This window comes from Melanotaenia boesemani, chromosome 8, assembly GCF_017639745.1.
Source record: "Melanotaenia boesemani isolate fMelBoe1 chromosome 8, fMelBoe1.pri, whole genome shotgun sequence".
NCBI classification, from domain to species: Eukaryota; Metazoa; Chordata; class Actinopteri; order Atheriniformes; family Melanotaeniidae; genus Melanotaenia; species Melanotaenia boesemani.
In genome coordinates, this window is record NC_055689.1 from 4,635,594 (window position 1) to 4,779,772 (window position 144,179).

General features: G+C 40.1%; 2 protein-coding genes across 2 annotated transcripts in view; one reads left to right on the forward strand and one right to left on the reverse strand.

Annotated features, from left to right (window-relative positions):
• Nucleotides 1–20,841: 20,841 nt before the first annotated feature.
• ephb3a (eph receptor B3a) lies at nucleotides 20,842–84,939 on the forward strand. The gene is made up of 15 exons (XM_041993015.1): nucleotides 20,842–21,356; nucleotides 32,317–32,381; nucleotides 35,198–35,870; nucleotides 37,927–38,082; nucleotides 44,222–44,557; nucleotides 45,232–45,356; nucleotides 47,723–47,879; nucleotides 48,057–48,165; nucleotides 48,435–48,487; nucleotides 57,665–57,787; nucleotides 58,490–58,737; nucleotides 64,132–64,347; nucleotides 65,999–66,148; nucleotides 69,399–69,592; nucleotides 81,044–84,939. Exons 1-15 carry the CDS (start codon nucleotides 21,293–21,295, stop codon nucleotides 81,153–81,155), a joined length of 2,781 nt encoding a protein of 926 aa, XP_041848949.1. The 5' UTR covers nucleotides 20,842–21,292; the 3' UTR covers nucleotides 81,156–84,939.
• Nucleotides 84,940–133,415: 48,476 nt separating this feature from the next.
• The window catches only part of mfsd8l2 (major facilitator superfamily domain containing 8-like 2), a 24,331-nt gene continuing 13,567 nt past the window's right edge, over nucleotides 133,416–144,179 (reverse strand). The window contains exons 7-11 of the mRNA XM_041992817.1: nucleotides 141,008–141,081; nucleotides 139,477–139,690; nucleotides 136,572–136,694; nucleotides 136,267–136,397; nucleotides 133,416–133,592 (exon numbers count right to left, since the gene is read on the reverse strand). Coding sequence (XP_041848751.1) covers nucleotides 133,512–133,592; nucleotides 136,267–136,397; nucleotides 136,572–136,694; nucleotides 139,477–139,690; nucleotides 141,008–141,081 — 623 coding nt within the window. The 3' untranslated portion in view covers nucleotides 133,416–133,511. The remainder of the gene's footprint in view (nucleotides 133,593–136,266; nucleotides 136,398–136,571; nucleotides 136,695–139,476; nucleotides 139,691–141,007; nucleotides 141,082–144,179) is intronic.

The window sequence follows — 144,179 nt, forward strand, 5'->3', positions numbered from 1 at the left end:
ATGCTAACCCTAAGAGTTTTGGTCTGGAAAACACACAAATGTCTACATCTCTGTAGCAGAAAAAATCGTGTTGCTGTGATCTTCTGTTATAAAGGTAGAACACATTAACATGAAATCTCAGATGAATGCCCAAACCTTTGCACACCACTGCAGAAGACTTTACAGAGCGGTCTGACTCTTCCATTATCAATGTTTGATCTTAGCAGGGAATTACAGCAACTCTAGATTGCAAATTAAGATTGTGACCCTGCTTATTGACAAATGAACCAGTGAGTGGTCTCTGCAGTTCTCTATGCCAGTGTGTGCTGGGAAGGCAGACAGGAAGAGACTTAAGAGAGCTGGAGCTTATGGAAGTGTATTGCATTATCCTAACAAAAAACAAACAAAACTCTGTTTTTCTGAAGAAACACTGCTGTGTCTTTTCTCAAGATAATGAGCTAACAATGAGATACCAAATCATTATTGAATTTAGACACATGATAAATTCAGATGGTTTAAAAACAAACATGGGTAACTTGCAGGTATATGTTTAACATGACCAACAGGAACATTTTCAAGGTTTTACTTTATTGGGCTCATGAGACAGGATTTTTCAACCTCTTAAATTCTAAGTTTAGCACACATTCACTGTAACAGTGTTTGGATCAGCATAGTGCATAACATTCAACTCAATCCAGAGTCACATCAATTTTTCACCTCTCGTATTGATGATAGGAAAACTGGATGACTGTCAGGGATAAGCAACTCCGTTCTTCAATGACCACTGTTCTGCAGGTTTTAGATGTTTCCCTGCTGCAGCACAGCTAATTCACATACAATTGTTACTAACAGCTTGTTGTTTAGTTTTGCAGAAGCCTGTTAATGACTCAGTAATTTTAATCAAGTGTGTTACAGTAGGAAAACATTAAATACCTACAGTGGTCCTTGAGGACTGGAGTTGCTGAACCCAGGAGTAAAGTCTGCTCCAGCTTGTTCTCCCATCTCAGCTGCACTCTGCAGGGATTCAGTAGCCTGTTTTCAGCATCTCATGAATGTCTCCTGTGTCACTAGAAATGCAGTGACCAACTGATCCTGGAAAAACATGGCTATGTCCAGCAGACCCGACTGGGCTTTTTGCCTGAAAAACTGTCCTCTGGTGTCTGCACAAAGCTGACAAACTATAACAATCCCATCAACACAACTTAAGACGAGAGAATCTCCCAAAGTGTCAAACTGAATGAAATTCAATAGCTGGGAGGAAGCAGAAGAGTCTTGTTTAGAAGTAGCCTGTTAATACCGCTGACAAGCAGAGCACATTATCTCCTAAAAACAAGGCTTTTTTAATTTATTGTTTTTAAGTGAATGCAATATTGTTCGATAAGGTCTGACCTGGGCTGCTCACTGGACTCCACCCAGGAGGTGGCAGATAGAAGGATGTTGGCCAAGGGATCCATCATGGACAACTCCACCCACCCAATGCAGCCTACCACAGTGCCTTTGAGCAGCTTCATTATTCCATTTATACATTCTGCCCTTTCCCATATCCATCCTCTTCATCTCTCATCCTTTACTCCATCTTGATTTTTTCTTCTCCCCCCACATATCATTTTTCCAGGTACCTTAACCTCAGCTACGTAATAGCATGAAAAGATCACAGGACAACACCAGCTTAAAGTATAAACAAAATATTTAGTTTCTGGTGGCCCCGTCAAGTTCTCTCTGGACCTCTTCCTCCCCATTGATTTAATTAACAAAAAGAAAATCTGTTGCTCTAAATAAGGAACCATTCCTGCTTTGTTTTTATGCCAGATCGCACGGAAAGTGAATTTTTTTCCACCAATCAAAAGGTTGCTGTATGTCAAGCGCCACCCTTTCAGGTTGGATTGGTTAGATTGGTACCCCAATGAAAGGGTCCCAAAAAAGTAGGACTGAGTCAGATATTAGGGTATCATTCCTAGTTTTTGCATGTGGAAACACAAAACAGTGCATCCTGACCCGCTGGTGGAAACAAGACTTCTTTCTCCTCCCAGCTTTGAAGCATGACACTCAAGAGGAACCTATGGGCTCAATATTAAGTCATAAAAATTTCATTTTATCACAGAGTGTTGCACCCAGTGTCATTTAATAAACCCCTCAGGTTGCACCATCACCTCTTTAAAACTGATCTACTCCACTTTAAGAGCCTGCAGTGGTGCAGGAGGTTGGGAAGCCATCTGCTCTCTGATTGGATAGTTTAATTTGTCACCATCCAATCAGAAGTGTAAAGATATTGACAAAATTCACAACTGCAACTTCTGAATCTTGCATGCAGTTTTGGGCTTCCCATCTGTGAGGTTTTTTTTGGAAAATAACTTTTTTCCCCACAAATACAAATCTTTTGTTTACAACCATTCAAATCCTTTTCTCCACATATGCAAACTTGAATTTTTCAGGCAGATTGTTTTTACAGGTGACAAACTTGATTTGAAGATGCAAACTCTGAAATTATTTGCAAACATTCATCTACAACTGCAAAAATCTTTATGACTTAATATGAACCAATCAGAGAACTGTTAAATCTCTCCATAACCTCATCCACACATTTATTATACAGTACACCCACATTGTCAAAAGAAAATAGTGCACTTGCACAATGTGAAATATTAAACCAAACCTTAAACCTACATTAGCATAGGGAACTAATTCTATAAACAATTAAATCCTGGATATGTAAAGAACTAGCCAGTTGAAATCTACCTGTGTCTGTCTATTGTTAGGTGTGGAGTAGGTTGTGTACGGAAGGTTTTAGCGTAATTTGGCTGAGGATACCCGCCTACAGTTACTGCAAAAAACTGAATTTGAAATAACAGAACTGAATCAAAATGAACAAGGAACTGCTTTTGTTTATCCAATATTTCTGTCTCAGAGGATGTCCACCCTGAGGTTTCAGAGAGGACATCTTAAAATACATCACACGTAGGGTCATTTCAGGGTTTTACTCGCTTTACAAGTTGTCCAGAGTTGTAGCAGAACAGGGTATAAGACTTCCTGTGCTAACTGAATTCTGCCTCGAGGGATCTCACCAATCTGCTCAGTTTTTCTGATCATTTTGTTGCTTGAGTAGAGTCTGAAGAGGATGCTGCAGCAGCCTGTGCAGGGTGAAGAAATACTCTTAGCTGGAATGAAGCACTGGTGCACCAGTTTTTCCTCTGAAGGAAAAAGTGTAAAATGCTAAACTGTCTGACATCATTTGCTCCATCTGTGGAGAGGATGGTGTCATAGACGCTGCTTACCTGAACACTGTCAAGGAGAATAATGTATGATCAAGAGGCCAAAAGCCCTCAGGTTTTCTAGTGAAGGAACACCGGTGTGTGTTAATAATAGATGTAGAAAAAGATCCGGATGTCACATTTCTCAGCATCTGCATGCATGAGATTCAGAAATGCAATATGATCAGAAAGACTTTGCAGCAACATTTGCATTTCATGAGTAAACACAGTGAACTTTAATGACCACAAGCTTGCACAGGGACCTTCACTCTGATCTGCTTTGCCTGCAAAAAAGGAAAAACCCTGGTTTCTTCATCTAAAGCTATAAGGGGGCTGAGCATTTATTAACAGCCAGCGCACAGTTACAAACATAAATATGTTTACAAGACGAAGCAGCGACGGGAACACCGGGCTCGCTGTGTCTCAGTCTCCATCCTCTGTTATCTAATTTGTCTCAGTCCTTTTTGATCATGTCCCTGCTCCCTCTCAGCTGATGAAAAACAATTGTCTGTATTCATTTTCTGCCTCCACTGTTCCCCCGTTCTCTTCCTGTGGGAACCCACTTGGCTGTGCTGAAGGCGGGCAAGGGATGTGAGAACAGAAAAATTAGCAAACACACCAATGTTAGTAATTGTTAAATTGGAGCAAATGGACCCCATGTGGACCAGGCAAATAAACTCAGAAATCAGCAAAGCTACCCAGACCCAGTTTATCTAAATTCCAATAGTATGCTCAGTAATGGAAAAACACTGTAGAAATGCCATTTCAAATAGACCCCAATGTAATCCCCCAGCCCACTGGGGTCCATTTAATCAATGCTACAGACATGAGCATAGAGGAGGAACAGTCTGCAAATGGAAGTGGAGTTCTGAGTCAGCTCACAGGAGATTAAAAAGTAGAGGTGGATGAATAATGGAGGAGGAGAATGGTGAGAAAACTGCAGAATGTGGCGAATCATCAATAACACCTCCTGCGAATTATTCTGAAGGAAAAAGACTTGTGCTGAAAAACTGTCTGTGCCCACTAAAATGAAATTGTCTTAATTAGTTTTTTTGTTTTGTTTTGGTTTTTTTGTCTTGTGTTGCCTCACTCTGTCAGGTAAGTGCTCATTATTTCGCAAGTGCGTGCTTCAGATCACCTGAAGTCCTGAAAGCTCCAGCTAATGTTGAAAGTCCTGCAAAATAACTGACAGCTCTCCACTCATTAGCTTGGGAAGTCAGTGGAAGTGCAGGCGGTGCTTTGGTGAATCTCTACGCCCTAACCTGGAGCTGCTGCTGCTGCTGGCGCTGACAGCTTCACGAGTTGGTTCAGAAACAGCCTCAGCAAGACTAACTGAAACCAACACCAACTCATAATCAATCAGCAGCACACTCGACAACACACTGACAGCAGTTTGTAGAAAGCCCAGCAGTGTCTCTGCCCTGGAGCAACAGCTAGCAGCCAGCTCCTTTTCCGAGTAATCATGTACTATTACTTCTGCAATCAACGAGGGCTCCTTGTTTTGGCCTTCGTACAGCAGCAAATGAGGAGCTCAAAAAGATCACGACAGACACACAAATATGAGAAAACTCCTGGAAATCATTCCCTGATTGTTTACTCTCATTATCTGCCAATGTCATCCTGCAACTCCTCTTTCTGAGTTTTGTTGACAGATCATTTCCCGTTGCAGCTCTCACAACTAATTAGTTTAATTGGCAAGAGGTCAATACAACAACTGGGTATAAAACAGCTTTTCACAGGGTCTGCATGAGCAGCACAAGCTTGGGGGGGTTGGCGCTTATCATCTATAAGTTTAAAATAAAGATTCAGAGCATCCCCAGAAAGCTTTGTGTTCAAGGGAAAAGCAGAAAACAGCCAGTGAATAGTTGTTATCTTTGAGCCCTTGGGCAGTATTGCCTTTAAAAACAGGAAGCCCTGCATGAGCTCAGAACTTATAAAAACCATTGTCATTGCTGTATCTTCCTTATATATAGATTCTATGTAAACAAAATCCAGACATGCTGCTGCCTTCTCTGGGCTCATTTTGACTCACTTAGGTGAAGCAGAAAACTGTCCTGTGGTCTGACAAAATGAAGAAATTGAATTTCTATTTTTGGAAACAATGGCTACCAGACCCTCCAGACTAAAGAGGAGAGGGTCCCTCCAGTTTTAATCACTGCAGAGTAGAAAAGGCAGCATCTGTGAAGGGAAAAAAGCAACATCTTTCTGATAAAAAGCCTTACTGCATCATAAAACTTTAGAAAAATAAACAAGTTAAAAGGGAGGCTGCAAACTGTTGAGCAGAAATCAAATAAAGGAAAACATTTAACTTTCAGACCAACAGCAGTTGGTCTCTTAAACCTATTGCTGCCATCTGATTTAATAATCTTTGTACAACTTTCAAACATATTCATGGGTTATACTGGTTTCCTTGACATTTTACACATCGTCCGAAGTTTCTGGATAAAAGGTTTGTGCATCGCAGTGAGGATCTTAGCACAGTCCTGCTAAAATGCCAGTAAATGATGTTTTTAAATTCGGAATTAGTTGCTCAGAATGAAATATCAGGAATTAAAGTATTCTCCTTTGCATTTACATGGAAATACTAATTCTGAATTGAGGTTTACATGGAAAACATGTTTAATCACCTTCATTCAATTCCACTTTAGATCTAGGGGTTGGGAAGGCTTCTGATTGGACGTATTTATGTCTACCGGGAAAGAAAAAACAAAACAAACTCCAGTTCCTGCTTCTTTTCGTTTCGTCTACAACATGGAAGACCACACTGTAAGAACCATTTTCGCTCTGATTATAATTCTAGTTTAGAAGCAGCATCTCAACACTAGCATACTACTTCACTTTGGTCAGCTGAGGAGGAGAAGGGAGGTGGAGTACCGTCCCACCATTTTGGTTGTACAGCTGGTTCATTCTGATTCAAAATCAGAATAAACCAGCCGCTTACTTTGGATTGAAGTTAAATTCGCAATGGCCATTTTCATTTGGAATTAGGTGTTAACAAAGTCATATTAAATTTCTTTTAAAGAGGATTTAATTTTTTTCAGAATAAAGGGGAATTAAAACTCTCATGTAAATGTGGCCAATGAAGCACAGGCTGAAGGTCGTGTCTAATTAACTCCTTGTAAGCAGAGATAAATGTTAATGCTTTTCTGTAGAACATTTCCCTTTTAAGGACCATTTAGTATCATTGTTGGATCTCTAGCAGTTTTCTCTCTTACAGGTCAGGAACTCTGTTCTGAACTCTCAGCTGCTGTAGACATCCCTCACACACAAAGTAGCTAACACCCCCTCTCGATGATGTCACTCATCTCAATCCAAACATAACATGCCAAACATGTATGAATAAAACCTCATTTTTCACTTGTGGCAGACTTTGTGACCACGTCTGCTTCCATGTTTTCAGTGTTAACTTGTAACACACCTGACCTTACGCAGTGGAACTTAATGTCCACCTGCTTGCTTCTCTGATGATTTACAGGATTCCTTGCCAGGCATACAGTCCTCGAAGATTATAGCTGATGTGTCCTGAAAACTGTGATCCATGTCCTTCAGCAACAGTGTGATGTAAAGGACCTTCAGGATTCTGGCTGCCATCGCCACAAGGGGTGCTCTTACTGTCCTTGTTAGCCCAGTCTGTATCCGGAAAACCCATCAGTTCTAGTTTAGTGTTATCTGTCCTATAACTGGTCTATGGTTCCCTGTAAGTACCTGTACACATGCTTTACTGCTGTTGAATGTTTTTCTCTGGGATCTGACATATATTGTGGCAGTTTACTCACCATCCAACTGATGTCTGTCCTGGTACAGGTCATGATGTATTTTCTTTGGTCTGCTTGGTCTTCCTCTGGAGTGTAATCACATTTAACTTCACTCGCCGTAGCTCAGCTTTTACATTCAGACATATGGAATCTCTCTAGGATCTTGTCAATGTACCTGGATTGTTTCATTTGAGTGAAATTAATCTCAATAGGTGCATTTCAATTTGTGCAAAACCTAAATATCGCAACAAAAAAAACTGGCAATGGAAACACAGAAATTTTGGAAAACCTCTCAAATGAGGCTAAAAGGTTTTTAAAAAGGTGTTTTTTCAGACGTGTTGATATAGAAGTATATCATAAAAGTGTAATAGAAAAATTTACACGTCCCTGGATGTAAAATAGGGGGTCAAGTAAAGATGGTGCAGTATGAATGGGAGGAGATAAAAATCATTTTACAAATAATTAAAGAAAAAATATAACTGTCATCCTTGATAGCAAACAACATCAAAATATGGAGTTTTACAAAGAATTAGGAATCTCCTTCCTCCTCAAAGTGGAGTCTTGTGAGACGAGATTTTATAAGAATAATAGCTAATGCGCTAAAATTCAGTGGAAACACCTGGAAATCATAATTGCACTTTGTTTAAATTTTAGAAATTTGACTGTAATGGAAATGCAGCTAATGAAACGTGAGAGCTGCCCTTAGTCTCTCATTTTAGACTGATATTCAGATTCTCTTTTACTTCTCTTAAGCACTTCTCATTGCTCACAGCCACAATTTTATCATCCACTCATACTAACAACAGGACCTGTCTTTATCTGACAGTTTGGTAGTTATCTGTTTGGCTTTGTATAAACTCATTCTTAACCAGGAAATTATGAAGTATCATGTTCCAGTTTCTCCCCAATTATTTATTTATTTTTTATTTGCCCACCCGTTTCTCCCCTTTCTCTGAATTTACATGACAACTTTGTGACTAACCCATGTAGGGATCATAGACTGTATATAAAAGATGGACGGAGCCTCCGTGAGGTCACCCGTAGTTTTCAGAAGAGCAAAAGTGAAGCTTGTTGGGTGGTTCCTACCATCGCCATCTTGACAGCGTCACGCCTGCCCTCGCTAGAAAATACAAAAATGGGCAAAGTGGCGGAGCTGACAGGGGGGCTGTGAGCGTGGGGGTGGATGATTGACGTCTATCAAACTCTGAGCTGCCTGTAGCTACGAGCTAACTGAGCCAACTCAGATCTAACATGAGCTAATTGGCTAATGAAGGTAGCTGGGCTAAAGCTAAGGTGCACTGTTAGCCGGCTAAAAACCGCAGATGTGCTACACCCTCTCTTCTTATTGGATACATGACAATCAAAAGGACACGCCCCTAATTATCCGAATTTCAAGGTTAAATAACATCCAAATGGATGAGTTAGAAAAAAGTTCACCCCCCTCACAGTTGTCATGAAGGTAAACTTGACCTATTAATCCTAAAATGGATTTTTTTTTTTTTTACCAGGCTTTAAACATGTTTATTTCTGCTGTGAAGTTGGTCTTTTTAACATGGGAGTCTATGGGGATTTGCTCTGTTTTGGAGCCAGCCCCTAGCAGATGAGGGGTGAGATGCAATTTTTTGCATTTCCACAGAGGCTTCACATTTCACTGCTGGAGGTTGCTGCTTGGTAGGGATGCAGCCTTACCAGCCATCTGGTGCAACTTAAGGTCATGCTGAGCTGCTAGTTGCATCAGTGCATGTAGTGATGTCAGATTAGAGGTGGTAGTAGTCCAGTCCTTCAGCCTACTCCATATCTGGCCTTGTAGGTTTCTTTCACTTTTCCATCGTCTGCCTATCTACACTCTGGTAACAAAACCAGAGAGAAAGCTTTGTATTCCCTGAATAAAACCATCTCATCTATCAAAGCCTTTCTCCCCTTATCTGCTTTAAACGATGCCACTGTCTCTTCATAGGTCTGTGGCAGCCCAATTGCTGCTCAGTAGCTGTAGTCCATGGTTAGTTTACTGCTCTGCACTGCACACTTATAATCCTCCAAGGATCTGGGTTTTCTTCCATCTCTGGCTGACATCTGTATTGTCTGTGTGTCGGTATCTTGGTCTGTTGTCAGTTCTTATCTGTTCTGAATATGGTTGAACTGCTGTGGTTGGTGTTGTCACCCACTTTGTGAAGTAGTCCCCGATCTATTCTGCGTCAGTCTGTGTATGACAGTCATTTCTTTTGTGATGAAACGTACCAGTCTTTTTACCTCTTTGGTCCAACTTTTGCTTGTTTTGTTTATAGACAATGCACTCTGGACCAAACCTTCTCATTTTAGACAGATCCGGTTTCTTATTACTGGTGAATTAGAAATATGGCGTGTCCCCTGCTCTTTAACAGGAACACCTGTTCCTTATCACTGCAGCCATCTTGCACTGACCATCTTGAAAAGTGTACGCCAGGTTCTGTCTGCTGTCCTGTTTTGATGGGGGAAGTAAGGAGCTGACCTCTCATGCTTTATAGCCTTGTCTCTCAGCAGTGGCTGGTACTCCTCAGAAATCTGTCCCACTGTCTGTACGAAGATGTTCCACTTAGGTGTAAATGTCTGCTAAAAACTGCTTTATTGCTTGAACTGCTTTGTTTTTGTTTCTCAGCAAGTCCACCTAACTTGATACCTGATTATTAATTAAAGTGATGTCCTTTTTGTACCCCTCAAATGAATTTGGGGCTACAGGGCTTCAAAAGTCTGTGTGTACCAGCTCTAATGGAGCTTTAGCTCTTTCCTCTCCTTCCTTGTTTCTTGTTTAGTTAAACAAGAAACATCCCTGTTTAGTTAGTTGTTTGGATTGAGGTTTATATTAACTCACTTTAAGGATGAAGGTGTCTCTCTCCTCCACCAGTTTTTGTTTCTCTCTCAGGTGTACAGTCCTGCTGAGTCTCTGAGACAGTCGCTATCTTGTTCCCACCATGTGGAGAGTTGGTTGCTCTTGTATAGCTGCACTGAGTCTTCTTCTCCTTGTTTCCACAGTCTCTTGCTCTATGCCCCACTTTTACACAAATGAAGAATTCCCCATTGAAGTATTTCCCTTCTTTGTCTTTAACCTTCATTCGGGATGCTTTGTGTTTTGCAGTTCATGTGCATTCAAAACGTCCACCTAGTTTTGAACTTCGTGAAGGTTGATGTCTCTTTCGTCTGAGTCACATGAATCGAAAATAGAGTATATCCATCCATTAGCCTTTTAATACCTTCACCACCAAGAAAGCATCTCTGTGAGCTTCTTTGGCTCTGTAAATCACATGAGGTGAAGTTGCTGCTGACCACTTCTTTTTACTTTTGTAGTGAATGTACTGGCAGAAAAAAAGAAATGGGTTAGGGGTTTGAAGTTTATGTGAATGTTGGTTTAGATCAGGGGTCGTCCACCTTTTATCTTCTGTGAGCTATTTCACCCAATGAAAGCGCTGCAGAGCTTCTCATGTTAAGCAACATTTATTCACATTGTTAGTTTCCATATAGAATAACGGAATTTTCCCATTTTGCATATAATGCATTAAACATGTTTGCAAGACATAAATATTGTGGAATTTAAATTCACAGCATGTGTAGTTTACATCAGTTGTATTTCAGCACTAATAAGCTGTGAAATGTAACATTCCTGTGTTAAAAACTCCCCCAAAATAAAATTTACTAGCATATGCATGCTGTACTCTTGAATATTTTAAAACATTTTCAACAATGCAAGAATTCTGAAACTGAACACTTGGATAAAAAAAAGAAAAGAGAGGAATTGACCAGCTTAGATGCTGTATGTCTGTATGAATTAATCTTGTCTAAATTCACATTATGTCAAAACATAACATTTATAAAAAAAGAAAAAATACAGCTTTGTGCATATAAATACAACATCATCTTATAACATCTGTATGTTTCTATCAGTGAGAAGACCTATCAGTGGATTCAACCAGAGATGTATGCAGCAGTGTATCCACTGAGATTCACTCTGATAGTCATTTAAATGCCCATCTGTCAGTGTGTTTCTGCACTTTGATTTTATGGCATTCATGTCAGAAAAGGTGGATTCACACAGAAATGTCGACCCTGAAGTGTCTGATCCTTTGACTTTATTTGGTTGCAGCTGTAAGCAGTTTGCCATTTGTTAAGTGTCAGGGAATTCTAGGCTCCATATATAGCGTCTTATGTTTCCACATACAACTCTTGTGAATGGTTCCAAATATCAGCTTACGAATGTTCTTTGTAAGCCCTATATAAGGCCACTGGTACACATATCAGACCTCTCAGATTGCTGCAGGTCTGTTTAAGATGTCACTTTTTGTAATTAAACTGTTTTATTATTCATCAAGCTGGTGTCCGGAGCTCTTTTTACCCCCAACTATTTTTGCCACCTCATCTGCTTCAAGTAATTCACATCAAAATGACATCACAAACAAGAAAGAAGGTCACCACAACCAAAAAGAAGAAAGTATTTTCAGAGCAGCCTGGTTAAGATTTTTGTAATTCTCTGTCACGGCTGGTGTTGTGGATCCAAGGAAACGGGAGCACGGAGAGTAAAGTGAATGATTTATTATGACAAACAGTGGCAATGGTGATGTGATGGTTGAAGGACGGGCTGGATCGGGCAGACAGGACTCCTCGAGTGGACCGTGGTTTTCCGGGTCGGGTTCTTGGGGAGAGAGAACACAGGTGAGTAAACAACAAGTAATGAGATTGCGACAAGACTTAGTTCACGGCTGGTTACCACAGGCTGTAGTACAATCCAGCGAAGACTGAAGATATGTCTGGGGTTCTTATACGAGAGGGGTAATCAGCCCAATGTCATTCAGCTGCGCTGTCCTGATGGCAGAGATGCTTCATCCTCCAAATATGGTCAGGCGGAAGGAGGAGGTGTGTGAATGTGAAGACCATGACATTCTCTGGCTCCACCAAACTTCAGAAATGCTGTGAATGCTGCAGGGATTTAGCTGGACATTATGTTGGAGGTTTAAGACCTTATCAGAAAGTAGAAATGAACTCTAAACTCTGCACTTCCCTCTAGTGGATACATACATAACAACCATGCTAATTTAAAGAACACATGGGAGTGTGTGGTCAGAGATGTTTGACCATGTTTGGATGTACAAAAACAGAAGGTAAATGGGCTTTAATCTCCATGTGTGGTAAAGAATAAGTGTAATTGTTATAAAATGATTGTTAAGATGTAAAGCGAAAGAATATAATTTGGTAATACTATGTGGTAAAAATGTTATTTGCTTATAACCATCATAGTGCCAAGAAAAGGGAGAAAAGAAGACAGTTTATTCTGTGGTAACTGGAAGTTGCAGAACAAGTATACTATGAATGACAGATCGAGTGATCTATGATCGACGACTTGGGTCTTTAAGCCGTAATGCTATGAAAAAATGCATTAGGTTGATAACATGCTTGAAAAATGCCATTGATTGAATGTTATTCAGTTCATCTTGATTATACGTGACTTTTAATTAAATATTTGTCTCAAGATTTTGTGTTAGTAGGGTTTGACCTGTTTATCGTGTCTGAATCGTGAGTGAACGTAGGGGAAAAGTGTTGCTTCTGCTCGTCCATTACAGCACTGGACGTGGCAGCAGTAACACTGTGTCTCATGTTTGTTTTACATTATTCTCCTCTCAGGTAAAGTCTTTATTTTATTAATGCATTTTTATGTCTGTGTTCGTGTTCTGTTTAATACAGAAAACAAGTTTGAACCGAAAGACTGTTTAGAGTAGTAGATTTAGGCAGTCTTTAAGTTTTACTCGCCACAGTTTTCTTGCATCATGTGGCAGAAGAAGCATTGCAGCAGAGGCGGTTGTATTGAGTGTGTGCAATGTTTAACATTTAGAGAAGATAGACCTTATTATAAGTTATTGTGACTGGTTAAATATTTCTGCTTGTAAAATAGTAGTGCAAATGGTTTGAAAGACAGAATGCATCAGTTTGGTTTATTGTGACTGTTAAATAACATAATATTTTCATTTCTGTTTGTTAATGTACAAGCTAACTTCTGAATATGACCGTAGTAATGTAGTTACCCATATTTAGAGTATAGTACTTATTCAGATTTGCGTTTGTATAGAGATTTTGGTAACTAATATGAAGTTATACCTAAGTTCATTTTATCTTTCAATGTCAAAATGTAATGTATTGGTGAGAATTGTGTAAAAAAAACCTACATTACAGCACTGGACGTGGCAGCAGTAACACCGTGTCTCGTGTTTGTTTTACATTATTCCCCTCTCAGGGGCCTAACATAAGCTCGTAGTATCTTTACCTCTGGAGGAAGAACAGTCGCCCACCAACCGAATGGTCAATTGATAGGTGGATGGATTCTTGGCATCCGCTGAGTATATGTTCAAGTTGAAGTCTTGGGAAAGACACTGAACCCTACATTGTCTCCCGTTGTGTCTATCAAGGTGAAGGTGGATGATGCAGTATTAAAGCATTTTGAATGGTCAAAGGGTACATTCACACCTGCCACTTAAATCCTAGTTTGTTTGCCTGCAAAAGTCTGGTTCATTTTGGGAGGTGTGAATGGACACAAAGAAGGCTACTCTGGTCCACCTACAAACATAGGTCTCTGTCTGCTTGTAGGAAGTGGACTACAGTGCATGGACTACAGTGCATGACGTCATAGGTAAAACACAGGGAATTGTGGGTAAAGAAAACAAAAATATAACTGTGTGTAGAACAATAGCCAGGATTGACGTCTGGGGGGTATTCCAGAAAGGAGGTTTAACATATCCTGTGATCACGCCTGTGCTCGAGGTTGCTAAATACGCTAACATCTTAACCTGCATTGTCACTTCCAAAACACCTGCTATCAAGTAGCTATCACAACCCCGTGTTGGTTAAACCAGTGTGTGCAAGTCCATGGCAAACCTATGAAAGGCATCACCCACTGAGCCCCCAAATTATGATGAAAATAACCAAAAAACAAAAACAGCTGCATCACCACCATCCACTGTGACGCTTGGTGGAGGATTTCCAGCAAACTCAAAGCATAAGTGGATGTTAAACGCATGATAGCCTACATTTGGCATGTGTTATTTATTATATTATATTATATTATATTATATTATATTATATTATATTATATTATATTATATTATATTATATTATATACTGGTAAAAATTTCTCATCTGCTAAATATTGTTGTAGGCTCACTGCAGAGGGGTATACCTAATTCACAGCCAGTAAGATGACATCGGGAGGGATGGAAGACAGGTTTGGGGCGACTACAACAACCCCTCACTCTCGTGGAGGAGCTCAGGTTAAGCATCGTTCGGGACTGCCCGGTGATGAGGGGCATCCAAAGGGGGATACATCATCAGAACAGAGCCCAGATGACCACAAGGACAAGTCCACCTACAGCACCAGATCATCAAAAATGGAGTTGTCTGTTCATTTCTGTAAATCAAAGTAGTTTTGACAGATTTGATCAGGCTATGGTGACCTTCCCTCAAATCATTATGCTGGACGAGGTTGTCCATGTGGCGGTTTCAGTGTCTTTAAATGCAACATGTGATGTATCCATTTTCACCACCATCAGTTACAGTTACATTTCTAAAAACCTGATGTTGTCAGGTAGTTTTCTGTAATGACTCATTCTTAGTTGCATTTCCAGATAAGTAAAACATTATTAAAATATTTTCAAAGGAAGAGGAAGGATCAAAAGGGAGAGAGTCAGGTGACATAAGATAAGGGAGACGTTCAATTATCTTGATTTTTTTAAACTTTATGTCCTCAAGTTCTGAGGAATAGAAATGATGTTGATGACCATGGCAAGTGTAATGTTGAAATGTTCTCAATGTTAACTAATAACAGTGTTATCAGTGATACAACACTTGTTGCCTGTTGGCTAAACAGTCAGAAGTAGTGGAGGAAACTGCAAAGCCCAGTTTAAAAAGATCCTGGAGGAAACCCTTATATATAACTGTACATTAGATGTAACACTGCAATGTTACACTGCAGTTTAACATGCATAACAATTTAGGCCAACTGATAGAACCCAGTTTCCACCAACAGGTCCAGGTCTGCAGGAACGTTTGGTAGGATTTGGTTTGGTAAATTTGATCTCTGTTGGGTTTCTACCCTGTGGCAGCTGGAAAAGATAAATAAAGAAAAGATTAACAACGGCATCACCACCATTCATATATACACCATTTACAATTTACACACCAGAGCAGCATAAATAAACTACCAACATCCACAACTGGTTCTTTAGAATTTCTTTGTCATGATGCTTTATTAATTTTGTCATTTCTATACATCCTCTAAAATGACTTGGATGTAGGCTAAATATACAATTTCCTAAGTTCATAACTCTGGTCCCTCTTTTTAAACAGCTTCTGCATACAGAATAGTAACAGGTTATTATTTACTTTTTACATCATTTGAATTGTAATGTAATCTACCAGATCTGTACATTTCAGTGTGTATAAGTGAATGAATAATGGATTTGTTGGCTCACAATATCCCCCTTTTTCTTCACTTTTCAGTGTTTCCCAATATCAGCACACAAAATGCCATCATTGAGTTATTTATAATAACTGACTGCAGACGAACTCATTTATTTCTTGATAAGTCATATAGCTCCATCAACAGGCCTGATTCCCAGATGCAGATTTTTCCTCCTTCCTTAAATGTGATAATCATCCTTCACATGTTGACAGGAGACTTTTACATCACATGTACTTTTTCATCAGTTTCCATGAAAAGGAGGATTAAAAAGGTTTTTAAAGCTCTGAAGAAAATGGAGGAAAAGGAGAATTTGACTGCAGTTTTTTTTATATCTTTACATCAGTCTGCTGATATGATCAAAGGCTGCGTAACAGCCTGTAAATGATGGTGATATTGTGTCATTACTCTGTGCTAAAACTTAGTTGCCATTTTCTGGAATTTAAGTGGGAGAGAAAAGAATTTGATGGTTATTCTTTTAGGTCTATAAGCTGAGGGAGAATTAAAAGGGAAACATCCTTTTGATTAACTAACCAACCATTCTCACCCACTGTTTATCCCCAGCAACTGGCTTTCAGTCTGATGTTTTTGTAAATTATGTATTGAAAGAATAAAAATGGGGTTTGGCTTTAATAAGCTTTGCATTTTTATTCTTATAGATATTTTTACATGTGGCAGCAGACATATAACATGCACACAGCCGAGGCTTAGAGGATTAGTGTAGAACGTACAGTGTTAATATAAGATTAATAAAAAATAAAGAGAAGCAAAAAAAAAAAAAAAAAAAAAAAAAAAACAGCTGTATGTATCTGACAGAAATCTACAACTACTGCATGCACGCATTATACACACTTTGTGGTGGACTGGACAGACTCCATAACTCACAAGTGGTTTGCAGGAGACAGCTGAGCTTTGTGGAGATGTTCTGTCATCTCTTCTCCGTCTCTCAGCGCTCGTTCTCATTCCCTCCACCTCCCAGCCTCTTCATGACTTCACTCCATGCTCTGTAAAATATGTATTTTTTCCCCATGAGCCTGGGAAGTGATTTCTCATCTAGCAGGATGGGGAGACTCTCCAGAGCAGCAATTCTTTATTCCACCTGTCACAGCAACAGCAGAAGCTCAGGTAACTCCAGTTTGGCCAGGAAGTGTAGAGCTGGGGATTAAACTGCCAGTTCATCTCATCTGAGCAGGTGAAAAGTTCCCTGAAACAACACCTGAACGTTCAGCACGGATGAACTTGGGAAGACTTTACAAGTCCCTCCACTGTTGACATATACATCTTTCAATGGGTCTGATGCTCAATCACTCAAGTAAGACAAAGGTGTGGTTGACCATGAATGTCATCCATATATATATATATATATATATATATATGTGTGTGTGTGTGTGTGTGTGTGTGTGTGTGTGTGTGTGTGTGTGTGTGTGTGAGTGTTCTTTATTCATTCTAATATTTCAAATATATCTATTTGTGAACCAGCCACCTTAAACTAACAATGTATTACCATACAGCAACAAAATGTAGAAATTAATGTAGAAATGATCAAATGTAGTATAGAAAGAAAGAAAGAAAGAAAGAAAGAAATATTTAAATACACAAAAAGAAAAAATAAATCATTTCTAAATTTAGAATTCATTATCTTTCTATTTATTTCTTTGTTTCATTAGTTATTAAAGTCGTTAGGAATTTCTGTATTTATTGTGGCATTTTGAAAGAAGCTCAGAGAGGAACTAGCAGGGAATTTGGGATATAAAAAGAGACTAATTAAAAAGTCTGCTGCAGCAGCAGCTTCATGTCTCATGTACTTCTTTTCCTTTCCATCACCTGATCGAGACGACTGTACTGATGCTGCCCAGAATGACACTGTTTTTCTTCTTTTTCTATTAGTTTGAATAGAGCAGATTAAAAGGAGCTGTCCATCACTGGTTTCAGTAGCGCAGGCTGCCCCGAGTCTGCTGGGAACTGAACTGTAGTTAATTAGTACACAAAGCCTCAGAGACAAAGAGTGTTTGGGAGGTGGAGGAGATGCTTGGAAGTGGTGGGGGTGTGCATGGGTAAAGATTTGGGAGGTGGTGGGGTCTTAAGTTTGTAGCACAGAGGGGAAACTTTGTCTGTTCCTATGTGGGATTCGGCAGAGAAAGGGGGGGGGGGGGGGGGGGGGGGTGAAGCAGCGGGAGGCTCACAGGCGGATAAATTAGCAGTGTGAAGGGAAGCCTTGTCCCTGAGCTGGGAGCCACTACCAGCCAACACACACACAGTCGCTCTGCTGGAGCCCGTCAGGGGACAAAAGACCGGGCGGGTTTGGTGGAAAAGACCCAACGGAAGACACTGTGAGACAGAGGCTGCAAAAGGTCAAACTATGACAGGAACTAATGAGGGAAGCAGTCTGTCAAGACACTGCTCCTCTCTGAAGATATCACTTTGATGAGTCGTAAACTGGAACTTCTTTCCCCGAGGAAAGCAACTTTATGTTGTCGGCAACACAGAAAGCTAATTATTTCTGCTCCACTCAGGCTCTCAGACAACCCTCTATTATTCTGCTTATTCTACGTCTTATTATTATCAATAACCAGTCATGTCCACTGGTGTGATTCCTACAGAGACAAGTCCAGTCTGTGGATTTGTTTTCGTTAAATCAAGTGTGGCTAAGCTAAAATCACAGATGGTTATAATGCAGTATCAACTTCAAATGCCACTCAATACCCTGCAGGAAGCGCTGTCTGTTATCAAAGTTCCACCAGTGCAGCCACAGTCCATTTAATGCCACCATTGATCGGCTCAGCGGCGGCGAGCGGAGCGTCCAGTCCGGTCCTACCTGCACCAACAAAACACAGATCTGCTGCCACATCAAGCAGCTTCCACCCCCTCCTCCTTCTCATCCTCCTCCACACACACACACACACACACACACACACACACACACACACACACACACACACACACACACACACACACACACACACACAAGCTTGCAACAAGCTGCACATAAACAAGAGATCAATAGGAAGTTGAGTGTTTCCCTTCAATATAAAAGCTTATGTGATGAGTGTGTAAATGTTAGACAGGAATGAGTAGTCAGCTAGAAGAAAGAAAGAAAGAAAGAAAGAAAGAAAGAAAGAAAGAAAGAAGTCTTTTATTTGTATAACACATTTAATGCACAACTAAAAGTGTTTCACATAAAGCAATATAAACTAGTGCAAAACAAAACAAAACAAAAAAAAAAACAACAACAACAACAAAAAAAACGTTAAAAAGTAAAACAGGGAAATTAAAACAAACTAAGCGGAATAAAATAAATAAAACAGAACATGTTAAAATAGAGAGAAACAGACTAGAATCCATATGGTGGTAAAATATGATAGAGACAGACATTGGGAAATACATCATCATCACTAACTAAATGTAGAAAGAAAAAGAAATCTTTCTATTACAAGTGGTGGCAAATAACAGAGATTTCAGATCTACTTTAAAAGACCATGAGCTTAGTTCAAACTTCAGGTTTTCTGATAGTTTTTTCCATGTATTTCAGAGCAGAAAAACCAAACATTTAGTTTAATTTTCTGGATGAAAAGCAAACTGGACCCAGTTGATCCTAGAAGTCTCAATGGTTCACATGATGTAAGCAAGTCAGATCTATATGCTGACCCAGAACCGGTTAGAGCCTTCTCCACCAGCAGCAACATTTTAAAATCAATTATTTGTCACACAGGAAGCCAGAGATGTGAGAACCGGAGTGCAACGCTCCTTTTTTCTGGTCTTACACAAGCAGCAGCTTTCTGGATTAGATGCAGTTGTCTCAAAGAGTCCTGTAAAAACTCCATTACAGTAGTCAAGATTACTAAACACATGATGAAGAAGTTTTCCTGAATCAAAACAGAAAGAATGACAGAAGGTCAGAAATCTCTTTTTAATTAAATGAAAAATACTTTATCTAGAGCTGAAAGGTGGAGTTGTTATTAGCGCTGTCACCTCAGGCTCCTAGTTCGAGCCTTGGCTGGGTGGGAGGGGTTTGAGCCTGGCTTTTCTGTGTGGAGTTTCACATGTTCCCTCCATGTATCTCAGGGTACTCCAGCTTCCTCCCATCATCCAAAGACATGCATGTTAGGTTAATTGTCTCCATGTCCATGCGACACTGAAGCCAGTTCAGGTGTGAAAACAGTGGCAAAAACTAGGAGAAAGGCAAAACCGCTGTAGTACATACTACAAGGCTGTGGGGGGCGCTATGATGATTAAAGAGTAACACTCCAGAGCTAGAACAGGACGTGGCACATGCACAGATAATGACATATCTGTTTGCTCCCGCTGTTAATGGTACAGTAGTAGTAACTGTGTAGTAATAGCTGTGTATTTTGGTGCTAAAGCTGCACACAAGCCAGGACTGTCTGGGCAGCTCCACCACACAGCTGGTCACTGATGCCATTATAGTTGTGTTTGACATGGTGCATTATGCTGCTGGAAGTAGCATCAGAAGATGCTCCACTGTGGTCATAAAGGGATGGACATGGTCAGCAACAATATTCAGGTAGGCTGTGCTGGTTAAACCAGACCACGTTGGTACTAAGGAGCCCAAAGTGGGTCAACTGTTGATCCAAGGCAGGATGGATCCATGTTTTCATGATGTTTCCACCAAATTCTGAGCCTAGCATCTGAATGTGGAGCTGAGATGGAGACTCATCAGACCAGCATCGTTTCTCCATCTTCTGTTTTCCAGTGTTGGTGAGTGTGTGTGAATTGTAGCCTCAGTTTCCTGTTCTTAGCTGGCAGGAGGCACCTGGTGTGTCTTCTGCTGCTGTAGCCCATCTGCTTCAAGGCTGGACGTGTTGTGTGTTCAGAGATGCTGTTCTACATACCTTGGTAGGAACCAGTGGTTATTTGGCTTCCTGTTGTGTTTCTATCATCTCCAACCAGTCTGTCCATTCTCCTCTGACCTGACATCAACAAGACATTCTGGTCCAGATAACTGCTGCTCTGGATATTTTATTTTCTATTTTATTTTATTTTATGTGTGTGAAAATCACAGTAGATCAGCAGATTCTAAAATACTCAGACCAACAACCATGTCAGATTCAAAGTCACTTAAATCCTCTTTCTTGCTCATTCTGATGCTCAGTTTGAACTTCAGCGATCCCTCTCTTTCATAATGTACTGAGTTGCTGCCCTGTGATTGGCTGGTTAGATATTTGTGTTAACAAGCAGTTAAACCGGTGGAACTAATAAAGCGATTTAGGTTATATAAAGTCATTGTATTATATTAATTATGTTAAAAAAAACAATAATACACTATTATTTTTAAACGTTTAACCGGAAGTTGGACATTAAATGATTGTGCCTTGACTGCTGTGCCACCTCGCGCAGCCCCCCACCTCAGCCCCCTCTGTGTCTCTGTTGCCATTCCTTCGCACATCCCTCGCAGAGGAGCAACAGCCTCGCGGAGTTGGACGCAGCGGACTTCCCAGGACTCCTCTGCGGGCGGACACGTTTTCCCCCTGGTGTGTTCCCATCCTCACATCACCTAGTTAGGGAGAGGGGTGAGACCAACAGCAGCAGCTCGGAGATGCGCCCCTGGACCGAAGCTCGGTGTCGGTAAAGTCACACAAAGAGAATGAGACTGAGGAGGAGCGCAGTGTAGCTCCGGAGGAGGAATAAAGAGGACCGGAGAGAAGGGCGCAGCGCCCAGCACTCAGGATCGGGGCTCTTTGAGCTCCTCATCGCAAGCTGAGGACATGAGAACTGGGAGAAGAGGAACAAAAAGCTCGGCTGCGGCACTCGGTGTCTGAGTCTCCGTCCATCCAAAGGGCTCCAGTCTGCGCACCTTTATTCATGTTGCAAACGCCTGGTTTATGACAATGGATTACTTGCTGTGGGTGTGCAGCCTCGTTGTCCCCGCGGTTCTGGCTGTAGAAGGTAGGTCGTCTCATGTCTGTATGACTTTATATGAACAATGGACTGTCCGTAAAACACATTAGTGTCACCATGAAAGAAAAACAGACAATTAATGAATGAAAATTAAAATACACACGTTAAGGAGGGGTATTTATGTGTAACAATTAAAATAACATTGTGTGTAATTACCCAAGCACTGATGTATGTTGTCGCCATTCATGTTTTCTTAATTACACTTATTAATACAGTGGAGACCCCTCCCCTCTGCTAAATAATCCAGATGTAAAATCAGCTCCTTGTGTGTGTGATGACATTCCAGTCTTTCCATTGCGGCAGCAGGACTGCCCTGTTGCTATTATCCTTGTTGTCACACCCACGAGCCCAGTGAGGATGCCCACCTGCCCCACCTCTCCTCCGCTCGCAGCACCGGGGAGGGAGTCGCTCCGCCTCCACTGCCACTGTAACACACACAGATCCACTGACTCCACACATGATGCATGTCAGAGGTTTCAACACGCTGCTTGCACCAGCCAGTGTTATGCCTGAGACGAGACCAGAGTGGATCAATCTAAGCCCCCACCCCACCCAAGACTCGCCATAGGGACACACATGTGAAACATATTAGATGACAAGTGTGTATTAAAGGTCAATGGCTTAACAAGTGTGCTGCAGCCCCCGCAGCTCTCTCCATCAACAAGGGAGCGTTGCCCCAGGGAGAAGCCCACCCTGGCCCACTAAGGCAACGACTCCTCTCTGAGCTGTAGCTACATTTCCCTGCCTTCCCTCCGCTCCTTCACCACCACCACCCCGTCCAATCTGCCTCCTCTGGACCGTGGCCAGCTTGATCCCTCATCAATTCTGGTGTCAGCAAGTAAATCAATGCAGCGGCAGCAGCACTTCAAGTCCCAGTGGGCTCTCACACAGGGATGATCTGCCCCCCCCCCCCCCCCAAACACCACCACCACCTCCACCCCACCAAAAACCCTCAACCGTTATGTAAAGCTCAGGGGTTAAATAATGTTTATCTAGGGTGGGGCCAGAGCGATCACCCTTAAAATCTGACTGGTGCAACTCTCAGGGCCAGTCCAAGCCTTTATGGGTCCCCAAGCACTATTTGCTGGTTCTGTATAAATGTGCACTTTTTAAAACGCAGAATGACGTGTGTGTGTGGCATACTGAATTTGTATTTCAATGTTAGAGAAAACATCAGCACGCAAGACATTTAGAGTAAACTTTTGTTTTTAAAATTTGGGATGGAGATATAAAAGTGGGCAAAAATGCCATCTTCCACAACAAAAAAGCTTAAAACTGTAGACAGCTTGTCCGTGGCTGCTTGAGTTGGTGAAACACAAGGATTTTACAGCACTCTGCTGCACAAAAACTGTGTAGCCCCACACAACAGAAGCAGCAAGAATCAATTCAGCTGTGTGTTTCTCTCTCTTTGGATTTATTGTTTTAAATCAGGGGGACCCAAGCAGTTGCTTACGTCTTGATCCAGCTCTGGCTGTTCCAAAGTGCAGCATGTAGGCTATATGTTGTTCTACCACAACCTACCATGTTTTTTGTTTTTCAGACATTCACACAGCATTATCTTTTCAGCTGTCTACATGGGTGATAACATTTGTCTGTCCAGACTGTTCACATTTCACAAAGAGGCCATAAAATCACCAGATAACTGTGCAGTTAATCAGCCAAACACTGAGTCTGTTTACATGCTCACCAAAAATCTGATCATTATCTGGTTTCTGGAGTTATAGAAGAATTCAAGTGGTCATGTAGACAGCGCAATCTAATAGGCTTAATCAGATAATGATAGTTATCTGGTTATGAGAACACAGATTTTTCCTTAATACTCCAATGTCTTTGTGCATGTAAACCTGTAAATCTGATTTATTGTTTGTTTTCTTTTTACATCTGTGCGTGTGCAAAAAACTGTCATGTTCATCTTTTTCATGTCTTCCCAGTCACAATTTAAAAAAAAAAAACATGGTGTGCAGCAGCAGGAAGTCACAGTATAAATGAAGTAAAACATTCATATATGATCTGTTTTGCAGCTTATTAGCAGCCAATGTTAATACCGTGGCTCCCATTTTCAACAAAGACTGGATGTTTAGAAAATAACAGGAATTTTGAGAATTACATCAATATGTCTGTAGGTACTCTAGAAGAAATCCGTTAATGGACTGGAAAAGGTAGGCCAGGGGTTTTCAAATATTGCTTTGATTACTACAGTTTACTCCCAGTTACAGGCTCTTGTGACTTGGTTCAGAGCAAGTTTTTATTTATTTATTTTTTTTCTCATTATCCGTAAGTCTCAATGTTTATGTAGCAGAGATTAAAGCCAAACAATGATGTCATCAGAAGTAAACAACTGTTGATCATTGCTTGTTTGTTTTAACATTTTCATTTACTTTTTACATTAGATAACCATTGTAGTTGTAATAACCCCCCCCCCCACCAGTTTTTATTTTTTTAATCTTTATTTTATTTTTGCCATCAAGGTGGATGTTATTTAGTCAGCGGTTGGTTTGTCTGTCTGTAAGCAACATAACTCAAAAAGTTATGGATGAATTTTGATGAAGTATTTGGGAACTATCCTAAAAGGAGTAAGGAACAAGAGATTAGATTTCGGGGCGGATGCCGTTCACTGCCTGGATCTAGAATTTTTTAAAAGGATTCTTTACAGGTGTGGGGCAGGCACATACATCCGAGAATACCGGTGAACTTTGTCATATCCGGGTCTTTCGCTAATGTTACGTTAAAGCGTAACATCATTGGATTTTCAGTGTCGATCCTCAAAGATTTTTCTTTGACTTTTGTAGTTTTCTTTAAATATGCTGAAAGTTGTGCAGTCCTTAGAAATATTTGACATCATTTTGTGACTGGTGAGTAAAACATTTATTATGAGGCTTCACCTCATTTCTTTTTCTAGCCTTGACACTGAGGGGATCAATTTAACTGGATGACAAAATGGATAATTTTCGATCAAAACCGATGGAGAAAACTCATTGCACACTTCAACACTGATGCTGGCATCATGCATGCATGGTCACATGACCATGGGGTGTTGAGGTATGTTTGCGCCTGCCAATGGGGACATAGGGGTAATTTTGCCTTTGGAGCTTGTAACTCAAAAATAATGCCCACAATGATTGATAAAAAGAATTAACATGGCTTGGCGGAGGTCTGGGCTCTCTAAGTGCTTCTAGTTTTTTATTTTTATTTTTTTTTTAAAGAGCTCACTAAATGTGCCAGCATTTTCCCCGTCTCTCCCCCCACCTGGAACCCCCTCAAAAATCTTCTAGAACCGCCCCTGATGTTTGTCCTCTGAGGATAAATGCGAAGGGCAAGGTCATAAGATGGGTTCAGTCGTGCACGTTTGCATTCCCTTTTCCCTTATTTGAGTTTGAGGTTGGACGATGCAACTTGAAGCATGTAACTTATCTTCTGTTTGCACCAACAAGACTGCAGTAAAAGTCTCAGCGGCTCTGACACTTTTACGTCGCAACTCCCTCATTTACAGTCAGCTTTTACTGTCTTCCTATTTTAAAAGGTAATAAAGTAGATGGACGAGCGCTTGGAAAGCATTTTATAAAGCAATCTGCAGGATATAACAGGGAGCATCGTCCACACTCTCCCATACATCTGAATATGAAGCTGTATCAGTAGTTGTTGACCTGTGAAAGCAGATGTAAGCAGCCCTGAAGAGAGACTGAATTGGGTCAGCTCGACTTGTTCAAAAAAAGCTGCTCATCAAGCGTCAAACCAAGCATCAAGTCTTACGAGCACGATTCCCTCCTGAGAGATGAAGCCAAGAATGAGCCCCAGGCTTTTTTTTTTCTGCAGCCACAGATCTGATCATGCTGCAATCACCAATGATGAAGAGGATGATGATGATGATGATGATATTTGGCTGTTAATATTTCATATGTTTGCTGAGTGTAGTACAAGGGGAGAGGCCTCCCCCTTTCATGATGCACCCCCTCTTCTGTCTCACACAAAGTGAATAAAACATCAGCATGTGTGAGCTCCCGGAGCATACTTAGAATACAGAGTTGTGTGGCATTTGGGCTCCAGCAGGCATTAAAAAAAAACAAAAAAAAAAAAAACAATAAATGCCATGGGTGGTGATGCTCTGAAGTTCCTACTGCTGCATTGTTTTCTTACCCCAGGGGCAGAGTGACTCCACCGCTGCTGTAGTTTTACGAGGGAGTGGGGGGAGGAGGGGGGTTCTGGATTTGAGTTGTAGCTGCTGTGTGATCTCAGAGGTATTGTAAATTTAACAGGAAAGGTGAGGGAGGGGGGCACTGTGGAACAAATGGGATCTTTTTCAACCTTTAATGGTCTCAGGGAGTTAGTGAGTTGAGCGTAACACACTTTTGGGTAGGTGGATGTGCTGGAAAAGGAGCGCTTCGCAGTGACTATGCATCTGTGATTCATTTTATTTAAGTCCTAGTGAGTGTGTGAGGGGTTCCTTAAGTCTCAGTTGTGCTCTTTTTATGTAGATAAATAAGTACGTGTGTTTCAAACATTGTCAAACACCACTGCCCATAGACTCCCAAGTGTCTCATTTGCTTGGATGTTATGCAATACATTCACTAGAGGGCTGTGCAGAATTCACTTCCAAGTTCCAGCATCCGTTTCAGACATTAGCAGACATGATGACGGTGGAAGAGATCGTGATGTACATTCTCAGAATGAGACATAAAACGAGACAGCACAGTAGATGGTGGTCTATGTGGCCATTAAGTGCATTGCCGCATCTTCCCCTTTGTTCCTTTCGTTGATGACACGTTAGCTTACTGTGCAACACAGCCCCCACATTTCCTGGTGTTTTTTCATCATTTGCTTTTGTCCAGGTTACGAACTAACAAGCGCTCTGAAAATTGAAAATGCACTTGTAAAGGATGTACAAGAAAGATGGACAGAAAACTCTGTATAGCAGTTTATAGAGTTATATAGCATTAAGACATATAGCAAGTATTATGAGGCTTTAAGCCAAAAATATACATGCTTTTAATTATGCACGTTTTTTTTTTGTTTTGTTTTGTTTTGTTTAAAACGTCATTTGTGCACATTCTCAGTAAGACTACGCATTTGCAAGATGCGATAAATGAGTGTTGCTACCAGTTTAATCCAAGGGTGATAGTGGTAAAAATGGTGGAAAGTTGGTCTACATAATGCACCCCCTAGTGGCAGCCTCTGGTAACAACCATAGTGCACCAGCAACAATTATCCTCACAGCAGAGCTGGTTGTATATGTGGAAGTGAGGTATATTTTTGGCCTTAGGGATGGCCAAACCAACATTTTTCCTTTTAATAGATACCACTTTTTCATTTATATTGATACTGATATCATTGCCGATACTTTATAAATAATAATGGCGTAGATTTATATAAGGCTTATCAAGGCACACATAGGGCTTTATTCACTCATTATTCACTCATTTATTGGCTGATGGTAAGCCACATGTGTAGCCACATCTGCCCGGGGGCAGACTGAAGGGAACGTAGCAGCCAATCCTACCTAACGCCCTTTCCGACCACAACAAACATTCATACATTCATTCAAACATTCATTTTTCCCTTTATGGCTCATTTATGCTCTTCTAAATATGCATAAACATGAAGACAGAGTCTTCTGTGTCTTTTATGTGTGTATTTTAGTCCATTTTCACAGAGTTTGCTGATGTGTTCCCAGATGTAACAAACAGAGCAGCACCACTGGAAACCACGCGAGTAGTGTTGCACAGTATAGCCGACATCCGACCAATGAAAGGAACAAAGAGAAAAAGCTGCAATGTCATTAAGAGCCACACAGACATCTACTTTTTTATGTCTCTTTCTGAAAAAGTGCACATTTGTTATTTTTTGAAACTGACATCAGAACTCAGAGGTAAACTCTAAACTCTACACTGCCCCCTAGTGGATGTATTGTCTAACAATCATGCCAAGGTAAAGGACGCATGGGACGTTTGACTTGAACATATCTATTTACGTACATAAAGAAAGCATAAATGAGAACTAGAGGTGGGGATATGAACATTTTTCCTTTTATTATGATACCTTTAGTTTATAGTTCTTTTCATGGATATCAGTAAATATGAAATGTGAATAAAATTCATAAACATAAATACTTAAAAGAAATGCTTTCCAGTTGTTTCCAGTTATGATAAAATATGTCAATGAGTAAATTAAATAAAAAAGATAAAAACAAATAAATAAAAAAGGATAATAGAAATGATCAATTTGATTTAAAATTATTTACACTTTTTTATTGAAAGAACAGTGTTTAAGAACCCACATTAAACCAGTAAAATATTAAAACACATCATAACTAACACTGGCCTCTTTATCATCACCATCATAAATCTGCCTAAAACTCAGAAGTAAAAACAAAAAGCATATTTTGTTTTAGCACAGTGGTGTTGGGATATTTAAAAAGATCAAATTCAATATTGTGATCAGCAGATATTGAAGTATTGATTCCAGAGTATCCTGGGCTTCCTGTTTGAACCCAGCTGTTACAGGAGCAGGACGATGGGCCTCCTGCCTATGCATGTGCAGTGTGAAATGAAGCCCGTTCAAAGAAGCAGATCAGACCTTTCTTAGCTGAGGTTGACTGATTCTGCCTCTGTTGCCTCCGGGCACCTGGAGAGAAGGGAAGAGGGGGGTTGAGCCACCGGATCGCTCACTCTAGGGACAGGCTGGATGCATGGCTCAGCGGCATGCAGTTCCCAGAGCATGCACTCAGCTGTGCTCCTCTGAGGGCCGAGTGTGGCCAAGCAAAGACAACAGTCGCTGATTTTGCTGATTAGTTCCTCCTCCCTCGCTCAAGTCGTGCTAATCAGTAAAACAACCTTGTTCACAAGCTTGTACTTTGGCTCTACAAGTGAGGTTATTAGCTGCTGTCGCTCACTCCCCCTCTGCACACATGCATGAAGGACTGTGAAAGCTTCCAAAATGAGCTTAATGTAAAAGTGCATCTGCTTTGTGCATAAATATGTCTTTGCAATCATCATATGGAGAGAAATGGGATTTCCATTGTCGGCAAAACCTGAGGGAGACGTTTACTCCTTTTTTAAATTCAATGATTTTTAGTTTCCAACCTAAAATTATTTTATTTGTAAACAGTAAAAATCTGGTTGAGGTTAAATCACATTCATAGCATATGATTCCTTTAACTCTCCATTAATTACGGATGAAATCACAGAGAGAATGTTTTATTAATGAATACTTGACGATTCATCATTTAACAGTGGTTAATTCACAGTTATGTCCCTCATTAAAATGCATGCTGTAGAGAAAAAAGGACTTTTCAAAGCTGAACCTGTATCTGCATGTCGCTGCATGGCTCGCTGATCATACAAGAAGCACAAACTAATGCTGTTTGCTGTATAATTGGTTCATAAAAGCATATTCAGAGTTCTGCATTTCATTTTTATGATTATTAACCTGTTATTTTCTCACCTAAGTGGATGCAAATCTAGCAAAGTAGCCATTTTTTGACAGGAAACTAAATGCTTGTTTTCACCAAAGATGCATTTTGCATCACAGGAACTTTTCCGGGAACCAGAAACTTCTAGGTGGTTCTTTTCTTCCTCCCTAATGGTGCGTGGATCAATACTGAAGTATTGATACCTCTGATACCTGATTTTCATGTGCTGGGATTGATTTTCATATTCAGTGGAAAGTAACTGTGCTGTCAGGATCTCGTCTAAATGATAAGCTGTTGGTAGGAACTACTTCTTCTACCACCTGCTATAAGGGTATGAAAAGGTTATGTTGAGGCAATCTGAAGAGGAGGAGAGGGAGAGGTAATGATACCTTTTATCTTGATTTTCAAGTAAAAAACATTGTATGGCATCAGTATCATTGACACCAGCTTGAATTTGACTGGGCATCAGAAGGGAAATCAGTGGTATTGCACATCACTGCTCGCCCCTCTTCCATTTGATCAGCAGGAACCAAAAGCTCGACAGCATCTCAGATAAGCAGGCGTGAGTGCTGATGATGGCAAAAAATGTATTGAATCAGAGCAGAAATGTGTTAAACTGATTGTTTGACAGTGATTCTGATCTAAAGCTCAAAGAAAAACACCAACAACCTGTAGAAATACACAACAGCAGCATCTGTCCGATCTGCACTGAAGCGCAGTGGGAATACAGAAATACACAGAGGTGATTTACATGGTAGCCGTTGTTAGTCGAAATGGGTCTTTACAGTTCGGCAGGGCCAACTGGAGTAAGAAACCAGGAAACCTTTTCACTATTGGAAGAAGTGCTTCATATTTGCTATCATGACGGGAGCCTGCTGTGACCTAACTGTGTGGTGACTGGTTGAATGTACTCATGCTCCATGTTTTTTATATTTTCCTCAAAGAATGAGACAAACCACAGAGTGCGTCTGAGGGACTAATTGCAGGCTGGCTGTTTTGTCAGATTAGTGTTCCTCCAGCCCTCGGAGAGCCGCGGTACCGCTCGCTTTAACCCCGTAACACCCGGTGGCGCAAATTTGCAGCCTGTTAGCCTATCATATTTATTTATTTGCTTTTGTTTAGTCTCTGTATTTATTCCTCTATTGTGTTTCTACTCTTTATAAATTTACTGTCATTAATTTGTTTAATATTTTCTGAATTTTATTTTGTTCCAATCCTTTTCTTTTCGTTATTTTTCCAGATTTTTGTCCTTATATGTTTCTTTTAAGAAAGTGTAAATAAATTCCGGCATTAAGGGGTTAAATGCATCTTGACAGTACTGTGTCACTGTCATGAGACTCTTCTCTTTTCTTATAATTTCAGGAAAATGGAAAGTAGGTATAGAAATGTGTTGAAACATGCAAACAAAAAATAAATCTAAACAGTCTGCAAAACATAAACTGAGTTAGTAAAAGCAACGAGCTTATAAGTCAGCAGCTTTATTCTTCAACACAGCTTGAACCTTTCTTATGATTTCTTTAAGTAGTCTTCAGGAATCGTTCTGCAGGCTTCTTGAAGGACTTTCTAGAGCTCTCCTCTACATGTTTCTGCCTTTTCCTCTGTTCTCTGTCCAGATGATCCCACTGCTTCAGTAATGTAGACGTCCAGGCTCTGGGGAGGATTCATGCCTTCACCAGACCCGTTGTTACTGATCTTCAGGCCAGTTCTTGTATCATGTGACATACATCAGGCTTTTCTCCCTGCTTCCCTTCCTTAAGAATGGCTTCTTGACAGCCATGTTTCCATGGAGACTTTTCAGATGATGCTTCAGCCAACAGTAAACGGATCAGCTGAAGGTCCAGATGCTGGATTTTTTCATCTATTTCTTAAGGACATCCCTTTCAGATCCTGGTAATTTGCTGTAGATAGCTTTTTATCCCCGACTTTTCTTCCTTTGTTCCCCCAAATGTTTTAAGGACTCACCATACTGACAAATGCCAAGTTCTCAGCTAAAAGCTCTGTGGAAATCACCTTGTTGCTGCAAAAATCCAATTAAATATCTGTCTGTGTTTTTGGTATTTTTGTAGAAAAAAAAAGAATTGGGGGGGGGGGGGGGGGGGGTCATTGTGACAAAGAGCCTAAAGATATCATTAAAAATGAGTTGTCTGTTATGTGTTGACACAAGCCTGGCTTGTCTCTTGAATTTGGAGCTTTTATACATGAATAATTAATAGGTTTACTACTACAGTGGCTGAACTAAAGCTGCAGATAAAGAAAGTTCAGAAAGTCTGAAGAACTGTTGATTGAGACTGCTTTAAATGATTACAGGAACATCTGACTGTTCGGTAGGAAAATATAAAGAAATGAGGGCAGGACTTTTACTGTGTTGTAGACACTAAGATCAAACAGATAAGTATAATTAAATCTTGTCTGTGAGTGTTTTTGTAGCAACACTCCTACTCTTGTCTCTCTGCGGTGCATTTATAAACAGCACAGAAAAGTAAACCAATCCAGTCATTTGGAAATACATCCTGCTGGATGCAGAGATCTCTGTCCATTATCTCCCATCCAAATGAAGACAAACCACAGTCATTTCTCTAATGAACCCACAGTGCACATTGTAAATGCTGTTTACGTCTGCTGCTCAGCTGTTAAAGAATGATGAGCGATCTATTAACTCAAACAACTCTTATTACTGGAAACAGAGACGTGAGACCACGCCGTGCTGTAAGTACAGTCTTCAGTCTGCTGCGAGAACAAAGCCAAACAAAGAGCACTGCTGTTGTTCTGCACAGGATCGTTGTTTGTTTTGGCCTCTTGCAACCTCCTCCTGCAACGTTATCAACAACTTGTGAGCAAATGGTGCACAGCAGGCGTCGTGTCACTGAGTCTCCACCAAGAAAGTGTAATTGTTTTGGTGATTACGTGCAAACAGAAACAGAACAGTAGGAGCCAGCATGGCTGAAGCTGTAAGCTGAGAACCTGGAGAGGGGGCGAGTCTCTCTGAGGCGTGATGGACTCATCAGACCAGCACCCAGGTGACACCTGATTGTCCATCCCGGCTCCCGAACTTCTTGCATAGTCGTAAACCATCAGGAGAAGAAAACATCTGTTAACTCAGGCCTGACTAATGTCAACTTAGAGACACCATTTTCTCTTCTTCTTTTTATGCATCTCTGCTGATAGTAAGTTCCTTGTGCTGATGCAACCTCTCTGAACCAGTCAGAGTTAATGGAATATCTCCCTCTGAAGGCATCTAGGGGGATGCTTTGTTCTTATTTCCACAAATGAATATTGAAAGGAGTGCATTTGTGCAGCACACACACACACACACAAATACACACAGTGCCTTAATTAGGCTGCATCACAAATAACGCTGTGATTGTCAGTGCTTTCAAAAACTGAGTGCATGTGGGTGGAGGTTATGAAATAGAGGGAGAATACCTGCCTTCCTTTGTTGAGCTGAGGGAATCATGTGTGTGGTCCTTAATGCTCTGCAGTAATCTTCATCCTCACACCATTTAACTCCACTTTGTGTACCTTCCTCCTCCTCTCAATTTACAGAAACCCTCATGGACAGTCGGTGGGCTACCACAGAGCTGGCATGGAGCACATTTCCAGAAAGTGGGGTGAGTTAGTGTGCATGTGTGTTCAGTTTTTTTTTTTCTCTCTAGCAGCATTTGTTCCATTTGCTTGTTAATAGATCTCAATCCGGCTCAAACAGCACACCTCCTGCTGTTTTATATCTTTGTTTTCACAGTGAATGTTTGCTTTTTTGGATACTTTAAAGCAGAAACGCACAGTGTAACATTATATGGAAGAAATTTAAAGAATCATGAGTGTGGACCAGGTAGAAGTCCTGAGAAAGGGACATATAATCTGTAATTTAAACAACAAGGAAAATCCTTGCAGTTTGTAAAGACAGTCAGGTGGGTTTTAACTTTTGTCCCTCCCCAGGAAAGAGAAGCTGGTAACTGAAGGCATGTGTCTTTAGTAATCTTGGCCCAGGAGTGCATTACAGGCAGAAATTAAGGTTTTCAGTTGATACCCCCTGTAGGAACTGTGAGAAAATAAAACAACATGAATTTGACCTCAGGGCTAACAGCCTGACAGACCTCCCCCACGCCAGGCCAGTGTAATTTGTCTTCGCTACGTGAGCGCAAAGCCAGTCAATGGAAATGGTGGGTTACCATGGAAACGATCTCCGGCAGCTCCCTGGTTTTTTCTTTTTCCTTCCCTACAAGGGCTCCGGCTCTGAATGTCCTGGCATCCATGAAGTCATATGTCAGGAGTGGCGAAGCAGCCCCTCTCCTCACGCTTGACAAGCCCAATACGTTCGGGGGGCCGGCAATTATCATATTTGTCAGGTAGTGCATCAACGTGTTGCTGGTGATTTACGGCGTCTAATGCTGACTCCTGGGCTCATCGTTTGGGGATAAATTACCCAGGAGCTGAGAGACGTGAGATGAGTTATGCATTATTTTCCTCCAGTTGAAATAATCAATTTCAGGGACAGTCATTTGTTATGGAAACGAAGCATTTAGTCCAACCGGGAATTAGTGGGGAAAAAAAGAAGATTGACTTTTCACAAGGTTATTTCCTAATGGACTAAATTTATTGACCAATGACTACATTTATCATGGCTTCCGACTTTAGAGCTTTGCATCCTCCTCGGTTTTTATTTAACCCCAATTCCAAAAGAGTTTGGAGGCAGTGTAAAATGTAAATAAAAAGAATACAATGATTTGTAAATCTCATCACCTCATATTTTATTCCCAATACAAGATAACAACATATCACATGTTAAAATGGAGACATTTTACCATTTCATGGAAAATATTAGCTCATTTTGAATCTGATGGCAGCAACACATCTGTAAAAAGTTGGAACAGGAGCAACAAAAGGCTGGAAAAGTAACTGGAATAATTAAAAAACAACTGATATAACGTTACTGGCAACAGGTCAATAACACGACTGGGTATAAAATGCATTTTTCAGAGAGACAGATTCTCTCGGGTTTAAAGATAGGCAAAAATTGTGGAACAATTTCAGAAAAATAGTCTCTTAAAGTAAAAATGAACACCATCTATGGTGTATAATATCATCAAAAGATTGAGAGAATCAGGAGGAATCTCTGTGCGTATTGGACAACGCCAAGGTCAAAACTGGATGCTAGTGATCTTGAGGCCCTCAGGCAGCACTACATTAAAATCAGACATGATTTTCTACTGGAAATCACTGCATGGGCTCAGAAAGACTTCCAGAAATCACTGTCTGTAAACACAGTTCACCCTGAAAACCACAAATGCAGGTCAAAAAAGAAGCCATATGTGAACAGGATCCAGAAACACCACCGTCTTCTCTGGACCAAAGCTCATTAAAATGTTCTGAAGCAAAGTGGAAAACTGTTCTGTGGTCAGATGGATGAAAATGTGAAATTCTTTCTGCAAAGCATGGACGGCGTGTCCTGCAGACTAAGGAGGAGAGGGAGCATCCAGCTTGTTATCAGTGGACAGGTGAAAAGCTGCATCTCTGATGGTATGGGGCTGCATTAATGCCTATGGCGTGGGCAGACCTTTCACGAGTACAAAACATTTAGAGAATCATTATGATCATTGCTTTCTGTTTTTAATTTACATTTTACACAGCTTCTCCAATCCTTTTGAGCTGGGGTCAAAAAAATCTGAAGTCATGTTCATCTTAGTTCTAAAACAATAATTTCCAGAGTGACATGCAAGCTGAAGAAGCTTCCTGTCTGGCAGGTTTATGAACCAATATATGTAAATACCTGAATGTTTGGGCATGGGAGAATAAATATATATAGTACATACAGTCTAAATCACCTGAAGTACTCTGACACGCTGGCATAGTCCCATTACACTGACAGTTCTGTGTTTGGATGGCTATGCATAATGGAACTATTGGGAAAGTTTCCATTTAAAAGGTGCAATTTGTTTTAGAGAAGCAAATCTCCTCTTGAGGCTGTTTTGATTGCTATGCAGCAGATATAGATGTGCAACGATGCTCTCTAAAGGTGGGTCTAGCTACTTTGATAAAGCTCCATAACCGACACATTTGGTGTGATCACAGCAAGAAAACATTCCTTTTTGCAGACTTTCAGCTTGCGGACTGAGTCGTAATGCATGAAATTTCTCTTAATGGGAAACTGTTATCTATTAAAAGGCCATACTCATTGGAATTTTCTGAATGATTTGTGGAATTAGAAGTGTTTTAACTGTAAATTATTGCTCACAGACCACAAGTAAATGTGTAAGAGTGCATGTGTTGTATTTTGAAATTTGCTCATAGCATGCTCTGTTTTAAACTGTTTGCACTGGTTAATATCCACATGTTAGAAATTTTGTATCTGCATTGTCTTCATTTGTCGTCTGTTACATGTGATGCTTACAGCTTGTTTCCTACAAATCTCTGCTTGTTTCCACAGTGGGAGGAGGTCAGTGGCTATGATGACTCTATGAGCCCAATCAGAACCTACCAGGTGTGTAACGTCCGGCAACCCAACCAGAATAACTGGCTGAGGACGGACTTCATCCCCCGCAGGGGTGTGCTTCGCGTCTACGTGGAGCTCAAGTTCTCTGTCCGTGATTGTGCGAGCATCCCCAACATCCCTGGCTCCTGCAAGGAGACCTTTAACCTGTTTTACTACGAGTCCGAGGGGGACACAGCTACAGACACCAGCCCTCTGTGGAGGGAGAACCCCTATGTGAAGGTGGATACTATTGCTCCGGACGAGAGTTTTTCTCTGCTGGAGGCAGGCAGGATCAACACCAAAGTACGCAGCTTTGGCCCCCTCTCCAAGTCGGGCTTCTACTTGGCCTTCCAGGACCTGGGAGCCTGCATGTCTCTCATCTCGGTCAGGGTTTTCTTCAAGAAGTGCTCCACCACCATTGCCAACTTCGCTGTCTTCCCTGAGACCGCCACTGGGGCGGAGGCCACCTCCTTGGTGATCGCTCCAGGGGCCTGCGTGACCAACGCCATGGAGGTATCTGTCCCTCTGAAACTGTACTGCAATGGGGATGGCGAGTGGATGGTACCCGTGGGCTCGTGCACCTGCATCGCTGGCTATGAACCCTCTGCGGACAGCACACAGTGCCAGGGTATGTGTACTTAACAGATGTTTTGACTTTTATTCAACCAAAGCTCCTTTATATGCTCAGTGCAAGTCACCTCAGCCTGTGGCCTCTTCTCTGCATTTATTGTGTGGCTTCTGAAAAGGGGGGGTGGGGGTGAAGGAGGGTGGAGGAGAGTATGAATTAATGAGGTGTTGCAGAGAGGAGCAGCATACAAATACTGTGCGAGCAGGACAGGAGGGAGAGGAAGATAGCGGGAAGGCACAAAACAGAGAGCCAATAGATGTACGGGAGGAAAATGCAGATAAAAAAATGGAGAGATGAAGCCCAGAAAAGAGCGAGATATTAACAGAGAAAGAGAGATTGCTCCAGTTAGAAGGCGTGAATTGCCAGAAACAGCTGCTAAAAGGAGATGGATGAAAATGGAGGGAGGCTGCTGGAAGTCAAAGACAGACAAGCGAAGCCTTCCTTTCACCTGGATGTGAGAAATAGTGTCGAACATCCGCTGGAGAGCTCATTCGTTGCCATTTGGCTGCTCAAGGTTAAAAGCTTGCCGCCAAAGCCTGATAAAAAGCTCTCCAGGGCCTCAGCCAGAGCTTGTGATGAGGAAGTGTAATTTCCTCCGCGGCCTCCCGTTAGTTAATCTACAGGCGGCCACACTCATTAACACCATTCAGACCAACGTGAGCCAACACTGCCACACTAACATTAATCACTCAGACATTTCATTTCTTACCTCAGTCTGGCCGCTCGCTCGCAGCCAAACACTGCATGATGACAGAGAGAGAGAGAGAGAGAGAGAGAGAGAGAGAGAGAGAGAGAGAGGGAGTGAGAGAAAGGAAGAGGAGGAGAGAGACAATGGATGGAGAAATAGAGGATAAAAAAAAGGACAGGAAAATCACTGTGCCCTCTAAGGAGGTTAATGGATTAAAACAAGACAGAGGGGTGATTCAGCAGCCTCTTGTGAAGAAGTGAGGAAAACAAACAAAGGAAAATGATGATGCTGTGTTTGAGTGGGAAAAAAATACATCAGAAAGTGTCAAGCCCGAAGGTGATGAGTAGGAAGGTATTATGATTGGAAAAAAAACCCTGCATTTTCATCTCTGCAGCAGCATTAGCCGTACCGATTCTTCTACCTCACCCTTGTTAGGAATTTGGGTGGAGCTGGAGTTCACACTAAAAGACCACTTAGCCTAACAACTTAATCATGCTCTCCCATCTCCCTCAGGCTGTGCTTTACGAGCCGTCATGCTGACAGGACAGATGTTTGCTAGGGACCCCACTTTTACACCACCAGTTAGGAATGTGGCAAACAGTAAAAAGACGTGGTTCTGGAGGCAGATATATCCAGACCTTTTTGCTTCTAATCCCCTTTATCTGCATCCTTCTTTGGTCTGGGATTATGCCGATTTATCCTTAAGACTTGATAGCAGCCAACCTTCAGCCTGGCACTTAGGAATTCAAATGAATCTCACGGACACATTTGCCGAGAATGTATACTTTTCTCATAACTCTGCTCAGCTAATTCACGTCTACTGTGATGTCCCTTCATTTGGGTTGATTTATTGGCTTATTATGGAGCTATTCTGCATGCATGTGGATGCCTTGTTTGTATTCAGCAGTCTGGTTTAGAAAACTGAAGACTGAACAGACACTGATTGATGGGTTTAGGGTGTATCCCTTTTCTCAGAAGCATTCTCCATCCTTGTTTGTTTGACAACAGCAATCTCCCGTCAGCGGTCGGTCTTCATCTTTATCCTCCTTTTCCTCCCCTTCAACATGAAACTTTGCTGTCATCGCGGCTCGCTGTTTAGGGAGATTAATGTCACCTCAGCAGAGAGGCTGAAATTGAAAGAGCAGATGCAAATGTATAGATAAGCCCTTACGCTCAAGTGCTCACTGTTTCGCTCGCATATATGAACATTTTTTCCATAAATATTGAGTTTCGCAGGTACTTCACAGAGTCAGTTTTTCGCTCTGTGGCAGATGTGACAGCTGCTGGTCTTTTAGATAAGAATTGTTTTTCCTCCTTTTTCTTTTTTTTCTCTTATTGTCTCTTTTGTTTTCTCTCCCACTCATCCAGCTTGCATCCCTGGGACCTTCAAATCCAAATTCGGAGAGGGATCATGTGCTCCCTGTCTGCCCAACAGTCGCACCAGTGCACGAGGAGCCAATATTTGTCCCTGCCAGAATGGTTTCTACCGTGCTGACAGTGACCCTCCAGACTCCCCCTGCACCAGTAAGTCATCCTCCTATTCCTATTTTTCAAACTTTGTTGCATCTTAAATGATAGAAAGGGGTTTAATAACATAAAAATGGTTTTATTCCTGTCTTAATAGCTATCACTTCACAAGTTTTCCCACTTCTGGTCAAATTTGGGAGTTTTATTGACAATATTGTTGCTTCATGGGAACCGTATACGTGTGGTGCTAAAAATAATATGTAATATCAGCGGGTGAATGTAAGTGTTTTGAGGACTGTTTTCTGTGTTGTGATTCAGATTACTGAGTGATACATCGAGTGCTGTGGTTGCGAGAAGTTTGTTTGCAGTCACAGCAGTTGGACATATGGGAGGGAAACAGCTAACGCTAGCTAGCCTTACTCAATGCTGCTGCTGGAGATGACTCAGCAGGTGTCAAACATACATTATAGAGCATATGCTAATTTTGTTTGAGGTGTCTACTGAAAAAGGTTCATATGCCTTGCCTTGCTTTACTTCCTTTTACTGTATATTGTTGCAATTGTTGGTATTTACGTGATGTTATGTTTGGCTGTGTACTATGAAGCGGAGGTCAAGCTAGCTCATTGTAGACCACAGCTTGTGTGATTAGGGGATTTCAGCTGTATTATATATTTTTATATATTTCAGGACCCTCATTTATCACAATAGCTACGACATAGGAACACAAATTAACAAGAGTAATCTTGCTGACACTGTATTCTGTGAGAGAATGTCAACCTTGCTTTGGCTTTTAACCCTAACTCCCCTTGTGGCACCGCCTAATGACGGCTAATTTAACCGTCTTGCATCCTGTCTCTTCTCTGAGCTCTCTCCAGCCAGTAAAAGTCAGTCTGACATTGACTCTTGTCTAATATCTTACTCTGTCCTTTTCTCTCCTTCTTTTCTTCTTTTCTTCCAATAAAGTCTTCTTACGCTTCTTTGCTGAATCAGCCGTGGTGCCCGTTCAAAATGTGCAGTGTGTTGATATCCAATTGCTGGTGTGTGATGAGGTGTCGTAAAGTAAAGCAAAACCAGAAAAAAAGTTGTGAAGTGCAGTTTTTAGCCTTGGTAATTACAGCTCCAGGATCTTACATTATAAATATCAGTGTGCTATCAAAATTAAGTCAGAAATGCAGAGTCTTCAGGTTGGAATCTTATGTAAAGTTGTTTTAGAAACATGAAGTGACTCATTTGAAAATGTGTATCCACTAACCCTACACTGGTCAGATATCATAGTCCTGCACTGAGCTTCATGACATTGACAGCCGCTGACATGATTGTATTCTGATTTTAGCCCTTTCTGTATGCTCTTAGCACTGTGCATGTCCTTATGTTGTCGGATGTTCCGTCTGTCCTTTTAATGATGCTGCTGCTCGTGCCTTTTAAGTTGCCCTTCGGGGATAAGTAAAGCGTTGATCTGAACTGAATATCTGTGATTGGCAAAAACCACAGAAAGTAATATTAAAAATAAGGACCCTAAAATTACTGTGGTGAAATTTCAGCCTGTGATGCTGCAGTGAAAACTCTGTACTGGTGTGTGTAGCAAATGTGTTCTTTATAGATGGAAAATTCATTACATTTTTGTCCTTTTATATCTGTTTCATTTGTTTAAATCATGAAACTGACCCAGTTTACATCAGGGTTACTCATGAAGTCATACAAAAAGGAGAGTGAGTTAATAATTTAATGACATGCCTTTAGGAAAACTGGTTTTCAAACATTTTAAGATCAAAAGGAGTTGAGTCATATCATGTCAAGAGTTTTGTTAATGGTTTGAACATCCCTTTACTTCAGATGGGTAGGATCTTTCTCTGTTAGCTTCTGCTATGCTGCAGCTAAATTAATGTTTTATTGATTGTTTTACTCGTCAAGATTGTAGTAAATTGAGTAAATTGTAGTAAATTTTAACATGAGCTAATGTTTTGGCTTCATTCACCAGGACTTCTTAGCAATCTTTCAATGTAGACTGGGCTCTTACAGAGAATCTAGGCCATGACGGAACATTCGGTTGTGGTTTGTTTACATCAAACACATGTGGCAATGATGCTATAAAAACACCAAAATGTGCACCTACAGGAGCAGACAGAATGCAGGGTCTTAATCATCCTTCCACACATAAAGAAGTTGTAGAGTTCAAAGTCTCTCCATGTTTTCATTTGCTTTGCTGCTTAGAAGCTCATCTGAAGTAGCAGATAGTTTGAGATGTCAGGGAACTGAACTGGAAGGTTGTTCTCTAATGAAAAGCTTAAACCTTTCTAGGATAATGTATAAGGATGTATAACATCACATATCTCAACTTTAAGGTCTCTAGTTCATGAACCCACATCAAAACAGTACACACATCAGACAACATTTCACATCTTTTCAAAACATCAGCCATGTTGGTTTGTCTGACCAGCACTTTGTATTCAGGAAGTCATGTCATTAAATCTCTGCTATTCCAGTTCAGTGTTTTTTCTGAAATGCTCCTTTTTGTTTGTTTTGTTTCTTTAGGACTTTGATTAGACTCTCTGATTGGTCAGCTGATCAGGAGGGCAAAGCAGCAGCTTTATGATTGCTTGAAGGAAACTTTCAGAGCTGTGAATAAAGAAATCCATACTCAGACTTGTAGATAATAAAATTAATTTCAGATAGGATAGTCATGTGTTTCAGTATGAATATTAGCATTGCCATAGTCCCGCCCCTTGTTGGCAGCTGAACACATGGGCCCTCATTTATCAAATAAAGTACGACGGAAATCCGTGCACACGACCATTTCTATGCCAAGCTCTGCATTAATTAACTTGAACGTGAGAGTGGGATACGATCAAATCTCGCGTCAGGTCTGAGATCGTGTCACAAACCATCATCTAAGCATAAACAGACACATATTTAGCACTCAGAAGGAACGCATTTGCAATAAAAAAAAAAGCATATGAAACGAATAAAATAAAATAGGTTGGAGTGCACACCGACGGACTCAAAAAATTATTTGGGAAAATAAATATCGTAAACAGCCTAAACCCACACATGACAATTATAATAGCTTAAATTTAAGAGGCCCATAAACCATTGTACACTACAATTTGAAATAATGATAAATACAAACAGATCTGTGTTTACAAACGAAGCATCAAATCACTCCACTAGCAAACCCTGCGAAAATGCTATAGGCTACCAGTTTTCTCTTTTGTAGGCTATAAAAAGTGGTTTCATATAACAATAAAACTTAAACACAATATTTAGCAGTTTGAAAAAGTTTTATTCATTGTTTTTTAAAGTTTATTATTTTCAAGTGCACAAAGCAAAAGAATTGTGACTTTCAGTTATCAGGCATGGGCTATTATCCACATTAAGATCTAATTAATCACAGGCATATCTACTTACTGAGAATTTTATTTATTTATTCATACCTCAGCCGGAGTCGGTTGAACATCGGCGAGGCTACCGTCTGCCCCTGTGATCCTCTTCCATGCAGCGTTTTTGACTCTGGTTTTCAGGCTGCCAAACAGCAGCTCTTTATTCTTCTCACAAGTGAGGGTTTGATCTCAACCTCCAGAAATTTTATTTATTTTTTCTGGCAGAATGTCTCCTCTCCATGGTTTGACCTCACTGGGCGAGGCCTCTGGACCACGAATAATTAAGGGCGTGACATGTAAATGACAGTGGATTTCAGCCACTGAATTTATTTAAGGCTCGATCATTCCTACGCTGGGATCGGTCAGATATGAACGTTTCATGACTCAGACGTGGATCCAGTCCTAAGATCCGTCCTCCGATCAGACGTCTTTTCATTTTCATGTTCATTTGATAAATGAGGGCCACAGACACCAGGCTCACAACATCACAACAAGACTAATTTAACAGAATAAACTTTATTGTCCCTGAAGGGAAATTTATTATGAACAACATTGTAGCTGTGCTACAATCACAGTACAACAGAAAACAACCACACAAAACAAACAGACAGGTGTCACCAGGCAGCCACATGGATGACTGCAGGTCAATAATCAGCATAAATAAATATATTATGTTCAACAATAAGTACTATAGAAGTCAACCAGGAAATACAAGTCAAGTAAACTTTTAACCGAAATAAAACCAATGAAATAACATTAAAACAATATACTAACTCCTAAAATCAAATCCCTAAAATTTGATGACAAATAACAAGGTTTTACTTGCATGTAGCAGTGATGGTGATGACGGAGCTTTAGTACCAGTTTTAGTAATAAATTAAAAGCAGGGCGGCTATTAATATTTTCATCAGTAAGTCTGCATTCAGACAAAACTATAGCAGCATTGTTTTTGTCTTTTTTTCCATCTGATATTGAGTGTCAAGTGTTGGTATTGAAATTTTATCAATGCAACAACCCCACTGCAGATATTATGTAATTGTGTGGCCTCCTAAAGCCACTACATACAGTGTTGTTAGTCAAAAAAGGTTTTTTCCTCCATAAATAATTACAGAATAACCCTTGATAGGTCCATATGGGGATATTTTAAATGGAAACTATGTATTTGCTGGTAACTGCTCTGCCTCCTCTGGTGCTGACCATCCTGCCTTTGCTTATTCTAGACAGAAGTCCCTTTGGTGGCGCTGATTTAGAGCGACATGTGCTGCTTTGACCGTGTAAAGTCAAGCCCCGGGGGCCTTTCGCCATGTTAAATGACACACACGGCTCGCAACTGTCTTTCCCAGATAATCGTCACAGGAACACTGTGGACTCTGACACTGACCAGCGCACTCAGACAGGCGGTCAGGGACACAAGCACCACCTTCGCCTAAACATGCAAACACACATAAACACCTAAGCCTGACAGCGCTGTCTCTGCGGTCTGTCAGCGCTCATGCCGGGCAGCCTAAGCTTTTGTGTTTGAGGCTGTGTGTTGCACAAGAGCGGCTCAGCCTCTCGATGAACGGCAGCTTGGACTCAGCGTGGGTCTTAGATGGGTGTCCAATTAGAGGAGCCTCCACTCTGAACTCCGTCTGCCTAATTAGAAAAGATAGAGCGAGTGAAACCCAGCTCAGGGCTGAGGAGCTGAACTTTGTGGACAGGCTTTTTTTATTTTAGTTTTAGTTTCAGCTGTCAAGAGATGATGGTCTGAGAGACTTCCCTTTTTCTTCAAGTTAGACTTACTGCTGCAAGAAACTGAGACATTTAGATGCTGTAGTAATTGAAAAATACCAGTCTTGACTTGGGCTGAAATGGAGCTAGGATAAGAACATGAGTTTTGTACCAGGTACAGGTTTAAATCAGATCTATCCCCCCTCAGATTAATTCTACCAGTCTCAAAATACATGTCAGAAAATACAAGTACATTTTACAAGTAAGGAAATGCAAAGGTATATTTAACAAGTTAGAAATACAAGTGAATTTTACAAGTCTACAAATAAAAGTCTAAAAATACATGTGTGTATTACAAGTACAAAGCATTTTACATTCCTGCTCAAAAGTCATTCCTTCTCTAAACCTTAACCAACCCTTAACCACCAGATTTACTTGCATTTTTTGACAAGTTAAATATGTTTTGACTTGTATTTTTAGACTCATAAAATTTACTTGTATTTTCTGATTCGTAAAACTGACTTGTACTTTCAGACATGAAGATTTCATTCATACTTGTAGATTTGATTTGAGCCTGTACTTGATGTTAAAAAACAGGACATACAAGTTTAAACATTTATGTCTCTATCCAAGTTTATACCTGTCCAACTCGCCATTTAAAATTTCGAATATACAAGTTCCAAAACATGTGTACAAGTTATAAAACTTATGTTCCTATCCTAGCTGCATAGACTGACTCATAAACAAGAATTTATGTCATGAATAGATTACCCAGCTTTACAGTAGCAACATCAGGGCTTAGCTTGTGCACAAGAAGTTGTATTCATTGTATCTGTAATGCTGTTTTCCTGCATGTTCCTCACTTCTTAGAGCTTATTTAAGCCATGTCAAGTAATTTAGCATGCTAAATAATGCATAAACAATATAGGATTACATATTACCCATCTCCTTCATCTTCTTAAAAAGATATTAAACTGTTTCTTTCCCCATCAGGGAAGATAATGCCAGCGCTGCAGAGGGAGCATGACTAAAGCCTCACTTGTGTGTTTTTTTACACTCTGCCTGCCCACCTTCTTCAAACACCTACATGCATGTCTGTGTTTTTCCAGCGATCCCCTCAGCGCCTCGCAATGTTATATCCAGCGTGAATGAGACCTCACTGTCCTTGGAGTGGGAGGAGCCCGAGGACACGGGTGGGCGGAGCGACCTCGTCTACAACGTGGTGTGTAAGAAGTGCCTGCGCGACCGCAGCCCGTGCACACGCTGCGATGATAACGTGGACATCGCCCCACGTAGGCTTGGGCTGAGGCAGAGGAAGGTGGTGGTGAGGAACCTCCAGGCTCACACCCGCTACAGCTTTGAGGTCCAGGCTGTCAATGGGGTCTCTGGGAAAAACCCCACCTCTCCCAGTTACTCCACAGTCAACATCACCACCAACCAGGCTGGTTAGTAGATATGCCAATGACATTGGATTTGTCCACAAGTTAATTCATAGAGCAGCACCGATCAATAGCTCTTTACATTACGTTGGAACATGCTAGTTAGTAGAGCCTACATTCAGTCAATGTCAACGAGTGCCTTAATGAGTTTTAAGGTTCTAACACAAAAAGTAAACGCTGCTGAAGAGCGACATTTCATTGAGAGCGACAGATGGACAAATGTTCAGCTAGAAATCTGCTTTTCTGAGAGTTACAGGAAAGGCAGATAAATTCTCCTTTATATCTCCACTGTCAGCACTCAGCCGACTAAGCAGCCTTCTTATCATACATCAATGACAATGTCACTGCTCAACATCACCACCTAATATATGCAACGTCATCATCAGCCAAACTGCTCAGCGCCATGCACAGACTGCAATTACTCTCCCAGTTAACCGGCACTTAATCCACCTTCCTGCAGTTTATGTACCCGGCACAGTGACTGTCAACCGAGTCACTTTCAAGCCTCATCAATCAATAAACCGCAGAGCAGTGAAGGTGAATCATTTGTGTTGTTCTTAAATCGTTCCAGCTGGGGGATTTTTAATAATAATTTTCTCACTGGGATTATTTGTGATTTTAAAAGAGAAGATCTTGCCAATTGATTATAATAAACTGCCCTTTCTGATGTTCATCTGCAGCACCGTCAGCTGTGCCCACGGTTCATCTGATGCGCTCCACCTCTGACACTCTCAGCCTGTCATGGCTGCCTCCTGAGAAACCTAATGGGGTCATCCTCGACTATGAGATTAAATACCAGGAGAGGGTAAGATTTAACTTTTGCATGTATGTCACGCTTGCAGAGAAATGGATGCAGATTTAACTCTTATGGATTTGGGTGGCTGTGGGTTTTAATCGTTGCACAATACTTGCTGTCAGACTCATTAGCTGATAGGATGTGCGTATTGCATCATTAGCACTGCTACAAGGGTCTGCAGAACTTTAACAATTTATTAGGCTTTACAAACAGAAGAACAGCAAATTTTACAAGTATTTCATTTTGACATTATATCTCTATAATTTAAACCTCTGTCTGAACGTCTGCAATACAAACATTAGAATTACTCCAGTCATAGCAGTTTGCATATATTTTGAATACATGCTAAATTGTGGCACAAGTCCAGCCAGGTTTGAGTTTTTCTGAATAACTCAAAGATTTAAATTGCATAGGCTTCACTTTTCCCAGGAAGAACTGAATAAATCACTAATCAAAATGTTTACCAAAGAGTAGATTTTTCTTCTTTAATAAGCCAGGCACGTATTAAAATTTCAACTGTAATGAACTGGACAGTGTTTTGCTTAGCATGTTAAATAGCCTTTAAGTTTGTTTCTTTGATTTAAACTGAAGGAAAATATAGTCCAATTGATATCTGATTAGCATTTCTAAAGATGGCTGTTTTTTTAAAATTTGTTACACATTGTCATTTTGTCATGAGAAGCTGCCTTAAACATTGATGTTATGAGTACTTCAGTGTGGATAAATTTTTAATGCATAGTGTAATAAGCTTGTTGTCATTTGACCAATTTCTGTTAGGAATTACCCAACATCACAAACTTTGGCCATCATAAGCTATGGTTAATATCAGGTCAAAAGCTAAAACTTTTGAGTGCAGATTAATCAAAAAGTGTGTATTTCATTAATTTCACTCATGGATAACACTTCAGCGTAAATTGTGCACAGAACATACCCGTTTCTCTAAGGTTAGCTCAGCAGTGCTAAACACAAACCACGTTTTGGTGACGTAACAATCACAGTATGCTAGCAGCTAATACAATTACCTGTACCAGTAGATTTAATATTGATAGATGTAATTAGCTGTAAACCTAAAGTTAGCTAAAAAGTAGAAGAAAGCTATTTTAGCCACAGTACCACGCTAATGCTTATGCTACATTATAGAGAATGTGAAGCTAAGTTATGCGTTGTTACATGACAAATTCGGAGCCATCTTGTAAGGAGTGCTTTTCCATTGCAGTCATTTAAAACATTTGTTGTCTGGTGAGATTTTGTTTGTACCAAATATAAAAACCACAGAACCGTTACCACCAGTAACAGTTCCCCTATGCAAGCAGTTAATAAAATGAACCGTAACATCAGAGAAAATACTAGAAGTAATTAGCTGCACAGCTAAAGTTAGCTAAAGAGCAAACTCGCTTATTAGCTATCTTAAGCTAATTTAGCTACAGCTGTGAAATGCTACATTATAGAGAATGTGATGGTAAAGTTATGTCTTGTTACATGCTGGAATGGAAAACATCTTGTTTTGAATGCCCTTCTATTATCTTAGTTTTAATACAACTGTTGCCCTGTGAGTGTTTGTTTTGGCTAAACTACCAAATTGAGCAGAAAAGGGAAAAGATAGAAAAAGAAAAAAGGGCCTTTCTGGGAATAATTACGCTAAATTAACTGCTAAATGCAAGATCTGCTAAATAACAAGCCAGTATTGAAAATGAAAATGCAATCTGTCCTGAAATCCAACCTCCATTTTCTGTCTAATTTATTAAAGTAAACTAATTAAAATACTTCCAAATGCATTTAGTGATGTCTTTGTTTTATGTAGTCATGTGTAGTGGGTTTTTTGAGTCAGTATATTGATAATGAAGAAGCGTTTAAATATTTAAATCCATTAAAAATGTGATATGTTGAAACTGATCCCACAGTTTAAGCATGTCTGTAAGTTTTGTATCTAGGACAAGAGGAAATATAATATTCCAGTGCATGACTTGAAATTCACATTCTCTCCAGCAGAGATGTCAGATTGCAGTCTTCAAGAGTCACTGTCCTGCAGGTTATAGATGTTCCCCTTATTCAACATAGCTGATTCAAACAAAATACATCTCCTTGTTAATGACCCATTAAGCAAGAAAATACCTAAATACTCCAAGATAGTAGAACGTGAGGACTGTAACATGACATCCCTGCTCTAAAGGAAACTACAGGTGTGTTAAGGCAGAGCAGAAACATGTTAACATGAATCATAAATATAACATTTAATTTTTAATGGATAACTGTGTTCTGTCCTTTTTTATTGTTCTGTATTCCTAACTGAGGACCACAGGAAGGGATCCTCTAACGTGAAAAACTGTAGACATAGCAGCACAGCTGCGTTTTAATAATCTTTTGCTTTATGTCAGGGCCAGGGGATGTCTCACACCGTAACATCTCAGCACAGCTCTGCCAAGGTGGAAGGGTTAAGGGCAGCCACGCCTTATGTGGTGCAGGTCAGAGCTCGTACTGTTGCAGGATATGGACGCTACAGCAACCCCATGGACTTCAGCACCAGCTTACACAGTATGGATAAATTCTCTCCTGCTTCTTGCAGACTTGATGATCTACTGCCATAGTTTTCTTAATGAAGGTTCAGGCTTAATAGTTTTTATGACCACCTTAATTGGTGGCCATTACACATGCAGCACAAGCTGCCCTTTAATCTTTCCTCTGTTATTGCCTCTGTGTGTTACCGCTCAGGTGACCCTCAGAAATCAGTGCAGGACCAGCTGCCTCTCATCATCGGCTCAGCGTCTGCAGGCCTGGTGGTCATTGTAGCCTTGGTGGTCATCTCTGTTGTATGCCTTAAGTAAGTGTTCATAGAAAACCTGAAATACATGTTTCACTTTGCTTAGACTTTGAACAAAGACTCTTACTGAATTTTGACATAGTTTTAAAGCCTGCGTACGCTATAGCTGCTTTAACTCAAAAGAAGACCTCTGCAACAGATAAATTGCGCTGCAGTTCCATGGCCTGTGTCGGATACTGATACTGGAGTCAGTTATTAGTCTGATTTGCTGTACTTGGGAAGAGCCAAGACTGTTTATGTGATTCTGTTCATGTGCTGCTTGTTTACAGGAAGCAGCGCAGCGGGTCGGAGCTGGAGTACACTGAGAAACTGCAGCAGTACAGTGAGTTTATGTGTTCAGCTCGAAAACTGTGTCCTCTGTGCTCTTACAGTCATGCTGCTACAGTTAACCAACTGATTTGTTCAATTATTCAATCACCTGTTTGAGTCGAGGAAACATTGCCTCCTTGGCAGAGAGGAAATGAGACCACACAGATCAGCTGAGATAAAGACTGTAAAGTAGATACATGTGGAAATAACAAATGTTCATTTTTGAGGTCTTAAAGGACATTTCAACAAGCACTACATTTTCATTCTTGTTTTTTTTCTGGTGTTCGTTATTAGTATCAAAAATGTGTGGCATCTAGAGGTAATCCACACATATTAAACATTATTATATCATTCAATGTTCAGTTACAATTAGAAAAAACATGCAAAATATGTTTTTTTTTTATTTTTATTCTTCTCTCTAATGAATGGCTGCTTGCAAATTTTGATTTAATAATTCCAACTTTGTGAATTAGCCTGGAGGCTACACCCATCACATGAGCTGGGAATCAGGCATTCCCAACATTTTTCATCCACCTCTAAATGTTAGATACAATAAAAAAATATGTATATTTGTTTTCTTTTTGAGTGGAAAATACAGTATCTCACATAAGTGAGTGCACCCCTCACATTTTTGCAAATATTTTAGTACATCTTTTCATGAGATAACTCTATATAAATTAAACTTTGACATACAGAACATCAGAGTTTAGTTTCCATAATTTGATATTCTGTACAATAAAGTTTAATTTATATAGTGTTATCTCATGAAAAAATATACTAAAATATTTGCAAAAATATGAGGGGTGTATTCACTTATTTGAGATACTGTACATAGCATAAACATCACATTGATTACATATTATTAGTCTAGAGGAGGGCTCTCCAACCAAAAAAATCCCCCCCAAAAAAACCAAATGTTACAAGACTTTTTGAAAAACGACAACTTATACTTTTTAATAAATACCTACTGTAGGATAAATGTTATCAATTTTTGTCATTATATTATTTTTATTACATTTTTATTTCTATTTTTAGATTTTAAAATAAAGAAAAACAAAGATGTAGATATTTGTTAAAAATAATGTTTAAAAAAAGTCCATAATTCCAAACTAGAGACAAGAAAAGTAGATAAAAATAGAACTGTTACCTTTAGTTTCATGTAGTGGAAATTCAATGCAAGTATTCCATGAAAAAACTGAAAAATTGCTAAAAACCTGCAGTTGTTATTATATCTATTTTTAAGAATCTGAGTTAGTTCTTTAGCATTTTTAGCCACTGTGGAAGCTCAAGAGAGCCACAGGTTGCAGAGCCCTGGTCTAGAGCCACTGATGTTTTGCAAGTATTTGGACACTTAGTGCTGGATCGACAATTAAAGAACAATCAGTAGTCTTAGAAATATTCTGATAGTAATCTGATTATGGATCAGAAGCTGGCATTTGGTCACCTTCACCTGAATAAGGTCATATTTTGAGTAAGCACCTGATACATTAAGCTATGTGAAGTATACCAGCCTTCCTCACATTTGTAGACATGTATACATCTTAATCATACTACTATGATTATTAATTGCATCTGACCACACTCACATACATTGCTGTTGACATTTCTGAGGTGAGTCTTCATAAAAAAACTAACAAACAAAAAAAAAACCTACTCAGATGTCTTTGATATATTATTTCCTGCATGAAAGCTCTGTCAGTCATACAGAAATCAATCTGGCAGTTCTGCAGAGTGAGAGACGAAGACTGCAAATGTGTGGAGTAATTTATACACACAGATAATACACATGGATGAGAGAAGAATGTGGGAATGATGGAAAATAATTGGGAGTAGGCGTACAGGATGATGCACCTTGGAACAGCACAGTGAGGATAAAGATAAAACTGAAAACCAGGATAAGAAAAAACAACTATTATGTAAGAATTTTCCAGTTGTAACACACTGGTGTCTTACAGCACATACCTCCAGCTTCACAGTTGCCAGGTCTGCTTATTATGAGAAACTTTCTTTAAAGGTCTGTTACACAGTTGACAGTTGGTCATCAGGCCTGTCTGAAGCCTCTGACTTTTTCCTGTTGTTGGCTTTTGCTCTGGCAAAGAAAGAGCTCATTAGCTTTTATAGAGAAAGTACACATTGTAAAACCGAGTATTTACTAGTATGGAGCGCTGTTAGAGAACGTTGTTACAGGCGATGTTGACGTAAATGAAAAAATAAATAAATAAAAAATTCTTTTTTGTTACACCTTTTACATTTTTTAAACTATGCCAAGCTAATTAGTAATGTTAACCCTCTAAGCAAGAATGTCGCAAAACTGCATCAAGCACCAGGCCATAGCTCCAGAAATAGAAATGAAACCTGTTACCACTTACCGCTGCTAAATGACAGACGTGTGAATCAGCTGTCAGTGGTTGGCCGCTGTCATTAACTTTAGCATGCTTAGCTTTGATTTCAGGATGGCTGCTTCAGTTTTGCTGTGTTTCCATCATTGACAGTCATTCCACTTGGTTTATGAAGCATTTGCTTTACGCCAAATGTGAAATGTGTCCACATGTTGACTTTTTTTTTCTCTTTATCACTGTTGTTGACATTTTGTGGCAGTAGGGCTCATTTATGCTCAACGTAAATACCCAAATACATTCGGACGGAGCCTTCTGTCCATCCTATGCATACATTTGTAAAGTATTTCATAATATTTTTAGAGAGCTTGTGGATTCGTACCTAGACATGGAAAACAGAGCAGTACCACCCGAAATCACGGGGGCAGTTTATACCTCACATGTTATCAGCAAATGGAACAAAGAAGAAGCTGCGATGTATTTAATAGCCGCACACACCACCGCCATCTATTGCACTTTTTTTGTCTTTTTCTGAGAATGAACATTATCATTATCTATCTATTGTCTGTTTGCTGCCTTTTGAAACTGATGTTACGACACGGACATGAACTCTGACCTGTGGTGGCTGTAAGGCCAAACAACCAGAGTAACGGAAAGGATGCATGGGCAGTGACGTGGATGTACATTTTCCACATGTTTGGGGAGCATAAATGAGGCTTTAGTTTCATGAGAGTACATCAGAGCTAGTTGTTTCAGGTTGGAAGAAATTACGTTTACTCTGATTAGATCTTGTTTGTGCCGAATATTTATGTGTTGTTTTGGGGCCTGCCCAGACATTTTGAGGGGCAGGTGCTCAGTTTTTAAGAAAGGGCACTTTGCAGAGCACATGGAACCGGCACCTATGTTTAATTATAGTGTGGAAAAAAAAAACATTAAAGGCTTTTATGTACTTGCAAATCTATTGAAATATATTACTGTACATGGACCTGGTACTGATCTTACACTGCTCTTCCTCATCTTCTATGCTGGTAGATGGTCTGCTGTGGGACAGTAGAGAGAATAGAGCAGGGATCTCCCACTCTGGTGAGCTACTGCAGGACAGTAGCTCACAAGGACCAGAGTTGGAGACCCCTGGAATAGAGTGATGCACCTTTGAGTAAGACTGCTAAGTGACAAGAGTCAATGCATTACACCACTAAGACTAACACCAGTCTGCAACCACCATATTCTGACTTCAGTGCTTCACCACTAGCTGTGTTCTGCAGACAAATTCTAGTTGGGTATTTATGATGGTCAACATTTCATTATTAGCCTACAATGGTAAATAAAAGATAATTGTGACATCTGTAAGGTCTAACATGGAAACAACTTATATTTGTGGGACTACAACATTATGTACTGGGCTAATATAGCTTGTAGCAGTTTTGGCTGCCAAACCACATTGTGGACACTTTAACATGCTTCAATAAAATTTGTGGAAGAGTTCATTTTTTAAAACCTGAAGTCCCCCAATCATTGTAAAGCGCTTTGAGTGTCTAGAAAAGCGCTATAGAAATGTAAGGAATTATTATTTATTCATTATTAAAAGGCCTTAAACAGGTAACATGACTCTGGTCTTGGCTCTGACCGTTTCCTTCATCATCTTCCTCCTCATCCTCCTTGCTGCTTGATGGCTTCATCCAGGCCAGCAGAGAGCTGCTTCCCTGAGCTGCCTGGTGTAGCTCCTTTAACTTCTCTTTTTTTAATCTCTCGTTTCTATGCATGCTGCAATTGATAAAAGCAGAGGCCAACAGTGTTATAGACTGCTCAGAAAAATGCTGCTTGGAATAAAGAAAAAAAATTATTTTTAAAATTATCACAATCTGCAATAAAAGAGATGGACAACAGGAGAACGCTGTGCAATGTGGTTAATGAATACGTCGTGAAAAAGCCAAACATACCCACTTAGCCTAACATTTGGCAAGGTACCATTGATTATTGCTATAGTGCCAAGCTCATTAAGCGGGCAGTCGGCTAAATTAGACTCAGTCGTTCAAAGCTGTTATGAGACAGACAGGCTACTTTACAACAGGGACGAATAGTTTGGTATCAGGCTAAGTTTAGGAGCAAAAGGTGCCTCGAAATAGTTCAGCGTTACCTGAGTAGTGGCAGGTGGAGCGGTGGGAGGTTACTTCGCGGATGGTCCAGCTGCTACAATGCACATGCTTGCAATGCGCCTCATTGGCGCCCGCTTTGTGTGATCACGTTGCCAAAGAAACGACGGGAACAAAACGGGTGTACGCGTGCGTGCACGTGTGTGTGATTGTGCCAACATAGTGGGCCACATACAGTATATAAAAAATTATTCTGATAAAAAAGGGCACTTTTTCAGCCCTGACAGCAAGGGCAAGTGTTTCAGCACCACCAAGGCTCTATCTGTGCACGCCGGAGGTGTTGATGACAAAACTGCGAATAGTTTTTATTTGGATACCTTGTTAGCTACTTGTAATACTGAATGTCTGAGTTAAATATTAAAATAACCTAGAATCTACAATAATAGATGCATACGCAAGAGTAGAAATTGACTGGATTCACTGTGGGTATTTTCAGGATTCTGTCTTTTTTTTATTTGGGATTTTATTTTTCTTTTAATGCTGTCATTTTTGTTCAGGGTAGAGAATGAGTGTACTCTAAGGAAGAAGGTAGCTGTGACACCAGAAAGCTAATGGCTACATGCTATGTTATACCTTCACAGAGGTATCCGTTTATGTCATCCGTGTTACAAACAGGTATTTTATTAACATAGACAGAAGTGCAGTTGTCCAAACAGCCTAGCAACATTTTGTCCTTTGAGATGATGCTAAACTTTGGTTAAATGCAGGTTAGTTTAAAGTTAGCTTACGCTACAAGACGAGATTTCATATCAAAATACCTAATCATCTTAATTATTTTATATTTGGTTTCACTCCATTACTTTATCCAATTTAAAAAGCATGGCTAAAGCACCATCAAACAACAGCAAAGAGCAGCCTGCAGCATCGATCCTTTCACATATGGCCAAATGGCAGCAACAAGCTATAACATGTAGACATACCCTGCAAAGCCCCAATGCAGAAAGGTTGCAGAAGCATGTTCAGACCCCAGCTTTACACTTCCAACCATCTCCTCACATTTCATGAAAACATTTCTTCATAATTTCAGCGTTCTGCACAGATTGTGTCTTCTTGCACAAGCCTATATTGTAAATGATATCATCTTTGCAGTGTGTTCAAATGGTATTTTGTTTGACCAGATGATAGATGACAGATCAGGGGACTCAGGAGGGGGTGTTCTTAATGCCAAGAGCATGAAGAACTTGTTTGGACCTGTTTTTATAAATTAAATGGCTTATTTTTCTCACCACATCAGCAAAGTTTGTGCAGAACAGAATGAATTTTAACCAAAGAGAAACAAGAATACAGCTTGGTTTCTTTGAAACGTGGACATAATGAAGGCTTCGAATGGGGTAAATATTGTAGCAGAGTTTGGGGACATCAGTGGTTAAATTGGGCTAGTTTTTAATGCACTTGCTTCTTGCACTCTGTAATGCTTTTAATGTTTTATGTAAAGCACTTTGAATTGTCTTGTACATGAAATGTGCTATATAAATAAATTTGCCTTGCCTTGGGCTGTCTGGGACCCTGGCACATACAATAAAGGCGGATTTAGGCTCACGCGGCGTCTGCGTGTGGTCGGTTACGGCATAGCGGACGCTGGTGAGTTTCTTCTTGCACTCGAGCATAGGGGGTGCGCGTTGTTTTGGCGTCGTGTTGCAGTTTCTCCTCCTAATCTGAAGGTGGCAGCAGGGGTGGTATCGGCTGGCAAACTCACCAGGTTGGAGTTCTTTTGATGGTTTACCTTAGTTTTGTAGGTATTTTCTATTTTAAAACAACAATGGCATCCAGTATGGTTCAGTGTCTTTATTAGCTTGTGGAAGATAACAAAGAAATAATTTGATCAGCCTCTTAATGAACTTGATCCACTGGTTATTGTTTTTATAAACGGTGGTTACCTCACAAATTCAGCGAGAAGATCCAGAAATCCAGCAACACGTGAACCCAAACTGACCAATCACAAGGGAGTACCTCCACGTTGCACGTCATGTCTGGAAGAGGAGCCTGTGCGGGTCTATGCAGCACCTACGGCAGTTACGCAGTAGCCGCGTGACCATAAGTATGCCTTAAGCTGGTACTGCATTGTGTTGTCTTAAGTAATAAACCTCTCTCACAATAATCTGTTCTTAATAATTCAAATAATATTTTAACCATTAAGACAATGACACCCCTTTGTGGTTCATTTTCCTGTTATTTTGTGTCTATCAAAGGTCTGATTAAACCGTCTTGCTCTAACGTTCAATAGCAGCGTTTTTTATTATTTTTGTTTCCTTTTTTTCTTTTTTTTTCTTTTTTATTTGAGTGAGTTGGAAATCTTGTCACTTGTCACTTAGTCTGAGTCTGTTACAGAACAACAGGTAAAAACATGAGGTATATAAGATTATTGAAAAAGGAGTTCAACCTTAAAGGCCAACACAAGAAAAAATGTTTTAAATTTTATTTTTTAATCTGAACTCTTTATTTGTCCCTTTACCAAAATGTAAACAAATAATTAACAAATGTATTTTTTATATTTATGTTTATACCATGTGACATGTCAAAATTATTCCAGTGCAAAGGGTGTCCATCAGGGGGCAGAAGACAAGTATGAGATTGCGTACAACAGGGTTTTTTGAGCAATGTTTTTACCATAAAGTGATGCAAAAGGTCTGAGAAATTGTATACATACAGGATTAAAGGGTTAAATGATTAACTGCATCACATATGTGAGGAATTGCTTTCACCTAGAAGTGGGACAGAAGGCATCTCAGCTAGTTAGAGATGACACTGGTTATCGGTCCAATGCTAAAGTCTTACAGGTTATTGTTAAAAGAACCAAATTACCTTTATGTAAAGGATGCAGAAGACGGACAAAATGTTCCGTATTTGACTTTAGCTTAAAGGTCTTTCCTGTCCTCTCCGCTCCGGCCGGTCCAGGCAGATGGCCACCCTTCCTGAACCGGGTTTTTCCTTCCTATTAAAAAAGGAGATTTTTTCCTTTCTACTGTAGCCTCGTGGATACTCAGGATAGGGGATTGAATCAAAGTCACGATTCTATGCAATTTATTGGTTTCCTCAGCTAGGCTCTCATTTTTATTAGTTCCGACACGGCAGGGGTGATAAACTGGCTCCATGGTTCTCACTGACTCCATGATCCCAGGTAGAAATATAAAAAACAAACCACAAATCAAAATTCCAATAGACAGAAGTGCTCAAAATGCAAGGCCCCTTGTCTCAGACCTCGCAATGTGTCTCACTGCTCATTATATTTCCAATTGTGCACTTAATCACAAACCACGTCTTCAGCCAGTCACGTGCTACACTCCACCAGTGAGGCTTCATGCATCATCAAAATGCACTCTGACCAGGGCTAGTTACTGAAAAAAAGTTATTAGTTACAGTTACTAGTTACCTTTTTAAAACCGTAACTCTGTAACTTTGTTGATTACTTACACCAACAAGTAATGCATATGCGTTACTGTTAAAAGTAACTTTTTTAGTTTGCCCATTAACATCCTTCTAACTTATTTAGTGTTGTACAAAATATAAAACAAACACAACACTAATTTATTTAAGTCAGGCCAGCAGATTACATGAAAAAAAAGAATAGATAAAATAAATAGAAATAAACAATAATACAACAGCTGCTCAAAAATTAAATTTATACTGCATGTTGCACTACCTTCCTCCTACTCTTTATTATATATATTTAATTTATTTTTCTTTATATCCCTCATTGCTCCACAGTCAGCTCGTTCCACATCACAATCCACAGAGACACAACTCGGGAGTCGTCGGCTTTCCACACACACAAGAAGACTTGTGGTCGTAAATATTGAACATGTTCAATACTTCCAGTTGTTGGCCACGACCTGTTTCAGAGCTGATTGTCAGGATGATTTGCTCTTCGATAAGACCAAATGATAATTTTGTAGGAAAATTTTATAAGACTTAAGATAATCGGGTGTTTGCCATCCTTGTTCGGCAACGGGCAAAATCGGGACAAAAACAGCCCGATAATCTTTATGTGTGTACCTTGTTTAACGCACCGTATGGTAGCTGAGTTACTTTATTTAAGTAGTAATACATTAGAGTATTAATTACTGACAAAAGTAACAGCGTTACAGTAGTTGCTGATGGATAGTAATGCGTTACTAGTAATGCGGTAATACCCAACACTAACTCCGACAGACGCTTCTCATTACTCGACTTAATTTGTCTGTAAAGTGTCCTGAGATGGTTTTGTTGTATATTGTTGCTATTTAAATAAAGCTGAATTGAAGCATAAATGGGTATTAACTGTAGTCAAATTATTACAATATTATCTATAGTCTGTTAACTGTAGTTACCATGACAACAACATTGTTCAATCCCAGTTTAACCCCTAGGGGACATGATTTATATAGATTAACTGTACCATAAATGGGAATATGAATGGAATATCCAGTATGCTGCTCATGTAAATACCATAGAACATTGTTTTCATTACAATAAGTTTTATAGTTGTAATATTGTGGTACATGTACACACAGCCAGTGTCGGTACAAAATCCCATGGCAAGTCGATCAGTACGTGTTGAGCCAGTTCAGGACGGTGCAGTAAGACCTTGCATAGCTGGAAAGATTAAATATTGATCCGAGTCATGATATTCAACTGTGGACACATGCAGCCCCTTCTGCCTGCTTAATAGATCCATTCATACAACACACATTACAGATGTTGCCTTTCTGTTTGACTTCTCAGTTTCTCCCGGGGTCAAAGTGTACATCGATCCCTTTACCTACGAGGACCCCAATGATGCCATCCACGAGTTCGCCAAAGAGATAGACATCTCCTGTGTGAAAATAGAGGAGGTCATCGGTGCAGGTAAACACACCGCCGCTATTTTTGTGCTGGATGACAGAATTGTCCAGGTTTATTAATCATTTATTTGAACTGGAGTGTGCCATCAGGGTTGCGCAGTGTTAGAGTCCCCTGCTCGGAGAAAAGGGCTGGCATTCAAGTGTGCATGAAAGCTGCAGGTGGAAAGTAGAGAAGTGACTGTTGCTCTGTACCCTCTAGTCTGTTTTTTCTTTTCTTTTTTTACTCTCCAGCAGCATGTTCTGTCCTAACTTTACCCTAAATGACAGTCTGCTCCTGCTCGTTCAACTTTCCTCCCTCCTTATCTTTTCTTTCTCTCTCTTTCTGTCCCTTGTAAACATACTCGCACTCAGGCACCAAACACAAAACCCCCAAGTACCTCGCCCGTCCTCTGTCTCCTTTCACCGCTCCCAGGTTGCACACTCGATCGATACCGGTCACTCCCTCTCTCCCCAACATCTTTAACCCCTGACCTCCCATCATTTCCTATTTATCTTCTCTAAATCGCTCCCACAGTTGAAATTGACCCTCAACTCTCTTAAGTCAGCTCCTTCACTCCCAAATCCGACCAGTAACGCTCCCTCTCCCTGCATTTTTCCCCCACCCGACGTCCTCTTCCCTCCTCCCATACCTCTGCTCACTCAACCCTCCTCCCACCTCACCCCCTCCCCCTTCCTCCTCCTCCCACCGCTTGTTCTCCTACTCCAGGTGAATTTGGCGAGGTGTGCCGCGGCCGTCTCAAGCAGCCCGGGCGTAGGGAGATGGTGGTGGCGATCAAGACGCTGAAGGCGGGCTACACTGAGCGCCAGAGGCGGGACTTCCTCGCAGAAGCCTCCATCATGGGTCAGTTTGACCACCCCAACGTAATCCGGCTGGAGGGGGTCCTGACGCGGAGCTGTCCCGTCCTCATCATCACCGAATTCATGGAGAACGGAGCGCTGGACTCCTTCCTGAGGGTGAGCATGGTGGGAGATGCAGTAGTAAGCTGCAGCATCTTCTCTCAGTTTTTTTTTTTTTTTATCAGAGATGAGAACACACACACACATAGTATCATCGCTTTGGGTTACCAAAATGTTTTACTCTCTGTAAAACACCCTGAGGCGCTCACTTGCTGAGTGATAGAGATTAAATGTGCAATATAACGCCTGGAGACAAGCGTGGCGTCTCTGCCTGACGTGACTGACTGATGCTGACAACCTTTTCCGCAGCACAAACTCCGGGTGGAAAACTGTCACAGGCACACCTTTGGATAAGTTTGCTTTGGTGTATTACAGCGTCCTTGTAAAACCGTTGCATAAATTACCGATCAGAGTTTTCAGCTCAGACCACACCATGAATAAAGGCAGGATGAGAAATGAGGTGTCACGGGGTGCGTTTCCAGCTGCGTGGGGACTATTACACGTCATTTACATTCAATAAAACATGTTTTTCTGCATGACTGCGCTGTGAAGACATCTACTTGCTGAAGCTGCGAGGCTAAATGAGGTTGCTTCATGCTTGTGGTGAATCAGTTTTGGGTATTGGTAGACAGCCCTGATATTAACACTTTTCTCTTGATTTAATTTCTGGGGGTTTGATTCCCATTAAAAGGTTAAACTGTTTATTCCAGTTTTATTTCTATTGTTTCCTTCTCATGGTCCCCATATTGTCTATTTGTACACATCAGTACTTGTTTGTTGTTACATCAAATGTTCTTGGGGGCTCTAAATGGTAGATTTAAGAAAGGGGGAAAAAAAGTCTTTTGAAATTCTACTCATGGGCTTTGGAAAACAATAATTGACATTTTTTCTCCTTCGTTTCCTTTCATTGGAAAGAATTCATTGATTAGTTAAAGAGTGAAAGGAAAAGATTTTTCTGTAATGACAATAAATTGCAGCTTTATGCTTCTCTCCACTGGCTGAATTCTTTCTAACAAATGTATAGTTGGAGATGTTTTATGATAAATTTTACCTACAGCTTATCAAAGTGTAAGCTTTTATGAATCAAGACATAATAAAGAATCACCTCGTCCTCAGGAAGTCTTACAATGAAATAAATGCAACCTGAGATACTACCCTTGAGAGATTTTACTCTGTTATTATTATTTAGCAAATACATAAACAGTCCACCCTCACTGCTTTCATATAGTAATTAATAGTACGCAAGCTACCAGGCGATGTTAAACAAATGCACCTAACTGATTATTATCACTGTGAGCTCCTTTATAAAAGCAGATGTTTGCAGCTGTGCAGCATTCAGGTGTTTAACACAATGCGGAGGAAAGACATCAGCTATAATCTTAGAAAAGCAACTGTTGCTGAGTAATATGACAAGATTATTGGGATTATACACAAGTATAAACCATTTAAAACAGATGCCAGTCTTCCCAGGAGTGGATGTCCCAGCAAGATCAACCTAAGTTCAGACCTTTTAATGCTCAGATAAACCGAAGAACAGCAACCAAAGAGGTACATCTAAAACTCTCCAGGCCTCAGCTAGCTCTTAAAAAAGATGGAACATGTATCATAAGAACTACCCCTTAACTTTTGAACTACCTGCTCCACTGTTTGGTAGAGTCAAATTTATCACTATAAAGAATCTTATCATATATTTGTAGAAATAAGGCATCTCTGGCACTTGGTTTAGATATTTATTACCAAAAGTAAGTGCTTCTTGTCCCATTAGTGTTTTAAGTTTTGACTTTTTCACTATTGTTACTTTATTGTTAACTATATAGTACTGTCATAATAATTACTGACAGCGTAACACATGGTTATCTCAACCATTTGCATCTGAAATGATCCCAACACTTCTGGAACAATGTCCTTTGGACAGATGAGACTGATGTAGGGATGTTTGGTCCTGAAGCACAGCAGAAGATATGGAGTCAAATGTGAGGCCATCTGCCTGACATACAACAATGACCCCAAACACAGCAGCAGAGTAGTTGAAAAGAAAAGAATCAAGGTTTAATGACGATCCATTTACCGTCCAGACTTCTATCAGATAGAAACGCTGAAGTGCGACCTTCAGAAAGCTTAAAATGAGCTGAAGCGACATTGTGAAGAAGAGTGGACCAAATTCCTCCACAATGATGTGAGAGATGCAGAAAACAATATTAACTTTGTGTAATATGTCACGAGTTGTTCATAACTTCAGGGATATTTTTTTCTTTTTTCCCCTGATACTTAAAACCACAAGATCTGAAAGAAAACAGACTTTTCTACATTACTGTCATTCTTTCTTGATTAAACGTAAGTGGGTACTTTCCTTTATTAATGATTTAGGTCATTAATCTTTCTTTATATTAGAAGTTATTTGATTGCTTTTCTTTGTTTGCATACTTATAAATATGACTTGTAAGCTGGTCCAAAAAATAAAGCCTAAATAAACTATATCCTTGAACTACAGTCATATTAGTGAACGTATGATTAAATATGAATAATCTAATTTACTCAGACATTCAGAGCAGAATATTTTTACTATGATAAAATAATTTACCATTGAGGCCATTTATAAAGCATTTCCTGCTGCTTGCTTTCAAATATCTGCTTTTCTGTTTGCTTATTTGAACATATTAATTAAGGCTGCAATTTTTTAAGTGCCAATTAATTTGATTCAGCAAATAATTAAAAAGTTTGTATGTAGAGAAAATAGAAATGTTGGAGCTCATTAGCAGGTCTAAAAATAATCTCTTCAGATTTACAAAAGAATTAGTGGGTTTTTTTCTTATAAAGTGACTCAAAATAGCTATAGAAGTTGTTTTTTTATTGTTAATGTAAAACAGAAAATACAGCCCACCCCGAAACAAAAACATTCATTTAGACAAACTGAACAAAATAATTTTTTATGTAAAATTATAAAATAGTTTAAGTAAAATAGATTTCTAGAAATAAAAAAATGTAGTAGGGTTCTATTAATATGCAATCATTCAGTTCAAATTGACTGAAAAAAACATGTCATCAAAATCTGACTGATTTTGACGGCACACTAACATTTGTTGCTGCCCTCATCATCCCGAGACTGAGAAACCACACTTCACCATTTCTTTTCTCAGCCTAGAGCAGGGGTAGCCAACGTTGGTCCTCAAGGGCACCAATCCGGCAGGTTTTCCAGATTTCCGTGCCCCAACACACCTGACTTAAACTAACGAGTCATTGTGGAGATCCTTATAGGCTTTTGGATCCATTTAATTTGAGTCAGGTGTGCTGGAGCAGGGAAATCTGGAAAACCTGCCGGATTGGTGCCCTCGAGGACCAACGTTGGCTACCCCTGGCCTAGAGCATCATGTGACAGCTTTACGTCACCCCATCACATACTAGCAACTGGATATCAACACAATTACCGTTTTGAATGTGCATTGTGGGATTTATCTGTTACACAGGACTCCAGAGAGACAAGAGCACGTTAACGATGGTTTATTTAAAGAATAGTACTCAGAAGAATAAACATACTGGTACTGATACTGGAGAAGGCAACAGGGGTTGAGGAAGTCAGGAACAGAGAGGGAGTGAGTCCTTGATGTGTAGTTTAAGGTCTGACAGGGAGTGACTGTGGTGCTGGAGTTTATGAGGACTGGTGAAACAATGGAAGACAGGTGTGACAGGTTGGCTTGATTAGGAGGATCGGATCAGGACCAGGTGTGGAGGATCAGGGAAGTGCAGATGGAATGGAGTGACTGGCTGAAAGTGGAAGGACAGGCTGTAACATTATCAAAGAAACTGAAGAGGACATTATTGGAGAAAAAGATTAAAAGAAAAAAAAAGGGACAGAGCAAGAGATGAGTCAAGAGTCAACGTCAGACTGACTTTTACTACCTGGAGTGAGTTCAGAGAAGAGACAGGACGCAAGATGGATGCCGAATTAGCCGTGGCTAGGTGGCGCCTCGCTGAGTAGATCTATCAAAAATAGGTAGCATTGCTTTAAAATAACTAAATTAATAAAAACAAATAAATTAATGATATAGTTTCCCTTTATCTTTTCTAAGGGTGACACTATTTCTTATCTTTTTTATCTTTTGAAGCAATTAATTGGGATTTAAAACAATAATTAGATGTAGCCTCACATCTGATAGTCCAGCCGGAGCTTTTTCCTTCTTTCTCACCCACTCCTCTCAGCCAGCTGTCCCACAAATAACAGAAAAAAGCTGCCTGGTCTGTGTCACACTCGCATAAACTCACATACACTCGCATACACTCGGCCTGTGACTCAGAGGAACTCGGAGTTTTGCTCTAATGAGGGAACTATTGGGTTAACTCACACACATTTTTACATGTTGTAACAGTGCGTCACACACATGAGAATATGAGCTTCAGCTCCTCAGACATGGACACAATTTCCCTGTGTACACATACACAGACACACACACACACACACACACACGACATGTAGAAGCTGTGCAGATGTACAGAAATAACACACATCATTGATGCCAGCACAGCTTTGAAGGCCTGCTATGAATCATGGCTGTTTATCCGTCCATCCATCCATCCATCCTGGCTTGTTAGGCTGTCAGACTTCAGTGTTGTGTGCGACTACAAAGCAGAATATTTACGCTTTTGTCATGTCACTTCTTGTGTTCTTTGTTTTTCTCACCGTGGAGCCAAAAAAGGCAACGATTACGTTAAAAATTGTTTTCTTTTTCCTTTTTTTCCCTCTTCCAGATTCTGCTTGTATTAGATATTCAGGTCATGAGAGAAAAACCTGCCAGCGTAGCTTCATGCAGTTTTGCAGAAACTTCTACCCATTTTTAATTGTATATTGATGTTCCATTGATTCGTTTCAGCTCCCTCACACATCAAGGTTCACGAGCTTTCTCGGGTCGGGTGCTGATTTATTCTAATCTCCAGAGTGCGGCACGCTTCTCTAATGTGGAGAATGGACAAATGAACCCTGAAAGCCCTAATCTAAGATTTGTTTCATGCCTCTAAAATGTTAACAATAAAAGAAGTGGGGAAATTCTGCAAATTGACGACTTTTAAAAGGGGAGAATTGCCTTTGAGTGACGGCCGTTCTAATGTAGTCGAGGCTCGTGAAGAATTAAAAATGCAAACAGAGCGACTTGTTTGTCAGTCGGAGAAAATGATCCAGTTTTGAATTCAGTGTTGTTAGTCCCTCTGATGTTATTTTTGCTGAGTCTGTGTTACTTTGACAGTACAGAGTCTAATTAATCAGCTAATCGGACAGCATGTGTGTAAAGGTCAGCTGTCTGGGAGTGAAGCATTATGACACATGTCATGTTCATGTGGCCTCAATGACTGATTGCCCCCCGCTCTGGTGCTCTCCTCATGCCCCATCCTCGTCTTCCTCACATCGTTTCTCTTGCTGACTTTTCACTCCTCCCTGCCTTGGCGCTCTTTCTCTCCCTGCAGCTGAACGACGGGCGCTTCACCATGACACAGCTGGTTGGGATGCTGCGCGGCATCGCTGCGGGGATGAAGTACCTGTCAGACATGAACTACGTCCACCGAGACCTCGCCGCCCGTAACATCCTGGTCAACAGCAACTTGGTCTGCAAGGTCTCCGACTTTGGATTGTCACGCTTCCTGGATGACACTTCCGCTGACCCCACCTACACAAGCTCTCTGGTGGGTGAAAAGAGGCTGTTTTCTTTTCCATCTCTAGGATTGCAGTAGGGCTGCTGGATTGTGGAAAAAAATTATGATTGTGATTATTTAATGCAATTATTACATTAGTTTTTAAGTCTGCTTTGGTTTTTAATCATTATGTTACAGAAAAAAAATGACATTTTAAACTTTTTACATTTTTGTGTTTACAGTCTACATAGACATTATTACCTCTTAAAACTCTGCTATTGCATGAGTGCCATCACTCACAGCGCTCGGAAAACTTCTCAGAATGGTAGTGTGTAACTATGTGATGGAAGCTTATCCTTTAGGTGATCTATGGAAGTTTTCCAGGCATTTATATTCCGTCTAGGAGGTTTACAATCCAGCCATAAAATGTAGTGTTTATTGTCAGACTCCACAATGAATGATCCATGATAACAGCATTATTTATCACATATCCATCATTAAAAGATCACTATCACTACTGTGTTGCTAAGAGACCTCTATTTAGACCTGGACATGATGATGATGAAGCCACTTCCTGTCAAACTTTTCACCAATCAGAGAGCTTAGATTGATGATGTTCAGTAAGGAGCAGCCAAAGATCAACAATGGAGCAGAAAGTTCTCTGTGTGTCTGAAAAGAAGAAAAATAATGCTCCTCTATAGCTGGAATAAAGCCAAGAAAACGTGCATGGTGGTGACATAAACCAGCTGGTTGTAGTTGGTTTTGTGAGGATAGCAGGTAAAATGTGGCATAAATAACTGGAAATAGCAACAAACAGCTGGAGAAAAAGTGTAAATATGTAAACAGTTCCTGTTGTCTGTTTGTTTCAGTGCCAATATTTTTTCTCATGAAAGCAAAGACTTGAGAGAACGATGTTCAGATGAGAAAAGGTTTGGTCACTGTTGATCTGTGTGTTATTTCTATAAAGTTCTGTTAGTAATAAATTCTGTTTTCTTGTTCTGGTCGGCCTTTATGCTGCTATATCTATTGATACATTATTTTTACAGCATTTTAGCCGGTATTTATTTATACCTGACAACTGAGGCTGTCCTGAAAAAAATAATGTCTGGATCTTGACTGGGATTAAAAGGATTAAGCTTCCGCATGCAGTTTTATATATATATATATATATATATATATATATATATACAAAACATATTAATATTTGATTGTAAATCAGCCAGCAGCACCTTCACACACATGAAATTCATGTGTGTGAATTCAGGGACTGCAACGTAAGGACCGAGCCTCCTGAGACTGCTTTGGAAAGAGGGAGGGGCTTACAGCAGCACTGCTGCTCAGTGAGATTGACTCGTGCTTTCAGATCATCCAATAACACCAAAATAGGTGCTTTTTAACAACTAGTCGTCTCCAGGGTCTGAATACTCAGTAAACAACAAAGCTGCTAAGTTGGTTCCAGTTTCTGCAGCAATGGTGGAGTGTCTACCTCCGTTATTTCCCCAGATTCTAGGTGTGTATGTCCTTCTGAAGACATGACAAAATAGCTGAGGGTTTTATGGCAACATTATCTTAATAATTTTTAAAACTTTTTTTATTGATCTGTCTGGTTTTGTGAAACCTTTGTGATTTGATATATTGCACAACCCCTAGATTCAGTGCATTTCAGAGTGTTGATACCATCTATGTGTGTGTTTGTGAAAAGGGAGGGAAGATTCCCATTCGATGGACGGCACCAGAGGCCATCGCCTTCAGGAAGTTCACTTCCGCCAGCGACGTGTGGAGTTATGGCATCGTCATGTGGGAGGTGGTGTCCTACGGAGAGAGGCCTTACTGGGATATGAGCAACCAGGATGTGAGTTGGCTGAAGAGCCTCATTCGCACACACAGACATCTGCAGACCACATCCACATGGAAGGAGTTTTATGTCTAAGTTTAGGGCCAACTGGGAGTTCCTGGGAGCTGGCGTGGCTTTGATTTCCAGCGTGACACGTTGGACCTGGGCCTGCTCTGCTGTCTTTATCTCTTCACTGCAGATGCCGATGCAGCTGTGTGCCTGTGTTCTACTTTTTTTTACTGTCTTATTTACAGCACTAGCCTGCCTACACCCCCCTACAAATCCATACTGCAAAGCATCCCTCCTCACACTCACAAAAGCATTCTCAGGAAAAGCTTTTTATGGGCCTTGTTACCTGTAGGCTATCTGCACTGCACAGACATTGTTACTACAGCTCTGAGCTTGTAGGAAAGAAAACAGAAATCTCTGGGTTTCTTCTCTCTGAACAAAGTACTAAAACAATGTGTAGTCTACACCTTCACTTAATTCTCTGAGGAATATCTGCTCTGTATTGTGCCTCAAAAGGAGACGTGAAGCACTGATAGCAATAAAGCAAAAAGAGGAGCCGAAATGAAAACTGGCAGTAATGTATGTATAACTTTCACAGCGAAACCCACATGCAGTAATGAAAGCATCAAAGTTGAGGCCCTTTATTGTTCCCAGTAGCCTTTGTGCCACAGTCATCGCTCAATAAGCAACACAGTCAACAAATACGAGATATGAAAAGAGGTACTTGCAGGCTGAAGGCACGACACAAAATCAAAGGAAAAGCAGCAGGAGAAGAGAAATGCAGCAGAAATGCTTCATTGTTCCCAAATGGCAGTGTTTGTTATTGTTGTGGGGAATTAAAATAAGTACAGAGCTTATAGAGACAAATGCAGTTGCTAGGCAAAATCGAATCAATGAGTCGACGCGTTTGTCCTTTGCTCATTGTTTTTCCTGTCAGTCATGCCAGTTTGAAGTGACAAATTTGAGATAGTGTTTTTTTTATAGTTTGGTGTAGACGCTGAAAGGAAGTTTGGAGTATGTGTCAGCATGAGCTGAGCAGCTGTCAGATGCAGGACATGACACAACCTCCAGTGATTATTCTCCTACGACACCGAACAAGCTACAACTGAATGATCCTAATATGGATCAATCAGAGCCAAGTGGTAGCAAACAAAGAGATTTTCTGAAATGTTTTGCAAAGAAAATCAGAAATTTGATGTTATTTTAAATGTGTTCACATTTTTAAATTTTTACTTATTTATTTATTTTGAACAAAAGACAAAATTATATATATATATATATATAAAAAACAACTTCTTTTGAACTAGCAGGCATTGCACATGTCAAAAGCGTTACGATCGTATTAAATCTGTCCGTGTAAATACGACCGATCGCATCACTTGATCCAGCGTAAACATGTCAGCTGGAATCTGAACAGATTGGTTTCAGTCGGATAGATGAAACATTTTTTCATAGCTACTCACTGCAGATCCCAAAAACACAAATAGAAGATGAAAACAAAAAAAACACAACAACAAATATATGTACATGAGGAATATTCTCTCCTTCCTTGGGGCTTTACAATTAAAAAATGTTTATTGTTTTTTTTTAAGTTGTGTGTCATTTTTAGGCAGTTTAATATTTTCTTCTAAACCGTTCAGTAAAATCACCCCACAGACGGAAATGCACAGGCTATTAAGTACAGTTTGAGCACAGGGTTGTTTCTATTTTCTTCTTCTCTCTCCAGGAACTGATTTAGCATTTTTTGAACTACTGTGGGCCTTAACCCCACTCAACTGCCCTCGGGAGCTAAATCATGGCAGCCTACTGCTCTCTTGTACATTTAGAGATGGGTCAAATGCCGAGCCGGATTTTACAATTAGAATTAATGAAGTAAAAATTATTATTAATTATTATTATGTTACCAGGAAGTAAATAATTTCTTGCTTTTTAAACTATTTGCAAAGTATTACATTTAACCAGATTCATCAACTTTTTACTTTAAAAAGAGTTTGATCATAGTGGCCTGCATTTCGTTTGTAATGTTTATAAAGACCATCACAAATTCATAGTCTTCAAAGGGTGATACCGACGTCACCTCCAGGTCGAGGACACACAGTAACATGGCTGCTACGTGCTTGTGCACATCCTCAGAAATGAATGCTACACAAAGCAAACTGTAATAAATGTTTATAACGAGTGGGGGAGTAGCCGTTAGCAGGAACCAGTTCGACCAGATGTAAGCTCACAGGGTCGACCGCGGAGAAAGGGATAAAAAGTTTAAAAGAAAAGACACAGCATGCTTAGTTTAAGGGCCTGACCATTACGATACCACTGCTGTTGTCTTTTTCTGCCACAATCTCAAAATTAATGAGTGCTCACCTCCTCTTCTGTCACCATGTTTATTCTTTTGTTTACATCACAACATTTGGCTATTCTGTCTGGTCTGAGTTCTCTGTTGTGGCCCCTAGTGAAAAAATCCCACCAGATTTAATGGGAAAGTGTGTCCAAACTTTTGGCTTGTGCTGTATATTGTGATACTTCTACCTTAAACAGTTTAACACCACATCAGCTACTTTGACCATGATAGTGTGATTTTGTTAGGTACTACATGTATATCCCATAAGAGCCCAACATGACACATTTGTCACATACAGTTTGTGAGACATTTTAAACTTTGCTCAAAATCCTGTTGAACACAATCTGATACTTGTCTTCTGTCCCCTAATAGATACCCAGAAGCAGAAAACCACGTTATAATATTTTTAAACTATCACATGGTAATAAATGGTAGATATCCCCCCCCCCCTCAAAAAAATTTACTCTTTTTGTTAAAGGGCCTAATAAAGACCTCATATTTAGAGATTTGGACTTTTCTTAGCATTTTTTCATGGGTCGGGCCTTTATGGGATATTGTGAACATGGAATATTTTGTGACACGTTAATTGTAACATCACGTGAGTCACTGTGGTATGTTGGCATACTTGTGTTAGTATTTAGCTTAATATTATATTGGGACAAAAAGTATAGCCTTGTTGCATTGTTAGCATTTAGACATTCTTCTATTTTTGACTTTCCATCCATATTAGATGTTTTACTAAATGTAATTATCACCACCCCTGCTCTAAAATGTTTAAAATAACACATATAACCACTCTGAGCGTGTTATTTAATTGTGTTTGCACTTGGCTCAAAATGCAGCTGTGACAAATATTAAGCTTTGCAGTGTCATTAGTTTTTCTGTAGACTTTCGGGTTAAGAATGAATTTCTGTCTCTCAGGTGATGACAGCAGTCGAACAGGACTACCGGCTGCCCCCACCCATGGACTGCCCCATGGTGCTGCACCAGCTGATGCTGGAGTGCTGGATGAAAGAGCGGAACCTGAGGCCTAAATTCTCCCGCATTGTTAGCACCTTGGACAAGCTGCTCCGCAACGCTGCCAGCCTCAAGGTGGTGACCAGCTCCTACTCAGGGTGAGCCCAATTAATACTACTGTTCCTGGAGGGGTGGCCTCTGTGGTCATGAGTGGGGTGGATCCCGGTTTGGACGGATCCCCAAGATACTGCTTCCTGACAGCAGAATCAAGTCTGATCTTAGGGATTGGATTTTGTCTGTGGATAATGGGATTGGTGGTAGAGGGGTGTGAGGGTATGTTTTTAGTTCAGTTAGAGTATGGGAAGGCTTATTTCATATCTTTTAGTTGATGTTGAAATCCTTTTAATTTTAGATTTATGTATTGCTGTCATGTAGAGCGCTTTGGTATGAAAAGGACTATATACATTTTATTTGAGTTTTAGCTGTTAACTCTGCATCCTTCTCTACCAGTTCTCCATGCCATGTGTCAACTAGCTCCATAGAATTAGGAGTAGGTTGGTTGAAAGTCAGAGTACACGGAAATATCAGCCCAACATTGTCATTGGCCAATATTCAGCTTGCTGACTGTTTTTGGCATATCAGCAAATAGAATAACATGAACTGATGGCAGTGGCAAATATTTATGTTTATTTGCTGTGTCCTGCTTTTGTTGCATTGACCTTGCTCGGAAACTGAAAACAATTATTTACGTTTAATCTTGTTGGATACGAAACAGAAAAAATAAATGCTGGGTCATGTTGGCACTAAAGAGTCATTGAGTTGGTTAAAACAAGAAAAGTCTTTGAAATTGTTTGTTCAAAGATAAATGTGATAAATGCCCAAACTGTTCAGTTATTTTTTATGGTGCATATTTGATTGTTTCCCAGGGATTAAAGGAAACTAAGTCACAAAAATAAACTGTATTAGTTATCAGCCATCATTATTTCAAACACTGCTCTTTCAAAAGCATTTCCTTTTTTTATTTTTCTTAAATGCTTTTAGGACCTTGCTATGTAGTTTTCTCCTATGCTCTTTAAAAATGGAGCCAAATCAAAGTCTTGTATTTTTCTTACATTTTGCAATGTAAGAAAGAAATGTGTGTTAAAATGAATGAAGAGAAAATTCTAACTGGATTTAAAGTATCTGCTTTTGGAAACGTGTTGTGTCTCAGGAATTTTACTTTTTTTCTTTTGAGAAAAAAACACTTCACTGTGGCAAATGTGGCAAATTTGGTGCCAGAAGTATTAAAGAAAACCAGCTGAATTTACTTTCTGATTGTTGAGCACCGTCATGGAGTTCCTGCTCATTCTGAAGACTCACTTCACATCAAGCAGCAGAGTTCACTGTAATTGAAAAAGCTCAGAATAAATCTTAAAACCAGATTTTCAAAACAGCTTTGTCTCTGTGTAAAATGTTGATAAAAGAAAATACAATGACTTTCAAATTGTATCAACCTTTATTTTATTTCCAATAGAAGATAAACAACATTTCAGATGTTGAAACTGAGACATTTTATCATTTTATTGAAAATATAAGCTGATTGTGAATCCGATGGCAGCAACACGTCTGTATAAAGCAGTTCCAGACAGATGTTTAGCATCATGTAGCATCTCCTCTTCTTTTAACAACTGTCTGTAAACATCTGGAAAGTGAGGAGACCAGTTGCTGGAGTTTTAGGTGAGGAATGTTGTCCCATTCTGGTCTGATGCAGGATTCTAGCTGCTCTACAGTCCTGGACCTTGGTTGCTGGATTTCTGCTTCCATGATGCTCCAGATGTTGTGTACTGGTGGAAGGTCTGGACTGCAGGCAGGCCAGTTCAGCAGCTGGACTCTTCTCCTGTGAAGCCATGCTGCTGTGATGGATGCAGGATGTGGTTCAGCATCATCTTGCTGAAATCTGCAAGGTCTTCCCTGAAAGAGATGTTGTCTGGATGGGAGCAGATGTTGCTCTAAAACCTCCATGTACTTTTCAGCATTGATGGAGCTTCACAGATGTGGAAGCTGCCCACGCCATAGACACTAATGCAGCCCCATCCCATCAGAGATGCAGCTTTTCACCTGTCCACTGATAACAAGCTGGATGCTCCCTCTCCTCTTTAGTCTGCAGGACACGGCGTCCATGTTTTCCAGTAGGAATTTCACATTTTCATCCATCTGACCACAGAACAGTTTTCCTCTTTTCCTCAGACCGTTTTAATGAGCTTTGTTCCAGAGAAGATGGTGGTGTTTCTGGATCCTGTTCACACATGGCTTCTTCTTTGCATGATGGAGCTTTAACCTGATTTGTGGATTTCAGAGTGAACTGTGTTCACAGACAATGATTTCTGGAAATCTTCCATGCAGTGATTCACAGAGATATTCCTTCTGATTTTCTGAATCTTTTGATGATATTAGACACTGTAGACGGTGGGAGCTTCACAGTCTTCACAACTTTACATTGAGGAAACATTCTTCTGAAATTGTTTACAGTTTTTAGACCCAGTTTGTCTACTGGGTCTACTGGGTTGGTGAACCTCTATCCATCTTTATATCTGAGAGATTCTCATTTTATACCCAGTCATATTACTGAGCTGTTGTCAGTTAACCCTTTAACAGCCCGGTCGAGCGTTTGGTAAAACAGGGTTCTTCTTAATTTCATTGTTGTCCAAATGAAAAAAGATGTAACACATTTTTCTCTTGCTTTGTTCTGGGTACAAAGGTTTGAAGGTTTAAAGTGCTCATGACATGATTTAGACTTTATGTAATTTTACAACACAATAATACAGCATGATAAAATAGGTGGTTCTGTGCAGTTATAAATCAAACAGGCTTGTTTTCACGCAGATATCTGATGTTAAGACCATCGCACCAGTGGCTGGAAATGATTGAGTTAAATACACAGAGAGACAAACTAGACACAACAAAACACAATAAACCAAAAACATGACAAGGACCAAAACGTGAAAGAATCCAAGGAACAAAGCCAGAATCGTGACTAGTGTATGTATATTAAAACTGAAATATTTAGTCTACCTTTTACTGTGATCATGATATAATATGTAAATAATGAAATTTGAGATTACTGTAGTCTAATTATTATAATATAGACATTAAATGACTCTACATTTGCTAGTAATCTGACCAGATTTTTTCTTACACTCTAGAACCACCAAGGTGGACATTCTGACACTTTGGAAGTTTACTGAATAAATAACTTCACAAATAAAATCAGAAAGTTTTGCTTGTCCCTGACTTTTCCTAAAGCTACATGAATTTTCATTAAAACTAGTTTTAATATTTAGTATGTAAAGAACAGAGGAAATAAGATCATTTCTACCTGTGTCGGCTAAATGTGGGCTTTATTTTTATTCTATTTTTTAGATTCCTGACGTTCTGGATCAGATCATGTGAAAGTTTTGTGTAAATGGTGGCATGCAGAGATGGATCAATGCTGTATTATACATCATACTGGACCTTGTGGGAATAAATGTCCATATCTATTCTATTCTATTCTATTCTATTCTATTCTATTCTATTCTACAGTCATTTAGCAGACGCTTTTATCCAAAGCGACTTACATTTGAGAGTAAAAACAACAAGCATGAATTCAAACAAGATGGACGTCATCATTAAGTGATAGTCAGACTGCTTTGAGTCCAGTTGGACCCAGGTGCTGTCATGTAGTGCTAGAGGCAGTGCATATAATTTTTTTTTTTTATTTATTTATTTTTTTTGTAGTTTTTGTAAGTCATTTTGTTTAAATACAAACATCATGATTTCATCACACAATATCATCTTGGGCATAAGTGCAGCAGCTTCTTCAGTACTTGGTTGAGCCAAAGAGCTGGACAAATCTTTCTAACTCATTTAGTTAAGCTAAGTGTGGAAATGCTCTTTAAACAACGGAGTCTTTAGTTTGCTCTTAAAAGTGGATACGGACTCTGCGGATCGGACGGAGTTTGGTAGCTCGTTCCACCACCGGGAACCAACAGAGGAGAAGAGTCTAGCTACTGATGTGGCGCCACCTTGTGGTGGGAGCACTAGGCGTCTTTCACTGGCAGAGCGTAACTGTGGAGAGGGAGTGTAGCTCTGGATTAAGGAGTGAAGGTAGACCGGAGCTGTTTGGGTTATTGTTTTGTAAGCCAGAAGCAGAGCTTTGAATTTGATGCGTGCTGCAACTGGAAGCCAGTGGAGAGCGATTAACAGCGGAGTGACATGAGCTCTTTTGGGCTGGTTGAAGACCAGACGTGCTGCTGCATTCTGGATCATCTGCAGAGGTTTAACTGAGCATGCAGGCAGGCCAGCCAGTAAGGAGTTGCAGTAGTCAATGCGTGAAATGACCAGAGCCTGGACCAGGAGCTGGACCGTGTGTTCAGTCAGGTAGGGTCCGATCCTCCTGATGTTGTAGAGAGCAAATCGGCAAGATCGAGCAACCAAAGCAACATGGTTCTTAAAGGTCAGCTGGTTGTCTATCATGAAACCAAGATTCCTGGTAGAAGACGTAGGCACATCATCATCAAGAAGCGCACTGAAACCCAAACAGCTCACGGAGGAATCCAAAGCTGCAGCAGACTCCTGAAAGGATGCGGTGAAGTACGGAGAGGCTGGGGAAACCGCTCCGCCTGCACCGGTCCAAGCCGTGAGCCGATGCTGCTGCAGGAGCAGAGACGTGATCTGAGCTGCTGTCTTATAGTTGTTTTAGTCTCATTGTCTGACAGTATTTTCTGGCCTCACTCTTAACTTTGTCATGTTGTCTGGGTGTTCTCTATCACTTCAGGTTTATCCATCTTGCTCCATTTTTTTATTTAAATATACAGGCTGTGTAAATTAAAGTTTAGATTTAGTTTGTTTCTGTGGAAAACAAACCTACAATTGTTGCTTCATACTTAGTTTTGTAAAACATTATTTAGGGGCTGTAAACTATTATTAAAAGTAGCTATTATGTTAGCTGTATAGTGAGCTATAAAGGGAATTGATGTTTAAATGTAGTGGTCAAAATTACCGCTGGTGGCTGTTTTAGTGGTCTAGTTTTAGAATCGTGACTGTTCCAGTGTTAAAATAAAAATATAGCCTTCTATTTTTAATTCTTGTGGGTACCAGTGTGATCTGTGTGTGATTGTGACAACAGAGTATTTGGACAAGGTGAAGCAGAAAATACCGATGTGCCGTATCGCCGGTCATCACACCTTCCCCATGGTGTGTCTGAATGAACCAGCTCGACCTGCAATACAATGTGAAAGTATAGCCAGAGCTTTTTTTTATCGGTGAAACTAGTCGGTCCTTAGTCGGTGAGCAGCGCCTCGGTCCAAATGGTGGCGGTTTCATGGTTATAACTATGTTATGCCGGCGCTTGTAATGCTTATATAGGTCATCGTAAATTACTTTTTAGTTTTTAAAACATGACAAAAAATGTCAAAATCGTGTCCTAAGCACTTTCAGCTAATTAGATGTCAAATACTCTTCTGGTTGTTTTTGATTTGTATCCGTTACTTTTCTAACCTTTTGTTGTTCCTGTTTCAACTTTTTACAGATTTAAAATGAGTTAATATTTTCCATGAAATGGTCAAATGTCTCAGTTTCAACATCTGATGTGTTGTTTATCTTCAACTGCGAATAAAATATGGGTTGATAAGATGTACAAATCATTGTATTATGATTTAATCCACATTTTCAACAGCATCCCAACTTTTTTAGAACTGCCGTTGTTTTCTGCTGTAGCTGACCTTTGCTAAAATTATCTGCACCAAGTTGCTGGTTGTTACATCTTGGTCCCAACAGAAAAAGGTGGTGATGCACTTCTCTTCCTCTTCACCTTGGGTGAAATGGTCCTGAGTTCTGTGTATGATGGCTGTGAAGTGTAGGATGAAGAGTATGTCTGCAGCGCTGTTGCCTCAGGGTTTTTGGAATAAGATGTCACAGTAAAATAAAATTATTGCTGGCCTAAAGAAAAGCACAACATGGGTTCATGCTTGTTGGGTTTGTGTTGTTTTATACTCTCGGTTAACTTGGGAGGAAACCTTTTTGTGTTGAAGGCTTTTGCTGCCAGAAAGACGACTGCCTCAGAGTCTCTGATGCTTACTTGTGGAAGTGGAAAAGTCGACTTATTCATAGGTAGCTGTCTTCGCCCCGAGGAGATGTTTTTCAGCTTTGTGTTTTTGAGCGCCGACTCCAAATGCTCTGGCTTACTGACGTGTCTGTTGTGAATTTTGTTAGCCTGGCATTCAGTCAACAGTATAAGCGCTACTTTAGATGCTAGATTCTCATCTCCTCTGTGATGTATAATGAATCAAGCGCAGATCCTCAGCTCTGTGTTTCTGATGTTGGCGGTAAAATCCTTTTTCCTGACTGACACATAAGACAGGATTCATACGTCCAGGTGTGATGCCAGCTCTTTGGCCCACAGTTTCACTCCAACACGAAGCCTCAAGGGCGATTCCAATGCCAGGGTTCGGGCTCAGTGAAGCTAATTGTGTGTGGAGATGTAATGGCTGACCTCGCTTTAATTCCCACTATACTTGGCTGGATGCTGGAATGTAGGTGATAGGACAGGCAGCAGCCAGAGCTGCTGATGTGGAAAAGCAGGAGGTGATGAAGTGTGAGTAATAAGGGAGATTGAGGAGAAGCTAAAAGAGAGGAATGTGTTTAATTAGGTTGCTAATGAGCTTTTTAATGCATCAAGGGAGGGCGCGCCCAGTGCTGTGATGGGAGAACAGGAAAGGGATTTGTGTGTGAGTATGTATGCGTATATGTATGTTATGCAGTCGTTGTGTGCTGATGACATGGCAATGATTAATTTATGGCCTCATCTGTATGCAGCAGCAGCAAGTGATAGATGGAGAAAAGGCAGAAGGAAGAGTGGGAGAGAGAAAGGATCATGTTGTCAGCATGATTTAGAGAGCGTCTCCTAAGTTTGCATGTGCGTCTGAGGCTGCCAACACTCTCTGATGCTATTGGCTGCTCAGTGATGCTGGGGCAGATAAGGGATGGAGAGAGAGGATATGAAATGTGGACTATCAGTGAAGTATCAGCCACCAGGGCCTCAAAAAACAGGGACACTGGCCGGAGAACAGAGGACACTCTGAGGCTGCATCGCTTTTCTACCCCGAAGATTACTAAGAAATGTGTCAAACTTTTATTAAAACTGGAAATGTGATAAATAGATTTGGCATTTGAGTTGTTTGCAGCAGATGAAGCTCTCGATCAGCAGTTTTAAGCCTATTCCCATGGTGCTGTGTGTATTATTATCTACAACCCAAAATCAGAAGAGAAGGGATGGCATGCACCAAAACAACAACCAAAAAATAAACTTTTATTTAATTGCAAGCAGCATAATCCCAATATATTTAATTCTAGTGGGACGGATCAGTTTCCTACCCTTTCAGGTCATTAGAGGACAAAAACGTTCTCTCCCAAAAGCTGCTATAAAATATTACAGACTAATTTTCTTTTTTCAAACAACTTCAGTTTTTATAAAATACTACCAAATATATACTCATTTAAATTATTTTGACTCCTTAAATGCCAATTTATTTGAAGTTACAGTTTTTATGAAAATACTAAACATAAAATGACTTATTTTCCGTATGTTTGTTGATGAGCTGGGAATTTTCATTTTTTTAATATCAGTCTTTAATTACACTAAAAATTAATGACAGCATTGATTTTGATACTCTGTGTGTTTTGCACTGTTCAACTTAAGATTTACCACAATTTTGGGTTCTTGGAGGACAAACGTCTCCTTCCAAAAACAACTAGAAAAACATTACAGATTAAATCTTTAGTATATTTAAGACTGATCTTAAAAGATAAATAAAAAATCCCATCCCCCAATAAACATGTAAAAAAAAAACTAATTTCATGTGTATTGTTTTACGTCATGTCACCAGACTGGCATTTAAAGAGTTAAAAGAAGTTGATTAATTAAGTATGTGGTATTTTTGATTAGGACGGAAGTTGACTTAAAGAGCTGAGCAAAAAAAAAAAATATATATATATATATATATATATATATATATATATATATATATATATATATATATATATATATATATAATAAAATAATAATCAAATGTTTTATACCAGTTTTTGAGAGAGGACATTTTTGTCCTCTAATCACCTGAAATGGTTGTAAATTTTCTTCAGTGTCCTGTTGACTTTTAAGAAAAACTGAAATTGGAATTTCAAAGTTCTTCAAGAGAAACACTTTCTTACAGGAAATCATCCCTCATGGGGTACCACGACCAAAATTGAAGGAAAAATTACCTGAATGGACAAAAAATAACCCACAGGGGTAAATATTCTGCATGTTCATTTTCATTTCAGACATGGATTTACACCTTATCGACCAGAAACGAAAACAGATGTTTTGCAAAAGACTGAGATGCACGGGGTCTCATGCAATGCAGGAGAAAATGATTCAACTTTTTAAAAACAATGTTCCTCAAAAAATGAATGGAAGGGATTTGCATATTTCTTCCTTCATTATGCAGAATATCATTCAATCCTTCAATGAATCTGGAGGAATTTGCCACATAAAGGTCCAAGGGCTCAAACCTAAGTTGGACCACCATGATCTTGATCCCTTAGACGGGACTGCAGCTACAGCTGACGGAACCACAATAGGAAAGGATTACTGATGGAAACCTTTGTCAGGCACTAAATACGGAGTTAGAATCACAAATGCTACTAAAATATTTACTGTGCAACAAAAAACCTGGATGTTACCCTTGTTCTTGCTTCAACTTCCCTGGACTAGGAGGCACCTGGGATGGACCGTCACACAACGGAAACTTGTATTATGGTTAAACAAATCTGTACTGTAGAGTTTTTTTATTTTTACTTGTTTTTTTTTTATGATTTAGATGCTGTGTGCTTTGGATAATAAAACCAAAAGTACCATCCAGACAAGTCCAATGGACTTGTATTAACAGTTCAAAATTAGTGTAACATATGCTGCTTTAAACATGATGACATCTTCCTTGGTAGTAACCAGGTTTCCCTTCACTTACAAATCTTAAGCAATCGTTTTAAAACCTGCAGAAAAAAAGAAATGTGGATTACATTTTCAAGAAGGTGGCTCTATGTTTGTGGTAATAATTCAGTAGAAGAAGTAGTTGCCCATCAGCGGTGTTTCTTCAGCATTCCTCTCTGGGAGTCTAAAATCTTTAGTCCAGTTTCTAATAACTGTGTTCATAAAAAATAATTACCAAGCTAAGAAAACCATTAAATATTCTTTTTGATTTAATCCTCCATTCTCAGCTGCATGAGGAGACAGTGGAGAGGAACTCGCCAAATGTCTGGACCGGTTGAGGGTGGAGAGGACAGGAAAGAAGGGTCAACAAGCACCAGAACTCTAAGCCAGGAATACCTGCTCAGAAAGAAAAGAGAAACTAATTTTTATACACGTAGCATAAAAAGCAAAGAGAACATTAGAGGGAGGAGCTCAGTGCATCATGGAGCAGCCTCAGCCTATAGCAGCAGAGCTACAGAGATGGAAAAGCATCACCAAGCCGACTTAACATAAACTTTATCAAAAAGGAAAATTTGGTTTTAAATTTTAACTGCTTATGTAAAAATAACTATTTTTGTTTTCCTTTGATAAAATCAAAGTGAGCTCAGAAATGAGCAGAAAGCATTTAATTTCTCTGCTGAGATTCTAACAGTAAGTCAATTCATGCATGTGATTCTGTTCTTTTCCTGGCAATGGATCCCCTGAATGCTAAAAAAGAAGGACCTCTTTATTTTATTATAGTTATTAGAAAATAATTAAACCATTATCTCAAGAAACAGCCCGTCTTATCTCAAGATAATAATGTTAAAAAGCTTTTTTTTTAAAGCACGGCTGCTCTCAGCTTTTGAAACAATTAACCTTTATATCCATTTCTTCCAAATGCTAATCAAGAGCAGTAATGGATGCCTTTCTAATACAAGCTACATTCAGCAGACATTAAAACAGCAAAACGGCAGAAGAAGAGAGAGCAGAAAGTCGACTGTTCCTGAAATTTCATGAGAATTTTTAAACCCAAAATACAACAACACAGCCTTGAAAAAACAAATTACACCTAAAACTAGGGATGAATGGTTTTTGACAGATATCCGACATGCCGATATCATACAAGTCATTAAGCTGGTAACGGATACCGTTACCAAATGTCGACATTAAATAAAAGATGAAAATGGTGTAATATTCATTACTTGTGCAAAATGAGAAGAATATTTTAACTTGCATCATGTACAATGAGACAAATTGAATCATGGCAATCTTTTTTAAACAAAACAAGTAAGATATGTGCATCCTATCCTACTTAAAACAGACTTGTTATTTTATCAGTTAATTATGTTGGTGGAATGACTGATATCTGATATTAAATGTGGAAGCGACATTGGCCGATATCATGTTGGTTATATTGTGATTCTCTACCTAAAACATCTCTTGATGTCAGGGCTTTACATGCACACCCACCAGCCAGATTTAATGAAATTTGCAGTCAAGTTTTGTCATTTAATAGTAAGTAAGTAAAACTTTATTTATATAACACCTTTCAAGATATAAATGCTGTAAAGTGCTTCACAAGAGCCAACGATGCAAAAACCAGAAGAAATGAATAAAAAGCAGATTTAAAGAGATGTGTTTATAACTGGCTTTAAAAAGCGACCACATATCCATGAACACTGTGGCAGGTTGTATTATTCTTCCATTGTCTGTGTGTCCGATGATGGAAACCTCTATCAATGGTCAGTCAGGAGGATCCAGGGGTAGCCCCCACATTCACCTTAGAAACACCATGAGGATCCAGAAAGAAGTGAAGCCCAAGACAGTCCATGATAGGAAGAGTGAATCTTCACTATAAAACCTCCTTTATCTCCATGGAAACCAGCAGGACCTTCATGATTTATTTCAAACAAGCATAGGAGAAACATTAGCTGAGTTTTTTAGAGCTGGAATCAAACTTTTGACCACAAATCAGCAAAAGTACGTCATGATTTCTGATTTTGGATGAAAGTTCAGAGTTTTTGTCCCACAGTGATGAGACACAGATCCAGGTGATCGTCAGTCTCTGCTTTGACACCGTGTTGAAGTGGAGAAATTAGCAGAAGCTCCACAGTGGACAGAGCTGTGCTCATGTTTTTGTTACATTCTCATATAATTGCTCTGGGTTTTGAACCGTTTCAGTTGAACGCCAACACTTGGTAGAGTCTTTGTCTCCCCATCATTTTGCTACGTGTTAGGATTGCTGCTTCCTTGCGTGTGCAAAACTCTCATGCTGCCCGTGTACAGGGGACTCTCATCAAGATGTTTAGTAATTCTGGAAAAAACTATGAAGATAAATTTTAAAGCTGATAAGAGAAAAAATTACTTTGTTCCTCCCTGGCAAGACATGTTGTTTTATGGATGGTGTTTGGAATTTCTTACTGGCATAAAATGTAAAAAGAAATAATGTGCATAAAGTAATAAAATTAAATGAATGAATCACTGTGTTCTTTGTACTAAATTTCCTTTTCCATCCCCTTCAGTGAGTAGTAACGAGTGGTATCTCTTGTTTAAGGTGTCTGTGAACTTGCTGCTGACCTGTGTGGCGTTGTGTTGGCAGGGACCTGCTGCGGCTCGGAGGAACGCTGCCGGGACACAACAGGAAGAGCCCGGACAACAGTCAGGAAATCATTCGGCAACAGATGAGCCAAACTCTCCCCATCAGAGTGTGAACTGCTGCCGGGCGAAGGATGCAGAATGAATTAAAAACTACCTAGAAACTCTGCCGCAGAGAGGCTGATGTAAATTAAAAAAGAAGAAGATAAAAGATGGAAGCTCTCACCATGCAGCGAAAAGAGGAGCGCTTTGGAGATTTCTTTCCCACTGAAGACTTAATGTCTGTATAAAGAGAACTTGCCATTGCAATGTGTGTATTCATTACTTGACACTTGTGGATTTGTGACTCTTGACATTAAGCCAAACTTCTTATTGCTCCCTCTCAGGTTGTGTTTGCATGCCTGCATGTGTTTTTTTCTGCTGGTTGGGAATCATTTTTCTTTCTCTTCAACCTTCACTCCGAGGAAGGCAATGATCCGATTCAGTGCCAACATGATGCAAACATTTGCTCAGAGCCAACTCCCGAGCAACTTAACCTCTGTAACTTCAATCCAGTCAATCTTTTCTTTCTTTTTTGATGTTTTTTGTTTGTTTTTTTGTTTTTTTTTTAACCCAACCAAATATGTTCTTTTAGTCTACTTTTTTGGAGACAAGAAGATAGAAACAAACAAACAAAAAAAAAAACAACTTTTTACCCGCTTCCGTTTGACTACCGTCTTCCACACGTCCTGGGAGAAATCCGTGTTACAAATGTGTACAAAGCATCCGAGTCTTCACACTGTCCCTCTTGTTGGAGGGGGGATAAAAACAGCTGACACTGTGCGGGACACGTCATGTGCATGCCAAAGTGAGAAACATACCGACGAGCTCCATGTCCGCTGTCGCTTTGGTGGCATTCTGTTTCACGGGCTCCATGTTTTCTTAATCTTTGTTTCTTACTCGCATCCTTTTGAATGCTAAATTATTATCTGTTGGTGCAAAGATGTGATTTTTTTTTATTACCTGGGCTTAACTTTTTTATTCTGATGCTTGTTTTTTGGGATACATTAAGAGACAACACAGATATGAATGAAGACATAAATTAAGCTCAGACTGACTAATTACCTTTAAAAACAAAGTAAACTGTGTCAACATGGCTTCCAGGAGGTGGTGATCTGTTGTATAAATTCAAGACTTAAAGTAGGGAAATCCATGTTTGGTGGATTATTTCTCTCCTTTTATAATACCAGCTGGTGTTGTGTTATATATGGCTGGAAAGCCCGATTAGTCATATTTACAATGAGCTATAACTTGTAGGGATTGTGCTTCAGTGGAATAAGCAACACATCACAGCAAATTCGAAAGTGTTAAATTTCTGGTGTTATGCTTTCTTGGAGTGAGGTGTTGAGGTTTCAGTGTTGATTTAAACACAATAAACTGTTGCAGTGAACAAACTTGGCTGTGTGGACGTAATAAGATTTAATACTTGTGTTGTTCAGAACATCCGGGCATTTGGAAGTGGTATTAGGTGAGTGCAGCAGAATTTGAAATCCAGTGCAGCGATTAGCTGAACGGGTTGAGTGGCCGCTCTATGAACAGAGGCTACAGCTCCTCTGATCAACTGGCCCAGGTTCATACCCTGCTCTCTTTGACCTTTCTTGTCCAGCTACTGTTAAATAAAAGCCACTAGAGCCCTAAAAAATGCTTCCTACGTGTTGCTTTAACACTGATGCAGTATTAATCACTGTTATTGTTATCCATCTACAGGATTTTATTAACACTGACAAAGTGTTAATAATATGATAACTTTGAAAAGCTAATTTAACACTTTTCAGTGGTTCCCATATAAAATTGAACTCTGAGGGTGTTAAATTTGAGATTTTGAATTTGCTGTGCAGCTAAACGTGTAGGTAATGCCCCTAAAATCCCCTGCAATATTCTCCTGTTGGTATTCCCTCTTGTTTTGAGAGTCACATGCTGCCAGGTGGCTGTCGGTCACAGATTTAGTACTGACACCTGACTGATAGATGGAATGAGACACTGGAACCAGTGGTTATCCCATATCTCCAGAATCTGGGACTCTCAACAAAGCTCTCCCCCACAGAGCCAGGATCATCACAGAACCCTACTGAACACAGATCAGCTGGACATGCTGGACTGACCGACACAACTATGCTAGCTGACCTGTAACAACTCCTGGTTAAGGAATAGGATGCCACCCTACAGCTGAATGTGGGGAGATGCCAAGCTATTGTGGTGGCAAATGAACTGTCTACACCTTGTTGAGGTCCCTGAGCACATCATCCTATCATCCAATCCGACAAGAAACTCAAAACCAGAGTGAATGCCAACAGGAAAATATTACAGGCACATTTTTGGGGGCACCGTCCTCACATTTAAACTTGTTACAAATACAGAAACCTTTGTCGTCGATCTTGATGTGGCGGTTTGTTTTGACCGGGTTATTTCATACTTAAGAGAATTTTAGTCTGTGGTGGGGTGTGGTTTTGTCTGGGTGGTGTATGTTTTTTTAGGCCATTTATGTTGTATAAATTTTTGTATTTCCTTGTTGCCTCGACCAGATGTTCTTTAATATAATCAAGCTTGCTGAACCTTTCAGATCAGTAGAAATGGCAACTTTCGACTTCAAGCTTCTCTATGTTAACCACGCCCACTTCAAATTACTGACCAATCACGCAGTTTTTCTCAGACAGGACTAAAGAAAAATGTTCTGCTTGAGTGATGAGTCGAGAACGAGTTGCAAGAACTCCCAAACCAGGGTGGCAAGAACAGAATAATCCATTTTGTGAACAGGAACAAAGTTTTCTGTTTGAAACAACCTTTATTTGCATTGTACACGAATGAGCCAATTTTTTGTAGTGAATGATAAGAGCCAGCACCCACCAGGCACAAATCTTTAGAAGGGTCGGGACTGTATTTTTATTGGCACACCATGTCAGGAAAGACTAGAATCATACCATTATGTGAAAGGAAAAAGGGGGTGGGACTCTTAAAAGACAGAGAATGTAGGGGAACAAAGAAAAATGGAAAGCTGGATTTAAATTACAAGTACGTCAAGAAAAAATGGAGAAATTACAGAATTTAAAGTATCATAAAGTTTGATTTGTTTGTCCTTGCTCTGTGTACAGTTGTTCATTTAAAAGTTTATTTAAAACATTAAATAGTAACTAAATAAAAAAAAAGCATAAAAATGAGGCTTTTATGATAAAGAAATTGCTTACCACCATACAAACATTTCAAAATAGCTCAATTAGGCTAAAATAGAAGCTCTTCAAGGGGAGCTAAACCAAAAGAGTCGACCATCCCATGACTACTGTGTTCTTTCTACAGAAACACAATCCTTACAAGTTATACCTCGTTGTAAAGGTGGCTGATCAGGATTGCTGACGATGTAAAATACAATACAAATTGGTATAATTAAAGGGGAGAAATATTCATCCAAACACAAATGTCTTTAAGTTTTGTGGTAAGTTTACAAACAAGTGTCAGATCAGCAGGAATTTAAAGGGTCGCTGACTTCCGTTGGATTTCTCCTCATCAGTGTTTTCCTGTTAAAACAGCTGCCTGTATATAACTATATTTGTATCAGACAAACCCGCTGAGCATCAAAAACCACCTGAGCTGACTGTGGCCTCTCTATGACCCGTTTCTTTATTGTTGTGGAGCAAACAAAATGGCCAAATTAGGGTTTTAAAGAGTTTTAGGGTCATTACATTTCTGAAAATTACAGTATATAACGCTGAAAGAAGAAAACGTGTCTGTTAGGGCAGAATTTCTTTTCCTGTGCAATTAAAGGTGTATTAGATTGTAAGAAAAGAAAAAACATGTGAGAAAACTAGAACAAAAATAAGCATTTCTCTTTCAGTATTTTTACGATAATCATATGCTAATAAATTATTAAACCGATCTCTGGTATTCTCTTTGATTTCTCGACGGGTTCACTAGGCCGAAGTTCCTGGTCTCTTCTCATGTAGCCGTGGGATGAAATGAGGGGGGGAAAGTGAATGTGTTTTACCTCCTCAGTCAGAATATCACAGCAGCTTCATGTGGACTCATTAAGCTTTAAGATTAATCAAAGCCTGGTCTGCACTGCTCGCCAATTAGTGAGACCACAGGGTTGTTCTGGGGATTTTCAGCCTCTCTTGCTGCTGGAGAGGCTTCAAGGAGACCAAGTTAATCTGGCTTTTCACCAAATGTCGGTGTTGCTTGGCTTTAATCTGTCAGCCAGGACGCAGAGCGTGCCTCTTCATGGCCGCGCAGATGAGTGAAGCTGTCACCCTCTGTTTTTATTGACCCAGAGAAAGCTGGTCTGTCCACGGGAGCTCAGAGGGATCATGTTTAACCATCTCTGACTCGCTGCTCACACGGCAGATGCATGTTCAGCCACCGAGGGGGAAAACAGTCATCCTGCTCGTGTTCTGTAATCATCTTGGATGCTCTCTCAGGATGTATGCTGACCGGGGCATTTCCCATGTGTGTGAAAGCTTCCTCCAGGTACTGTAGAAGAGCAGATAAATGCTTTATGATAGTACAGCTGTTCTTTTTGGGAAGAAATGCTCAGAGAAAAATGCTGCCGAGGAGGAAGTCCTTCAGAAAAGTAAATCTGCATTTTGTGGAAGAATTCTATGTGCAGAAGGTGTTAATCCAGCATTCATTCCTTTATGTTTCTCTTCCAAGCAGCCAGACTTTAATGTAATCTTTTAAAGTGGTCTTAAGCATGAGTTCTCTAAACTTTCTGAAGGTTTTTATAGATATTTATCTGGACATTTGCTGTTTTTTAACATTTTTTTTTCAAGTCAATGTGTCTGACAACTTTCAAAGCAATGTGATTTTATGTTTGATCTATGAATCATACGAACAAAAAAGGCTTCTAACTCAAGGGATTAACCAGGAGAGCATCGACCACAGGGATGTACAATTCCTGTCTTCAGGGGCTGCTATACTGTGGGTTTTAAAAGTTCATCTGCTCCAGCATATCTGATTCAAATTAAATAGATCTCTAACAATTCAATGATGCTCAAACTTTTTCTACAATACCCCCCCCCCCCCCCCCTTTGGAGGGTTGCCACCAAGTGGTCTGGAGTGCAGAGCAGAATGTTTCCAAGAGCCTCTGCTACATTTTTCCAATCTCATGCGCCCCCTATGTCATGTTGCCACGCCCCCCAGTGTAAGAACCCCTGCCCTGGTAGCTTGTTAATTTATGCACAATGATCCTTTCATTTGAATGAGGTGTGTTAAAGCACAGAAACATCTAAAACCATCAGGGCAGGAGGCTCTCAATGATTAAGATATCCCTGATCTACACATATTAGACAATTTATCAAAGAACCAATCTGAAAATGGATCTTTAGACTCAGGAATCTATAATTTTCTCTCATTTTTTTCTCAGCTGAAGAATCCATAAGAGTACATAATAGGACTGGTTGTTACAATCCCTGACATACATTGACTATGTTGCAAGGTTATAGAGGTGGGATTAAAGAGGTCAACTTGGGTGGGGTGGGGTTAGATGGGGATCACGTGGTGCCACCAGTGCCACCCATCATCAGCACCCGGCATCTTTGGGTGTTTCGGCCTTTAGCACAAGACACCCTCAGGTTGATGAGACCTGGTGTGTGTTGCATGTTGACTCCATGTGGTCATTTGACTGTCTCGTTTCAGCCACAGCCAGTGACTGCTTCTCACTCAGTGGCCTTACGTTGGGCCTGCCCTCTGATTCCCATCTCCTTCAGAAGCTTCGGGGTAGAACTGGCTTTTGTTCATCTATGAAAACATCTATGAAAACAGAAAACTGTTTTTTTTTTTTTTTGTTTGTTTGTTTTTTGTTTTTTAACGTAAAGTTCTAATTTTTGCATCAACAAGGTGATTCCTAAAGAGCTATTAGCTAAAAATGTGGCATCACTATGTCGTGTTGCATGATAAAAAGGACCCAAATGTAGGCTCATTTATTCTATTAAGAACACAAAACACTGCTGTGGAAGGAGATTCCCAAAACATACAGTACAAAAATACTACATAAACCTGACAGAATCCAAACTAACTTTGAGAATGAGATGTGACTAAGCTACAAGATGACAACACCAAGCAAGAAAGATGAGGATCTGGCACTGAACAATGGAAATTGAGGATAATTTATGCTGAGGGAGCTAATGGCTGAATGGGGAGAAGGAATGACGAGGGCTGAAGCTACTAACACAAAGCATTAAAACAAGGCATAATCTAAATGAAGACTGAACCCAAAATACACAGACTGTGTCAACCTCAGCATGTGATCCAATCAGCTCTTAAACTGTTTGAGGACAAATAGATGATAAAACGAGTCAGCCCTAAAAAACAATCTACAGCAGATGAACAGGCTCTTAAAGTGATGTCCTGAAGAAATGGTAACAAATCCATTAAAGACCTAAACCAGGACCTGAGAGATGCATCTGGGCTTTCATTTGATCCATCTACTTTCATTAATGGTGTCCTGTCAAGAAGGATGGGAAACAGTGAGAAAATGCTGAGATATGCTACATGACACAAGAAATCAAGGGAAACAGGTTGGATGGAAGAATGATTTGCTACAAGGATATTTTCTTTCCAAGTAGACTCAATACCAGCATAAAAGTATAATCTTTAAAAGTGGTCTTGAGCAACAGTTTTATAGACTTTCTAAACATCTTTCAAAGTTTTGCTGCTTTTTCCATTGATTTTCAGTCCGTCAGACCTACAGAGTAATGTGTTACAGTAACAATATTACTTTTTTGGGTAGCAAAGGAAAGTAGTGCATTACACTTAAAATACTGGTAACGAAATGACTTTACTGGACTACAGTAACACATTTTTCTGCGTTACTCGAGCCGTGTTTGCCTATGTGTAAAGTTCTGATCTGTTTTAAATGGTGCACACATGCTGCTGCATGTGTGTGTGCTTGCCTGGGCATGTTGCCATAGAGATCGATTTGCGTGACGTAGCTGAAGGTGTGCGCCAACTAAAGAGAAAGAAAAATTAAGACAAAAGACAAATTAATTAATTAAAACGGAGAAAGGGGTTTTTGGTCGGTGGCGATATCCTCATTATTTTCAGTTCAGTCCAGTTTCAGTCCAAGCTTGTGGTGAAAGATCCTGCTCGCCCGTCAGTGGAAGGAGTCTTTCAGCAGCCGACCCGCCTAAACAAGCAGCCGACCCGCCTAAACAAGCAGCCGACCCGCCTAAACAAGCAGCCAACCTGCCTAAACAAGCTGAGCTTTTTTTCAACATTTCCTGGAGAGCAGCAGCCGGTAAGACAGAAATTAACAAGTTAGTTGCAGGGTTCATTGTAGGAGACATGCTCCCCCTGTCGAATCGCCCAGGTTTAGAAAAATACTAGATAAAATGATTATGAGACAAGTGTGCCCATTTCTTCCCACAGACAGGGATGTTGTTCTTATGGTTTTAAAGCCATTTTGTTTATAATGTACAGTAAACACTATACAGACAGGCAGCGATGATTTGGCCATGATGTTTGTCCATGTCTACACGGTGAATTAGAAATGGTAAAGTAAAGTAATAAGTAGTGGCGGTACTTTTCAAATGCAGTAACTAGTAAAGTAATTCCATTACAATTTACAGAAGTAATGAGTAACTTGTAACTAATTACTTTTTAAAGTAACTACCCCAACACTGCCTACAAATAATTCATGCTTTAATGCTCCTAACTCAAGGGACAAACCATGACATGACAATTTACGTAAGAACCAGTTTAAATTATAATCTTGAGTCTCTTTAGTCTGGGATATGTTAATCATTAGCAGCAACACTGATTTTTGTAGATTATTTTTGGGAAATAAAAAAAAGAAAAAATCCCTGTTATCCTCTTAAGGACACTTTTGGTCCCTGGGTCACATTTGAAAATATTAAGGAAGAGAAACAGGAAAAATAAGTGGAGATATGTCAAATGATATAAAAAGTGGACTGAAAATCTGACGCAACAGGTACTTTTAGACCCTGGAGCACTACTCCTGAAGACTATTTAAAGATATAAAAAGCTGTACAGCAGTTGTATTTTATTTTTCCCTTTTAGATTAGCATCCTTTTCCATCAATAAACATGCTGCTCATCACAGACAGCATCCACAGCCTTCCATTTCAGCAGAGCAGAATATTTTTCACTGCTGCATCTTGAAGATGATGCGAAATGGCAGCAAACCTGAAGGAAAATATCTCATGATTGTATTATGGACTATTAGCAATGAGAAATCAACTGCGACACATTCTCACTGAGGTTTTAATGAGCGTGCTCGGCAAAGGGAAAAGTGAGGAAGTGATGGCAACATGAAAGTCGCTTTTTATTTCATGGCTGCTGGTAGCTCATCTTTGACCAGACAGTCTGTGGTTCAACATCAAACACCAACATTGCCATGGTGATCCTGACGATTACCGTGAGATTAACAGCAAAACTGGGCCGTTATATGCTGGATGTAAACCGTCACGCACAAACAACAACCCAGAACAGGATGCCAAAGGGGGGAAAAAAAGCACATGCATGCATTCAAATGCATAACCACAACCCCCTCCACCCAACCCCCCAACTTACATTCACACACAAATCTGCTGGATTGGCAGTGATCTGTAAGATTTAGCTGCACCCCTTCTGAAAGCACCAGTCAGTTCTCTTCCAAGCTCAAAGCGATCATTTGCCATCCTGTCCAAAGCAAGTTTAATGCCTCCAATTACAGGGGGGTCTGCAAGCAGGCAGATTTGGAGCGAGGAGGCTTGGCAGGAGAGTTTGCTACGCATCAGGGCCTTTTAACAGAGTAGTGATTTGCTGCTGCTGGTGCTGAAGCCGCCTGCGCTGGCTCATCAATGGAAAACTACCCTCTTTATGGCGAAGGCAGGAAAGCACTAAGCCTAAACTGCGAGGAGAGAAACAAAAAGTCTCTGGCTTTTTAACGAGTTGTTTCTGGCTCCTTAACGCACTCTGCGTGGAGGAATTTCTGCATCTCTGCACCACAAGCACAAATGGAAATCAAAGTCTTTTCAGCAGTCGTTTTTATGGAAAACGGCTTCTTTTTTTATTTGAATATTCTGAGATATACCCAACAGCAGAGTGAAGTGAAAGGGCGTGGAGGAGGCAAAGCGAGGAAGCAAGCGTACATGACAGCTGCAATCATGTCGAGCATACCACGTGATGCACAACACTGATGACAGTCAGGGGAAAAGTTTTATTTTCTTCTAAATGTTTTTCAGCTTTGATTTCTGTTTGGCTGAAGTTTTGAGTCATTAACAAGTGCAAAGGTCCAAGCTGCCTGTCAGAGAACAGGAAATATGCACAGACTGTCATGATCATGGGCTGTGTTTGCATCATGATCATGTATGTCTTTTATTAGTTATGATTTTGGTTTATAGTTCTGGTTTTTGTCATGTTTAGTTTCTGTTTTACGATCATAGTTTGGGTTTTTGGTTTTGTCATGTTAGGTTAGTTTTCCCTCATGTGCTCTGTTTTCTGTTCCTGGCTCGTTAGATCACCTGTTCCTCATTACTCCCTCTGTGTATATATGCCCCTTGGTTTTCAGTTGTCTTTGTCAGGTCCTTGTCTTTACCCCTGTTGTGTCATAGTTCCTGTTTTGAGTGCCGGAATAAACCTCGGTCAACAGCATCATTCTGCCTCCTGCCCTACTGTCTGCATTTGGGTCCTCACCTCCGCCGTCATTCATGACACAAACATTTTTCTTCTTTATATTAATTTATTCTGAGCTGATTAAAACAGCTGCACGGTGGTGTGGTGCATAGCACTGCAGCCTCACAGCAAGAAGGTCGCTGGTTTGAATCTCGGCTGGGGGGAGGTTCGAACCTTGAGGGTGGTGGCCTTTCTGTGTGGAGTTTGCATGTTCTCCCTGCGTATGCGTGGGTTCTCTCCTGGTACTCCGGCTTCCTCCCACCGTCCAAAGACATGCATGTTAGGTTAATTGATTACTCTAAATTCTCCCTAGGAGTGTGTGCGAGTGTGAATGGTTGTTTGTCCCCTATGTGTTGGCCCTTCGATGGACTGGTGACCTGTCCAGGGTGTACCTGCCTCTCACCTGTAAATGCTGGGATAGGCTCCAGCTTACCCGCTCCCCTTTAATGGACCAAGCGGTACAGAGAATGAATGAATGATTAAAACAGATACAAAATGCCAAAAAAAAGAGTATGTAGAGGTTTTCTCTACCCCCTTTTAACAATTACATTACCATGAACTATGAAATTAGTTTAATACATTTTAGTTCCTCACCCTTCAACTTCTGGGTTCCTACATTAATACACCTCATTCCTACCCAAACGTTGCCAGTCCATACTTACTATTAGAACTCCTTGTCTTCCAGCAGATATTTCCTAGACATTTCTTTTTCTTTGTGATTTGTTTGTATTTGTGCTTTACTTGAGGTCAATTCAATCCATTCCATAAATCCACCACACTTATAGGAACCAGTGCTTATTTGGCTTCCTGTTTTCTTTCTATCATGTCCAACCAGTCTGCCCATTCTCCTCTGACCTCTGACATCAACAAGACATTCTGGTCCAGACAACTGCTGCTCACTGGATATTTTCTCTTCTTCAGACCATTTTCTGTAAACCCTAGAGATGGTTGTGTGTGAAAATCCCAGTAAATACTCAGACCAACAACCATGCCACGTTCAAACTCACTTTCTTCTTCATTCTGATGCTCAGTTTGAACTTCCGCAAGTCGTCTTTACAATGTCTACATGACTAAAAGTGCTGAGTTGCTGCCATGTGATTGGGTAACTAGATATTTGTGTAAACAAGCAGTTGAACAGGTATATCTGATAAATGTATATTTTAGCTATAGTATCAAATTGTAAAATGTACTGTTTTAAATTTATTAAATAACTACTAACATAAAAGAACAATTGCTTAATTAACCTAAATAAATAGCGAAATACTTACTTCTTCACCAACTTAAACCAAGACAAACTCTCTGAGCTTCATGTCTGTCTTTAAACTCAGTGTGAAGAAGTCAATAGAAGGTGTGTATGTCTATATTTCCCAAATATTTCCTCACTTTCATGCTTTCCTTTCATCCTGTGCCCTCCAGCCCTATGTGAGAAATATCAATATCAGTGACAGATGGTTGAAACACAGCAAGAGACAGTGAGAGAGAAAAAAGAAACAGCTCTATGATGCAGTAGTACTGATTGTACAATAGTTGCATACTTTTTTAGTTTGTATCTAAAGCCAAAGAATTTCCATTTCTGTTGGTGTTTAACGGAGCGTCCTGTTCCTGAATATTCATCCACTGATGTTGGAGCACTCTCAACTGACTGACATAAATTATAGTGAACCATTAGAGCCAGTTCCGCCTCAACAAATTCACTTTTACCTGTCTCATTAACAGCAATGATTGGCAGTTCACATTGAAGGAGGTGCATAATGCACCTGGACACAAGCCTCTCAGTACACACACTCAGAGCAGAGATGCAGCAAAGCCTTAATATGATTTGCTTTTGAATGCATCACTGTGTCCTGACATGTTTTGTGTGGCTACTTGTCAGCAATGGATGTAAAAAGTTGACTGTGTGACTTCTTGTGAATATATTGGAGTTCATATGGGCTGCATGATGAATAGCTAGTGTCAGGTGTTACCATGGGGATGATTACTTGAGAGCAGCTGAGGCAGTGTAAGCATTTGGGATTTCTAGCCAACCCATCAAATGCTTGGCAGGCCATTTATTTTGAATATACAGGTCGTTTCAGGCGATAAGAATCAGCCTTCATGCGTGTGTGTTTGTGTCTCGGTGTGATATAGACAAAAAAGCGATCACGCTGAATTTCAGTCAAACTGCCTCATTCCATTTAATTTCAGACCTGTGGTGACAGATATGAGCGTCACCATCGGCGCCGTGGACCCCTGTAACAAGATGAGACAGCGCGGCGACACAGTGGCTCCCTGCTGCTCACGGCCCCGATGCTGAAGAAGTGTTTTGGTTCCTTGTCTCTCCTCATCTTTCCAGTGAACTGGAAAGCCCTCCACATGTAGAGGAGAGTCCCTAAACCCCAACCAGCCAGCCTTTTCACTCAAGGTCTTGTTGCTAACACATCCCACAGGCCACAACAAAAGAGACTGAAAACAGCCTCTCAAAACCTTTGACTGGCAGCCTGGTGATGCGATCCGCCCCGGCGCTCCACACAGATACTTTAAAGATTTAGTGAGATAGGAGTTAAGCTTCGGATCCACCAATCCCTTTGGTTCTTTTCTTTTCTTTACCAATTTGGGACATCTGCTCTAAAACCACAGCATTACACACCCCCACTACATTTACTAAAAAACCTAAGTCTGTCTCTTCCTGTTCTCCTCTAGCATTGGCCTTTTCTCTCCCTTGTTAGGGATTTGTGATTTGAACTGGACAGAAGGACCTAAACCCCTCGATCTCATCGGCAAACATACAAATGCATAATCTGCTCTTTCTTTCCATGCCATTCACATGCATAATAATGACCTTTGCTGGCTCCTCTTTTCACACAGAGCTCCCTGCATCGTGTTTTTTTAACACACCCTGGCAGTCCGATGTGGTCTTTTGGAAGCTGAACAGGATGCATTTTATTCCATTTTTACAGTATATAATGGACAGCGTTGCATCATTTTCTGTGATGTTCCAGCTCATGGTGTGATCACGGCCTCCTTGTCAAACAAAACTCATTGGTGAAATGTCACATCCTCACCCTGTCAGAGCCACGATTAGTGGCCAACAATTATTACACTGACATTCTGGGAAATACACTCATTCCCCTCCTTGCCTAGTTTAAATGACATGATTGATAACGCTTTAATGACTGAGGTGAGAAGTTGCACCAAAGTATCTTGGACTTTTAAAACCCACAGTTCTCAGTTAGGCGCCATCTGTTCTTAATATCCCCCAATTGGGGGAATCAAAGCTATCTAGTTTAGCTTTGATTAACTTTATCTAATGGACAGACGTGAAGTCCAAAGAAAAGCTAAAAATAAGCTAATGACAGAGCCTGCAGAGATGATGCGGCGCATTGATCAAATGCTGATTGGCTGAAAGTTTACTTGAGCTGGGAATGCCCACTTCTGCACGACAAGCGGCAACCTCCGCCTGTAAAATGAAGCCTATGCGGAAGTGCAAAAACATTGCAGTTCACCCCTCATCCGCTAGGGGCTGGCTCCAAAACAGAGCAAATCCCCATAGACTCACATGTTAAAAAGTCCAACTTCACAGCAGAAATAAACATGTTTAAAGCCTGGTACAAAAATCCATTTTAGGATTAATATGTCACATTTACCTTCATGACAACTGTGAGGGGGTGAATTTTTTTCTAACTCATCCGTTTGGATGTTATTTCATTTTGAAATTCTGTAATGATTAGCTCCTGAAGACCCGGAAATTCAGCCCCACACACAAACACACACACACACACACAGAGGGTAAAGGTTTGAACAGAATAAGGTTTATTGAAATCGGGAGAATGGTGGGGAGAAACCAGATGTAGTCCGTTAAGGAGTGAAGGGGAAATCCTGAGAGGTGGCGTGTTGAAGAATCCTGAAACGAACTCCAGACATTATTGGTCCACTAATCCAAAAGGCGCAGTCAAGAGCAGGCAATGTTCAAACACAAAAAGGCAGAATCAGGCTACTTATCAAGGGGGGGCAGGCAAATCTCCGTGGTCGTTCCAGACAGGAGTCAATATCCAGACAGGCATTTGACAAGAACAAATCCGGCGTGGGTCAGGCAAGGGAAATGCAAGGATGTGACAGGGTCGAGAACAGGAGGTCTGAAACACAAGAAAATCGCTGGATCTCAACAAGGTTAGTATTGCTGACCATTTGGCAGGGAAGCAGAGACTGGAGAGTGTTTAAGTAGGGTGGGGAGCAGGTGAGGAAAGTGAGCAATCAGGGCAGGTGGAGGAGATGAGTTTCATTGCAGAGCTGCACAGCAGAGCAGCAACCATGACAAATTCAGCATAATTATGGGCATGTCCTTTTGATTGACAGGTATCCAATATCTGCAGAAGAAGGGAGAGCACAGCACAACTTAGCTTTAGCCTGAAACAGCGTTCTCTCACAGCGATTCAGACTAAAAAATACTCTGTTTTAAAATTTATAATGTATCCACAAATGCTAATGAGTTCTTACCTTGCCGGAGCGAAAAACCAGCGACAGGGAAATCAAAACCAAGAGGTACCTACCATTCTAGTTGCTCTGTATTGTCAATACTGCCCCCTTGTGGCGGTAAAAAGTTAAAACAACTAGACAGCAGATTTTGCAAAGTAATTATACAACATCTGCTAATGAGCCGAGTGAAATGACAGTTTTTTTCTTTTTGAATAAATACACAACATTAAACAAAATTATGTTTTTGTTTCATCATATGTAAGTTTTTTTCCCTCTGAAATTGAAGAGGTGCTGCCCTACTTCCCTGGCTTTTATTGAGCTGGCTCTGGTCTAGTAACGGTTATCAGATTTGGTCAGGTTCTGGATTTGTGGATTCAAGCCAACAGTGGGTGATTTGCTGGTGACCTAAAAACGACCAAGATAAAGACCTGATTCAGATTCATGTCATGTAGGTGGGCCAATGATGGGGGATGATTCAAACCATACTACCTCTCAGTTTTTGCCTTTGGTAAAACTCCATGCAGACACTCCATGCAAAAAAGATTAAACATGTTCAAGTGGTCCATATCCTGGTTTCCACTTTACCACCATCTATAAGAAAATCTAATTTAAGACAATTAGTACCATGACTATTGTGAGTTATTAAATAAAGTGTGATGTCTTTCATAAAAATAAAAAATTACCTTTATGAAGACAGGTATGTCTGCCTACCTGAGGAAAAGATATATTAACACATATTACTTAACATTATATTGCTGAATAGACATACACTCTACAACATATCCACACATGTGACAGTTAATAACCATTTTTAGCTGCATTGTTATTATTTTATGCATGTTTTTGAAATCCCACAAGCAGACCTGGTAACATGAGCCAATGAAGTCTTTTCACATTGCCAGTAGCAGCATGTTACCATCAATGCACTGTGTGATATGCACATACTCAGAACTGCAGTTACGTCCACTAACTATTATTTCCTCCCAGGAGCCAGTACAACAAGACTGGTTCACAATGACTATCCTGCAGGCTGTGGTGAAAAAGTTTGCCTCTATGAGAAAAAATGTTCATTATTTTTGACTGAACTGCAGGAGTCTGGACTGAGAGCTTGAGCGGCCAGGTGCTGTGCAGACTGGCAAATTGGATCTGTGGATTTATCTGCAGGTTTGTTCTGTCAGTTTTCAATGCTTCACATCAGTAAACCTGTGGGTTTCGAACTTGTGTAGAAGTCATTCATGCAGTTGCAAATACAGCAAGCTGCAGGTACTTCAGAGTCATTTACCAATTCCTTCCCTAGAGCAGGCAAAGGGGTTTTTAGACCACTGTTCAACTTTAACATGTTGGTAGTTGTTCACACTCACTGCTCACTTAATCAAGTCCCTATGTTTCTTTAATTCTGGGTGTCATAGGTTAAACAAGGTGGTGGAAACCTTCCTCAGAGGTTTTTCTCCATATTAACATGACAACATCACACAGTTGCTGCAGGTTTGTCGGCTGCATCCATGATGAGAATCTCCTGTTCCACCACATCCCAAAGCTGCTCTACTGGACTGAGGTCTGGTGGCTGTGGAGGTCGTTGGAGTCCAGTGAACTCATCGTCATGTTCTAGAAAGCAGGTGGAGATGATCTGAGCTTCGTGACATGGAGCATTATCCTGCTGGAAGTAGCATCAGAAAATGCTCCACTGTGGTCATAAAGGGATGGACATGGTCAGCAACAATACTCAGGTAGGCTGTGCTGGTTAAACCAGACCACGTTGGTACTGAGGGGCCCAAAGTGGGCCAAGAAAATATCCCCCACCATTACACCAGAAGCAGCCTGAACCATTGATACACAACAAGATGGATCCATGTTTTCATGATGTTTCCAGTAAATTCTGATCCAACCATCTGAATGTGGAGCTGAAATGAAGCCTCATCAGACCAACAACGTTTCTCCATCTTCTATTATCTGGTTTTGGTGAGTCTGTGTGAATTGTAGCGTCAGTTTCCTGTTCTTAGCTGACAGGAGGCACCCAGCTATTCTTCAGACCATTCTCTGTAAACCCTAGAGATGGTTGTGTGTGAAAATCCCAGCAGTTTCTGAAACACTCAGACCAACAACCATGCCACTTTCAAAGTCACTTAAATCTCCTTTCTTCCTCATTCTGATGCTCAGCTTGAACACCAGCAAGTCGTCTTCACCATGTCTACAGGACTAAATGTGTTGAGTTCCTGCCATGTGATTGGCTGATTAGATATTTCTGGTGAGAATCAGTTGAACAGACAGACCTAATAAAGTGACCAGTGAGGTTATGATCAGTTAGGAATGATCATAACATGAGTAGTTTGCAGCTATAGTGTCTTCTCCTTGTTTCTTTGCATCTTTATGCTAAGAAAAGTCTCATACTGTGAATCTAACATTTACTGTAGTGGCAGCCGTCAGCCCGTCTAACTCTGCAGGAGAGCTTGAACAGCACGCTTCCAAAATGTTAATATATGACAGCTCCACATCAACACAGCATCCATCCTTGTTCTAACATTCCCTCCCCTTCTTATTCCCCCGTTGCTCCCTTTCTCCTCCTGACCTCATTTACTGCTCTGTCCCTGCTGATTCGCCTCACACAGAGGTGGCTGTGGCCCAGAGATCAGCAGCCCTGGCAGCAGCAGAGTGTCAGGGATGGCGTTGGAGGGGAGCAGATTTTCTGCAGCACAATATCCTGTCCTTCAAAAACCCACCAGGGCACTGACACCCGTTAATCAATGGCCAGGGCTTCAGAGGCCATTTAATGGCTCATGCTCCAAGCTGGAGCCACAGTCAGGCCAGAAATGCAGAAGCCTCACACAGCCCAAAACACACTGTTATGCTAATCACCCGTCCCTGCAACACTGAGGCTTTTATGACGGCAGTGCTGGAAGGTAAAATAAAAACATTATTTACCATAGCAGGAGTATGTGTGCACATGTGAGAGTGTGTGAGAGTTTCTGCTCTTTTAATTAAATGTGAAGAAATCATTCTGGGGGGGATCACTGCTTTTTATTTTTTTCTTCTTTTTGCAGCTCCTCCATTTATATTTTCCATAAGATGTGAAGCTGCAGCAAAGATTACAGCTGCATTTAGTGCCAGCTGCTTCACAAGACCAGGGTGAGGGAGGAACGGATTATCATTAACAGGATTACAATAATCTGGTTATAAGAAATGCTCAATGTTATCCATTAATTTGGATTAAAAGAAGAAGAATGTCTCAAAACCTTGTAGCTTTATGCTTGATGTCAGAATTAAATGTAATATTAACAACAAAGTGGGAAATTATGTGTGTTTACTGCAGGTTAAGAAACATTAATAACTATTGATAAATATGAAATTTTGTGGGCCTAGAAAAGTGGAACTCACTAAGATTCTTCATATCTCTTATCCTGCTAAAATATTGTTGATGATATGGATTATTGAGACTTTCCCTTTTGGGATTAATACACTTTACAGATGATAAGCAGCACTGCTAAACCACACTCCTGGCAGTGCCCAGGACCGTCACTGTTGAGTTCAGTTTTAGTTTAGTTTGTTTGCACAGAATAAAAAAATACATTAAATAGACAGAAATGGACTATTAAAAGGAAAAGGTAAAAGGCCAGTCTGACTTGTCTGAAGCCTCCACCAAAACACAAACATTTAAAACATGACAAGAATACAAAACAATAAGATTATGATGTTAAAAAGAACAATAATGAGGATAGAATGGTGTTAAGGCCCACCCTTAATTAAATGAGTTGACCACTGATGAACACTGGCTTGCCAAATGAGAATATCTGTTCCAAAATGTAGCACCCCTAAAAAGGAGGATTTGTCTTAACGAGTCAGACATTTGGGAGGATGGAGATCCTTAAACTGGATGTATTGTATAAGTGAACAGATTAATTTGCTTTATAGTAAATATTGAACTGTTTAGGAATTTTTCCTACATTTTACAAAATCTTATGAATGAAGATGCATATGAAAAATGTTCATTTCATAAATTGTCAGAATCTTGAGTTTCTGAAATAAAGGGGCAGAAGACATGCATAGTTCTGATCAAGATGCCAGGCTAACAAAGCATTTCTGAAGCAGGAAAAGTTCTCACCCAAACCAAGCTGCAGTACATGAGATAAACATAGACAAGGTTTTAATACACAGTGAGAAGACACTTTGCAGTAACATTATGGCTAACCCTTCTTATTATACCAATGGATTTGCTGATCTTCCTACTAACACAATCAGCACGCTCTCTTCAACTCCCAAGGATTTTAAACTTGATACCTCAGTTAACTCAGTAAAATTAATTTTAATTAAAATTAAATATTTATTGTATGACTTTTTGCCACTAAAAATAATAAAATTAGATTGTTTTTTTTTAGAATTAAAAAAAAAAAATTTCTATTTGACCCAAGCACCGCAGGCAACTAGGTCAACAATTGCATTCTCAATAAATGTATTAAAGTTTGAGAGTGACAGAGCTAGGGTTGTGTCATCTAATAATAATAACAACAACAACAATAATATTAATAATAATAATAATAATAATAATAATATTAATAATAATAATGATAGATTAGATTAGATTTATATTGTGCTTTTCAAGGCACCCAAAGCGCTTTACATGGTATCCATTATTCATCCACTCCTCACTCATACCTGGTGATGGTTGCTATGTGTGCAGCCACAGCTGCCCTGGAACAGACTGAAGCAGACGTGGTAGCCAATCCACGCCTACAGCCCCTCCGACCCCTGTGGGACCCCACAGCGTAACTCTGTTTGAAAAGCACCGATTAACAGAAACAAACTGGAAACATAGTTTCATAACCATTTGAAGATAACATTACTGAAACCACATTTATGTAACTTAGCTAACAGGATTTTGGGATTTACAGTGTCAAATGCTTTTGAAAAGCCTAGGAAGATACTACAAGTAAATTAATTATTTTCGAGGGGAGATGTAACTTTGTCAGCTCGGTGAAGTAAAGCCATGTAAGTGGAATGACACTGTTTGAACACTTGATGAATTCCTTACTGAAATATTTCTTTTTTGCAGACATAATAGAATTAGTATATTTATTTCTCCAGGATTTGTAAACAGCATGAGTGAGTAGGATTCAAAATGTACTTGTTATAAAAGTAGTTCTTTTTCTTCTAATGCTTTTAGCTGAGTAGGTTTATGAATCAGGGGAAAGAAATAATTGGAATAGGGAGTATTTATACTGTAAAGTCCAAAAACTGAAAATTCTCTACTTCCACAGTAAACATGCATTTTTGATTTCACACGATAAAACCACACTGAAACAAAGAGCTGAGCTAAAGTAAATGATTTGCTTCATTTGGTAGCAAGTGACTAAATGAAGTTTCTCCAGGACCAGTCATTAAGTTGCTACCTTATTATTGCTCATGATGAAAGCTGCAAAAGTATGGAGGAGTAAAAGTGCCACAGTAAGAAACATTTTAGAGCTAGCAGAAGCAGGTCCTGCTGACCCAGAGCATGTAGCGAGGAAAACAGAGGAATTTAATGAAGTTATTGGACTTATTTTGGGAGTTTTCGACCAAGATATTGACCATAAAGTAACTGCAAAGTACTCCACCCCTTCTCTGGTACCAGAGCACAACAAGCATAACACACATAGTGACCGGGGCGTTTGGCGTTTCACGTGCCGACTGCAGTTGTACCAAGTAGAGTTCTGTTCAGAGCTTCCGCAATCAAATCTGATACCTGATCATTTGCAGTAGCTAATAAAATTTTGTTCTGTGGGTTTGTTTAATAGAGTATCCAAAACAACGTAGAGGTGAATAGCTCTGCATTGACCCATTATCTGGAGTGTATTTGCCTTGACTTGTGGCAGGGGTAACCAATCAGGCGTCAGGATCCGCCCACTGACTTTGATGGACTAGGCTGACAGATCCAATAAAAATTTTAAATAAAATCAAATAAATGATGCACTGCAACACAGGACCTTGAAATAATTCATTAAATAGTGAAATAATTATAAATGTTTTTCCATTAATACATAATACATACATTAATGTATTTAATTCTCATTTTAATTAATTAGTGACACATTTAAGTAATTATTTAATTATATATTTAAATTATTTAATTGTGGCACCTTTACTTCTCCAGACAAAAGTTGTTTCCATTTATAAATCAGGCGATGAACACCTCTGATACAGGTTGATACCAGTACTTTCCCAGTTCTCTACAGAAAAAGTTTTGCATAAAATAATTTGACATGAGCTGCTGACAGACAGTATGAATTTAGAAATAATAGAGGGACAACCTTGGTGCTGATTGAGTTGTATTAGAAACAACTGAATGTCATCATACAAAGAGACAAGTGTTTCTAGACCTGAAGAAAGCATTTGACACTATCAGTCATAATATATTGAAGAGAAATGGATAAATATGACTTCTGAGGTGTTGTTCTGGTTAAAGAGCTATTTACTTAACAGGCAACAACTTGTACAAACCAATCAGAAGCATTGATTGAAGAATATTACATGTGGGGTACCTCAGGGATCAGTTTTAGGTGCAAAGATGTTTATTATGTTTTGTTAATGACATTTACAAAGTATTGAATATATTAAAATGTATGTGTATATATGTGTAATGTATGTCCAATTACAATGTGTATATATGACATTTGATATTCTTTGGGCAAGGAAACTCAAAGTGCTTTACATAAAACAGTAGAACCATTACAGATGGTGCAAGAAAGCATTAAAATTAGCAAAAGATAGCAACACATAGCAAAAAATCACAACAAAATCATAATACAATCATAAATTCAATTAAAAATGATTGTAGGCAAGATAAAATAAAAGTTATCGTGCAGATTTCATGCAAAGGCGCATGAGAAAGGAAACGTTTTTAACCCAATCTTGATAGGCAGAGGTGACAGCTTTTTTTCTTGATGCTCCCAAACTTTGGAACAGTCTGTTCATTCCGGACTTTCTTCACCACACTGATTGTTTCTCTTTGAGTTTGCAGGATGGCGTCTGTCAGCACCTGGCCACTTCCAGGTGCTTCATCTGCCCAGGACACACTTGGAGGCTATCCCTGCAGCTGCGTTTTCTGAACTTGCTGGGCTGGGAATTTCTTCTCCACCCAAAGCTTCCAACTGTAGAGTAACTGTAACACAATATAGCTTTCACTGCTTTTGTACAAGTCTCTTCTTTAAACTTTATTTAATAAACACAGTTAATCCTTTCCCGGTCTCCTCTGTTGTCTCTGCCTGGTTTGTTTCTCCCTCCTCATTCAACAATATGCCACACACGCAGGCCCAAGTATTGAGGCTATTCATGACTCAAGAGGTGTGGGACTGGGTGTGCCAGGGCCCCCCACCTGTGCCAGACACGCTCTGGTGGTGGCATGCCATCTTCCTCTTCGCCTCCACCTTCAGATCTGACCACTTCTTTTTTACTTCTAGCACAGAGCTCTCCGTCACACTCACATTATTCACCGCTCTCAGACGATACTGTGATTTTCTGTCTCATGTTTGATGGGGATTACTTGAAATACAGAGGACTATCTCATGACTTTTTCAGACTGGTGTCAACAGAACCACCTCCATATCCATGTGGGGAAGACCAAGGAACTAATGGTGGATCTCCAAAGATATAGACTCCTCCCCACAGCTCTGGTGGACATACAGCGAATTGACATTGAGATGATAAAATCCTGCAAGTAGCAAAGTGTTCATCTGAATAATAAACTGCACTGCTGACATAACACCACCACGTTTTACAGGAAGGGACAGAGCAGACTGATCCTGCTGAGGAGACACAGGTCACTCTTAAGGACCTACTATGACTCAGTGGTGACATTGGCCATCCTGTATGGTGCCAGCTGTTGGAGCACCAGCAATACAACAGCTGCCAGGAAAACACAGAACAGAACAATCAAGAAGTCTCTGTTCTGGGGGCCCATTTTAACCCAGCTGGGATAGTAGGAGAGAGGAGGATGGTGGCTAAACTGTCCTCAGTGCTGGAGTCGGGGTTCCACCCCATGCAGGACATCGAGTGCACTGACCTTTTTTGCAGGTACTTCCTACCTGCCGCTGTTAGATTATGCAATCTGCTCTACTCATAGGGTCTGGACACAACAGAACTACACTGCTCAAAGAATAAAGGGAACACATAATCATAGCCACGTAACTTAAAGCCAGCCCCACTTCTGAAACATCAACCTGTCCTGTTAGGAAGTAACATTGATTGTGAATCAACTTCATCTGCTGTTGTACGAATGGAACAGACAACAAGTGGTAAAGGAACAGTCCTGCAGGTGGAGGCCACAGACCATTTCCCTGTCTTCATCCTTTCTGGCTGATCTTTGGTCACGTTTTAATTTTGCCAGTGCCCTCACCACTAGAAGTAACATGAGGCGGTTTCTGCAACTCACACAAGTTGCTCAGGTAGTGCAGTTTATCCAGCATGGCACATGAATGTGCGCTTTGGCAAGAAGGTTTGCTGTGTCTCCCAGCACAGTGTGGAGATACCAAGAGACAGGTAAGAATACCAGGAAATGTGAAGGGGACTGTAGGAGGACAACAATCCAGCAGCAGGACTGCTATCTGCTCCTTGTGCAGAAGGAACAGGAGGAGCACTAGTAGAGTCCTACAAAATGACCTCCTGCAGGTCACTAATGTGCATGTTTCTGCTTAAACTGTCAACACCAGGATTGACAGATTGGCCAGTTGCCCCCAGTACTCTTCACAGATGAGAACCAGTTCACATTGAACATACGTGACAGACAAGAGAGAGTCTGGAGAACGTTCTGCTGCCTGAAACATCCTTCACCATGACCGGTTTGGCAGTAGGTTAGTGATGATCTGGGGAGGCATGTCCTTGGTGGGCCGTACAGACCTCCGTGTCCTAGCCAGAGGTACCCTGACTGCCATTAGGTACCAAGATGAGATCCTCAGACCCATTGTCAGACCATATGCTGCTGCAGTGGGACCTTGGTTCCTTCTGATGCAGGATAATGCTCAGCCTCATGTGGCTGGAGTGTGTCAGCAGTTCCTGCATGATGAAGATACTGATGCTACGAACTGGCCTACCTGTTCACCAGACCTGAATCCATTCCAGCACCTATGGGTATCATATCTAGTTTCATCCGCCACCGCCCTGTCACACCACAGACTGTCTAGGGGTTGACAGTAGCCCTGATTCAGGTCGGGGAGGAGAACCCTCAGGAGCATGCTCAGACGTTGTATGGAGTGCATACAGGCACGCGGAAGCCACACACACTACTGAACCTCATTCTGAGATTTTCAAGTTCCTCCATGAGTAAATGATTTTGATTTCCATTGATATTTTTAATGTTAATTTATTCTCAACACATTCTACTATGTAATAAATAAAGATTTTCAACTGGAATATCTAAGAAGTGTTGTTTAAGTGTGTTTCTCCATCATGTCTCCTGTTTCATCCCTGTAAGTCTGTCATCATTTTGGATTAAGACCTTTGTCCCTGCATTCCGTCTGCCTCCTGCCTTTTCATCCTGCATTTGGGTCCTCACCTCTGCCGCACCGTGGCACACTATACATTAGGGATGGTGAAACCGAGGCCTCATGAAACATCGAATCAACTTTGACACAGCTGCCTGAAATTGCCTTACTGTGTTGAAACATTTGTCACACAAAAGAGGGCCTTCTGCTGGCTGTAGGTGTCTGATGCATCAGAGGGAAAGCGTTGACAAGGTTTCCTCAGTGCACGTCTGTTATCCCTGTCTAATTTTTATTAAGTGTTCAGTCAAGGAAACGTTTTCTACCATGTGTTCATATCTTATTCTGTTGCTCGTATAAATGAGAAAAGAGGGCTGTTAGAAAACATTGGTTTAGGTAACAAGATTATGGTGTAATTTAAAGTATACCAATCTGTAATGACAGTAGGAAGCTACTCGCAGCTACATTTGTATTTGTAAACGGAAACGTGTGAGCGAAGGGATGCTTGTGCAACAGGGATGGTGATTGTGCTACTGCTTTCAAACTTTTGTATTAAAATTAATTCTTTATTCTATCTTATATATATATATGTATATATATGTATATAAATAGATCTTCTCAATAATGATAGGTTTCAGTTTGCGCCTCTTCTGGAACACTGCTTCACCAGCTTTGGAGAGCTTGTACCTGACAGAAACACAAGAATTAAATTGCAATTAACCAACTTCAAAATCATTGAAATTCTCTGCTGATGGTAATTAAAGACCAGCTTGGCTGTCGAAGGTCCCACAGCTTGTCGTGCTCTTCTAGAGCTGCAGACTGAGACGTTTCCTCTGCTGCTACTGGATAAAGTTTATATGTTTAACTTTGAAGTCTGAACTGTGATGTTGACGGCACCACCCAATCCGTTCTAATACTCTCCTACTCCGAGCTCGTTTAGCAGTTACCCTGGCAACAGCATCTCACCCAGACGTTTGTTTCATTTCATCATTCTGATATGAGGCTTTTCTTCAAATGATGAATGGTTGCTAGTAATATCTCCTCTCAAAAACCTTCGGTTTAATATTTTAAAACATTTACTGATTAACAATTTCAGTCCTTTCAAAATCCCATGAAGCAGCTTGATGCACATACGTCATACCGAGGCCTTGGTTGGTGTGGTCACGTGACTTTGTCATGCTGAACCAACATATCAGAACAATTGCAACACTTCCATGTCACATGCTCGAGTGTGTAACATCAAGTGTAACACACTACTATACATACAATCTTTCACTTGTTTTCTTTTTTCTGCTTTTGCACTATGTATACATACTGCTCTTCTTCTGCTCTCTTATTTATGTATGATTCCTCTGAGTACCGCTATCTCTTTGCTGCAGATATTCTGTGAATTTCACCATGTGGGACTAATAAAAGATTTTTATTTTTTTATCTTCTAATAACAAAGTATAAGAGGAACGGTGCGGCATCTGCAGTGATGCGGACTCTTCATCGGTCTGCCGTGGTGAAGAAGGAGCTGAACCATCGATTTACTGGTCAATCTACGTTTCTACCCTCACCTATGGTCGAGCTGTGGGTAGTGACCGAAATAATGAGATCACAAATACAAGCGGCCAAAATGAGTTTTCTCCACAGGGTGGCCGGGCTCTCCCTTAGAGATAGGGTGAGGGAAGACTGGGTTTCCCTGCTTAGGCAGCTGCCCCTGCAACCTGACTCCGGATAAACATTAGAAAATGGATGTATGGATGGACAAAGTTCAAATTATGAAAGGTTAAGTGCAAGTGAGTTACAGTAAATATTGTATAAAGTGAAAGAGTTAAAGTGCATATGTCACGATCATGGGCTGTGTGGGGGTCATGTTCATCATTTTCTGGTTGTAGTTTTGGGTTGTGGTTCTGGTTTTTGTCATTAGTTTTTGTTTTGAGATCATGGTTTGGGTTTTTGGTTTTTGTTCGTTTTTTCCTTGTGTGCTCTGTGGTTTCTGTTTCTGCCTCGTTAGAACACCTGGTCTAATTACTCATCCACTTCACCTGTTCCCCATTACTCCCTCCGTGTATAAATGTTCTTGGTTTTTAGTCACTCCTTGTCAGATCCTCATATGTGCTCTTATGTGGTCATATGCGGTACATGTTGTATGGATTGTCCCTGTCTTGTGTGGTTTCCTGTCTTGAGTTTTGGTAAATAAACCTTTCACCTGCACCGATTCTGCCTCCTGCCCTGACTGCCTGCAATTGGGTCCTCACCTCCACCGCAGACCATGACAGTAGTCCGACCAGAAATCTGACCAGAAATGGACCCAGCAGGCAGAAAGAACCGGCTCAGCACTTACCAAGCGGGCCCTCCCTACATTCCATCTGCAGTACTGGAGAGATGGCTATGGGGAAGTGATCCCTGGATGGGTGATTCCCCTGACATGGACTGGTCTCATTCAGATGAGGCAGATGAAATGGTGAGCTGGCTTGAGTGGCGGACTTCTCAGACGGAGGATTTACCTGAGAGATCCCCATTCTGGGGGTCCTGACTGGCGATCTGGACACCCCCAGGCAGACCCACACCACATGGGTCTGCATGGACTGCGACGGGAGGTAGAAGGAGGCGAGGCTGTAGACGACCTCACTGCACACCGTCGCCACCAGCTCCCAGGCCTATGTCTCCAGTGTTGCCTCCAGCTCTAGTGCCTCAGCACCCCACACCAGCTCCCAGGCCTACTCCAGCACTGCAATGTCCGACGCCAGCTTCAAGGTCCTGCCCAGCTCTTCGGCGTCCCACGCCAGCGCCCAGGTCCTGCCCGTCTCTTCAGGTTCCTGTTCCTGAGGGGGTCTCCCGTTGTGACACCTCTTTTATGGTCCCTGTTCCTGAGGAGGTCCCTGGTCAAGACGCTCCTCTTCCTTTTCTGGTCCCCGGCGCCGAGAAGATCGCTCCTACCTGCCTGAGGTTGACAATTTGACTATGCTATGTTCTCTGGTTCCAGGGCTCGTCGCGTTATGGTGCCTGTTGAGCCCTCTGGATAGTCAGTTCCAGTCAGTCCACCTTCCAGAGATTCAGCCTCTGGAGATCCAGCCTGCCCGTCCGGAGCTCCAGTCCAAGCCTGCTCGTCCACCAGAAACCCTGTTGTCTGCTCGTCCTCCGGGTCATCCTCCAGAGGTTCGGCCCAAGTCTTCTCGACCTCCAGGTCGACCACCGGAGATTCTGCCCCGGTCTGTCCGGCCCCCAGGCAGGCTTCCTGAACTGACCCTCTTGTCTGCTCGGCCTCCGAGTCGTCCCCCTGAACTTTGTCGTGAGGCCTGTTTTGGTCTTGGTCTATATTTCAAGTTCATGAGGTCACACTTTAATAAAATATACAAAGGGTGCAGCAAATATTTACATACGTATATATAAACATGCCCTGCACATGAGAAGATATATAACAAGAACAAAACACTCAAATACAAAAGCAAGGCAGTAAATACAGCGGGCAACTACATATCTGTATCTGTGCGCTGCAGAGCATCTAGCTGTGAGAACAGGTCTGGGTGGCTAGATCCAGTTTTTGACATGGGATTTTAAAGTGGTGTTATGTGTATATCTCATGATTGAAGGCTAACTGATCATTCATCTGAGCCACTTCTTGTTCATTTTTAGATAAAAGCAGCAACAATGACAATAGATAATTCCATTTACCAAAACAATTTAAACTTTTCTCAAGTTTTTGCCCTTTTACCTTGTTAAGTGTTTAGTTTTACACAAATTAATATCTGAATAATAACCAGAGATTAAAGAAATGCAAGGAAAATGAAGTCAGACATCCGAGTGAGTGACCATAAAAGAAAAGTAAATGCTTTCAGATGAAACACTGGACAACACAGTTCAGAATATAATACTTGGATAAAATCTGATCACAGCACAGAGACTGCTTTGCAAACAGACACGATACTGAAATTAATCTACAGTGGTGCAATACTTTAGATGGTAAATGGTCCTTTTAAAGAAATGCTTCTGGTTCCAGTACAAATTGTTATCTTGGAACATAACCTTGCCTTGGATGAAAAGTGGAGAAAAGCTTTTGGAGGCACACATTTTCTGTCATTAAAACTGTTGTTTTGTGTGGGCTGATGACAGACAGAAAGCTACTACAGAGAAGTGAAAATGGTGTACTTCTTGTAATCTGACAATCTAGCCTGCCTTCTCAGGGGAAAATGTCAAAGAGGAACAGCAGTAATGTGGGGTGATATGTACTGCAGTTTAAAGTCCGATAGTTGGAAGACCAGAGAGCTGGTGTGTAATGGCTGAGAGTATTTACCCAATCAATACCTGCTCAATATTTTGACATAGCAAAGCTGCTGACATTAGCTTACTTGCTAACATACAAACCCTGGCAAGAATGATACAGTCACCCTTCTTGGAGGATGTACATTTAGATGTTTCATTTTGGGGGAAGAAAAAAATCTTATTTAACACAAACTATTTAATTTAACAGCTGAACATTTTGGCTTTGAAAAATCCAAATAAAAACTTAATATAATTGTTGTAATTTTTTGGCTTTTTTAAAGATCGAACGGAACAATAATTATAATTCTGGAATCACTCAACTGTAAGTACAAAATTATAGAATCAGTGTGTAATTTGCATGTATTAAACAAATACCCCCCAAATATACACATGCAAACGAGTTTGCAGTTAAAAAAGGAAGTTTGCAGCGTTAATAAGCAGCTGCACTTAAACTGCACTTCAAGTTTCACTTTGAGTCTTAACCGGAAACATGGCTCTCTTTTTATTATTTTATTGTTTTTATTTGGTGTGAAGCACTTTGGTCAACCGTGTTGTTTTGAAAGTGCTATATAAATAACGTGGAGTTGGCCCAAACAAGAGGAGCTGTTGTGCCTGTTTAATTTTCTGTTCTACCTTATATAATATGTTCAGTCACCTTCCTGTCTCCCAGGAAGGTGACTGATAGCAAATGGTTTATTTACAAGAAGCATTACAGCAAAGATATTCCACTATGCACAGATTTTCTCACTTCTTAGATGTTTAGATGTTAAGAGTATTTTAGGGCCATAATAAGCCTTTTTTTTTCTTTTATTTGGTCCTTATTTTTTATGTCAAAATGCAAGTAGAAGCTCAACCCTTTTAATCCTAGTCAACATCCAAACCTTACTTTTTTCAGGACAGCGACAGTTGTCAGACTTTGTGGCTAAAATGATGTAAAATCAATCAATAAATATAGCTCCATAAAGGCCAACCGAAACAACAAAACAAAATTTATTACTAACATTTGTAGAAATAACATACAGATCAACAGTGACCAAGCTTTTTCTCATCTGCACATCATTTTCTCAAGTCTTGGCTTTCAGGAGAAAAAATATTGGCATTGAAACAAACACACAACAGAAACTATTTACATATTTACACTTGTTCATCCAGCTATTTACAGTTATTTATGCTACTATTTACCTACTATCCCCACTAAACCAATTTCAACTCAGCTGGTTTTTGGCACCACTGAGCATCAAAAATATGTTCTTGGCTTTATTCCAGCCATAGAGAACCATTTTTTTTCTTTTCAGACAGACATAGATCCTTCTGCTCACTCACTCTGTTCACTTTGGCTGCTCCTGATTGGACATTACCGTCAATTTAAGCTATTTGGTTGGTCGTTGGACAGGAAGTGGTTTTATCATGATATCCAGGTTAAAAAAGAGGTCTTTTGGCAAAATTATATTGATATTCATCAATATTATTATTATGAAAATGTGATAAATAATGCTGTTATCATGTTACTCATTGTGGATTTACCATATAAAGTCTCTGAATAAACACTTCATTTTGTGGCTGGATTGTAAACCTCCTGGATGGGATATAAATACCTGGAAAACATCCGTAGATCACCTAAAGGGTAGCTATCCATCACAATTTACCATACTGTGTTACACACTACTGTTCCTCAGAAACTGTTGACAAATACGCATTAACCCTCTGGAGCACCAGCGATCTAGTGGAGCTTTAAGGGGCAAACAGTCCAGTTTTGTTGAGCTGAAATGATTAAGGCAATTGTTTTATGTGTTTTTGTTTGTTTGTTTTTTTTTTTTTTGTGTGTGTTTTTGTTTTTTGGTTGTTTTTTTTTTGTCTTTTTATTACTTTAAAGTATGAATTAGAGTAATCCTGTGTTTCTGATTATTAGAGGTTCCCAATCTGTGGAAGAGAGCAACCCAGTCAGACCCAGAGTATCTGTCTGAAGAGAATCGCCGTCTCATCCAGTCAAACAGAAGCATAAGGTTTTGTAAGTTACATCCTGAATTCCTCCAGGTTTAGTGTCTCCATCAAAAGAAGATCAAAAGGAAGGGATTAGAGCTACATAACAAAGGTAAGTGTGGAGAAGAGTCTTTGCTAAACTCCACAGCTCTTTTGATACCACTCATCCTTGCCAAACCGTATCCATGGCAACAGTGAAGAGGAAAGTGTGCAGCATTGATAAGAGTGCGACAGGGGATGAAGGGGCTGACAGATCATTTTGGAGAAGTCTGACCCCTCTGCAGAAGAACCGTGGTCTTGTTTCAGAAATTAATACCGTACGCAGATGGTGTGTAGAGATTGACAGTCTTGGACCCAGCTCTCTCTGTGAGGGCAATTTAACACATATCATACTACAAAGTGTTAACTTCAGACACCAGTGAGGGTATTTTCACACTGTAAATGTCTGTGACTGTGGGTCTCTTCTTCAAGTCCTTTAGGATTTATCTGCTCTGCCAAGCTTACTCTACTCCTCATTGTTAGAAAAATATGCACAAAACTCTGCTGCTGTGCCTTCAGCTGTGCTTCTGCACGGCACTCCAGTAACAAATGTCATGCAGAAATAGACGTTAAGCATCAAGGGTTCCAGCTGAAAAAGAACCAGATCATGCAAAGAGACCAGTATTGACACTTTTGCCCCTTCCTCATTGTTAAAGCAGCACTCCTTGCAAGTAGGATTTTGTGTAAACAAGACTGGAGAAAAAAATGAGTAAATACCCACTATCGAAACCACAGGGAATTCTTTATTTCCTCTCTTCATCTCTGAACACACGAAGGAAGAGGAAGAGCATTGTACAGCAGAGAGGCCTCCAGCCTGCCTCAGGGGCAGCAAGCCGGATACAGCGTATGATTTGACAAACAACGTTAGTCTTTGCACCACTGATTCAGACAGAGTGTACTTAATTAGCAAAAATGGACACTAATTGAGCCCCAGCTGTATGAGGGAAAAAAAAGAAGATGTGAATCTCTTAGCACACACACCAACCCAAGAGCTCCAAGTCTCTCTGATCCTCTTCTCCCCCCTGAGCTCCTTCTGTTCACTCACTGAGCGAAGCAGCTTGTTAGCACACTGGGAGATTTGTAAGGATAATGAAAAGTCGAGAGAAAAACAAGAAGAAGAGGGACTTCAGGAAACAACACCATGTCGAGCAAGTGTTTTAGAGGTCCCATAAAAAACCCAACAACAAATCTTCCATTTTCATGAGCAGTAATTGATGATTCACATGCAAATGTTAAGCCTCCTGCATTAAAATAAAAACACACACAGGCTGTTCAGCAGCATCGTTTGCATGTTTTGAGGTGATTGTGATTTCAGGACCTCTGCCAGACTGATTAAACCTCTGCAGCTAAAATGAACAAATTCAACAAACTTAAAAGCTGACTTTACTAAAACATGTAAATGAGCTTTTCACCATACCAATGAAAATGTAAATATCACCCACAAAAAAATGTAATAAATAAATAAAAAGACTGCAGCCAGAGGGGATGAGCAGAAATAAAGAGAATAAATTTGTCATTTAACATCCAGCTGCAGGTTCTCTTAGAATATGTAAAACCAGGGGATTTTTTGGGGTTGTGGTGGACAGATTTGCTGCAGTGTATGTTTATTTTCATGTGATAATTGGCTTTAATCGTGCTACAGATGGTTTACTGACAAATGTTGTCACGTTCACACATAGATGCTCTCACATGTCGCACAGAATGATCATAATAATCATTGCTTATTATCTTTCATTCATCCGTCTTTCTGTGTGGAATGTTTTCAGACATGCATGGTCGTTTCATACAAACTGACAAGAATATTACTGAAGCTCTGGGTCAAGGAAAAGTACCACAGCCACAAAGAAATTTCTCATATTTCTGGATCCATCCCTTTCCACGCTGTCGTGTAAGCGACTAAAGTCTGGCACTCAGACTCAAGTCAAACTTAAGTCGCATTTCCAGGAACTTGAGACTCAACTTGGACTGGCACTCAAAAGACTTGAGACTTGACTTGGACATTCAATTTGAAACTCATGAACAATCTTACTTGTTTCATTATCTTCTGTCATTTCGATCTCCTGTCTGCTGTCATTTTCCCAGACGTAACACTGATGTAACATCACACAGACATGCATGGTTCACATTAAAAACTCATAGATAAGTTATGTTAAAAACATTTTACTAATCTGGATAAATGTTCATGTTCATCTACAGATTTTCCAAATTCAGTAAAGCAAAGAAATTTTCCAGAGGAGCAGACGAGCATTTTTCTTTTTAAGCTACAGATCAGTGTTATTACTAAGTGCTGGTAGATAAAGGGTGAGTATGGATTTTAAATTTCTTGCATATTATAATGCATCTTCTAAGCTGACCAGACGGAAGGAGTCACATGGGAAATAACTCATTACAACTAAAACTCAGTTGTGACATGACTTGGAGTCAAAGACTTGAGACTTGACATGAACTTGTGATCAGAGACTTGAGAATTGACTTGGACTTGTGGTCAAAGACTTGAATGACGGTTATGTTTTCTCTTTAATTATTTGTAAATAGATTTCCGTCTCCTCCGTCCATACATACTGTGCCATCTTTACCTAAAATGGACTGGTCACGTGACCCCTACGTAATGTCCCTTTGATGTGTAAATGTGAAAAAAAGAGTTTCCATTACACTTTTGAGATATACTTCTATACTGACACGTCTGAAAAACCACTTCATGAGAGTGTTAAAACTTTTAGGTGATATTGGATAGTTTTTTTTAAATTTAGGTCTGTCCATTACTGTTTTATATTGAGATATTATGGTTTAATGGCTAATGGAAACGCAACAACTGACAGGCAGCATTGGTCTAGCGTTGGCTTTTCTTTTGTTTTTTTCTTTTTTCTTACTGTATTGAAACCTAACTACTCCAGTGGTCTGGTATTCAGGTGAAGCCAGCCTTCACCCACTGATGACATTATGGATTGCTATTTGGAATCAATATTTTTGGTGCACATTGGGAACTGATTTTTCAGGTCCCAAACCAATGTTGTTTTTTTTGTTTGTTTTTTTGTTTGTTTGTTTTTTTCCATTCCAAAAGCCAGTTAAAAATAGCTTGAGGAGCTGTGTCTGTGTGTTGGAGATGATTTAAATTTGGTGACATTGCAGCTACAATTCAGCTACAGCTGAATGCAGCTACAATACGAGATGGAAAAATGTTGCCTGGTCTCCATTTCAGGTCCACATTCCGATGGTAGGGTCAAAATTTGCTGGAAGCAATATGAAAGCATAGATCCATCCTGCCTTGGATCAACAGTTCAGGCTGTTGGTTGCGTAAGGCTCCTTAGTACCAACGTGGTCTGGTTTAACCACCACGCTACCTGAGTATTGTTGCTGACCATGTCCATCCCTTTATGACCACAGTGGAGCATCTTCTGATGCTACTTCCAGCAGGATAATGCACCATGTCACAAAGCTCAGATCATCTCAGACAAACCTGCAGCAACTGTGTGATGCTGTCATGTCAATATGGAGCAAAACCTCTGAGGAAGGTTTCCATCACATTGTTGAATCTATGACACCAAGAATTAAGGCAGTTCTGAAGGAAAAAAGGGTCCAACCCACTACTAGCAAGGTGCACCTGATAAAGTGGCCGGTGGGTGCCTATTCTACAGTTGCTAAGTCTTTTTTAATTAGCTTAAAATGCAGCCTGGCTTAATTTTAACCTGACATCAGAATTTGTCTCATTGTTGTGTGTCCTCGGCTGTGGACACTCTTTAAGTTGTTTGGTAAAACAGAGAAAAGTTCTTTGATTAAATCTTCTAAAACTGAACACTCTCCTTTAATAATGTTTTACAATGTAATGCTTTATGTACATGAAGCAGAATTAACATAAAGCTGGTCTTTACTTCCAGGGAACACAGCAGAATGAGAGGAAGATTAATTACCTTGCTTTTAAGCTGTTTCTGAAATGCGGTGGTTAAATTATTATTTGAAGTATGTCTTATTGCTGCTGTTGTCACTCTGAACAAACCTTTTTAGTGTGTGATTTCCATTTAGGTAGGTGGATAAAAACAAGGAACAAGGAGTTTAATCTAATTTTCTGGATTTTTTTCAGGCGTCCCATGCAGGTTACCAGCAGCCACTGAGAGATCATAACAAGATATGGAACTTTTCTAAAGTGAAGGGCACATTTGATTTAATTAGATGGAACATTTTTTCCAATGCTGACGCATAATCCTCTTGTTTTTCCTCTTCTCTGCCTTCCAATTATTTTCTATCATACAGTAATGAAAGTCGGAGCTGATTGCAGCCACACTCGGCTCATTTTAACACATTAACATAGTTCGCAACAACTAGATGAGCTCTTGATGAAAGCGATTTGATTAGAAAATGGCGGATGGTTAGGAAATGAAGGCAGAAATGCCTCATTTAATTCCACATTGAAGTGATTTATATTACAATCAATGATTGCACGTGTGGAAAACATGAAAGGTTTTCTTCAACAGAATTTTCCTCTGAATATTTTTTTGTTATTATAATTAAACGATAAATGCCATAATCTGATAATATCATCAACCAGTCCCCAGGCATGTGATATTCTGTATTAAAATTAACAAACTAACACGTGATTCTGTCTTTCTGTACTTTTTATCTTAACCACTTGAGCCCCAGGAGCTGTTTCCCTCTGAGAATGTCAATAATTGAAAATTAGACAATAAGCCAGTAAATTTTTATTAGAGATTAAATTTGATCAAAGCACTTATGAACTGTAAAGCAGAATTACCACTTCACGGATGTCTTTGTACCAATATTTATCCTCTTTCTTATTAATGTAGATGTGGAAGGAATCTAATAAAGTTTTGATTATCTTTTCTACCTTTTTTTTTTTTTTTGCCAGTATTGACAGGAGAGTAACTTGTTGCCATGACATTGCAAAAAAGTTATTAACTCCACTGAAATGTGGATGCTTACAACCTGACAACACAGAGGTTCTGTAAAATTGCCATAACATGAAAAGAAAAACAAACATCAAAATTGTTGCATTAGGAATTAAGAAAACAAAGTTGGAAAAATTTAAAACAAAAAAAAAGTAAAGACAAAAACAAACAAACAAATAAATCTGTTAAAATTGAACAAAACACAACAACCAGACGGAGGTGCATTGCATTCACTCGGAATAAAAACCAAACTCTTTTTCTGAATTTACTAGATAATTTCACATAAAAATGATTTTTGTTCATTTTTATTTCTAAGTAAATTTGATCAATTTTCAATAAAAAAAACTTTTCTTATGTTTTTCTGAAATAAATTGTTTTTCAAGATTTGATGCAATCTATTGGTTTCGTTAGCTGTGTATTTATTTTTATGAATTGGTTTATATAAACACAGTTAGATCATGAATTGGACTAATGTGATCATATAATGGATTGTTTTAATTAGATTATAACTGGACTACAACGATCTGGACTTTATCTGTAAAAGTGCTTTGAGATGACTTTGCTGTGAATTGGCATTGCTAAAATAAAGCTGATGAAAAAAAATCTGCTATGTTTTATTAAAATTTAGTATTCAATAAACAAAATAATTTATTATAAATTTCTAATTAATGCAACAGTTTAAAGTTTCTTGCTTCCTTACATACGTAAACCGTCTGTATGTAGCGCTTTACCTGTACGTCACATTCACACACTCATGCAGGGCGCTCAACCACCACCGATCAGGAGCTATTAGGTTTGGTGTCTTGCTCAGGGGCACCTCTACATGAGCTGTCCGGCCGGGGATTGAACCGGCAATCCTTGGGCGACAGGACGACCACTCTAGCAATTGAGCCATGATGCCCCAAATAGGGACGTCCGTCCCAGACGTCATGCGTCGCCTTTCTCATACGTCCACGCGTCTCTAATTACGCCTTTGTTGTTGAGTCAGTTCTGCCACTAGTGGGCAGGGCTGAGTTCAGAGTTCACTCCCGCGATCCGACGTCAGTTTCAGACACCGGTTGGTGGTGGTAATGCTCCACTATAACACACCCTAAACACTCGCAAAGCCTGTCTTTAAAAGCTTCTACTTTCATTTTCTGGATGTTATTTAGACAAGTTTTCTACTTTTTCTGTCAAGTTGTTAACAACGCAAAATGGCTGAGTTAACAGTTATTATCAATCAACATAAAAATTGATCAATACTGTATGAGATAGCTGATATATAAGCAGCTTTTTCCTTTCCACTGTCACCCATCACCTCGTGCATGCTCACAATGGGGACTGAATCAAAGGGACGATTTGATGGAAGACGTGATTACAAACTGAGCTACTGTGGATTTGTTTTAACTGGATATGAGAAACTGGTTTGAAGCTGACGATGTCTGTAAAGTGCCCTGAGATTACTTAAACTGGGGCTTTACAAATAAAGCTGAACTGAATTGAGTTGAAGCCATTTTTACAAACTAGCACAGAACATTTTCAGCACAATTTCTGGACCCTTCATGTGAAGTAATAACATCACAAGTGTTTTTTTTAGCATATTTGTGCCATCAGGAGTGACGGGGTTAAAGGTTTTATTCATCATCATGAACATACTGAGTGATGCATGTGCACATTTTGGAGAGGAGGCCTCGAACTGTGTTGACATTCGGTGGCCTCCAACTTCCGCTTTGGCAGATCATTAAACATGTAAACATAGAGACCACTTTATCTTTATCTGAAATTCGTCTGTATTAATGACACTATATTTGAACAAATAGAGTTGGAGAGAAGTAAACAGATGTAAAGGGCAGCTGGCTCAAAACAGAATATAAATGAAATATGATGACGACATTATTCCCGGGAACAACGCTCACACCAGGCTGAGATAAATTTGAGAATAATGATGCCGTCTTCTTTGAATTATTATTATTATTTTAATCTGTAAACATTAGTTTTGTAGGTGTTTTATGACATATAAGTGATGTTTGGTCTATGCAGTGTTTTTGTTGTGACCGGCTAATAGTCTCAGTTGTAAAGGAGTAGCTGTTAGAGTGTTTTTATTTTATATATATATATATATATATATATATGTTACAAGAGTTTAAATCATGGTTGTGTTAAAAAAAAGAGTCAGAAATTTGTTGAACAAGCTGAGTTTCATTACTTATAGGTTCTTTGTCACTGAATGCATTCATTTCATTATACCTCAATTATTTCTTACCATGCTGAATGTGATGACAGTAATACACTGGATGTGAATCCCCACCACTGAGGCCAGTTCGATACGCATCTCGATACGCTGCCAGCGATACGATACACTGATGATGTAGTGAAGCCCCTGCTGCCGATACGGTGCAATACTATCCACCCCTCTTCACGATGTGACAGTGAGTTGACTTTATACGGTGCGATTCGGTTTGATATGATTCATAATGATTCTTCAAAACTATTCGACACAATACAAAGAATCTACAAGGCCACATCCGGTTACAAAATAACATCACAATTATTTTGTCTTTTTCCCTGTGAAAGATGTATTTGATACTTCATTGTTTTTTATAAAGCAAACCAATACAAACCATTAAATTCAACTTAAAAGAAAATGCAATTTAATATGGTACAGACAGAGGATCGTTTTATTCCTAATGCACTAACTCATAAACAAACAAATGTTTCTTGTTCATTACATTTGTTTCTAATCAAATGTTCTACTTTTTCAATACATTTATGTGTTGTTTTTTGTTCGTTTATGTTTTGTTTTTGTTTTTTTTCATTTTGATGATGATGACTATCTGCAGTATTTTTTTAAGCTTGAAGCTCTAATGTCAAAATGATCTCTATCTCCTCGTGGTAAAGCATCCCTTAAAAGATTCCTGGATCCAGGCGGTGGTCCTGTTCCCCCCCAAAGTCAAATCATTTGTTCCTTTTTCCATTTCTGACATTGTCCTGAAAATTTGACTTTTTAAATTATGACAAACCAACGCCACCGAATACATGACCTCCACTATGGCAGAGGTAATGCAACATTCACAAACAGTGCTTTTCTCAGGCCCTTGAACTAATCGTGTTCTCTGTCTGTAGTTTTACACTGTTTACACATATAAAAATTAATTTGCTGATTATCTTTGCTTCACATGTTGTCTTGCTTCCCTCCTTGTCTGCTGTTTCTTAACTGTGGCTGCCACCGCCTCCCGTCTGTTTAATAACAAAATGGCAAACAATAGTGATGATGCGTTCAAGGCACCTTGAAAATACAGGTGCAGAGAAGATAAACTATGTAATAATCAGTGTTGTTTTTGACAGGCATCTCAGTTTTATGGCCAAAATGCTTATTAGTTTTAATCATGTCTAAGTTTGATAGTTTTAGTCTAGTTTTAGTCGACGAAAACTCAAAAAGGTTTTAGTTTAGTTTTAGTCAAATAAAAAAAGTATTAGTATTTTAACAAATTAATTTAGGTCAATAATACGTGTTAAAAAGTGGAATCAAGGTTGACAGGTTATAACAAGTATTGCAATTCATAAAACAAGTTAAACTTAATGCTTTTACATAATAACCAGATCCTTTACCAGACTGAAAGCTTTAGCCGAGACTTTCCCATCAACAGGGATGAAATGCTGCCGTATTATTTAACTGCTGTTGAGCAGAAACCTTTTATTTCTATATTTCAGCTTTTTTCATGAACTGATGTCCTACTTCATCATACAAACATGTCACACAAGAAAATAGCAGATCCATAAGTTCATCATATAGCAACACATTTTGAGCTTGTTGTTTGGTTATTTTCATCAATAATTACAAATTAAAAGGAATGGTTTTAAACTTAGAAGGTTTCCCAACCAACAGCAAATACTGTTATCAATTACTCCTAAAAAGCAAAGAGCAACAACATCCTTACTGTGGCTTAATTTCTGAGAATTTTCTGAAGTGTAAAACTCCACCCTGAACATACACATGCCCAGAATATGAGCAAAGGATGAGGAACACATGCTCAACTTGACCTGGTCTGCCAGTGAAATTATGATGGATTATAGTTAAAATATGTCCATGTATCGCTTCGTTGCTTCCACCAAACCCCTTCATCGACGCTGCATCATGATACATCTGTGTGTTATGGGATGTGTAACTGCTGTGTGTGTGGTTCAGCCAGCTCAGTGCGTGTGTGAGCGTGAGTGAACGTGCACGCGTAGGGAAACATGCATCGGGAGTGAAGAGACAGAGAATTAGTGTAAAAGGTATGAACGGGGTCTTGTAATAAAGCTTTTTCTCTGCCCTCCTTTCCTTGCGTTTCACCCCGTTAACAAGTATAGAGAGGAGGGTAGGAAGTTAACCCTGGAGAGCATGCTACTGAAGAAGAAAATCTCCCCCGTGTCCTCCGGCCACGGTCAGAAGAGGACAACGGGAAAGGTTAACATATGAATGAATAAAGTACTTGTCTGTGTGCTGTACGTCTGGTGGTGGGCGTGGCCAAGGTGCAGCAGCATTGTTGACTGACAGGCAATAGGCAGAAATGTCTGTATTTTTAATGTCGGACAATCAGCCCTTTTTTCGTCTCGTCTCTTCAACAAAATCTCACAAACGTCTCGTCATGTTTTCCTCATCAGAGAGCCATTTTTAGCTCGTCACCGTCTCGTTATCGTCACGAAAAAAAAGTTTTGTCAACGAAATAAATTCGTCATCGTCATCATTGACGAAGACACCACTGGTAATAATCGATGTAACCATGGATTTTATCAGTTCAGACAGGCTAACAAAGATACATTGCGCATTTAGCCAGCAGCTGCATCCGATGCACACTGAAGCTCTCAGTGCAGTCGTATCACAAACGTCCGCCTCGGACCACCGATTCAAATCGGCAAATCTATCCATCTCTACAATACAGGGTGATGCTTACTATTGGATGGGTGTAATATGTGGCTAAAGGGCACTAATGCAGCCCCATACCATCCGAGATGCAGCTTTTCTACTGTCCACGGGTAACGAGCTGGATGCTGCCTCTCCTCTTTAGTCTGCAGGGCACGGCGCCCATGCTTTGCAGAAAGAATTTCACATTTCCATCAATCTGACCACAGAACAGTTTTCCACATTGTTTTCCACCATTTTATGGAGCTTTGGTCCAGAGAAGAGGGTGGTGTTTCTGGGTCCTATTCACGTATGGCTTCTTCTTTGCATGATGGAGCTTTGACCTGCATTTGTAGATTTGTTCACAGACAGTGATTTCTGGAAATCTTCCTGAGTCCACGCAATGATTTCCAGTAGAAAATCATGTCTGGTTTCAATGCAGTGCTGCCTGAAGGCCCCAAGATCCAGTTTACAGCTTCAGCCTTCTCCCAAGCGCACAGAGATTCCTCCCGATTCTCTGAATCTCTAGATGACATTATACATTGCAGATGGTGGGATCTTAAAAGTTTTCATAATTTTACATTGAGGAACATTTTCTGAAATTGTTCCACACTTTTTAGACCTAGTGTCTCAGATTGGTGAACCTCTCTCCATCTGAGAGTCTCTGCCTCTCTGAAATGCTCCTTTTGTACCCAATCATGTTACTGACCTGTTGCCAATTAACCTAATTAGTAGTCCTTCATTTGTACCTATTACTATTCCAGCCTTTTTTTTTTTGCCCCAGTTCCAACTTTTTAAAGATGTATTGCTGGAATCAAATTCAAAATGAGCTCATATTTTCCATAAAATGTTAAAATGTCTCAGCTTCAGCTTCTGATATGTTGTGAATGTTCTATGGGGAATAATATATGGGTTTATGAGATTTGCAAATCTATTTTTATTTATGTTTTTGCACAGCAGTTCAACTTTTTTAGAATTAGGATTGTTGACAACATTGTGGCATAAGATACATCAAGCTATGGTCACTAAAAGAGAACAGAGACATGTCTGCAGAATCAGTTCCCTGACATTTTGACGACAATCCATCAAATCCTTTTTGTGTGATCAGTCTAAATATTTTTGGTTGCGCAGTTATTTTTCCATGAATCACAACCAGACTATAAATACCTTAAAGGGCGACAAACATGCAAACACCAAGGTCAGTTTTTACTCTGTGCTTGTTAATAAAAAGCTCATCTCAGCAACAGCGTCTCCAATTATGGCAGACCACTGAGCTCACTGCTCTTTCTTAATAGCTTCTTCCATATCTGACACTCTTCATTTCACGTAATGAGATTCTTCAAGAAGTGAATAAAGGTATGCATATGATTTGGTACGGGAGCTGAAAATGAGATATGCCTCGGGGCTTGCTTCAAACAAGACAAAAATTACAGCTCAAGAGAAACCGTGTTTTTAAACCAGACATCTGTTCTTCGTCCCTCACTGGGGCGGAAAGGAAGCAGTCTGGGCTTTTGTGCCAAGGAGCCTCATGTCTAAATCTTTGCCAACTTATTTGTGACTGTGTCCTTATTGACCAAAGAAGCAGCCAGTCGCCTCAGCTCTAATGGCATGGTCATCTGTCGGCTCATCTCAAGACTTACTTCTAAAACCTGATGACATGCAGAACATCAGAGAGAGAGAGAGGGGAGGGGGGGAGGGGAGGAAAAGGGAGGGTAGAGGGAAACCAAATCCCTGACTGGATTCACTCCTTGCTGCTAACACCACGGAGTCACCTAAAGTTTATTGCTTGTTCATTTTCAAGCTATCCAAAAGGAAGATTTACTCTCCCAGGAAGCCAAGGAAAGCTCCTTAGCTGCCCAACATTCCTCTGTTTTCATGGAACATTTTGGCATCTTTTAGTTTCCCTGCCACTTCAAATGAGATCCAAGAAAGCAATAACAGTATTAACCCTTAAAACTCTGCTAGCTCACCAGCGCTCCAAGTATCATCTCTTACATTATTAACTATTTCTCAGGAACGGTGGTGTGTAACTCTGTGGGGTAAACTGGTAACTTACCCTTTAGGTGATCCAGGCATTTATATCCTATCCAGGCAGTTTATAAAAATGTTGTTTATTAAGAGACTATATGGTAAATCTTCACTGAGTGATCCATAATATCGCTATTATGTTCCTTTGAGACCTCTATTTTGACCGGGAAATTATGAAGCAGCTCTTCCTGTTAAACCTTCCGCCAATCAGAGAGCTTAAATTGATGGTAATGTCCAATCAGGAGCAGACAAAGATCAACAAGTGAGCAGAAAGTTTTGTGTGTGTCTTAAAAAAAGAAGATAAATAAAGCTCCTCTATGGCCGGAATAAAGCCAAGAAGACGTTTCTAATGCACGGTGGTGCCAAAATGAGCTGAGTCGGTTTTGTGAGGATAGTAGGTAAATAGCTGCATGAACAAGTGTAAATATGTAAACAGTTTCTGTTGTGTGTTTTTTTTTTATATTTTTCCTCCTGAAAGCCAAGACTTGAGAGAGTGATGTGCACATGAGAAAAGACTTGGTCACTTTTGATCTACGTGTTTTTTTTGTTTTTTGTTTTGTTTTGTTTCTTTTTTTTTGTTTGTTTGTTTTGCAAAGTTCTGTTAGTAATAAATTCTGTTTTCATCTTCTGGTCGGCCTTTATGCTGCTAATCTATTCATACATTCATTTTACATCATTTTAGCCTCATAATCTGATAACTGAGGCTGTCCTGATAAAATAATGTTTGCATGCTGACTGGGATTAAAAAGGTTAAATTTCTTCACGTACTTCGTATATACATATATATATATATATATATATATATATATATATACATAAGTAAATTTGTACAATATATAGTAAAACATGGCTTGGGGGCGAGGTTCGCTGTGCTCGCGCTGCTGTATCAGCCTAAAACGTCTTGTCCACTTCGTTAGCGATCGGCGGGCCACACGGAAATCTGTCCAGACTGACTTTATTGTAAAATGATCTGTGAAGTGCATCATGCAGCTGTCTTGAAACCAAAAAGTCTGTAACAGAGATGTGGAAATAGACAATGAATCAGAGGCTAGAAAAGTTTGACTGGATCAACAATAGGCAAGAAGACGGGATGAAAGCCTGTTGACTCAGGGATATAAAGAAACTGTCACACAGCCCAAAGCTCCAGTGTATTTTTTAATTAACATCTCATACACCAAGACAAACACACCTTCAATAATGCAGCAGCAACACACTACATTATTAATGTCAGAGTCAACGTGGTAATTAGACAGGAAACAATTTTAAGCATGTGTTCACTCAGCTCGCATGCGCAGCAACCTTATTGATATAAATGTAAATATATATAAAGCTGCGGGGGAAAGGAGCAGATGATCCTCTGTGTGCTGTGGCCAACCAGGAGGCAACCGGGGGCCAACATTTTGTTTGTCAGGGCGAACAAATGGTGACAAACGATAGCAAATTGGAGTGAAGGCCCCATGCTGAGCTATGGTCTGCCTTATAGATGAGAGCACTTGCATTGGAGAAAAAAGACCCACACACATGTATGAAGTTATCGAAATGTAATAAAGTTCAAGGCATGCCGTGCATACAGAAACAGGCTCATATTGAACAATGAGGTGGCAAAGAAAGGAGGTATTGGACAAATGGAGACAACACACAAAAAAGGCTCCATGACTGTCTAATCCAATGTTTCACATGAAAGAGTCGAGCCACTGCTGAGGACTAAACAGCACTGGGACTAATCCTATAAATCTATATGATTGAGACAGATGCAAAGAAAGTTTTCAGTGTCTTTGCCTCTGGGAAAAAATAAATAAAGAAGAAGAATCCCTGAACCTTTCACCCCCAATAGCTCTGATTTTCAGCCTCATCTGCAGGGTGAAGTCACTGAACGAAGAGAGGAGATTACCACAAAATGGTTAAATATAGATTGCAGAGTCCAGCTCCAGCCACGGCCAAAAAATGAAAAAAAAAAAAAGTGTATTTCATTTAATTGGCTGGATAAGACAAAGATTTAATTTCCCCTGAGATCGTAGGTTGCCAACTTTTTGTTTTTACACCCACAAAGAGCAAGAGGAGCACTCATCAGTGCCAGAAATCTACAATGTTCTTTTTTTTCCACGGGCGATGCTCTTTTTCCTCTGAGAACTCTAGATATTGGATTAATTATGCAGATGTTTAAATACCAACCCCGATCAAAGACACTTATTTAGTCTGTGGACCTTATTTCATCATATAAAACTCGTCATGGCATATTCTCTGGCACAGAGGACACACACTTCCAGCCTTTCCTTCCCCCTCCTCCCTCCTCCACACAGACTGCCCATTGTGTTTGGGCACAGATGAGATTTGCATGCATGTTAGACTGGATTACACATGCAGGCTCTGGGAACCTGGACCCCTGGGGCCCTCCCTTCACTGCTTGGGCCCTGAAACTGACGAGATCTCCTTTCAATCGACCACTTCAAACAAACCTCATCGCTTTATTGGCTCAGGAACAAAAAAATTCAAAGGTTAAATTCCAAGATTTAGGAGAGCGTTTTTTTTTTTTTTTTTTTTTTTTTGCAGCTGCCTCCTGGAATTTGTGGTGACACACCCCTTCATCAAACCTGACACTCATCACTGATCAGATTCCTAACTTGGGGAGATAAGAGTGTGTGAAAGGGTTAATCTTCTAAGTGATAAGTATAATCAGAAGCTTAATCCTTGATCTGAGGATGCTGCATGTAAGAGGGTAGAGATGGCAGATAAGAGCAGCCGAATCTCCTTAAAATAGCTGAGGACACAACATTAATCTGCCAAGAGATGCGACAAACATTTGATGAACTGATTCTAATTTTTTTTTCCTTTAATGTCAATATTCTCCTTGATCACGTTTGTGAGTGTGAGTGCCTTCTGGTCAAGCCTCTGCAGCATTCATCAGTGTATTTATAGTGCATTTGTTGACACCAAACAGCACTAAAGTGCTTGCAAACAGACAATAAAAACAAAACAAAAAAAAAAAAACTCATCTCAAAGCATTTGTGTGTCATTACATTTATTCATACACGTATTAAAGTAAATTGTCAAATGTTGTTTTCTTTAAGCGGCTAAGCCCTACGGAGCCGCTCTGCTCAGCAGGATTATAAATGAGATAGGATTTAATATTGATCCTCGGCTGACCTCCTATGAAGTTCTCATCATTTCATAATAAACACTACAATACTGTTAATGAGATCAGTGGGCTCCCACAGGTCCACGCACGGATAAGCCCTGACCGCAACGCTGTCAGACAATAAGTGGGATCAGGTGTCTTCCTGATTCGTGCAGTCGTACGATGGGTTTTATTTTATTATTGTGTACTTGTTTCCAGGGGCGGGTCAAGGAACATTTGTGGTGGTGTGGGGGGCAGGATGGACCACAGACTGAGGAAAGGGTAGCATATGTAGCATCAAAGGACAAACCTAATTCCAAAAGAAGTTGGGACGCTGTGTAAATAAAAATTCAATTAAAAACACAATACAATTATTTATAAATCTCATAAATCCATATTTTATTCCCAGTAGAACATAAACATCATATCAGATGTTGAAATTGAGACATTTTATCATTTCATGGAAAATATGAGCTGATTGTAAATCTGATAGCAGCAACACATTGGTAAAAAAGTTGGAACAGGAGCAACAAAAGGCTAAAAAAGTAATTGTGACTAATCTATAACAACTAGAGAAGCATTTCACAGCTAATTGGGTTAATTGGCAACAGTTCAGTAACACGACTGGGTGTAAAAGGAGTATTTCTGAGAGGCAGAGAATCTCAGATGGGCAGAGGAAAGAAGAAGCCATGTGTGAGCAGGATCCAGAAACATCACCGTCTTTTCTGGACCAAAGCTCATTAAAACGGTCTGAGACAAAGAGGAAAACCTGTTCTGTCGTCTGATGGATGAAAATGTGAAATTCTTTCTGGAAAACATGGACACTGTGTCCTAAAGAGGAGAGGGAGCATCCAGCTTGTTATCAGTGGACAGGTGAAAAGCTGCATCTCTGATGGGATGGGGCTGCATTAGTGCCTATGGCGTGGGCAGCTTCCACATCTGTGAAGCTCCATCAATGCTGAAAAGAACATGGAGGTTTTAGAGCAACATCTGCTCCCATCCAGACAACGTCTCTTTCAGGGAAGGTCTTGCAGATTTCAGCAAGACGATGCTGAACCACATCTTGCATCCATCACAGCAGCATGGCTTCACAGGAGAAGAGTCCAGTTGCTGAACTGGCCTGCCTGCAGTCCAGACCTTTCACCAGTACACAACATCTGGAGCATCATGGAAGCAGAACTCCAGAAACCAAGGTCCAGGACTGTAGAGCAGCTAGAATCCTGCATCAGACCAGAATGGGACAACATTCCTCTCCTAAAACTCCAGCAAATGGTCTCCTCACTTTCCAAATGTTTACAGACAGATGTTAAAAGAAGAGGAGATGCTACACCATGCTAAACATCTGTCTGGAACTACTTTATACAGACGTGTTGCTGGCGTTAGATTCATAATCAGCTCATATTTCCCATGAAATGACAAAATGTCTCAGTTTCAACATCTGATATGTAGTTTATCTTCTCTAGGCAATAAAATATGGGGTGATTACATTTACAAATAATTTTCTTCTGTTTTTAATTTACAGTTTACATAGAAACTCAGCTTTTTTGTAACTGGGGTTGTAAAATAAACGTTTTTGAAAGACAAACATGATCGTCATGTAGACAGAAAGAAAATGCTGCATCATGATCAAGCTCATGAAAGCGCTGATGTAGAACAACACATAGAGGTACATTACAAGCTGCATGCAGTTGCATGTGGGCATCTGAGGTTTACCCAGGTAAAGGTCAGTGGTCCTGACCCCTCCCCCCTTTCATTGTTGCCGGTAATTTGGGCTCTTATACATTTTGGCTCCACAACACATTGAGGTCTACTGCGTAATACCACCTTTAAAGGGCCAGACCGTGAAATATCAGCAATTTTTTTACCTCATACTGGAACAAAACTGGTTGATGAGCGAATGTATTGTCGGCCACCGGAGTTCACTGGAACTGCTGAGAGAAACAGACTCAATCTTCACCAGGTTTGCATACCTAAATGAGCTTGATGATTATCTAGATGTATTTTCATTCCTATTACAATAGACTCCAATCAGCTGCCATAAACTCATGTCCCAAAGGCTTTAATTTCACCACGGCTTACATAGGAGTTCGGGGGTGGACGATTGGTGTGGGTGGCAGCAATTGATTAAGTGTATCTGAGGCGATGCCAGCCACACAGAATACAAAAGGACAGTGATGGAGGGGCCTACAGATATGCTCCTTTAAGTGCTGGTGTCTCGTGTAATAAATCAAATAATTTGCTTTCCCACCAGCTAGCCCTGTTTTTCAATCTAAGCTGCTTATGTGAAAAAGAGAGGTGGGAGAAAAAAGATTTGTATTTATGGGTACCAAATCACAAAGTGTCCCCTGTCCACTCTTTTCTACACCCCCCCCCCCCCCCCATCCCACCCACCTCAATATTGTTTGAAGGTGTAGATCCAAACTCATCTAATTATGCCCAAACACACACATAATACAGTGACTTAGATAAAGAAAACTTTTCAATCTTTTCAATCTTAGTTTGTGTGTAAATTGCTCCGCACACACATAACTGGACATGAGCCACACCCTGGCAATGATATGCATCTTTAAGTCAGCAACAATAGCACGTGAAACTGTAAATCTTTGACCGAGCTGGCAGGAGATCCAGCCTCTGACGTCTATTTAAAAGAGGTCTTTTAATGAATTGTCTCCTCTAAGGAAGCAAAGTCCTGAATAAATATATTCCGGTAAAATGAAATCTCTTAATAAATGATTTGGAAGGAAAAATCTTCGTGCAGAAAACATGGATGGCAGCAAAGAGATAAATAAAAAGAAATCCTGGAATGATTATAACTGGGCTGCATGACTTCATCCCCCATTCATAACTAATAACTCATCTATCATTTACAACCTATTAACAAGCAACCTTAGCTAATACCATCAGGAAGAGAGGAGCCACTCAGCTGCAGCAAACATAATTGTTACATATTGGCTCCAGTTCGAACGCTGCTTTCCTCTTCGAGCGAGCGTACCTTTATCTTTGTCAGATGACAACGTCAATTTGGCTTTAAAGCTCTTCAAGCCAAAATAATCCACTAAATGTACCCCGTGATTAAAATGGTTTGGATTTGATCAAATGTCTGCAGCTTGACTGCCTACAGCACGCTACCTTTACAAATCAAATATCAGAAAAGCATCATCCACCTCCCACAGAGTGGTCACATAAATACTATAAAGATGAACCTTTAAACCCTGCAGATTTCTATGGTTTCCTATTAGAGATAGCTGCTTTTAGCTTTTACATTTAGGGTGTTTTGTCACGATCATGGGCTGTGTGGGGGTGTTCTTCTTTTTCTGGTTGTAGTTTTTTGTTTGTGGTTCTGGTTTTTTGTCATTTGTTTCTGTTAAGATCATGTTTGGGTTTTTGTTAGTTTTTTCCTTGTGTGCTCTGTGGTTTGTGTTTCTGCCTCATTAGAACACCTGGTCTGATTGCGCATCCACTTCACCTGTTCCCCATTACTCCTTCCATGTATATACATCCCTGGTTTTCAGTCACTCCCAGTCAGATCCTCTTATGTTGTTGTATGTGGTTTATGTTGTCTGGCTTATCCTTGTCTTGTGCGGTTCCCTGTCTCGAGTCGTATAAATAAACCTTTCTTCTGCACCGATTCTGCCTCCTGCTCTGATTACCTGCACTTGGGTCCTCACCTCCACCGCAAACCCTGACATTTTTTTATAGATTGCAAAATCCTGCCTTATTAAAACAGGAAATGATTGTACTAAAACAGGAAATGATTGTACAACCCAATCTCGCCGCAAAACATTTACCAGGAGAGATCGTTAAATCTTTGCATTGGTGGTGATGAACACAGATTTTTTTACACCACCATAACTTCAAGCAACACAACATAACTTTCTGACATTAAAACTGTGTTGACTCATTTTGATGGCCCAGTGGTATATATCATATACATTTCTTGAGTTTTTGCTTCCCCGAAGCGTATCAAGGCTCAGAAATCACACATCACAGCTGCTTTTTTATGTCCAGGAGCATCACTTTACTACAGCATTTATCTTGACAGCACTGTGTCACATGCCAGCAACTGGATATCAACGCACTGGCTATTCTGAACGCACACCGTAGCTGATTCATCTAAGAAACCCAACAGGACATTATCGGAGAAGAAGAGAGGAAAAAACAAGAGATAAAACGAGTCAGCGGAGGACTGACTTTCACTGGAGAGAGCCCAGAGAAGAGACAGGATGAAGATGAAGCGCCAACATGAGAACATCTGCTTCAGTAGTGTTGCTTCAAAGCAGGGTTACTCAATTAAAGCAGCACTACTAAACTGTAGGGCGGGGGGGACACAGAGGTGAATTAGGGTAGGCTCAGAGGTGGAGGTAGCAAGCAGAGACATGGAGGTGGAGGGAGCAGCCAGACCTGAAGATGAAATGAGGTAGAACGAGACTGACTTTGAACATGGCATGGTTGTTGGTATTTCAGAATATGCTGATTTACTGGGATTTTCACACACAACCATCTCTAGGGTTTACAGAGAATGGTCTGAAGAAGGTGCCACTCCTGTCAGCTAAGAACAGGAAACTGAGGCTACAATTCACATAAAGTCACCAAAACTGGAACAAAAGATGGTAAGGTCAGAATCTAGTGGAAACATCATGAAAACATGAATCCATTCTGCCTTGGATCAATGCTTCAGACTGCTGCTGGTTTAATGTTTTAGGGGATATTTTCTTGGTCCTCCACAGCTACCAGATCCCAGTCCAGCAGAGCAGCTTTGGGATGTGGTGGAACGGGAGAAAAATGTCCCGGTACCGTTTTGTCCCAGTACAAAAAAAGTCATGACCTGCTGAAACAAACTACGTCATTGTTTAACATGAAAAAATTATAATATTTTAAGTAATAATTAAATCCATGAAATTTTCACTCTTTTTTTCAATTAAAACTAAAATAACTGCACTAAATGAATTTATTTATCTTCCAGATGGGATGAAAATAGTATAATAAAGAGTAAGACTAAATCTCTGCTACACCTTCATCCGTTTCCACAACCTGCTCCACCAGAATAACCACTGTATCCACTCTCCAGTTACATAATGTTATTTCATCTTTGGCATCTTTCTTCCCACTCTTTACAAAATCCCATCTCCATAGCGACAAACGCTCATCCATGGCTCACTCATTTAATTGCTTGTCCCTGCATCAAATGGTTGTTCTGTGTATGTTTAAAATTTCATGACTGTACAGACCTTTGTATATTTAACATACAAGTCAGGGCCTTTGAATTTATGTCTGTGTGGGTGTTGGGGGTGTGATGTGGTGACGGTGGGCTGCCAGAACACAATTCAGTATCTGTCATTATTTTTAACGTATTGATGATGATCTTGCATTTTCCTGTGTCATTAAAGAAATACAGTAAAACTTAAAAATTACATCTCATTTCTGTCATTTACTTAGCTGCAATGTCTTTTCAGGACTTGTTAACTGGTCATATCAGAACATGTCAACCTCTTCTTCACAAAGCCTAATTTTTCTGCCTCCTGTCTGAAATGACAAACCCCAAATAAATTAATTATATCTTCATAACTACAAGGGCTGTATTTATAATTTTGGTCTCTAAAGAAATCTGAGACACGTGAGATTACTACAGAAGTGTCAGAATCAAGATATGTGTTACTGTGTCCAAGTAAATTCACCTGGAACACAGTAGATGATGTAAATATTATCTCCTCCTGAAAGAAAACCACATTACTTTTAGTGAAAACCAGAGGACAGCAAATCAGTTCATCTAGGAATGAGTAAAGTGATGTCTGATGAGGAACTGTGCAAAAGTAGAAGCTAAAATAGTGAACCTGGGCAGTTTTCCAGGTGTTTAAAAGAGGTGTTACACGGGTAAATATCTCAGAAAGCCATTGGCCGATGTTGATGATGGAAACCTCTACCAATGGTCAGAGTCAGGAGAATCCAGGGATAGCCCCCACATTCACCTTAGAAACACCATGAGGATCCAGAAAGAAGCGAAGCCCAAGACAGTCCATGACAGGAAGAGTGAATCCTTCACTATAAAACCTCCTTCATCTCCATGGAAACCAGCAGGACCTTCATGATTCATTTCAAACAAAGGCAGAGTCATAGGAGAACACATTAGCGGAGTTTTTAGAGCTGGAATCAAACTTTTGTCCACAAAAGAGCAAAAGGAAGACATGAATTCTGAATCTGGCTGCTAGCTCAAGAGTTTATGTCCCACAGTGATGAGACAGACATGTTTGTAATCAGCTTTCATGTGTCTTTGCTTTCATGTGACACCTTGTTTGTGGAGAAATGATCAGAAGCCGGAAAAGTTGACAGAGCTGTTTTCAAGTTTTGGTTACATTCCCACTGTGTTTGGTTTGTGTGGTTATGCTTGGTAGAGTCTTTTAGCTGAGTTTCTCCCGTCATTTTAGCATGCTACATGTTAGCATTGCTGCTTCCTTGAGTTTGTAAACTTCTTCTGGACTGCATGTCTCTCATGCTGAAGATATTAAACTCCTGCGTTTATTTAATTTAAATTTTAATTTGCAATCTTCAAATTCTGTTTCTCCAATGAATTTTTTAGCCATAAATATAAAAGTGGAAAAATCAGCCAAACAGGTTTTCTTTAAACTCCACATTTAAGTTATTGTAAAAACATAAAAACAGCCTTAGTTTAAAGAGAATTAATTCAGACTTGAATCTGTGCACCCGGTTATCTACTTTAAAATGTCAAGTACCTGAATACGCTGATCAGGGCATGAAAGTATTTATACATATTATGTCCTTGAGTCCCACAGATTAGATTTTCATTCAGGTCCTAAGAAAAAAAAAAAAAGCTTCCAGAAAGGCAAACATCATGCTGAGCGCAGAAAACTGGAAAGGTTACCGAGTCTTATCTGCAATTATACAAAAACACAGAGATTGGCCAAACTCATGCTCATTGCTACAAAGGGAATCCACAAAGCCTTGATGATGCTTACAGCATCCCTGGCTCACACGAAGCATGCAGCACATCCTAGAGGAGAATACAGGCAAGAACAGCTGACTACACACTCCTCACACCTTTTCAAGTTTTGAATAATGAATACATGTTATTAAAATTTAAATCTCTCCCCCAAAGTAAAAAGATGCAGATGGCAAGTTAGCAAGTACTTTTTAAATTTTGTTTTTCTTTCAGGAGTTTGATTGAACAGGAACAGAGTCAGATAACAAGCAGCTGCTTTAATTGCATCAAAAAGCTTCAATACAAGTGTCTGGTTTTTACCAACAAATCTGTGGAGCTTGGCTGTTTTTGACCTTCTCCTTCTGTCAGCTGTGCTAACAGGGAGCTGCTAAGATGTTGAAAACTCCACATCTGCACTCATTGTGTCAAAAGATTTATTTTTTTCTTTTTCAGAGAAAGAAAAGTCAGAAAAAAGAAAGGAATTTTGAAACAGGGGTCAAATACCAGGAAATATAAATAGTTTAGTTTAAAAATAATGTCTTTTATCCTCAATTACACATCTAAATATTCAGCATGAGAGCAATGGTGCCCCCTTGTGTAAAACATAATTAATAGTGTGATAGTAATGTGAATATGTGGTAGATTGTAATACAAACTGATAGCAGAGAGACTGTGAAAAGCTTCACACGGTATTTCACCTGTGAAGTATTTCCGAACCTTTATTTTTCTGCATTCATACACTTTTATCTGCAGGAAACTTAGATTAATTCTCTCTGAAGTGAAGGGCATTCCTTCGCAGCGTCTTTAGCCTCTGCTGCTCGTTGACTTTGGGCCTATCCTCCGCTGTCAGAGCTCTGGGCACATTGGACCACCCTGGGCTCGGCCAGCCGCTCGTAGGACAGCACCGTCATAACCTGCGAAAAATACACCGCTTCATGTGGCTTTAGAGAATAAAGAAGGCCGAGTAATTAAAAAAGAAAGAGACTGTTAAAGAGATGCTGAGTGAAGGAGTTTACTGAGAAAAGCCTGTGGCTGCTGCTGTTCTCCTCAGTTTGGTTGCTTCATTTTCAACAGAAAGTGATATTGATCAGCACATTTAACTAACAAACAAGGTTTTGTAAGTTGGTGGTAAAGCAGTTAAAAGTCCAGTGTGTAAGATATGGTGACATTCAAAACTATAAAACCACAAACAGACAAACAGATCGCAAAATCACACATTTCCAGAGGGACTGATGTATGTCCTTCTCTGGCTATGGTAGCCCAAAAAGGTCAAAACAGCTAACTAATTTGCATATTAGCTCAGGCTAGCATAAACAGTGGAATCAAAGGGAAACATTTAGCCTGCTTTAACGTACACGTTTATAACTGTGGAGATGCAGAAAATACAGAAACAAACTTATTTTTGGTGGTTAAAATATTTGGTCATTTTTGCTAGTGTACAATTTCAGAAAGTTAAAATCAATCTGATTTAATAACCTTAGAATTAAGTCTTTTTTGTTCCCGTATGTTTTATCTTGCAGTTAATTTTGTTTTTTTGTTTGTTTGTTTTTTAACTATGATAAAACAAATTTTTCTTTTTGTTTTTTCATTAAGACTTCCGGAAAGCTGAGCTTACTGAATAAAGTAGCATTATGTAATTTTCTGACCATAAAAATATGTGCTTATGATGACAGACTGACATTCCTGGAGCCGCCCTAACGTCAGAAAGTTCAGCATCCATCTTGCATTCAGTCTGTTGCCAGCGTGTGATGCGGCACTGTAAAACGAAAGCTGCTGTAAAGTGATACAGCATCAAAAAGGTGTGAATTCTCAGCCTCGTAATGCTGCTGGGATTCAGCTGCTCCATGAATGTGCATTATGAATATTACTGTGTCCTCAAAACAATTAAAGAAATTTGGAGACATCATCTGTTTAGAGGCTACCGTTTCAAAGAGCAGGGAGCATTTCTATCAGTCTGTTCTAGAAAAGCCGGCTTTCTGCTTCCCCTGCTTCCTTGCAAAGACTGAAGTCCACATGGGAGAAAGATTTAGCCATTACTACTGATGATGAAGATTGGGAAAATATTTGGAAGGAAAGTAAATTAAATACAGTTTGCAATCGTGCAAAGTGCTACAGCTTAAGATAATACATAGGATGTATATTTCTCCCAAGTGTAGACATTTGTTCAATCCTGTCCTTTTCCGCATGTGTCTTAAATGTGAGATGGAAGCAGGAACTCTTGCTCATCGTTTTTGCTCATGTCACAAGTTGCAAAAGTATTGGACTGATGTCTTACTGGAAATGGAGAAGATTTTTAGAGTTAAGCTGGGCTTAGCTAATATGCAAATTAGTTGTTTGGCTTGGCCTTTCTGGGCCACCATAGTAACATGTAACATGGGGAAGCAACTAAATTAATTTAATAAGGTCAATAAATCAGAATTATTCTTGATTTGCACCAGAGTTGTTATAAACTTGAACATCAAAGCCAGGCTTCACTCCTACTTCCGGTACAACATATTGATCCAGAGCCACATACTACGTTGTGGTTGAGGATTGTGAATACATGGAAACGAGATCATTGATCACATGTTAATAATATCCGGAAAGTGATACCAAAACTGTATCATGGGAGATTTGCGAAATGGCTATAACATTAACACTTTTTATTTTATTTTTATATTTTATTTTGTTTTACTCTTGAGATGAATTATAATGATAATGATGTATTGGAGCTTATTGAGTTCACCTTACTAGACAAGAGACGAGACACCTTGTGCGCCACTAAACGGTGGCTCTATCACTTTACTGTTCCCCAAAAAGTACAAATTCAACAAAAACAGGCAACTGTCTTCGTCTACCCTGTAGTAACCCTGGAGGGACATATGCCCTACTTAAAAACCCTACAATACTTAAAAACAACATGGTCTGTTGATATCCTAAATCTTTTCCAATTAAGCATTGTGTCATAATTTATAGGAGAAGATTAATTCAAGTGCTTAAAGAATGCAGTTTATGTGGATATTGGGCAAGTTGTAACACGTTAATAAAGCATAGTACCGACTTAGTTAGCATTACTAGGCATGAATAATTTTCTTCTGGTGTCACCACATGGGTTCCATACAATTCAACATGACTGAGGCTTGGTTGGCAGCTCTTCGGGTCAATTTTGGTCAATTTCAGTGCACAGACTGGACTCAATTAGAATCTTTTAATGGGCAAAAAAGTCCAACATTCAGAGGTTGGAGGGGTGATGGAGGAATAAAATACAAAACCTTCACCTAGCAGAATAAAGTAAGTGGAAACTAGTCACTACAGGGTCAGAAATTTTGTTTTCAGTTCCTGTTTAGTGAAATTTAAAGTTTGGATGTAATAAATATTTATGTTTTAAGTGTTTTTTAAGGTAATGGTTTGAACATGTTGAGTCAGTCTTCACTCGTCAGCGTACACTCATTTTGAGCCTAATTAAATCTTTTTGGTGTTTGTTTTCCTTTGGTTACTATGGTAACAAGCCTGAAGTCTGTTGGACTGAACGTGTCCTGACCCCCACGTCTGTATGAGAAATATTTGGAGTGATAAAAAGTTGACAGATTGGTGTCTTGCTCTACTTACTGTGATCATTATGAGGAGAGCCAGCATCATGCCCAGCATTATGTACAAATTATTGGTCAATCCTCCAGCCCACAAAGGACCCAAGATGGTGGCCAGGCCCCCAACTGAGCGTCTGACGCCTTGGCTGAACCCTTTTGGTGAAGCATCACAAAATAGTCAAAGCACAGTATTATTTTTCTTTCTTTTTTTTTACATGCACATTCATAAGAATATGGCCTGAAAGTAAAACATTTGTAATTCTTTTTGGGATCATATGCTGCGCATCAATCTGTTGTGCAAACACAGGCAACATAAAATGAGCCAACCTTGTGTTTTCTCAGCAGTGACTTTGGAGAACAGAGACACCTGAGACACAGCCACGAAGGGAAGCCCTAGCAGCTGCAGAAACACTCCGATGATGAAGGCCGACAGCTCCCATCCATAACCACCTGGGGAGGACGGGAGATAAGTTACAGTTGTTTGCCCTGAAACTACAGTATCTGGCCACAGTCATGACCCAGCCCTCATTTCTATTAAATGTAGATCACAGAAAAAAATGGAAACAGGTTCAGCATTTGGGAAAAATCTGCCAACATTCATATAAATACAGGATTTAAGGCAAAAACGAACTTCGCCCAAAAGCGAATTAAGGCCCCTTTATGCTCCTTTTACATAAACAAATAGGTACGTCCGTTTCAAACGTTACTGCCCTTCCATGCTTCCATGCGTCCAATATGCTGGCATGCAGCCACTAGAAGGCGCTAAGTTCGCCTCACTGATGTCAGTTTCAGACAACATGGTGATGGCAGAGGTCATGATCATGTTCAATCGCAGAAAAAGAAATAAAAAGAAGCTGCAGTAGCCCAGCAGTAGACGCTGGTGGTCTGTGCAACGATTAAATTCACCACGACTTCTTCTTCTTCTCCTTTCTTCTTTTCGCTGGTTGCACATCAGCTATACTCTTCAACACTGTCCCCACGGTTTCCAGGGTTACTACTCTGTCCATCAGGGTACACATCCACAAGGGTCACGGCAAGGACCCTTTTTCTTCAACTCTGAATCCTCTTAGACAAGTTTTCTGTTGTGTCTTTAACCCTTTAAAGCCTAATATATCATATTTGGTACAGTTTCTGAGACCTATTGCATCCCTTTATTGTGAAAACTTTGCTCAAAACCCCTTGGTTTGCAATTTGATACGTGTCTTCTGCCTCCTGGTGGATACCATTTACACTACAATAATTCTGTCATATCACACAGCAGAAATTGCTCTTTATTTATTGGTTCTATTATTAAAGGGGTTAAGTAGTGTTGAGGAAAAGTTATTTTCTTGCCTTTTCTTCTATTCTCTGTCCAGATGATCCCACACTGCTTCAATGATGCTGAGGTCCAGGTTCTGGGGAGGATCCATTCCTCCATCAGATCTGTTGCCACTAATTTTCAGTCCAGTTTTTGTGTCATGTGGCATTCCTCAGCCTTTTCTGCCTGTTTCCCTTCATTAAGAATGGCTTCTTGACAGCCATCTTTCCATGGATTTCTGATGAGGCTAATATTTCTAACATTTCTAACATATTTCTAATATTTCCTAACATTTCTTTTTCCCTCTACTTGTCCAGTTTCCTCAGATGTTTTGAGGACACACTGGTCATCCTGCTAAGGTATATCACGTTTTCAGCTAACAGCTGTTTGGGAATCACCTTGTCGCTACAGAAATATAGTTTTTAGCCTGTTAAACTGTGTTCTCGCTGGTGGTTTTGATCAATGCAACCAAAGAAACGGGACCAAATGGTGTGTCTTTGTGACAGGCTGCTCACAAAAAGCCAAAATTCACAAATCCTTTTTAAAATCCTTCTTTTAACTTTTAGAATGGGCAGCTTTATTCATCCTCTTGCTCCTCTGTACCCGTCTGCTCTGGTCCACACTGCTATCCCCTGTTGTTCCTTCAGATCCTCTTCCCCCTCCATCTCACTGTCCCCTCCTCTCGCCTTGTTACCATGGGGACCAGGGTTTTACCTGCTCTCCTCCCAAACTCTGGAATTCCCTTCCTCTTGACCTCCCTTCCTCTCCCTATCTCAAAACTCACCTCTTCAAACTTGCCTAAAACCCTAAAATGCAAAATGACATTCGGTTTCCTAAAAGGTGCTTTAAATAAAATGTATAACTGTTATTATTAAAGATCCTATTTGAAATTGGTTCTTTGCTATGTTGTCTGTTATGTGTTTGTATGCAGCGCTGCTTCATGGTTGAGTTTAGGACCTTCTTTATCTTTGAATGATTCATAGGTCAGTGTTAACAGCAAATCACATTCCTCTGAAAAAGGTCAGGTACATGGCCTGGACTGAAGATGAGGAAAACAGCAGCAAATGTCAAAAGAAACAACTTCCCAAAACCTGAAAAACAGCTGCTTAAGACCATTTTAAACAACTCAAACATATCTGGCAGCTTGGAAGAAGAATATAAATAAATGATAGACCTCTTGGATATTGATTTATATTGATTTAAATGTTTTATATCTCTTCTTTCTCATCGGGGGTGATGATTTGAAGAGAGTGACAGATCTTGCTTCAGCTCCCCCTCATCCCCTCTGCCATCGGTTTTTAATGTTCCTCCACAAACGGACTGGCAGCAGGACTGAAAGCTCTGTCTGAATCAGAAACCGCTGCCAAGCTGGCAGCCGCTCTGGTTTTGTTCTCTGCTGCTTTGCATCGTGCACGTTTGTGTGAATTTGTGCCCACTCAAATGGTTGGATGTTCCCGTGTGAGCAGAAAGTCTGTAATGGAGCGATGAAAAAGCAATTTCACCAGTTAAACGTCTTTCTCAGCTGGTCCAAGAAAGGAAATTGTTTTACTCCAGATATCTGACGTTTATGTTTGCTTGCTTAAGTGTACCTAACGAATAGGAGAACAAATGTACGCTACACTTTAACAAATAGCATTTTTGTCTAATTAGATTATTGTAATCCTTTTATGCATACCCAGCTCCAGCACCTGTCACTTGTAATCAGAGCAACAAACGTGACGAGCTTCAACAGACGCAGGCCAACGTGAACATAAAGCCTGTCTGTGTGATCTCCTGCTGGCCTACCAGAGGTAGCTCATCCATTTCATCCACTGTGTAACTCAATATGGCTCCACTGCAGCCACACAGAGCGAATTAGCCCCTGAAACAGAGGCAGTTCTGAGTCTGAATGTGAATCTGGGTAGGTTTTGTGTGTTTTGACGAGCAGGTTAGCACCTCGGGGGTTGCAGAGGAAAATGAGGCACCAGATACAGGCGGTGCAGCAGATGACCAGGCCCACGGCCAGCACCACACGGTCCTCCACCTTCCTGCTCAGCCAGCGCACAAAGAAGAAGCCCAGGATGACCTCCACCCCGCACAGGCTGTACATCAGGCTGTTTCCCAGCTCGCCGAAGCTGAAGTAGCGCTGCGTCAGAGGAGTCACCATGGTCTGGGGGTTTTTTAAAAGATAGTCAGTTAGACAAAGTGGGGGAGTCAGAAGAGGAAGAAATTCTTATTAGAGCTGAAATGAGCTCTCAAAAGCAATTATGTAAACCAGGTAAACAGATGTGACTCTCCTATCACTGCAGCTTTATGAGGAAAGAAAAAAGGCCTTTCACTCCTTATGTGCAGATATTGCATCAGTTTAACCTTCAGCAAAGCTCCATTTTTTTCTCTCAAAGTAAAAGTGTTCAGACTGATTCCCTGTGAATTCAGGTCTGAGTTAACCTCTTCTTGACGAGAGCCTCTCTCCTGGGGGCAGCATGAGATTTGTCACACGCTAGGAAGCAGCAATCCTAACATGTATCAGACTAAAATGATGGAGAGAAACTCAGGTAAAAGACAAGCATTGGCATACAAATGAAACACAGTTCAAACCCCAAGTAACTACATGTGAACAGCTCTGTCCACTTTTGAGCTTCTGATCATTTCTCCACACAAACAAGATGTCACATGAAAGCAGAGACTCTGCTGATTACAAACATGTCTGTCTCATCACTGTGGGACAAAAACTGTGAACTAACAGCCAGAATCATAAGTCATGTCTTACGTTTGCCGTGCTGTGGTCAAACGTTTGATTCCAGCTCTAAAAACTCTGCTAATGTGTTCTCCTATGACTCTACTTGTTTGAAATGAATCATGAAGGTCCTGCTAGTTTCCATGGAGATGAAGGAGGTTTTATAGTGAAGGATTCACTCTTCCTATCATGGACTGTCTTGGGCTTCGCTTCTTTCTGGATTCTCATGGTGTTTCTAAGGTGAATGTGGGGGCTATCCCTGGATCCTCCTGAATGACCATTGATAGAGATGTCTATCATCATCATCGGTCGATGGCTTCCTGAGATATTTACTTGTGTAACACCTCTATTAAACACCTGGAAAACTACCCAGCTACTCAAGCTACTTTTAGCTTAGCACATCACTTTACTCATTCCTAGACGAACTGGGCTGCTGTCCTCTGGTTTTCTGTCAGGAGGAGATAATATTTACATCATCTATTGTGTTCCAGGTGAATTTACTCTGACACAGTAACACATATCTTGATTCTGACACTTCTGTAGTAATCTCACATGTCTTAGCTTTCTTTAAAGACTAAGATTGTACATATAGTCCTTGTAGTTGTGAAGATATAATTAATTTATTTGGGGTTTGTCATTTCAGACAGGCGGCAGAAAAAATAGGCCTCGTGAAGAGGAGGTTAAGTTGCTAGCACTGAGAGAAATGTTTGGTAACTCTGGCTGATGGATCTCTACAGCAGCTACTCTTACCTCCAGTGCTGTCTGATTGAAAAAAGTGATGAACTGAGCCGTGAGAACAACAATCACCTCTTCTCTCAGGAACTCTGCACATAGAAAGACAGAGAGAAAAATCATAAAACAAGCATAAATGGTTCCTGAAAGATTCAATCTGCAAGTTAGGCTGAAATAAGAAAGTTAAACAAGTAAAGACAACTTGGACTGTGTTAGAAGCGTCTTATTAGAATTGCAAGAGGCAGGCATGATGAAATCCTGGCTGGTAAGTGGTCCGACTTCTGGTTTTCCACATGTCCAAAACACAACATGAGAGAAAAAAATAGATTCCAATCAATTCCAAGTTCTGAAACCAGCTTTCCTGGAACCAAAACTCTCTCGCGGACTTTGAGAAGAGGAAAATGAGCTGGGCTCACAGCTAAATTTGGATGTCCACGCCAGATGGCTGGAGAAGCAGCTTGTTGTTATAGTGTGTGGTTTACTTCTCACTGTTCAGTGTGTCTGCACTATTATTTACATCAGGCATGTCAAACTGGTCCAGCAAAGGGCCGTGTGGCTGCAGGTTTTTGTTCCAGCCAGCCAAGAGCACACAGTTTGACCAATCAGCTGTCTGAAGACTGAGATCAGTTGATTGAATCAGTCAAATCTGGTGTGCTGCTGCTTGGTTGGAACAAAAACCTGCAGCCACACGGCCCTTTGCTGGACCAGTTTGACATATGTGATTTACATGATCTATTATTTTTTATTCTGCTGCATTTGTGCCCCTCAGCAGCAGTTTTCATGTCTAAATACAGTTTGATATGAGTTTAAAGTTGCCCTGCAGTAATTTAATTTTTCTTTTTTTTTTTAATCAATGGTTTGGCCTCATATGTGAGTCTACATTATGTCTATATTAGAAAAAAAGGGGGGTATCTCAAAGGTGGTGCTCAATCACTTTGATGAAAATTGCTCGCATGGAGCAAAAGCCAGACCAGATTTTCTGTGTTTTTCCCGCAGGCTTTGCAAACAAACTTTAAAAAGTCTTACTGATATAAAAACTTTATGAATCTACTGGGGGGAAAAAATCATGATAATCATGCTACAAAATCTACCTTGCAGAATTCCTCTATTGCCCTCATTTTTCATCCTTCATCCATACTTCATTTATTTGATTAATTTAATTCAGTTCAATTTCATCTCATTTCTCATGAGCACAAAGGCATTGCCTGCAATAACATTCTCTGACAGTCATCCATACTGTTAAGAATGAGGTTGTACAGTGTGTACTTTCTCCACTAAAGCTCATTAACTCTTTCCTGTACAAGTGCAGACAAATAAAAAACGAATAAAACAAAAACGAAGAGGCATGTTCGTTTCAAGCTGTATCATAATTTGCGCGCTAACCCCATGTGACAGTGGAAAACCAAAACAGGTAGTCACATGTCTACACACAGCTTCAGCCCATAAGTCTTTCTATTTCCCAAGACACACTAACTTCAAGCTTCAAGTTGTTTGTCACATGCAAGATGGCAGTGAAACAAAAATGTGAAGGGTGTACTCACTTCTGTGAGACACTGTATATATATATATATATATATATATATATATATATATATATATATATATATATATGTATGTATATATATAATATTTACTATATTGCACAAAATATAAACCTTTTTAAAGTGACATGAGTAAATGACTGTTTTTCAGCAGAAGGTAGGACACTGGGTGGTGTCACTACAGGGTAGAGTTTACAGTTCTGACAGCCTGATGGAAGAAGCTCCTCCTGAGTCTCTCTGTGTTTACCTTAATGAGCCTTAGGAGCCGGCCAGAGCGCAGCCACTCAAACTGACCGTTGTTTGGACGATGAGAGACCCTCATCGTCCTAACAACGGTCAGCCAGTTTGTTCTGGCTGTTCTCCTCATGAAGATGTCCTGGAGAGTGGGGAGTTTTGTACCCATGGTACAGTTTTCTGAACTCAGCACCCTCTGCAGGGCCTTCCGGTCATGACCAGTACTGCTGCCGTCCCACTGAGTGATGTAACCAGTCAGAACACTATCCACCACTCCAATTTAGAACATCTGCATGATTTTCAGAGAGACTTTGAACTTCCTCAGTTATCTTATCCTTCTTCACCTGGTTGTCTATGTGCAGAGTCAAGGATAAATCCTCAGTGATGTGCACACCCAGATCTTTGAAACTGCAAACCCTCTCCACCATTAATCCTCAGAGGGGTGTAGTTCCTCTGCAGCCTCCTCCCATAAGTCAAGCCCAAGTACCAAGTCCATAAAGTCGATTAAGAAGAGAGGTCGTTTCTTTGACTCAAAGATTTTTTTCTGCATCACTTTTAAACTTTGTTTAAAGCTTGATCGGCCCCTATAAGGGCTGAAGAAAAATGACAGACATAATCACCTACTATTTAAAAAAAGAAGAAACAGGGAAATCTTGTTTATTTTCAACTGTTGCTCAAAGTTTAGATCCCAATCTTCACAAAAATAAATCAAAACTGTGTTTTAGTTTGAACACTGATGTTTAGAGATTTTTGTTGCTCAAGGAGATCTCTGGCATCTGTGTGCATGAATCATTAGCATGGTGTTATCCTCTGTCAACTAAATAAAAAATTTGGTAAGGATATAAAATTTTACATTTCTCCTGTTTTATTGCTGTTTACTCAGACATAGTGACTGATAAAACATTTGATAGGGCAAGGACATTTTCTGCAATCCTAAATGTCCCAAGACACCAAAAAGATTCATATAAACTTTATAATCCATCCATCCATCCATCCATTTTCTTCCGCTTATCCGGAGTCGGGTCGTGGGGGCAGCTGCCTAAGCATGGAAACCCAGACTTCCCTCTCCCGGCCACATTCACCAGCTCATCCGAAGGGATCCCGAAGCGTTCCCAGGCCAGCCAAGAGATGTAGTCCCTCCAGGGTGTCCTGGGTCTTCCCCGGGGCCTCTTTCCGGTGGTACGTGCCCGGAACACCTCACCAGGGAGGCGTCCAGGAAGCATCCTAACCAGATGCCCGAGCCACCTCATCTGGCTCCTCTCGATGTGGAGGAGCAGCGGCTCGACTCTGAGCCCCTCCCGGATCACCGAGCTTCTCACCCTATCTCTAAGGGAGAGCCCGGCCACCCTGCGGAGAAAACTCATTTCGGCCGCTTGTATTCGAGATCTCGTTCTTTCGGTCATTACCCACAGCTC

Excerpts from the sequence above, each read along its gene's own strand:
- ephb3a (XM_041993015.1), top strand. The coding sequence starts at position 21,293 with ATGACAATGGATTACTTGCTGTGGGTGTGCAGCCTCGTTGTCCCCGCG. Across the intron at positions 38,083-44,221 it reads TCCAGACTCCCCCTGCACCA|CGATCCCCTCAGCGCCTCGC; the intron begins GTAAGTCATCCT and ends GTGTTTTTCCAG. Across the intron at positions 48,166-48,434 it reads ATCTCTGTTGTATGCCTTAA|GAAGCAGCGCAGCGGGTCGG; the intron begins GTAAGTGTTCAT and ends GCTTGTTTACAG.